Here is a 144,179-nt window from a genome sequence, read left to right on the forward strand (position 1 = left end):
CTGCGTACACCCAGATGACCCCAGGCAGGAATCTCCTCCCCAGGCAGGTTGTTTCCAGGTTTTTACTGGCTTCCCAGTTAAAAAAAAAAAAATACAAGCCTGGTAGCCAAGGCTTGAAAGACAAAACAACCCATTCATCACAGGTGCCTTTCATGGGGACAGGATCCCAAAGGCAGGAGGATGTGTTGGCACTGGATGGAGAGGAGCAGAGCTAAAATGGGGGGAACAAACAAGCAGGTGTGAAATGTGTTTATTTTACATAGGTTAATTTTTTGTGCTAGGGAGGGATTTTGTGTGTTACTTTGTTTTTCTGTTTTGTTGCCTTTTCCTTGAGTAAATTGTTGTTTGTTGAACTATTTTTTTTGCCTTGGTGAGCAAGGGAGTTTTAGCTCACTGGGCACCAGAGCATTTTGCTGGATGTCCTCAGGTTCCTGAGATTGGAGGCCCAGGCTGGTGTTTTCTGAGTGACCCCTTCACACTTAAGCCCGGTCCATGTTGCTGCCAAATGGGCTAGCAGACGGGTCACACTAATGTTTAACTTCAGCTTGTGTCACTGCATTCGGAGCCCGTTGTTGCCTCCCCTCTACATGAGCGGTTTATTTCCTTCCTCTCCCAGCAGTGACCCCATCAATTCTTGGTCTCCCCTGCAGCAAAAAAGGGCTCCATTGCCCTTCACAGATCCTTTTTCAAGAGGCCTCTTTTCATCTTGGTTGTTGTCCTGTGACCCTCTCTAGAGGGGACACACCCTTTCTTGAAGCAGTGGAAAGTCTGAGACAGGCCAAGGCTTATTTTTGCTAAGAAGGACATGTGGATTCCTGTGCTGGGGTGAGAAAAGAGTGCTGAAACAGGTCAAATCCAGGACTACAAGGTGAAAGGGCTCTGCCTTATGGTCCCCAAGCAAAAGAAGGTCCGTTTCTTTGTTACCCTTTGCCCACAGTGGGTACAGCTATTTTGTCCAAGGCAGTGGGATCATCTGGAGTAGCTGGGCTGTGGACATAGTCCCACAAACTCCTCCAGCAGTGCAGAAAGCTCTGGCACAAGGACAAGTGAAGAAGCTCATGTCTGAAACTAGGGCAAAAAGGTCTATGCCACCTCAGGCCATCGATGTTTATCTCAGTCTACTTTCATATGGAGAAATGGCAGACCATTTTTAGGATGGAATTTAAGAATATTTTGTTCCTGCAGACAGTTACTAACTTCTACTGCTGATCCACTTCTCTAACCTGGCGGCCATGACCTCTCCCCATCATCCAGCACAAGGTTCAATGCTTAACGACAAAAAAATCTGGTGAGGTTGCGGTGTTGGTGTGCCTCTCCAGACAGGAAGGGGACCTTTACTTCAAAGGTTACCCATCCATGCCCTGGAAGGCTGGAAGTACTTCCCAAGTGACAAGTATCCGCCGGGGAGGAACAAACACTCCAAGTATTTGTAGACCGTTCTCCTATTACCCCTTAACACTCTAGATGATGACACGAAGTCAAGGCCATTGTTCCTAAGTGGACTTGAAGTGTATTGACCATATTGAGTCACAAGCATTTCAAGACCACCATGGGGAGTCCTTTGTCTGGACTGTTAGCCGTCATTGTCTGAGATGTGTCTTTTTTCATCTAGTAGTAAATGTCAGGTTTTTTCCATGTTGGATTGCCTGGCTGTGTGCTTTAGCAGATCAGAAAGTCATTGCATCCTACTCAAAGTAACAGAAATGTATCAAGGATAGTTATAAAGGACATCTCCCCTGCATATTGGTGGCTGGTGATTCCTCCCATCAACTCATAGACACCTGCCTTGGGAAGGGACAGAACGTGCTCTGGAAGTGACCATTTCGAGAGAGTGGGGCTGGATGCTTAGTTTATATGTAATTCTACACTTAGAATTAAACTCTTGTCAAATTAAGGGAGCTTGGAGTGAAATCACCATTACCATCAAGCCCCTGAAGTTTATTTTATCACTGTCACATAGAGGCAGAGATTTTTAGATCAAGACATAATTATGCAGTTTGATAACCTGAATACAGTAAATCAGAAAATTGCACCCAGTGACTCCTGCCTTGACCCTGACAAGCTCTGACTTCTCATCTGGATGACTCCAGGTGCTTCCAAGACTCAAAGTGTTGTTGCATTCCCTGTATTAGACATGTCCAATCAAAAGACACCTCCAAAATGACACCTAGTAGAATTTGGCCACCTGACTCCGAGGTCCACAACATCCCTGCTGGATATTTTCAGACAGCATAGGGTGCAGGGGTGGGATGTGCAAGTTTGGGATGCAGAAGGCTAGAGTTGTATGATGTTCAAGCAATCAGAATAAGAGATACTACTGAAACTCTGAAATCCTGAATGGTGACGGCCCTCAATCTGATTTACGGCTTAAAAGAGTTTGGAGTGAATTTTGCACGTCAGCTTGCAGCCGTTTGTGTGATATCTGATAGCTAATTTAATTGTTGGAAAATGGTCTGGAGTTGAAATATTCATTTTAGGTGAGTCTGTGTGTGTAATACATGTATTTCTGCATGTGTATGTACACATCTATGCATTTATGTATGTTATTGCTCCCGTTGTTTCCACCAGATTGAAGTCAGAGCCTCATAGCCTGGCATTTCTCCTCTCCCTTATTCTCCCAGTGTCAAATACTTTCCCTGCTCACAGCTGGGAAGTCGGCCTGTCACATGAACTGTAGGCAAGGAGCATTATCTGCTTGGGTTTACTTGTTGAACAATGTAAGTAGATGATTAACCATTAAAGCAACAGAGTTTGCTGACCCATTAACCAAATAGGAAGGCCCTCTGGTTTGCTAAACAATGGGTCCCATACAGAAAGCACCCCGACTTGTCCATCTCGTCAGTGCCGCTGCTGACAGACCAGTGCGGATATTGCGATGTAATGACTCAGTTCGGGCTCTCGCGCAACCAATCGCGTGCCAGAGGCCAGTGCTCCCCACGTTTTCATCTGCACTGTGTTGACCTTGGAAACGAATCATGCTTTGTATCAAACCCCAGGGGATTTAATACCTGCCACTCATTTTTCACCCTCACTTTTGCATGCAACGTGCCTACGCGTTGCAGAAATGCTATGCCTGAATTCAGGAGCCACTAAAGCACACAAATGTGGAGACATTTGCCAAAAGCCCATCGGTCCTTGCATGAGGTAGAATTAATCATTCCTTTCTAGCTTATCATTACTAATTAATCCCCGCATTGCATACCATCCTTGCCTTGTCTGTCAGACGCATTCCCAATCAAACCATCCCTCTTGCGTTTTTGCTCTGTGCATGCTCAGCCGTCCAGTAGTTACTGCCTGTCATTCTCCTTGGTGGGTGCTACTGGAAATTCAGGCGAATTAATTTCTCACCTCTCTAATTTCAAAAGAGAAGGAAAACCGTCGATGTGATGATATTAAGAGGGAATATCTTCCATCTGGATGTCATCAAAACAATGTGACACAAAGACCAGATACTGTGATGGGAAGATATTTTTTTTTTTTTTCAGGCCAGTACATGGATGTAGACTGCGTGGATTTTCTGCAAGATCTACATTTGGTATATGGGATATTCCTTGGTGTATCTCAGAGTTCCCAGGAATACTGAAATAGGAAGTTCCCCGAAGACAGCGCTAAGTCTGGGGTCCTCAAAGTTACCTGAGAGTCAGATTTCCAAAAGTATTTAGTATACTAAAGATGAAAACAGAATACAAAAGATCTGTTTTGGGGCTGGGAAGAAGAGTGAATAAAAATGAAGGTCCAGTATTTGAATGGAAACTTTGAAAGTAAACAACTTTTTGAAACAAATGACAAACTTTTCTTCATATTAAGCTTCATCTCCACTTCCCTCCTGGAGACTGCTTGAAAAATAAAAGAAAACTTTCATTTCCAACAGCTCCCCCTTTTTTTAGGTGAGAAATTTTTCCCGGCTCTATTTCAACTTGACACACTCATATCCTTCAAGGACATGGACAGCAATAGTTAAGTGCACCTTCAGCTCAGGCAGCAGATACTCTGCCCTTTTGCAGTATTGCAGCTTTGTATGCTAAAGGGACATTTTGCAAGATATTATAAATCTCTGGAGTGCTCAGGATCCCAGTGTCAGACAGGACTTGGGTTATTGTGCTTTCTCTTGTGCTCCTCAGCCTACTTGCCAATACTCTACCAAAGTTGCTTCGTAAGAGACTAAGCGTGTTTTGGCTCTCAAGCCTTGCCCTTCAGGGCTGTGGCTCTGGAGATGTCTCAGTCAGTCTTGTGTGGCCTTCAGTTTTGTGTGGCCTCCAGTTTTGTGTGGCCTCCAGATGCTGATCCAGGAGGACCTGGGTTATATCTGCAGCCACAAGTTGTTGTCTGGGATAATCTAGGTCCTTTCAAATGGCCCAAGATGCTCATGTTAAATCAAATGATTCCCACATTTGGATTGTATTGATTAGGTCTTCACTGACTAGGGTGAGAGTTTAGATGTTAAGTGGAGAATTGCCCTTTAGGTTCCACTTCATATATTGCGTAGCTCTCCAATAGCTATAAAAGGAGCCTGACATGAGTGCCTAGGTCAGATGGAGGTATCTACACTGTAGACATCTACATCCTAATTGGTCAATCACAGTTAAGGAGTCACCCATTTGGTACATCCAGAATGAATATCCTGCCCTTTAGACTGCACGCAGATCACAGCTTAACAGTGTGGATGGACCCTAATTTTCAGTGCTCACCAACTGCTCACGTAGTAATGTCATATCCCAAACTTCAGCCAGACAATGCAGCCTGGGACTCTTCCTAAGATTTGGACTCTGGGCACATTCAGTCCTTCTGTGAGAGCCTTGTGGACACACAAAGCTGGATGTTGTGAGATAACAGGGCTTCAGGTTGTCTCTCAAACTGTATCAGGTGTTGAGCTTGCCATATAAGACAGAAGGCGATGGGCTACGGAGCAGGAAGAAAAGAGAAGGAAAGAGTGAGGTGGCTTTGCTGAGCATGATGGTGCGCTCGTAAGGGCTTACACTGTATGAAGCAGTATATGCTATTATCATCCTTCGTCATCATGATGGTACCCCACCACAGACGGTATCTGAATGCCTAAATATGAAGGCATCATACAGTTCAGCCCTGAGTCACTGCAATGGCTATATTTGGAGACCACCCCAGCTGCACCAGGGAGCTCAATACAGATATTCAGATTTTCCCCAGCAGTGAGTTACCTATTGAGATCTGGCATTTTTATTCTGTCTGTTACTTAGATGGAAAGAAACGGTAAAGGATTTCAGAGCTGTGGTGGGCTGGCATAAGGTTTGCAAGGGTCTGAGAAGCAGCTGCCACATTGCAAAATGATTATTTCATCACTGGCTGTGCAGGGAGGCATTAAACATTAAGCAAGCAGAGAGCAGGACTGGCAGAAGACAGGTAGCGTAGCACGAATGTTCCTCTGCTCTCCACTTAGGCAATTCAAACCCTAGCAACGTTTAAGTCTTTACAAGCACCCTGGTTGTTCAAGCTCCCTTTACAGCCAATGGACATACTCAGAGCGGTTAATGGGGTGGGATACAAGTGTCCAGACATGGTCATCTAGTGCAGTTTGAGATTCACTAAAGTGTCCTGGTGACCTTCAGCTGCTGCTCCAGAAGACACAAGTCTCCTGCGTTGTACCTGTAGGGATGTCCAAGGTGTCCAAGGCCAGCCCGTTCACACGGTTGTGCCCAGCAGATATGGGCCACCTTTGCTGGAGATCTCTGAATGGAAAGAGATGGGTTGCACTGAGGGTTTCTGTGTTTTGCTGTATACCCACCCGGGAGCATCACAGCTGACCAGTTCAATGGCTGCAATCCCAGCTTCTGAGTTTGTGTTTTCTTTCAAGACTCATTTTGCTCACAGGAGCAGAGACTCACTCATGGAAAGCTTCTTCCAACTGGGGCTTGTGAGCTAAAATCTGGCAGTCAACTCATGTGCTAACACAGGTAAAAACACCCAGCTCCTAGACACTCTGGCTGAAGACCAGACAGATGACAACCTTCAAGACAATGATATTTCAGTTATCGCAGTAAATCATAAATCCCACTTTAAAAGAAGGTTAAACACTGTGAAATAAACCCCTTTTATTACCATGAAATGTCCAAAAAGTGAAATAACATGACCGAAATTGCCCTTCATCTAAAAATAAAAGCAAAGAGAGAGTTTTCAGCAGCGCTGGAAAATACCCGACACACGTTCAATGGGTGGGCTTGATATTGTGACTACAAAAATATTTTCACTCAGTTTGTTTCTGGCTGTTTTGCAGCTGACAGGTTGCCAGATCTCTTGGCTGGATCCCTTCTGCTTCGGCATTCAGTAAGATGGGTTTGCTAGCTTACCCGTACAGCTTGAAGAGACAGTGGTGCTGCTGGATTTGGGATTTGGACTTGGATTTGGATTTTGGATTTGGACTTACCTCCCCAGTAAGTCTCCTAGAAATATCCCACCATTTTGAGCCACCGTAACTGTCAACATTTTCCGAGAAACTGCCCAGAGCTGCTTAAAAAACAACCAATGGCTGCTTCTTGCTTCGGCATTTTGAACAGGGCGTAGCGGGACCGAGGAGCAGCAGTTTTCCCCTTTTGTTTAAATAAGTGTGGCTGCTCGCAGGACGGAGGAGCATGGGAGGACAGGACCCTAGGGAGACATCTGCCATCCAAGAGCTGGCGGTAAGTGATTTTGGACAACGCTCTTGGCTCCTCTCCCCCAACCTGCACGGCCCCAGCCTGGGGGGAAAAGAGGTGGATCTTCTGAGGGACAGCCAAAGGGAAGCTGAACCCAGAAACACAAGGGCTGGAAAGTGGTGACTGAAGTAAGTTCATATAGATTGGAAAGACCAAAGGAGTTTGGTTGGGTTTTTTTCAGGCTTTTCAGCAAAAAATGAAATCAGAGAACTGCAAATGTCCTTTTGGCTCAGCTCATAACAGTCCATTTCAGCTCAGTTGCTGGTTTTGTTTCCTTCTGAGGGCATTTCACTCCTCCCTTTACTGCCTTTCCTTTGCACATACGGATTTTTTTTTTAAAGACAGCATGTAATTTTCAAACAAAAAGGTCATATTTGGAAATATCCAAGGAAATCTGTTGACATTTTGGACCTGCCTTGAGAACATTGCAGGGAAATGTTTCATTTTTTCCCCCAGAAATTTTCTCCCACCTTTTCTCCAGCCCACAGAATTTCAACGTGAATTTATGAATATCTGCTGGCCCTCCCAAATCTCCATTTCCAAAAAATTCGCTATTCATAAAAGAAATATAAAAACAGAGAAAAGACACTACCCAGACCTGCACTTCATCCACTATTATTACGATTTCTTGTTCTTTGCCATGTTAAAAACTGATCCAACATCCTGTATCCCTTCTCAGTGGAGCCAATGGAAGGAACTGGATCCAGGACGAGCATCCCCAGCCCCATCCACCAACCCACGCCCTGCTCTTTGCCTCACTGCCCATGGCCACACGTTGACATTCAACATACGCCAGCCCAGCCATGTTGTTGTCGCAACCCATTTGGATAAATGCAGTCCAGGAAAAGCAGATGTTATGATGTGATGACGTGTCATTTACCATGAAGGAGAGACCTAAAATGAAATGGTGGCAAGAAACTGGGAATCAATAAGAGGATTTTTTTAAAAAAATTCTTTTACCAGACCAGAAATTAATTAGGGGAACTTCAAAAAAATCCCATGGTGGATGGCAACATCCACAGACCACTGGGATGTCCAGAAAGTGTTACAAAACACCAACCAAAAATTAATTTGTAGGGTTCTAAAGAGGTTTCTGTGTACCTTTCTCCAAGGGGACAGGAGTAACTGCAGTGAGGGACAAAGAAACAGGGGCCAGCTGGACTCTACTGCCCATTCTTTATTTTTTGTCTTTTTTTCTCCTTTCTCTTTTTTTCGCACATTATCATACCTCTCCCCTTCCGTGTCAGGGACTGTGCACATCCTTCAGTTAACTGGTTTAATATATGTTCAAGGTCAAAGACCTCTGACTTGGGCATAGCCCTGGTCATTGCCATCAGCGCCTAAGATACAGAGGCAAGGTGGGTGACCTTAAAGATAGAGGAATAGGTTATCCCAGGGCATCTGTCACCCTAAGGATGAGGTAAACAAGAGGTCCCACAGGAGCAGAGCTGATGAGGTCTCCTGTAGATCTGCAGACAGCATCTCGACATCTACCCTTGCAGTAACCCTTGCTTCACCTTCATATCCCCTAATGCCTGCCTCCACACATACACAACCTCAATTTCCCAATTTCCCTCCTCCGGTCGCTCCACTACCACCTCCAGTACCTCCACAGTAAGTCCACAAGCAGCATGGACAGAGGCTGTCTCAGGGCTGGCATCAATCAGCTCAAAGGAGATGCTGAGCTTACACAGGGGCCTCTCCCTCCACTTTGCACCGGTTCAGATCTCTCTTTTGTATCTTATTTTCCTAAGGAAGCCAACTGTCACCAGAAGCCCTTAAATAATGGCTGGTAAAGCACTGTTTTACAGCATGGGCTCAGGCGGAATGTGAAAAGCGTCCCTGCTTGCTTGGCACTATTTCTTCAGACCTAAAAAATACCTCCTGCAGCTCTGTCTAACAAAAACACATTCATTCCTCGCATGCCTGACTGTCATAAAGACAATAAGGACCTTATTTTGCACTGGGACTAATTGTATTAAAAAATCAGTCTGGCTCAGACTATAAAGTCCCCAGTTCTCCATGAAATCACTAGGAGAAAGGTGTCCATGCAAAGGACAACCTGTCTGAGTTTACTCAGAGTATTGGTATTACTCGTGTACTTAAGAAGAAAAATCTTTGCAAGAGCAGAGCACAACTCAGGAAAGACATGAAAGGAAGCAGGAGGCAAAATATCCATTTTTAGGTAATTTTTAAATATTTTTGCCAGCTCTTGAGAACATCAGTGAAAAGAGATGTTCTTTGCTGCCAGAAAGAAATAACTGGACCTTAGGAGAAGCTTTTACTGGGCTTTCCATGAGGAGACGATTATTTACAATTTCAATTTTTTAATGATGGAAAGCAATTAAAAATTAAAAAGTTTGAAAATACCTTGTTTCACACACACACACACACACACACACACGCATGTATAATACCAGAAAGCTGTGAGGCTTAGGGGACCCCTGATGGTCCCCCATGTGGTTCAGGCCCATCAAAGCCAATTGGGGGAGTCCCACTGAGTCGCCCTCTACTCTCCACCCTCCTGCAAGGCCCCATTGCCTGAAGGGCAGCATCCGTGCTTGCCCCTGGGCATGGTTTGCTCACGGGTTCACTTCATCGATGGATGCAGAGCTCTGAAAATGCATTGTTCCTCACCACCATGGGGACTTTATAGTCCAGGAACCCAGAAAGCCTTCCCTAAATGGGAGGCATGTCTGCTGCTGGAGCGTGTTGTGGAGTCTCCTTCCCTGGAGACATTCAAAACTTGCCTGGATGCGTTCCTGTCCAGCCTGCTCTAGGTGACCCTGCTTTGGTAGGGTGGGTGGACGAGATGACCTCCAAAGTTTTCTTCCAACCCCTACAATTCTGTGATTCTTTTGGTTGTACTTCCCATATTTGGATTTACTGCAAGCCTACTCAGATGCTGGGTTATCACTGCCATTGCACATCACTCCAAAGACCAAGAGCAAATATAACAGGGCTTCAGCAGCTCCTGTGGGTCAAGGTTTGTACAGCATTCCTTGTGATGTAGGATTCCTTGCAAAGGATGCACAAGGGTAGGTCAGTGGCAAGCATCTCCACCTGCATACGATGCTTGTATGCCACCTGGGGGAAGTCTGTGCAGGACCTTGAGCTCACTTGATACAAATAGGTGACGAACTTGGTCCTTCCTTCAGCTTGCAAGGAATAGCTTCTTAAATTAGGGGGAGAGATGTGGGAGCTCCGAACGATCACCCCTTGCACTTCTTGCATGAGATACAATTCTTGGAGGGGCCGTAAGAAAGCTGAAAATATTCCTCTCACTTTTCTCTTGGTGGCGTAATAGGAAAGCAGAATGCCTACAGGTTGTTCTGAAAAAAAATAATTAAGTAAAGGAACTGCTCCTGCTGTGAAGTGGGGGCTGGACTGGATGACCTCCTGAGGCCCCTTGTAAACATATTTTATGAGATTGCCCGATTATACCGTGAGCTGGCAATGCTCAGAAAGGATCTGCGTGAGCCTGTTACCGTGGGCCAGGAGTAAGGTGTTTGCTAATGCTTAATGAGATTTAGCTGCTGTGTAACAGATGCCTATTGGGACCTCTTGGTTAAGTCTCTTTCAAAGTATTTTAATATGGGTCTTGTAATCAGTTAAGAGAGGGGATCTCTAGTGAGAGTGAGATTTAGGGAAACCGATGGCTTGTTGAGATTTGGTCCGGGGGGCCCTGCTAAGGGTCAGTCCCATAGCACCTTGGTGCCCTGGCCTGATTCTGATTCTGTTTCCATCAGATTTCAGGGTACATGTACAGAGGAACAAGCAAAAAACTCAACGTGTGCAGCCCAATAAACTATGACTCTGTGTCCAGCATGGTCTCCATAGCAAATGGATCTCAGAGGACAAAGCTGGTGGCCCGCCCCCTTCTGCAGCTGGGGGGACACACAGCCTTACAGCACCCCTGTGTCCCTGCATCCAGCTCTCCCCTGGACGGAAAGGAGGGAGGGAGACTCCATGATGGAGAGCTGATTGCAGACCACCTTGGCATGAGAAGCTCTCATTTGTTTTTTGCCTTCAATAATGCTGAAGCAATGCACTACATCTGGCTTCAGTGCCTGTTCTTTATTTGGAAAGATGGGGAGACACAGGGGATGATCTGGGACAGGGGTGATCAGGACCATACAGCTCATTACTTGCAGTGATTTGAACTATCCAGGGCCCTGGGGAAGCAAGGATGCTCTCAGCCTGGCTCTCAGTGGCCCAGCTGAAAGCAACAGGCATATTTTGACCACAGGTCTACTGCCCAAAATCGTTGACCCTGGCTAAAGGGCCATGTGCTGTGTGGGATGGAGGGAGAGATGGAGGTATAACACACAGGGTGACTCTAACTGCATTCAAGCCTGATGGAAAAGAAGGAAGAATCTGGCTTCCAGCCTGCATGTGATCACTCGAATGAAGGAAACACCCTGGAAGTCCACATGACGGTGAAAAAAGAGTAACTGGAAAGGGAGGCAGCGGCAGCGGGGGGGACTTGCACGGCGTGATCCCCGAGACGGTGGAATAAACGACATCCCATGGGCAGGCAGCGTTCCCGGGTCTTGTCTGTTATTTCAGACTGTATCCGGAGGGCAGATAAATGCCAGGCCCACTTCTAATTAAGGAAACTGAGGAAGGGAAATGTGAGTGGCTCATCTTGGAGGCGATTTATCGAGAGGAAATGCAGCTGAAGGCTTCTCAGCTATCCCAAGCATAGCCTCGGATACCCAGCCCAGCCCCAGCCTGGTGAGGTCCCCACCTCTTGCTGCTTTGCTTGAGTTACTCCAATGAGTGAGTGAGTGCCAAGTATCTGGTGGGGAACCCATGCAGAACTGGCAGCGAGGGATGAACGAGATGACCTCATGGGTATTTTCCTTCCCTCTCGGACTCCTATGACTCAACCGCCCCGCTGAGCTGGAGTTGCTGCCCTGGAGAAGTTTGGTTCATGCAGTGAGACCTCGGTGAGCTGGTCAAAGTCCTTGCCTCTCTAACAGGAGCTGCTTGGAGGGCAGCTGGAGCCCAGCTCTGTGCTGCAGAGAAGAGCACCTGGAGCAAAGCCGTAGGGAGGGGAAGGGGAACCCCAAGCAAAAGAGGTGATGGATTTCCTGCAAAAACCATAAGGAGGATGGTGGTGAGGGCTCCTCTGGGGTGGGGAAGCCTCTGGAGCGATGCAGGCAGGCTGAGCCCTGCTCGAGAGCTGAGTCATGGAAAAGGAAAACTTGAAGTCACCCTCCAGATCCTCCTGTGGTCTAACGTGCCTGGGAAGGGCCTGACGGGGTGGCCGCAGCAGCCTTGTGCAGTCTGAGGATGTCCCGTTGACTACAATCACTGGCTGTCACGGGTCGGTGTCATCTGTGGGGCTGGGAGGCAGGGCTTGTCCCGGCAGTGGGCATGGGATGCCAGACCCACTGCTGGGATCCTCACAAGTCGCTCCCCTAACTGTCTCACACACAGGAGCCCGTTACAGAAGCACAATGGTGGGGTTGGAGTCAGGGGGTGGATGCAGGTTTTCTACTGATGCCAAAGCAGAGGCAGATCCGGCAAAAACTTCTCTAGGGCTCCTTGCCCAGCATTAGCATTGCACCCTGGCATCTTCTTTCCATCCTAAAGAAGATGGTATGGTGCTGGCAGCAGCAACATTCCCTGGTGAGATTGTGGCCCTTTGAAATTGTCACTTGTAACGCCAAACTCCTTGGCTTCATGCTGGCTATGGCGCGTCCCATCCATCCTGGATATAAACCACTCTACTGAAAAATACCCACCTAAAAAGCCAAGCACACGCCAGAGCGTGTCCACGCTGCCCATGACAGCACAGCGCTGCGCCTATGTGGCACTGCCCTCTGCTGTCAGTGGCTATGGGGACACCGGCCAAGGCCACTGCCGCTGAGCAGAAACACCCAGCTTTTATGTCACCCGGGGGACTGCTGAAGGACCTGAAAAGACACAAATCTGCCCTGGGAGGATGCTGTACCCAGGACCAGTGCATGGTCCCCAGGCACGACAGGCAGCATCTGTGGACAGTAAAGCCCTGGAGAAGTCAGCGCCCTCTTGGGCTTCCCCTTTCCCTGGGCTGAAAGCAGAAGTGGTGACTATTTTCGGTGCTGTCTCACTTCGGAAAGAGTCATGCATGCCCCAGAGCATCACCCCAGGCTATGGCACCTTGCTCCGGGCAAAGGAAATGAGTAACAGCGAGGGTCGCACTGCTTTTCCATGACCCTGCCCTGGCTCCGCGTCCCAGAGCTCTGTCTTGGGGCTGCCTGGAGTAACCGCAGTTTCCTTCCATGTGCTGGGCACACCAGCTTCTAGGGAATGCGCATGAAGAATGACTCTCAAACTGCCTTTTCCAGCAGAGAAACACTCAGGCAAAGCCTCCCAGTGATATATATATACATAACCTTGCTTGTCCTTCCTTACATCCGCGGCCCTTTACTGCCTTTTCTCAAGCTCGAATTGCTGGGGTTGGAGGATGAGGACACCCAACGTGATGCCAGAGCTAGTCCTCATCTCCCAAACTTTCCTTAATAAAAGGCCTCTAGATGGGGCTTTAATGCAATATTGCTGCTGGCCTCTGCTGGGCTGTGATTGCCCGCAGAGCCCCGGGGGCTGCTCACCTTCCAGCACCCATGGGGGGACACAGGGTGGTGGCACGGTGCCACTTTGTCCCAGCCATTGGGATAAGGGAACTGAGGTATTCCCAGACCCTGGTGAATCACGCAGGTTTGAGGAAGCCATTTATTTGCTGGATTGGATTTAACACCCCTCCCGTCTTCCCGGCATGTTTCAGTCCCAAGTCCAAGGGTTGTTGAGGCGTGTGATGCGGAGCTGCAGTGGGAGCCCCCAAAACCCCATCATGGGGGCGTTGCATGTGGACGTGCAAAGCTTTGCACAGTGCTTTTCCACAAGGCTGTGTTGCAAAGGGACAGGCTTGAGAAGTTTTATACGTTTAAAATTAAAGCAGTTCCCCCCCCGCCCCCCAGCCCTGCCCTCCCTGCTTTCCCTCATGCTTTTATTCTGAAAATAAGCAAAACCCAAATAGTTTGCACAGTGCTGGGAAGGCTGGAAATGCCCAAATGCATGGCCAGTGGTGAGAATAAGTGGTGTCGCTCCAGGAGCTATTCCAGGACAAAAAGTTCATCCCCATTAACCCACCCCCTGCATGGTTCCTGAATCGGTTTGTCCACAAACTATTGGGGTCAGAAACACAGACAAACCCCACCACGGTTATCCGAGGGTCTCACCGTCTCATCACACACCCTGTTGTCACCTGCTGGGCACAGCTCTGCGGAGCTGAACACCTTAAATCCCTGGCGACAGTGGCTTTTGAGATGAGAGTCCAGTGCCAAGTACCTGTGTGTCCTCCTGTCTCTGTCCCCGCGGGGACACAGGGTGGTTCAGCAGCGTGACATACACACACGCTCAGGAGGGAAACAGTTTCGTTCTTGGGCGGCAGCGGGTGCAAGAATTGCCTCGAGGATGACGTAGAGAGTGACAAAGGGTGACGTAGACCGACCTGGAACAACACTGCCACCAGGCACCGGCCTGAAGGGCTGACATTTAAGGCATTAACTGCTTCCCAGCCAGGGTGTTCATCGTCCTGTCCGTGCGTTGGGGTGTCTGTGGTGGGGTGATCAGCTCTCACCTGCTGGATCAGCCCTTGCCCCTCCTGCCTCTGCATAGCTGGCTTGCCTTTAAAAGACTGACTGGCATGTCTAACCCTTGGGCAACTGTCCATCCCTTGCACAACTACCTAATCCTCGCATGATGGGTCACCATTACCTGTAGCCCTTGCACACCTAGTCGTTGCACACCTGGCTTGTGCATCTCCGGTCCGTGCACAGCCAGTTAACCCTTGTACATCCAACCCTTGCACGCCCAGCGCCAGCACGGCAATCGAGCCCTGCCTGGCCCTCGCGTGGATGCCTGGCCATAGCATGCCCAGCCTTTGCACACCCAGCCCTTGCACAGATCTGGCCCTTGCACACTCACCCCCAGCCCAGTGGCCCAGCATTGGCACATCCAGCCCTTGCACAACAGTCAGGCTCTTGCCTGGCTGCCTGGTGTTGGCACATCCAGCTCTTGCACACTCAAGCCCTGTGCCTGGCCCTAGCATAGCTGTCCAGCCCTTGCACACCTGAGGCTTGCACATCCAGCCCTTGCACAATTGCCTGACCCTTGCACAGATGCCCATCCCCGGCACATCCAGCCCATGCACGACTGTCCTGCCCTGGCACATCCAGCCCTTGCACACCCAATCCTTGCACAACTGCCCAGCCCTTGCGCAGCTGTCCAGATGTGACACATCCATCTCTTGGACAGCTGCCCAGCCCTAGAACATCCAGCCTATCCCTGGAACATCCAGCCGGCCACTGCCTGGCTGCCCTGCCCTGGCACATCCAGCCCTGGCACACACAGCCCTTTCATGACTGACCAAGCCTTGTACAGTTGTCCAGATGTGACACATCTGGTCATTGCACAACTGCCCATCCCTGGCACATCCAGCCCCTGTGCACCCAGCCCTTGCCTGCCCAGCTGTGTTACACCACCCCCTGCTCACCCAGAACTGTGACACCCAAGCTGTGTCACACCAACCCATTGCACACCCCCTTCTCTGGGACACCCATCCCCTGTACACCCCTGCCTGGGCCACCCAGACCAGGGACACCCCTCCCTGGGACACCCAGGCAGGGGACATCCTTCCCCTGCACACCCATTCCCTGGACACCCATCCCGGGGACACCCAGGTGGGGGACACCCATCCCTTGCAAACCCAGCCCAGGGACCCTCAGGCTGGGAACACCCAAGTGGGGGACACCCATCCCTTGCAAACCCAGCCCAGGGACCCTCAGGCTGGGAACACCCAAGTTTGGGACACCCCTTTCGGGGACACCCAGGTTGGGGATACCCATACCCTGTAAACCTCTCCCAGGGACACCCGGGAAGGGGACAGCCCTCCCAGGACACCAGGCAGAGGACATCCATTCCCTGCAGATCAATCCTGGGGACACACAGGCCGGGGACACTCATCCCTTGCACACACCGGCTGGGGACACCCATCCCCGGGATACCCCTCCCAGGGATACCCATCCCTGGGACAACAATCCCTGGGACAACCATCCCTGCCCAGCCAGACCTGGGACACCCAGTCTGGGGACAGCCATCCCCTGCATACCCATCCCCGGGACACCCAGGCCAGGGACACCTCTCCCTGGGACACCCAGGGAGTGCACTCAGGCCGGGGACACCCATCCCTGGGATACCCCTCCCAGGAGCACCCATCCCCGGGATAGTCATCCCCGGGACAACCATCCCTGCCCAGCCAGACCTGGGACACCCAGGCCAGGGACACCCATCCCCGGGACACCCAGGCCAGGGACACCTCTCCCTGGGACACCCAGGGAGTGCACTCAGGCCGGTGACACCCATCCCCGGGATACCCCTCCCAGGAACACCCATCCCCGGGATACTCATCCCTGCCTAGCCGGACCTGGGACACCCATTTTGGGGACACCCATCCCCGGGACACCCAGGCCAGGGACACTCAGGCCAGGGACACACAGACCGGGGACACCCCTCCCTGGGACACCAATCCCCGGGACACCCAGGCCGGGGACACCCACCCCCGGGATACGCGTCCCTGCCCAGCCAGACCTGGGACACCCAGGCCGGGGACGCCCCTTCCCCGTCCCGTCCCTCCCGCCTCTCCCCTCCCCGCCGCTCCGCAGTGCCCCCCCCCGGCCCGTCCCGTCCCCAGCTCCCGCCTCCCGTGGGCGTGTCCCCACCGGCCCCGGCCCCGCCCCTCGGCCGCGGCCCCGCCCCGGCCCCGCCCCGCCGCCGGCCGGCCGCGCTCCGCCGGCCGCGCTATAAGAGGCCGGGGCGGGCGGCGGGGCCGCAGCGGGCGCGGCGGGGGAACGAGATGAGCAGCGCCGGCGCCGCCGCTGCAAGATGCTGGATGGACACGTCCTGCTGGGATGGCTCTCCTCCTGCGCGCTCCTAGGGCTGCTCGCCTGCGCCCCGCGGCCCTCCGCCGCCTACTTCGGGTAGGTGCCCCGCGCCCCCGCTCTTTAGCTCCTATTTTATGTTAATTTTTTTGCCCGATTTCGGGATGCTACCCGCACCCTCTTTCCCCTGGCGGGTGCGGGCATCCCCTCCGTCTGCGCTGACAGCCGTTCCGGGGGAGGGACAGCTCGGTCCCGGCAGCTCTCTCCCCGTCCCGTCGCTCGGAGCCGGGCCAGTCTAATCCCCTTGGAGTGTGCCTGGCACCGCCGGGCTCTCCGGGACCTGCCGTGCTTTTCCCAGGCAGAAATTCCGCGGGCGAGGGAGCACCTCTTTTATTTTTTCCCTGACCCGTAGAGGGGTGGCTGGAGACTTCCCCGCTGTAACCTCCACAAGCATGGGACAGCCCCCAAAATACTATTTTTTTCCACCAATTTAAGCCCATGCTTCAGCACCAGGTGCTGGCAAGCGGAGCCCGGCATCGCCCCGGTGGCGTTGTTAATTTTATTTAATTTTATTTAACTGCATTTTTTTTTTGGGGGGGGTGCATGCTGCTGTCCCCAGCCTGGGACGGTGTAAAGAGGTGAGGGTCTCTCGGGCTGAGCGCGGAGAGGCGCGGAGCCCCCCGCATCCCGCGGAGCTCACCTGTGCGCGGTGCAGGGGCGCAACCGGCAGGGGGCGCTCCCGGCCCGGTCCGCACCCGCGCAGGTGGATCCCGCTCCCTCCCATCGCCCTCCGGACCCCCTTATCAGCGGCGGGGGGCTGAACTGGGGGAGCCAAATAAACCCCCTCACCCTCTCTCTTTAAAGCCCCCAGCGAAGGGTCTGCCGCCTCCCTGTCTGTGCATCCCTTTTGCTTTTTGGGGTGTCAATAGAGCTGCCTCTTGCCTTTTTCTTTTAAAGATTTGTCCCCAAAATGGGGTCTGGTGTGCGAGGGTAGTGGGGTGCGAGCACCTGGTTAAGACGTTTTGCTGCAAGTTTGCTCAAGAGTGAAGGTTCTTGTCACATTTTGGGATGTTGTGTTGTGACCGCTGGTAGGAGCCACTGGACCAGCCCTGGAGAATGTTTTAGCAGACTTGAGGTTTTTTTTTCCTCCCCCCTCCTCTTTCCAGTAAAACGAATCCTGGTGTTGAGGCTTGTCCATTGCTTGTGGTCTGGCAAAGTTTTCCAAACAGTGCTACTTACATCTTCTCTCTCCAACTTGAGAACCATTTAACTTCCTGCTGCTGGGGCTGGTTTTGTGAGGAAACAGCCCATCCCACGTGCATAGGGTTTTGGGAAAAGCCCTTTTCTCCCCCAGCAGCACGCAGAGGGCTGCATCGAGCCCCTTGGCTCGTGTGGCTGCTGAAGGACCACCGGCACTGTGCAGTTGTACTGTGCCTTGGGGACTGATGGGGCTTGGAAAGAGTTTGGCTGTAACTCTCCTATTAATCCATGCGGTGCTGGGATCTGCTGTCGTGCAGCAGGTAACTCATTCCAGTTGCTTGCTTCTGGGATTTCTCTCCCAGTCCTGTGTGGCTGGTATAGATTTTAATTTCATTGTGAACACGCTGAGCTGAGGGAATTGTGCTGGTAGGTCTGTCCTGACCACTTTAGGTTATTCCCTCTGTCTCCGAAGGGCTGCTGGTTCTGATTTGAGACTCCCTCTCCAGCAATAAGGAGAGGAGATGCTGCCAGATGTGCACCCAGCCAGATGTGTGCTGCAGCGCACAGTGAAGTTTGCTTATGCAAAGCATCTTGTTCTCTGGTTAGAGCCACAGTGAAGTAGCAGCATCTGCTGCTAATCTCCTCTTTGTTCTTCCCAGAGGCCTAAAGCAGAGGTTGCTCTTGCTTGAGCTGCTGGGGACACACGGGAATAGTCAGTGCTGAGGTCCAGGGTCCCCGCTAATCCCCAGCGATACAGGATCTAACAAGCACGTGTGGAAAAGCTAAGCCCTCCTTGCTGTGGGCTTCTGGATATTGATAAGGAAAGGAAATTTTACCTGGTAAAAGCTGTATGTTTCTGCAGGGCTCTTGGTACCTCTGCAAGTGCCCCGTAAAGGCTGGTATTAGCCATTCTTGCTGTGCCTAGAAATGTAGAATCATGGAATCATAGAGTTGCCTAGGTTGGAAGGGATCTTTCAGATCACCTAGTCCAACCATCAAGCTAACTCTGACAAAACCTGTTGCTAATCTAAGATATATGTCTAGGCACTATGACTGCTTGTCTTTTAAATACCTCCAGGGATGGTGCCTCAACCCCTTCCCTGGGCAGCCTGTTCCAATACTTAGTAACCCTTTCCGTGTAAAATTTTTCCTAATATCCAGTCTAAACCTCCCCTGGCACAACAGGTAGCCATATGCATGGAGGGACTGCTCTGGTGAGGAAGCACATCTCTTTATTCTGATACGAACCTTTCCTTAAAACCTGGATGCATCCCTCGTGCTGAACTGAAATATTGAAGAGGGCTCCATTAATGCAACACCCTTTCTAGGCAGTGGAAGGGACGCTCCTTCCCAGTCCAAGGCATCATCAAAGCCACTGGGATGTCTCTTGGCTGCCAGCTAGACCCTCTGCTCCGGGTGTGAACATCCCCATCAGAGGAGGTGGTGGGGAGCAGAGCGCAGCCGGTGGCTGCGTTAAACAGCTATGCCGTAGCTGCAGCTTTGCTGCTCTGTTCCACAGCCTTGTGGGGGACAGGGACAGCTGTGGATGATCCCTTCCACCCCATCCCCAACGTCTTATTTCAGGGAAAGAATTCAGCGTCTCCAAATGCATGGCCCGGCGGGGAATTAGTGCCCGGGGACAGAAATTGGGCATGGTTACATGATAACAAGATTGTGTCAGCATGTAGTTATGTCTGTGTCTGCCCCACTGGGGCAGTACCCCAGTGGGAGGGGATGCTGGGATGGGGGGGGAACCATGGCTGAAGGCCACTGCCTCTGTGTATGTCTGGCTCTGGTGCCTTAGAGGGATGCACAAGCAGCCAAAAAATGATAAACACCCTCTGGAAGTTAAGCTTGGTGTACGTGAGATAAAGTCTTGGTGCAGATGGGGCCCATGCTGCTTGCTCCATCCCCTGGTTGGGACACGGGCTGAAGATGACAATTCACTGCCTGGGGTGAAGGGAGGGACAGGCTTGTCCCTTGCTGAGGGTTATGCTGGCAGCCTGGGTGTTGCTGACCTCGTCCCTGGTGCAGGAGAGGAGCGGGTGCCAGCTTGACCTGGAGCCGGTGCACAGCAAAGGCAGGACCTGAAGGGATGCTGATGGGTAGCAGTGAGCAGAGCTGAGTCCCTGTAGGCACCTACTCAGGAGGGGTCTGTGAGCACTAATTACTGGAAAGCATTAATTACTGGCTGGCTTCAGGGACGGGGTGATGCCACAGCACCTAAGCCTTGTCTGATATGAGACTTCATGATGCTAGAGAGGAGAAAACATGCCTGCAAAACTGAGCAGGACCTGGTGGCTTGTGGCGGAGTCACCCATCAGGGTGCCTGATGAGGATGGGTGTGTTTTAGGGTAGGAGTCTGCATGGGAGACTGTTACTGCCGGACTTTATACCAGAGGGGGAAGCATTGCATTGAGATAAGCGTCAGCCCAGCCTGGCTTGTTGAGATGCACTGGCTGCTCTAAAAGTGAGCCTGCTTTTATGTTCAGCTGTCTCCTCTGCAGCTGGGCTGTCTGAAAACTAATTTGGACCATATTACGACTGGGTGGTGGTGGTGGGGGTAGCTTGGAGCAGCCCCAGTCTGCCAGCATCCCTGAGAAAGCATTGCATTTCACTTCTCTCTCTGCTTTTCTTGAACCTGGCAAGCTTTGGGTGTGGGTACCATCCCCTCCCTCCCCTTCCTCCCTCAAATGTGATGAGGAGGTGGTGGAAATGCCATAGAGGCATCTGGGAATTGTGTTGTCTTGCACTCCTGGGCTTTGGAAGTGGCAGATGACAAGATTAGCCATGCTGGGGGTGACAGGTGGGCTGATTAACTTCAGTCCTGCTCTGCCCCAGTGCCAATGGGGTGGCAAACTGGGCTGTGGGAGCTTGGTGCTTTCCTGATCTGCTTGGTTGGTGGCTCCGAGGTTGCAACCTGTCCCTGCCCATAAACCAAACCCTTCCTATTTCTTTCTGGGTGTTCTGATTTCTAGTCTGACTCGGTTTTGGTGCACCCCCTCCTTTTTTATTTTTTCCCTTTTCTTGCTGGAAGAAGCGTTGGTTTCTGTGGTTTGGAGTTTGCTCTGCTTTCTCCCAGCAGCTCTGCTCCCTCTGCAAACACTTGTCAAGACAGTAGTAATGTTACAAGTGGCTCATGCTTACATAGTGTTTATATTGACAGATTGCAATGTTCTTCATAAATGTAACTGATCTGTATGCTGCACGCAGGCAACAGGAACCCTTAAATACTTGTGTGGGGGAGAGGGAGGGAGGGGAAGCATAGCTTGCCCTAATTTACCAACACATCACTAGTGAGAGCAGGTTCCTTACTCCATGGTAGGGTTTTTTTTGACGTGGGAAGTGAAACATATTTTTTTTTTTCCCCCATTGGCAGGTGCAGAATAAGTACCCCGCTATGCTTTAGGCGCTGCTGGGGTAGAAATATTATATGCCCTGCAATTCTGGGTGTGATTCTGCTAAAATTACTTAGGAAAGAGTTGAATACTGAACTCGAAGGGATATTTGGGGGTTGTGCGCACCCCAGTGGGGTGGGCTCTGAGAGTTAGCGTGAGTTTCTGAACTCTGTTGCTACCAGTGTGTGGCATTGGCTTGAATGTCACCTCCAATAAAAGCCAGCCCACTGGGTGCTGGCAGGCTTTGCTGCCTGTTTTTTCCAGCCGGCGGGATATGCTAGGTGCTAACAGGGCTGTTGCATATCAAGAATTTCTGTACCTGTCACTTGATGGTGGTGTGGGGCCACATGCTGGCGTCTGCCGCTTGGGCCGAAGGCGTGTGAACTTCTCGGGGGAAGCCGTTGCGTAGCCAGGCCACAGCGTGTTGGCTTTCCAGACGCGCCGTTTGCCTCTGGCGTGTGTGAGATGGAGCAGCTGGTTCTCAGCACAACCCAAAAAAACAAAACCTGGACGCGGGTGGCGAGGGAGGAATGCAGCACGCAGGCAAACACAGCTGGAGCGTAAGAAAGCAGCTCCCGGGGGCTGGGAGGATGGCTTTGCCATCCTACCCTGAGGTGTTCTGCCTCTTCTAGATGGTGGTACTGGTTTTTAAGGTGCTGGATTATTGGGTTTTTCTTGGAGTAGGAAGGGTGTGCCTGGCTTGGTTTGTTTTTTTTTTCTTCTTTTGAGCTGGGTGAATTGTCACATAGAGACTGATCTGTCTGAGTCCTGACTGGCTTCTGTCCCAAAATTGGCCTCTCTGGGTCGATTGGAAGCAGTGTTTAGCCTCCCTTCCCTTGGTAATGGCCAGGAGAAGTATTTGCTTTCTAGGTGCTTGAAGGTGGCACTGGAATTGAAGTGCCACAAGGATAGTGACAAACGCAGGAAAAAAAATTATGTACTCAGGTAAGATACACCAGACCTGCATCTCCAGCCTGGGGGACCAGGATCTGTCCCAAATCAGGCTGGGAAGTACATGGAAGCTCCTTCCACCTGCAGAGGGCTTGGTAGATGGAGCAAAACTTTATACAGCCAGGGATTAGTAGGACTTGGACTCATGTACTGGATTGACCATGTTGATTGAGACTTGGGGACCACTACCTTGTGCCTCAGTTTCCCTTACTTGGGTAGACATTGGGGCCATTTTGCTCTGAACTCAATGGTGAGCATTTTATGTGGTCTCAGCCTAAATATTTCATGGGGGTTTTTTGCAGGGGTCACCAGCGCTACAGATGACTCCCCAGGGGGAGAAGATGCCTTGTTAAGAGACTGTTAGCTGCGTACTTGGCAAAGCAGGAGGAGGCCAGTGACTTTCTTTAATGTGACCGGTGATGCAGAACTAGACCAGGAATCTATGAGATTCTGGTCTCCTGGTGAAATGCCTGGTCAATGATTAACTTGCTTTCTGGAAGCTGCTAACAGCAATAAAAGGGAGTCCAGCCCCACAACCCCAACACAAAAAGCCCATGAGTGTTTAATAATTAAAGGCCTTGTGCTTTATCGCAGGGTAATGAGAATCGCCTTAAGGCTTATTCAGTGGTAGGTAATTGAATTAGGTTGTGGGATTGGGAAGGGGGAGGGTTCAGTGGAAGGTCTGGGAGACTGTGCGGAGAAGCAAATGTGATGCTCCTTAATTTGAATCTTTTTGACCAGACTGGGTTTTGTCAGTCTTTACTGCTTTCTTTTTTCTGTTTCATTAATCCACTGTACTTGCAGACATGATGTAATTGCCTCCTGGAGAAGATGTTCCTGTCCCAGCGATGCTCCGTTCCATTCCCTTCATTTACCGGGATACTGACAGTGTTTTTATTCCTGGTGTTTTCCTTGGTGAAAGGTTGATATTTAAAGGCTCACTGAGATTTTGGTGGAAAAACAAAGCCAGAAGACACTGCTGAACTCCATCTGTATTCTTGGAGGAGTCTGACTAGCTGGAGGAGGTACCGAACCAGTGAGCATCACCCGTGTCTCCACTGCATGAGGCAGTTTCTGGTGCAGAGCTGACCAGAGCCGTACAGGGGTGGTGGGACCTAGAAAGCTCAGCTTAGAATAGCTGAAGGCTAGACTTGCCTGCCCTGTCTCCCTCTTGTGCCCCTGTGCACAGCTACTTTCTAAGATGGACTTAGGTTGGAAAGGGGTTTTGAAGCTTTTTGGAGACTAAGGAGATGCTACATTGGACTGTCCCTATGGGAGAGACTGTCTTGAGCATGGTCTGAGGCCACCAGAGCTGTAAGGACTTCTGCTGCCAGAAGCCCCATATAGATCCTGTGCTCCAGTTACATGGGGCAATGTGGCACCTTCAAGGCTTAGGTTCTCTGGTCACTTGAGTTCTGTAGAGTATAAATGGGACACTCTTATCCTAGTGTTTGATGTCTAAGGCATTTGAGAGGAGACAGCTCAATGCATTAAAACTGTCTTGACCCGCTGCTGTGCGTGAAGGCTCTCTCTACACCTAACCATGCAGCTTACAGCTACCTCCTGGAAAAAGCACTTTTGGGTGGGATGGCACTTGCTTAGTTCATACTAAAACCTATGTTAGAGACAAACTTCTTTTACCCCAAGTTCCCTGACTGTCTAGGTAGGAACCTGCCAGCTTCCCAGTGCTTTCCTGAGGGTGTGTGTTGAAGCAACCCAAGAATTCTCATGTACCTGGCTTTCCAGACTGCAAACACACTGCGCATCTGGCTTCCCTCCATAATGAAGCAGCCTTGCCCTCTGCAGCCAAAAAAGCTCTCTAGGGCCTTGTAGCACGTTAATGCAATTGGTTTCTCAATCTGAGGAGCTCTCAAGCAGAGGGACCAGTTGCACTATTAAATGCTGATGGGACACTACTGCTCCTCATGCAGAATGTGGCTGCAGGGAGACTGGTGCTGCAGGTCCTGGACCAGCACGTGGTTTGGCTGCAGGTGGGGCAGGTAGAGTATGTTTTCCTGACTTACTGGACCCAGAGCTGGGGAGTCTGCTCAGGCAAGTTGAGAAGGAGCTAGAAATTAAAATGCTGGGTGGAAAGGGTTAACCCTTTGGAAGCTGGGGGTTTTTTTGGGTTAAGTCTCAAATTTTTCTTCTTCCCTTGCTTTTAACCATGCTTTTTAAGGTTCCCTCAGATCGTGGCTGTAAGTGCTAATAAGTCTTATCTCTTGAGATACTGTCATAAAATACACTTATGAAGTTTATCAGCCTAGTAAGCTTTACATTTTATTGTAATGTGTGTTTGCACTGTGCTAAGTGGAAGAGGGAGTATTTTGACTACATGGATAAACATAGCAGTTACAGGATTTGCTTTAGCCGATAGAAAAAAAAAAATCTATTCTGACTGATTTCCCTTTAGCCGTTGTGGAGAATTCTTTTTCAAATGGATCAAGCAGCTCCTGCGTGTGTTATGTGGTCTTCCACTCTGCTTGTGACCTTAAATCATTCTTCTATAAGGTGTGGGGAGTATTTTGTTAATTCGGTTGCTGAAGGATTTCTCTTGGGGGAAGGGGAAACGACAGGTTAAAAAAACTTGAACTCTTCCTTTGGAAAAAACACAGAGCAAAACAGCGCTTCTATATATCCACTAGAGAACATGCAAACTCAACAGTATCTGACATTACTGCTGAGTCTGTGCTGGCTTGGAAGGTAGCATGGAGTGTGCAGCTCATGTTGATGGGATGTCAGGCTGTATGGGAGTTGGCATGAAATTTTTTGAGCAGATTCAATTGGCCTAGTTCATTAAAATAGCATTAATTGGATAGCTAGATGCTTAGGGAGTTTGGGGTGGGTGGGGGGATGGGGAACAAGCTTGCTCTGGCTTCTGCACTTGCCGTGCACTGGATAGACAAGTTTCACAATTGTAGCAAAAGTTTCCTTTCTTGGAAAAACTGTCTGAGTCTTCCAGAGGCTGAAGTAGCATAATTGGCCATTTATTGTGCATAGTAGGAGGTAGGTTCTCGTGCTGTGGAGCAACATGTGACTTCCCCTAGCTGTGAATGAAGCACTGAGGTGCCCATAGGAATACCTGAGCTTTGCTTAAAAACCTGTCTGGCTAAGGCAGTACTGGGAGGAATGGGCAGAAGTTTAGCCAGAGCCTTGGTCTGCCTTTGGCAAAGAAACCTCTTCGAAACCAAACCGCAGATCAGCCTCCCAAAGCAAGTAGGGTCAAGCAACTCTTGCTTTTGAGACCAAGTTGTTTTGGAAGAGGTCAACCAATGAGCAAAAGAACTAGCTTCTATCTGTTCTAGGTCTACTTAATTTTTTCCTCCATTGTTGGAGTCCAGCAAAATTAACAGTTTACTTTGAGATACACAAGGGTGTGTCTTGACCTGTGTGATCCAGGGTGACCACCTGACCCCTGGGTGATGCCTTCATGTGTAACATGCAGGTAGGTGAGACAGGCTGTCAAGATGAGTTATTTTGATGCGCAGAGCCCAGGGCTTGACACTGTGTTTCTTGCTTCTGTATCCTAAGAACCTTTTAACTTCCCCAAGAACCGGTCATGACTCTGCTCCAAAAGCATCAGCATTTCCAGATGAGCATCTACTGAGGTATGCTCAACTATGTCTTCAAGAATACATGTTCTAACTTCCAGTCAGAGCAAGTTTTTACCTTTTAAATTCCACCTCCACAAAGTGCCTTATTTATGTTCCCTGCTGTCATCAATCAGCTGTATGTGACAGCTCCTCCAGCTCTGCATGTGGGAGTGTGTTGGGTGTTGACACAGCCTGCGCAGGAGTACACTGGTGCTAGCTGACCCCTCCGTAGGCTTGGATCTCATGATTTGCTGTGGTCTTTGTACACTTCCCCACCTGATTGCTTAAAAGAAGCAGCACAGAGGCATTGCTGTGCCCCAGTCCTCATGGTTTGCCTACAGCTAATTCCCAGTGTAGATCTTGCTGTGTGAATCCCTGCTGAGTTGGGTGCATTGACTGGCTTTCACTATTATGGTGAGCTCAGGCTTTTAAATATCCTCATTGTAATGTCTTCTCTGCGGGTTGATATTTTTTTTTTATTGGTGATCTTGGTATGGCAATGAAACAAAGCCAGGCAGCCCTGGTGGGCAAAACTGCACTTCAGTTAGAGATTACAACGGAAGATTGTAGGTGAATCTGGCTCTACGTGTTGCAGAGGACTCCTTGTGGGCTTTCCAGCTCCATCTTTTAGGATTACTGTTAGTAAAAACCTTGTTCTCTGAAGTTACCAAGGTGAAGTGTTCAACCTTGGCTATGCCGGAAGCTGAGCTTCTGGCGGCTTCATTTTACCCTAGTGACCAACACAATGCTTCACTTTGGATCAATGCAAAGACATCTAGTAGATGACTACTGGTAGGGCATGTTTTTTGGTGGATCTCTACCCTGCTTGGCCTTAACACCAAAGCTCCTCACTCTGCCTGCAGGAAGGGTAGATCTCTTGCCTGCAGGAGGTCTGACAGATCCTTTCCCAAAGTTTCTTGCTTTGATTTCAGTGTCTACTGAGTCCCATGGAAAACCAGTCAGCCCTGTCTCCTATGGGTGCCAAGCATCTTCTAAGGCAGAAACTGTCAGTGTAGTTGAGGGCACATCAGGCAAAATGTTGTGAAATACTTGGGCAAGCAAAGAAAACGTGCTTCCACTTGAGGTTAGCGTGGGATGCCACTGTGTATTTTGGTGTTTCTCAGCTTCTCTACATCCTATTTCTCTCTAGCCTCAAGCACAGGTATCCCAACCCACCCCGGTCTGAGGAGGCCTGGACACCTCTCTTTCAGTAGTCTCAAAGGAGGCTTCTAGTGTCCCCCTCTTTAGGGATGGGACCATGTGTGCTCCACTGACCTGGGGCATGTCACTGCTCTACATGCCCCTGCCTCTTTTGGTGGCATTGCTTGGAGAGCTGAGCTTCTCCATTGCCTGGAACCAGTTTTGGTCTTGCTCAGGGCTGTGAGTTATGATGTGAATGAGTGAGCTGTGACATGTGCTATGACATGGGAGTGTTTGGGAGACAAGTTCAGTTCAGGGTGGGGTGTTTGCCTGTGAGCCAGGGCAGCTGGTGGGACTGGGTACCTGGGAGGCAGCTGAGAGTGGCTGCACTTAGTATGAGGATCCAACTTGGGTGAATCCTTTTGGGCTGATTTCATTGGTGTTGGCTTCAAGGACCTCTCCCAGAGCAATTGATGGCTTCAGTAGAGCTTGCCCAGCTCAGTGACAGAGTTCAGTTTACTGCTCTGCTGTGAGCCCTGCTCTGCTACAGCTCTCCAGGGCTGCCCGTCTCCTTTGACGAGAAACCCTATCCTGGAGCCCAAAACCCTCTGGGGACAGTTGACCAGAACTGATACTTTATTTAAAAGAACGGACTTGTTTTGCTTAATCTTGACAAAAATCTTTTCTAGCCCTAATCCTCTTCCAGTGTAAGGTGAGATCTTGAAATACCTGGCAAACTTATAGCATAGCTCTCTTTCTGCATCTCTGGGCCTCTCTGTAATCAAAGGTGAGGGGGAGCAGGGATGTTTTCAGCCCTTGCCAAAGATAAATCTCCTGCTGGGAGCTAGCAGGGAGCTATTTCCCAGTCTGTGGTTAGCAAGTTGATCTGACAGGCCAGAGGTGAAACAGCCACTTGAGCTGAATTACAGGGTCTAACCAAAGATCCAACACTTCCTTTGGCTCATTAGCACGCCTGTGTTGCATCCCTGGTGACTATTTCTATCTTCTGGCTTGTCCCATGTTGACTCTGGAAATCCAGCGGCTTAGCATGAGTTTGAAGAGAGGACTGAAGCTGAAGAGCTGCTCTTGGGAGAGCGTGAACTGGACTAAAGAAGGCTTTGAGCGGTTCCTGTGGTCAGTGTGACGTGGCTATTCTTTTTACCTGATTGAAGCCATAATCTCCACACTGCTTTCTGGAGCTGATGAAAATGTGTTTATAGGCAGAGACTTGTCTCTGCAAGGTGCAGGGCAGATGCTGGACCAAAGAGATTGCATTTGGAGGGGAGTGGGACCAGGCATAATCCTGCAGTTGTCTCCTGAGCTTGCAGAGGGATCAACAGCCATGCAGAAAGAAATCTCACTTGATGTACTGGAGATGTCTTAAAGCTAACTGCAGCCTGTCTCAGGGGATCTTGTGGTCCCAGTCTCCCGCAGTGCATGCACTGGGTTCCCTGTGGGCTGTCCCAGATGCCGCCTTGTGGGAGGTACCAGGGTAAGAGAAGGGCATCCTCCCTCAGCACTGCATCCCTTGAGGCACTCACTTGGGCTGCTGCAAGGCTCATGGAAAATCTGAGAGCTGGCACTGGGAGCAGGGAGGTGAGCCTGAAGACTTGGCTTCTTCTGACTCATTGGAGCTTGAGACTGCAGCAGGCTCGATGACACCACTGCACGGTGACACTGGCCATATTTTTACCATGCCCCCTAGCAGCTGGCTGGGGTTGGATGCTCTCCCTATCAGACCATGCTGTAGGCAGGGGGGCACCGCACCTCATGGCAGGATGGTGACCCCAACCACTCCCAGAGGCTGACCGCTTTGATGTTGAGTGTGGTATGAGGCTGGTGAGCTGCCCTCAGGGATGCTGTGCTTCACTTGTTGTTGGGCAGACCAGCAGCACAGGGTCAGATGCAGGGGGCAGTTGAGTAGCCTTGTTCAAACAGATGCTCTGCCCGCTGGTGTGGGACTGTTCACTGTTACCAGAGCTCTTTGGAGCACTCCTTTCAAGTGCTTTCAATTGAAGTGGCTCTAGAGCTGGTGTCTGATCTGTCTGGATGTGTTTAGAGGCCAGGGATAGGTTTTACCGTGCTCTTCCATGGGGCTGAAGGGAGTGGAGAGGCTGATGGGCATCTGCATGGCTTTGGGCACATCCATGAACCTCGGGGTACTTCAGCTTGTAAAACAGGGCTGCTCTCTGGGGGAGCAGGCTGTGAGCTGAGCTGACTTGGTGCACACCCCTTGGCTCTTCCTGGGACCCGAAAGGACTGTTGTACTATGGACCATACCTGAAAGTGTCTTCTATGGGTGCCTGATGAAGCAGAGCCCTCCAGGTTGCAGTTTCTGTTCCTTTAGCAGCAATAAAAGGGAGGCATGTGCAATAAAGACAAATGCATGAGGGATCTGCTGATGGCTTGGTGGCCTCTGAAATGCTAATAAGCAGGAAAACCCTGCAAGATCTGACTGCACAATGAGTCTTGGAGCTGAGGCTTCATTTTAGGGGTGCAGTGTTGTACCCACTATCCTCTCCCAGAGCATTGCTGTGAGATGCACGGCTGGATTTTCAATGCAGCTGCTGCCCTTGCATAAAGCACCAGCCACACATTGCTCTTGCTACTGTCAGCTGCCCGAGTGCCTCTGTTTATGTATCTAAAGCTTGAAGGCTGGAGAAGGAAGAAATCTGACCAGTGCAATGGAAACCTTCAATTCCCTGCGGTCCCAGGAGAAGAAGAGTAGCTTCAGACTGGAGCTAGGAATGAACTTCATTTGTACACTGCCTCGCCTCTCCAGGAGGATCAGCCAGGAAAAATATCAACAGTTCCATTAAAAAGTCTGCTGCTTTGCTAAAGTAGTGGAATAAACATACCTGTAGGCATAACGGCCTGAACCGCACAGGAAACATTAACTAGAACGAACACACGCAGACTTGCTCCCTCTCCCCCTGTATATCTCCCAGATAAAAAACACTGTGCCTCCATGGTAATGTGTAAAGCAAACAGCAGCTGGGGGGGATTATTCTTAGCTGGGGCAGAACTGGCTTGGATCAAACAGAGGGGTTTGGTGCTTTCCTAGAAAGGCAAAACCTGTGCTGGATGCTGCTGCCTGCTCTCGGGGTGGGGGGGCAGGGGAACCTGTGGTAGAAGCTGGGGCAGGATGGGGTTTGGAGTGATTGATAGTGCTCTCTTTCGTGCCTGTCGCCCCTTCTTAGCTTCCTTTTCCCTGTTTCTGTGGGAACTGTGTGGGACTGAACTGTTTTTGCTCTAACCAGTTGAAAAGCTGGGGTGGAAACCAGTGGGAAGTGGTTAACACCCTGGGAGCTTGCAGAAGAGTAGGGTGGGTGTGATGGCACTAAATGGGGAAACCAACTGCTCCTGACCCTTCCTGTATGGTGTAGATGGTCCCTTCAGTCCTCCATGGAGCTCACAATATGTCTTGTGACATCGCTGGGATGGTGGGAGTAGAGACCTGCAAGCTTGTGTTCCATATTTCAGTGAGGGGATGTGAGCTTCAAGCCTGGCTTGAATGAGAGGAGATGCCAGTGCTTCTTGGACCAGCAACTTGGTCCTGGAGCTGCCCATAAAAACAGCTTCCCCCTTGGCCATTCCCAGCATATGGTATGCACAGAAAATACATGTGGAAAATGCCTTTGCTTGCAACCAGATGGCACCTGTCAAGCACAAGTAGACATTTCTATTAGTGTTCTTATTTGAGTGTCTTGGACCACTCCCAGCCTCTGCAGAGCAAAATAGCCCCGCTGTAGCCTGTCCTCCCAGAGCAGCCCCAGAGGCAGATTGATGTGATGATTGCATGCTAGAGACAGTCCCTGTGCTCCCAGGCCTCATCTGCACAGCCACTTAGCACAACTAATCTGAACTGACTTTTAAAGTGGATTAGTTCAATTACTCTTAACTAGCCCTGGTGGAAACACTCTCCTTGGGGGGATTAAAGAGCCTTAATTCACTTTAACATACTTGATTTCAATGCAAATCAGACTAAACTGAATTAAGGGCACTTCAGAGCCTTGCGCGGGAGGCACTCCTTCAAAACTGATGTTGTTTAACCACCCCACTTTGCATTCCTGTGCTCAGTTCATTCCAGTTAGCATTGCTGGAGTGTCCCCTTACAGATGGCTAATATAGGCAGCCTCTCAGATATAAAGCTTCAAACATACTACCTAGGCTAATGTGTGAACCAGCCCCTGTGAAGAGCTCCTGCCTCTGCTGATTCAGTGCTTTAAAACATTCTGGCTGGGTAATTTTGAGGTGTTTGCTCTGTTTTGGGTTTTTTTTTTTTGCTATTTCTTTTTTTTTTTCTTTTCCACATTTCGCTTTTTTAATTCTTCAAGCTCTTTGCTTTTTCACTTAAAAATGCAGGGCAGTGAGTCACATCCCAGTTTTTCTCTGTCATCCTTGACTCGCTGGATAAAATGTGAGTGCACTCATCCTTTTAGCTCAGTAATTTAACTCTCCAGCTAAGATGAGCTGTGGTTGGGAAAGAGATTGGCCTCTGCTTCCCTGAAGCTTGAGTGAAAAACAGTCATTACATGCGATGCCCCGGGCGACAGGGCAGGATAATTCTTGCTTTGGAGAGAGTTGGGTGGGACAGAGGTTTTCTTCTGTTTTTTAAACATCAGATAATGTGTGTCTTGGGGAGAAGAGGGGAATCCTGCCAGCATCGAGTGAGGGGAAGATCCCTGAGAAAGGGGGAAAAATTGTCACAGTGTGTTTTTTCCCTTCATACTGACCCTAAACTTCAGCTCAGCTTTGCAAAGGCAAGAGGAGGTAACACTGACTCCTGTGCGGATGAAGTTCTCCATCCCCTTGCCTGTATCCCTGCAGTCCATTAACTGATTTAATACCATCCTGACCCCTTGGGCTTCACCTGAAACCCCTGTTTTGCTGCTCTGGGCTTAAATTTAATCCCTACTGAGCATCTGCCAGCAGCCCGGGGAGGGGATGGCTGTTTGGCACAGCTTTGCCATCTTTCACAGGGACGGTGGCTGAGGAAATGAAGGGTTAAACCTGATCACTGAACTGAGTTGCCAACATTGCTCTTGGTAGTCTTCTTCAGCTTGCCAGAGTGAAGGTTTATTTTGCTAATAGCCCTGTGTAACTTCACTTTCCCTGCCTTGCATCTCCCCCGGTTATGATATTTCAGCTCCTCTTAGTTTAGCATCATTTAAGAAATAGGTGAGCAGTTTGGGTGGTCACAGGAGCAGCTGGCAGCTATATGAGCTTTTTTTCTTGGGAGGGGAACAAACTTTCTTTAGCTCAGCTTTTTCATGGCTCTTCATGAGAAGTCCCCTGGTGCCCTGCAGGCTGTGGAGAAGGGAACAGGGATTGAACACAAGTGGGATGCAGATGCTGCTGCCCTGCTGTGTTGGGGCTGTGAGACCGCTCTGTGCTGCCATGCTGCAGCTCTGAAATCCCTCAAAGGACCCACTGTGCTGCTGTACAAAGTCTGCATCTCGCCTACGGCCATGGGGATGATGGAGGAGAGGCATGTCCAAAGCTGCCAGCAGTTCTTTTCTAACCAGGCATTTGGAGATGTTCTGGGTCTGTTGGGTTTTAGCTGGGGGAGTAAAGATGGAAGGACACAGCACCCTGCTGTGGGTGGATTATAAACTGGGCCTGGAAAGGTCTCAATTTGCGAATTCATGAACAATTGCTGACAGATACTTTCCCACACTAACTTTTCAAATGCTCAGTGGAAGCTGTTTTCCTGTGAGCCTGGCTGCTTTCATCAGTGCTGTTCTCTGGTTGAACCATAAGGTGATTTCACCTTATTTTCTTACTACCAAGGAGCTCCTCCTTCCTTCTCTGTAGCAGCTTGTGTATGGCTGAAGAACATCACCACGTTGGTCTTTGGTCCCTGAGCTTCTTCAGGCTTGGTCATGAGGTGGGCACAAAGAAAGACAACATGGGTGTTTGCTGATGTAGTTATGTATTAAATCTGGTTTCTCAGGCTAAGTCTCCTAGAGTAGTAGTCAGTAGCCAAGTCTTGGGAGGTTTTTTTCTCTTATTCTTGCTCAAGGAATATCCTCAAAAATGAATACTCTGGTATTCCAGAGAATACTGGTATTCTCTACCAGTATGGGGAAAAAAACCCCAGTCTTATAAATTTATTATAGGTTTTTAATTACATGAGCCAAGACCTCTGTCTTGCTAGGTTTTGGTGGCAAGCCTTAATGAGTTTAGCACCATGAAGTGTTGGTGTTTCTTCCTTTAAGACATGAGGTCATTAACCTCATCTCTAGCATCTCTAGGGGTATTGCTCTGGGCAGTCCTGAAAAGAATACAGCTACTGAGCACACATCACATCTCGTGTAAGCAGCCAACTTGTAACTTCACTCCTGAGAAAACACCAAGTTCTCACTGAAAGGAGATGTTTCACCTAGGTGCAAATTTTTACCTCGGGATGGTGCTGTATTTTAACCTCATGATCTATGTGCACCAATACCTCCTGCCAAACTGGGCCAACAGTAAAACCCCCTCCTTTCCTAAGGATGCCTGGAAAACCCTGGGGGACCTGTTGGAACAGGTCCAGCGGAGGGCCATGAAGATGATCAGAGGGCTGGAGCCCCTCTGCTGTGAGGACAGGCTGAGAGAGTTAGGGTTGTTCAGCCTGGAGAAGAGAAGGCTCCGGGGACACCTTATAGCAGCCTTCCAGTACCTAAAGGGGGGCTACAGGAAGGGTGGGGAGGGACCCAGGGAGTCCTTCAGGGAGCCCGTCAGGGATTGTAATGATAGGAAGAGGGGCAATGGTTTCAAACTGAAAGAGGGTAGATTTCAATTAGATATTAGGAAGAAATTCTTTACTGTGAGGGTGGTGAGGCACTGGAACAGGTTGCCCAGGAAAGTTGTCAATGCCCCATCCCTGGAAGCGTTCAAGATCAGGCTGGATGAGGCTTTAAGCAGCCTCGTCTAGTGGGAGGTGTCCTGCCCATGGCAGAGGGGTTGGAACTAGATGATCTTTAAGGTTCCTTCCAACCCAAAACATTCTGTGATTCTGTGTGGTTCTGTGACCTTTCCAGCGTAGCTCTTTGAAGGCCTCTCTGAGGCTTTGCTTGTAAAAGTAGGCTTTTCAGTAGAAGACACCAAATAAGGTTGCAGGTGCTAGGAAAAAGGTACTCCATTAGAAAAGAGAGGCCAGCTCCCCTGAGGAATTGCCATCCCTCTATGCAGCAAGTTGGAGGTGAGGATCTGCTTTGGCTAATTAGTCTCCTGCCTGTATCTCAGGGGTGTCACTCTTATTGAAAGCTTGTGGCCAAAAGACCTCAGATATCAGTGACTGAAGGCAGCTGGTGTTTGATTGGGTTTGTAACCATCATCTGAAAGAGGGAAGCTAATGAGCTGCCTTTGTGAAGTGGGAATTACTCACATCAAAGAGCAAACCGGAGTGTGGCTTTCCAAGCCTTGGGTCTTCCCAGGGTGGTGGCAGGGAGCTCCAGGGCTCCTTAGGAGTGCTGGAAACCTAAATGCAAGACCTGTATGGACCTGTGAGGTGCATTTTAGACCCAAATGAAAAGATTCTGCCTGAGATGTGACTTCTTCCATTGGGCAGAATGGTAAAGGAGCTGCTGGAGCTGGCCCTTAAAATGTGTTTTCAGTAGGTGGAAGAAATCTGGCAACTTCTGAACTGAATTATCCCTTCTGTGGGCCTGCATTCTGAGGGATGCTGGCCTGTGACATCCATGGAGTCTGTGGGGTTTCCTTGCTGGGTAAAATGACCCCTTCTTTCTACTTCTGCAAGTAGAAAGGGTTGGAAAGTATCGGCTGTAGAAGATGCCCAACTTCTATCTGCAAAAACATGAACTAAACAGTGTCAAAACTGGGAGTAATGGGGCAAGTGAGTTATTGGTATAAGGGTTTTATGGCTTTTTGTGATTTCGGGTTGATAAATACAAACCTCAGAACTTGAGTTCTTGCTGTAATCACATGATAACTAGGAAAAGGGCTGGATGGAGGAGATGAACAAAACTAAATCTGTAGTACCTATGCTGCTACCCAGTCCCATCTCTGTAACCCCAAGGACTGATTTACAGGAAACCCTAAAGAGAAATTTCTTTGCAGACTAAGCTCTTGAACAGGTAGATGATGAGGCCAATGTCTTCTCTGATACCTATAAATGTAACTTTAACAGAAAGATGGTGTTCTCTTAAAAGAACTGAAAACTCTTAAAATCAATAAAATCCCTGTTGTGGGATTTTTATACATCCTGCTTAATGGGTTCAGACTGGAACTATTTCTTGATCTCTTGCTGCCCTGTTTTCAGCAGCCTCTGGACACCCTGTGGGCTGTTGCATTTAGATGCCAGTATAATTTGGTAAGGATTTGTCCTTTTTAATGGTTTCTTTCCCACCTCACTCTTTAAAGCTGCTCTAATTCCATATTGCCCTAATTGAGATATGCAAATTTTAAAAGGAAAATCACAGCCAATGTATTTTAAGATCCTTATGGGCAAGCAGCTCCCTGCTTAATGTGATAAATTTGGACAGCTTTTCTTACTAGGGAAAATAAAAAGCCTTCCAAATCAAGAAAATTATGTAAGCAAATCCCATGTGTGCTCTAAAATTAAACCTGCCTTGCAACCTCTGGGGCCTTGAGTGTGAAACCAATGAAGATTATTTGGGGAGGCTGTAAAGCCTTGCCTGGGGGCTGTCCAGTGGTGCCCTAAAGTTTTCTCCCTCTGTTGACTCATTTGTTGTGACCAAATGTGTAGGAACATCAAACTGCCGGAGACCATCCTTGCCCAGGACCTGTTCCCCAACATCCTCAATGAGTCACAATAGGTATTGAGCCCAGAAACTTTGCAGAAGCACTGCAAAACTTGTCCCCTGCCCCCATGCAGCATCCTAGTCGAAGGCATGAATGACTCTGTAACACAGCTGTAGCTCAGTGCAGGTAAGCGATGTCTCATCTGTGACCGAAAATGTCTGGTTTGAGCTTCCTAAACCTGGAGTTTGCAGGCTGTGTTTCACGCACTCTGCAAATGATAGTTATTCTAGGATGAAGTTGGCAAACTGAGTTAGGAAGGCTTTTACTTGTCGTCACGTCTCCTCGCTCCATGTGCATTGTGAGGAACGCTCTTTTCTTACTGTTGTGTCTTCATCCTCCCATCCCTCCTGTTGTGTTACCTAAACTCTTCTCTACTTCGCAGTCACATAAAGCATGTTTTTCTGTGGTATGTGGCCAGAGCTGCTTTGGAGACCTCCTTTCCTATGCTGTGTTTGGAAAGGGTCAGCATTATCCTCCAGGGATTTGAATGTCTCCATAAGCTTTCCCCGTGAGGACTCTGGTGCCAAACTCCCTTACGGTTTGGGGTGGGAGAAGGGAAGACCCTCTTCTCTACATGTGGTCGCTCGAACAGCATCTCCAGCCACAGTGGGATTTAATTGACCTCCTCCTTAGCATTGTGCTGAGATGGTTTTAGGCTGTTGATGAGCTGGGGTGATATTAAGGTGTTCCTGGCACTTCTGGCAGAACCCAAATATAAACACCTGGAAAGTCTTACCAAGGAGCACCTCTCATCTTATGCTCTTAGTTCTCGTTAGGCCCAATAGATCTGTCAGCTCAGCTGCACAAGGTATTCCCATCTGGGGAAAAATCTCCCCTAATTTTCTCTTGCTCTTTTATTTGTAGGCTGACAACAGGTTTCTAGCAAACACACGAAGGATTTGTTAGCGTTGCTAGCCTTTCCCTCTGCCGAAGTCATTCTTTCTTTCTTGGCCCTTGGTCCTCCTGAGTTCTTCCAGCCAGGAGACACTGAAATCACAAATGTGCAAAATACAAGATGGATAAACATCTTAATCTCATGGATACTTCAATCTAAATGTTTTCCGAGGCCCTCCTTCAAGAAGGATTAGCCGGTAACAGCCTCTGAAAGGTCGTAGCCTTGCTTTGACTTGCTCTGCTGCTCAAGATGCTAAACGTGTGTGAAAGCTTCAGCAAAAGGCCTGAGATGCCATCGGTGTTCTCTAAGGCTCTGGGGAGCATCTGTGTGTCCTCTTGGGCTTTGGACATTCGTCTTGGACCTCTGCCTGCCTGTATTAGCCATTGTGATAGCGTTGCCTAGAGCGCCCAAATGTGACATGTATCAACTGGCATTTTGGCTGCACTAAGTGTAAGATTTTTCCAGTGTAGGTTTATATCTGATGTTTTTTTTTTCTCTCAAGTGTGCACATATTAGTGTTATGATTTATTTTCAGGCTGTAACTTTGGTTTTATCACTTGAAATTCTTTGGAAACTTGGAGGGCTTTTTTAATTAGTTGCAAGCCCTCTTTAACTTGGGGGAAAATTCCAGTGTTGAAGAATGCTTTTGATTCACAAAGAAATTATGTTACAGAGCTTTGGTAGAAAGGTTTCTTCTCATCTTTGGTTTATTTGTGCGTTACTTTCCTCTCTGAAGCCACCATTTGCTTTGATAAAGTTAACTTTGCTTCTCAACAGCTCCAGAATAGATCAGAGTTTGTTATTGAAATGCCAAGATTCTCAACATGGAAATCCTTCAGCAGAAAATTGGGTGGCAAATCATGAGCCTAGGAAACTAGGTCTTGAGCGCTTGCTTAAACTCTTTGACACAAGGTGGAAGAAATTAATACAAATAGTGTTTTTGATGATAAGTAATAGTGATTGTTGTGTGCTAGGATGGATTATTCTTGCTCCCTAATGCCCTGAAACTTGCTAATCAGCCTGTAAGAGCAAAAAAAAAAAAAAAAAAAAAGAATGTTTCCCGGTTGTTCCTTTGCTGTAAAATAAAATGTCTTTCCCTGATTTTAGTTTCAGTATTGCATATTGCTCCAGCTGCATATGCAAGTTATAAGCTGTTGGGGCACATTCAACCACTGCTATTTTGGGGCTGGAGGGGGTAAACTAGAGGGATTCCTTTCTCCACCACCAAGAAAACAAACGTCACTCTGGGGATGGTGGTGGAGAGAAAGCTGGCAAAGCGAGTGAGATTCTGCCACTCTTGTTCCTGTGGTTCGGCTTGCAGAATTGCAAGTGTAACCCACGCTTGTGGGGTTTCAAGGAAGTGAGGTGTGAGACTTGTGGGTTAGCATCCCTTGGGGATGCAGGTCAGGGAACGCTGGATGCCTCCATAACCTCAGGGAGGGCTGGAGGGAGCCAGGGAGGTCGGTGGAAGGCTTGGCAGGAGGCATGCGCTCTTGCAAGGATGAGAGACCAAGGCTGGGGGTGGGACAGCTTTCTTGACATGGGGCCAACTGGAAAGTCTTAAGCACAGCCGAAGAAAGGGGAAGGGGAATGTGATATCGTCTACCAGGGAAGGACGTAAAACCGAAGAGAAGGATGTAGCCAAGTTTTGTCGCAGTGCTATAGGGTTTCAGCTGCTGCTTCAGCAATGCTGTTTTGCTGTGATTTGCTTAAAGTGCTGGGAATTCTAGTTTGGGTTGTTAGAAGAGGCAAAAGAAATATCTCACCTTGGTGTATGTATCTGTTTAAGTTTGAACTTCCTTGAATCTCCTAATTTTTTCCCTTCGATTTTCAATCATAACCCTCCTTTCAAATGTGCTTTGCCACAGGATTCAAGGGAAAATATAACTCAGGTTAAATTAGAGTGCAAGTGGGGTACAGCTGGTGGTTCAGACAGCTTTTAACTTCTTTTGCCCTGCCTTTTGTCTTCTGCATGTTATTTAGCCTTGAGCAGACAGCTCTGGTCCTGCTTCTCCTGTATGGTGAGAGAACCTGCCAGGGAGACTTATTTATGGGCAAGTTGTTTCTTTTCTTGGAAACACAAATCTGTAGTTTTGCTCTAGTATCACTATTCACAGTTTTTGAGATTTCATTGTATAGCTAAGCACCTTCGTGATGCTTGGAAATTGAGTTAGACTCTGATTTTTTTTGGTGTGGGTTTTTTTTTTTTTTAGCCCATTGACTCTAATTCTGACAGGTTTCATGTAGCTGTGCCCTGTATCATCCCAGGGACGATGACTCAGACTCCAGACCCACTGAAAGAGGTGGGATGTGGGAATTGTAAAGAAGCCCACATGTGTTTTGAAGACAGATGGAAACTTCATTTCAGGCTGGAGCTGCTCTGGTTATGAGTGGCTCTAATGAGCATCTGTTGATGGAGTAGTCCAGGGAGGGGGTTCTCAGTGTTTTTTATTCCTGATCATGTTAGGATATGAAGGGCTAAACTGAAAAGGAAGATAAAGGTTGTTTATGAAGACTTACAGCAAAGGTTACAGAATATGCCCAATGTGTTTTTTAATTTTTCTTTTCCTGTTTGCAGTATTTCCATGTCAGACAAATTCCACCTGCACTAAAGCGCTGTCACAAATAGCTTTATTATCTGATTGTTCATACATGACGCAGGATTTCCCTGATGTATATATCTCCCAGGTATAGGCTGGAGTCCCTGGAATTTGCTTGTCCCTTATAGTGCTGAACACCACTTCTGGCAAATTCATGTGAAAACTGAGCATAACTACTGAAATGCATCTGCAAGTGAATCCGGAAGCAGTGGGATTTAATACCAGCACCTAAAGCATCTGGAGATACCTTTTAATATACAATTATGGCTAATGCCAACTTAACCATTTAATTTGGGAAACTTCAGAGGTGAGCTGTGTGAGTAACCTAAATCATCTCCTTCATGCACGCGCACTGCAGTGGAATTTTGTTTCATGGTTGGATGCAAGTTTTGCTCTGCAAAATCCTTGCCTCTTTCAGGGAATGGGCAATTGCTAAATATTTCTCTTTACCATTCTCTTTAACTGTGTGGCCCCAAGGCTCACTTAGAACACATTATCCAGATTCTACAGTCAACGGAAAACACATTTGGTTCCTCGTGGGTGTTTTTAAGATGCACAGAGCTCAAAGAGAAAGCTATCAAGAGTCCACTTATCTACAGCATCCCTTCTGAAGCTGAGAGTCAGCTTTCTTTTCATTATTTCTGAGTACTTAAAATTATTATAGGTCATCCCATGTTTAGTTGTCATCACTAGGGAAAACCAGAGACTCAGTACCTGGAAAACGAGGCGTACTAATGACTTGTGAAAAGCTGTGAAAGCTGCTTGGCTGAATTGTCCTTGTATTGTGGACCTGCTAGAATGAATTTTAATTCTCCAACATGATACTCGTAAGATTGTAGTTGTCTCTTCCTGTGGTGCCCTACCTTCTTTCCACCTGGTTGTCCTGAGGAAATGAAGACAAGATGGGGAATTTGGAAAAGAATATCTATTTCATGCAGTGCTCCTTTGCAGAATGTGGTCACGTAAACATTTTAGACAGGAATTATTTCCTAATCCATACAAGTAATTATGTTGATGTTTCCTGGCCCTTGAGTGGCTGAATTGCAGGTCATTTGTATATAAGAATTTTGTTCTTTTCACTTCTTCCGCTTCTAGTTCTCAAAGGAGTTCACGAAGAATAATTTAGATACGAAACTTTCAAATATCTTCTTCACCTCTGTTTCACAGATGGACTCTAAAGTGTTTTGAATTCTAGAGGAGTTTAGGGATATAAACCTATATAGAGTTGTGTGCAGAAAGTGCACTGGTTGTGCTTTGTTCATTCTTGTTGGTTTTTCCCAAATGTGTAGATTAATGGGCCATCTCTCAGTTGGAGCTTCTGACCTTGCTTATAGTTTCTCACAGTCAGCTAAAACCTTATGCCATTAATTCAGCTGTAACTTCATAAACTTTCTAAAGGAAAAGATTCAAATCCTGCACTGCAGATTTGTTGAGGAGAGTGGACCCAATGACATTTCTGGGGCCTAAGGAGTAAAAATATTAAGGTGAAGGGAAATGGGAAGTATTTTCTCTTTTCCTCAAGTTCTTTGGGGCTGTTTGCTGCATTAGATACGTGGCCATCATCTTCCCCTTCAGTCCTTGGAATGGCCCTTATATGACATGTGGAAAGACCATACTCGATATTATACCATGGTACTATTACGGATATCTTAATGCAATTCAGGAGGTCAAGATAGGGTGTCCTGTAGTATGCACCCAGAGAGCTCATAGTTCACCTCCATGGCATTTTTGCATAACCGGTGATTCAAGGACTGTCTTTCTGCTCTTCTTGTTTTGCTAGCTGTTGGTAGGTAGTTTAGAAAATGGGAACTTGCAGAAACTGGTTGACAGTTTGGATGACTTTTGCACGCTGGGATAACTCTAAGCCTGTGGATCCTCTTCCCACGAGACAATTTTTCCTTGAGATGCTTTCTAGCATGTTTTCTTGCACTTTTTACTTGGAATTGAAAATGTTTCTCCCTTTAGATGCCTGCAGGCACTGGGAAAGAGTGGTGTAGGGATTAGCATAGGAATAATATGGTGTAGCTCTGCATTTGTTGGGACTTCTGTCAAGCATGAGCAACTTGCAAATCAAATGGCTTCCTCACCTGGTTTGCTGCTTATGAGGTCCTATTTTACAGGCAGTGGTTGTAACTCAAGGTTTGCTCTGAGCTTGTTCTTGGATTTGAGGTGAAACAGTCCCTGCTTCATGAAGTATACGTCTCATGGAGCTGGGGAACAGTTCTCTGCTAAATGAATATGGATACAGCTGTGGCATCCCACAATGCTGCACCTTTATGTCCAGTCTTAGTGAGGCTCTATTCCACACACCCCCCCCCCCCCCCCCAAGTAACATGAAATCTGTCAAAATGCTGTGAAGAACAGCTTTCACATTTGGTGAGGATCGGGCTGGCGAGGTGCAGTGTGACATAATATGTCTTTGCCCTCTGTAATCTTTTACCCCTTCCAACATCCAGACACACAAGAGCCGATTCAATTCTTAATCTTGGTGTAACGAAACCACCTCGTGGTTTCTGTATTTGAGTTGATCTAAATTGGGATGGCAGGAGTCCTTGAATCCAACAGCTTTAGGCTATTTTAGGTGGTGAAAATCTGCATTGGCACTATGGAAGGCGTTTGTAAGTAACAAGCTAATTATGTAAAATGCACACTGTCCACTTGTTAAGATCTTCTTAAAGTTTCATAATCTAATCAGAATTTGCTATGTATAACACTTGGCTTGTTGTCCTCCCTCCTGCCTTTTTAATGCAACTTAGTCGGATGGATGGATGATCAATACAAGAAGGAAATGCTTTCCTTAATGCTGGTTGGTTGTGTACCACGTGCCTTTCATACAATGCATAAAGGATTTTTCTTTTAATTACTGAGCTCAAGGGTGTTGCTTTGAAGATGGATGATATGCAGTCCCATCTGCTCAGCAGCACTCATAGAATAAAGCTTTGGGTCTCCTCGGGCTACAGTATTTTGGTTCATATGACTCTTTGTTCATATTGACTCTACATAGTATCATAAAAAAAGATGTATGTGCTGAAGTCACAAAGTATTCTGACCTGAAGTGTTGGCAGAGGTAGGTCTGGCTGAGGTCTTTGCCAATATTCTACAATCCTTCAAAAGGTAAGTGAGGATCCTGCCAGCAGTACAAGCCTGTTAAGGCCATTTTGGCTATCAGTATCGATTTATTTATCACATGTGATTAGCCACTGTTACAGCATCTGCTTCCCTTCCACAAAACTGTGCATGGATTCAGACCTTTGAGGAAGGGTTGTACCATTCCTATAATGGTGTAGGAGCTTGGCCTTTCTTGGTGGTGGTGAATGGACATTGGGAGATTGATGGCAGATGTTCACGTTGGTTGTTCTTTCCCTCTTCTTGCTGGGACAAATTGTGGTGTGAAGGAGTGGTGTTTTATGGTGCTGGAGGAGATCAAGGGAAAGAGAGCAATGTTGTTTGGTGGATGACAGTGAGGGAAGGACCATGCAGTGCCCTTGTGTATGGAGCAGAAGACAGTGTAGTTTGTGATGTTAGTTGGCTTTGTGGAAACATGTTCTAGAGTACATCAGCAGGAATGTAGTCTCCTGCGCTGGTGGTTTATCCTTATCTGATGAGTTTGAAACCTTGGCCAGAGCTAGTTTGCTTGGCTGGAGATCTGACTGTGGAAGCTTCATTTGAGGCTTGTAAAACCTCAGGGCAGCAAAGCTCCTCTGGAAAGACATTCATGAGACACCTTTTGTCATGGAGTGGCCTTCATGCAAGAGCCTCTGAGTATCCTCCTGTTGAATTTTGTAAGGAACCAGCCTCTATGTTCATAGTTCATTCCCACAATATCTGTTGGGGCTCAGAAAGAAGAAAAACTTCTACAATCCCATTGCCATAATGCATCTCTCATGCATCCTGCTCTCTCCAGTACCCAGAAAGTTTGTTTTTTCACCTGTTTAGTTTTTAAACCTGCCACGAGGATAATATGACATTAGAGTGGAAAAGCTATCACTGTTGTGCAGGGGAGGAATTGCAGAGCTGTAAACTGCTCCCAAAATAGATCAGATGATGTGTCAAACGGCCCAACCATCTAAATACTCTACGAGCTGACCTCCGTGCGATATAGAATAGGGGCTGGGTAAAATGTTTTGAGGGGAGGAGGAGGTGAAACCCCCCTTCTGCGTGAAACTGCACGCTTGTTTCTAGAAATTGTTGTTTGTCCAGAAGTTGATTGGGAGCCAGTCTCTGCTTCCAGCTGGGACCTCCAGGTCCTGAATATAAAAGCTAGGGCTGGGGAGAAGGAAGAGGAAGCTCATTCTCCAGTTGTTTTTCTATCCCAATGAACCCGAGGAGCTCTCTGCATTCATTGTGCTTCCCTCGAAGGTTCAATTTCAACCCCCCCAGCTTTGTGTTGTCTGAGGAATGACCTTTATTTTCTCTTTAGCTGCTGTGCTACTTGAGTGTGTGTGTGCACAGGGATATCTCCCAGCAGTGAGGGAAGCTGCTGCGTTGGCTCCAAGGAGTTTCTTCCCTGCCAATCTCTGTGGTCTGGGCAAGGGCAGCTATGTAACTGCAGCATCTGCCGAGAACAGACTGGGCAGTGTTCGGGAGAGATGGCATGATTTATCCGACAGACGGGATGGGGAGGGGGAAAGGAAGAGGCCAACTCCTGCTGCTGTATGATGTGTGCAGTGGAGCTGTTAAATTTGGGAGATAAAGGCTTAACAAAAGAGCTGGCTGAGGTGTTAGGGAGACAAACGGGCGATTCATTACAAAGTCAGATGCGTTCCCTGGCAGGGGTGGCTGGGAGAGACTGACACTAACACATGGCTGGCCGGGCGGCCGCTGGAGCCGTGCGAGGCATGCCCATGTCCCGGTGCACCGAGGGCTGCTGTGGGTGGAAGGCTTGCTGGGGACATGGCAGGATTGGGGGTGCCAAAAGCAAGCACGGCAGCAATAGCCTCTCCGAGGAAAGAGCAGGGTGCTCCCAATGTATGACTCCATCCAACGTGGTGTTGCAAGGTGTTAGTGTGTGGCGAGTGCTCAACACCGCTGGGTTGGTTATTGCTGTCATCAAAAGGGCTGGAGAGTGCAGGTGGGTTAAACCACAGAATCACAGAATGGTGGGGGTTGGAAGGGACCTTCAGAGATCACCTAGTCCAACCGCCCTGCCAAAGCAGGGTCACCCAGAGCAGGTTGGACAGGAACGCATCCAGGCAGGTTTTGAATATTTCCAGTGAAGGAGACTCCACCACCTCTCTGGGCGGCCTGTGCCAGGGCTCTGCCAACCCCAAAATAAAAAATTTTTTCCTGATGTTCAGATGGAATTTCCTGTGTTCCCATTTGTGCACATTGCCCCTTTTCCTGTTGCTGGGCACCACTGAAGAGAGTCTGGCCCCATCCTCTTGACACCCACCCTTTAGATATTGATAAGCTGCAGCCGAAGCAAGGTCCTGCAGTGCATCTGTTACAGGCTCCTGCCTCGGTGTTGAGAACATAAAAACCGCCATATGGGGTCGAACCAAAGTTTTCTTCAGCCAGGCATGGACATCTGGGGAAGCCAAGGAGAAGTGGGACAAGTGATGTGTCTCCTGGTGTGTCCAGCTTTCTCCTGGCAGTCAGTGGTTTAGAGGTTTCCTGAGGCAGAGACTGCCTTCAAGCCCTCATGTTTCATCACCCACCTGGGAGGACCTCCCTTTCCTGAATCCATCTAATCCCTTTTGAAATCTATTCATATTTTTGGGCTTCACAACATCCAGTAGCAAGGAGTCTTGCAGTTTAATGATGCGCTGTTTGGAAAATGGGCTCCATTCTCTAGAACATCTTGCATTTATTACTATTTCTTTTAACATTGTGCCTGGCCTGAATCAGAAGGTCTGACCCCTGCATGTCCCTGAGCAAAGAGCTCCCTGTTGAGCCCCCAGCTCTGGGCAGATCTGTCAGGCTTGCTTAGGCTTCATGTCTTCAGCTTGACCTCTAGACAGCCAGAAGGACAGACACAGGAGGTGTTTTGGGAAGTGCCCTCACCCCATGCGTGATGCTTTCTGATGCCACTTTCATCAACGTGCTGGAATAAACATAAGGCAGCCCCTGTGCAAAAACCACAATAAGCAAACATCTTTGGGATTTTTTTGTTCCTCTTTGTTTAGATTTCAAATACTAAGTATACTTTACTGTGTGCAACTCTCCCCAGACAAGGGAAGCTACCAAGAAAGACCAAGAACTTGGATTTCCTTTGCTTGGTGCAGAAAACTAAAACTACTGCTGCAGGTTTATAGCACAGATGACTTTCTGGCTTTTAGGAATTTGGGCTTTACAGTAGGAGCTGATGTAAGAGAGTTTGCGTATGGCTCAACTCCTTGTTGCAAGAAAATTGTGTCATTGAGCACCAGGCCTGTTTCCTCTAGTCTGCTGTCTTTAAAATCTGGTATAAATTATTCTGCTGTAGACCTTTGTGTGATTCAGTACATCTGTGGTCTTCTCCTGGTCCTCAACCCCACCAGAAACAATTCCAAGCTAGGTGAGAGGGAGGGATGATGGTTATGTATATTTTCTGTAAATGTGATCTAGAAATGCCCCTTGTTTTCTACATCATGGAGAGCTCTTAGGCCCAATTCTAGATTAAAATGAACTACTCTAACCCCATGTCAGGCATGGAGCTGAGCTGTTTTTTACTGCAGCAGGGGTCCAAGATCCTGGGATGGGGAGTATTTTCAGCAGTGTAAAAAAAAAAAAAAAAAAAAAAAAAAAAAAATAAAAAAACCCACCAAACTAAAAAAAAAAAAAAATCAATAAAAAAAAATCCGCACAAAACCACCCAAATAAACAAAACCAAAACAACCCAGAAAAGCCACAACGATCAAACAACTCCCTCTGCGTTATGGTAGTTTTGTCTTCCTGATGCAAGGATGTGTTGCTATAGGGCATAGATATGTTGTGCATGTGTGTGTCTCACCAATTCATCCTATCATGGAAAATACTCTGAAAACCTCTTTCTTTCATCCCTGCACACCATGGAGACCCGAAAGGGTTAAAACAAGACTTATTTTTTCTTTTCTCTGAGCTTATTTCTTCACCTTCTTCCACTGCATTGCTCTGCACTTACTCCTTCCCCGCACCAAAACTCCCAGCTACATGTTGCCTACGGGATACCCATGCCAAAAGAAATGATGTTAAAGTGGGGGGGGTGGGGAATAAGCAGTGGCCGGAATAAGGAGCAGTGGTGGGTCGTGGGGTGGGGGTCCGGGAGCTGGGGAGCTGCCCAGCTGTGAAGGGGGTGCAAACGAGGGGGGGTGTGTGTGTAATTCCTGGCACAGGCTGCCAAGGGCAAAGCTAATGCCGTCTTAAATCGGGGGTGAAAGCCCCTGTTGCCTCCTGGCCTGTGCATTCCACTGGCACCACGGTTCACCGGCCAGTTTTAAGTTGGGTTGAAAATCCTTCATAAATCTCGTTGATGGCTGTTTCATTCTTGAGAGGATGAAGGGAGAGAGGAAACAACCTTCCCCTCCTCTTCTCTCCCTCCCCCTCCCCACCTCCTTTCTCCACTTCTGCTCCCTTATGGACAAAATGGGTTGTTCCAGAGGAATTAGGTTGCAGGCAGATCTTGGGGACAAGCTACCTGTGACCTCCCAGCCAAGGGCAGCTAATAGTCATTGAGTTTTAAAAACTGAACACCCCCTCAAAAACCCATCAGTGTTTCCTAAAGGTGGTTTGGAGCAGGGAACTGTTCAGCACAAACCATGTGAATTGCAAGGAATGTTGCAAACGGCCTGATATTTGCCCTCTCCTTGTATTGTTTCCATGCTGGTGAACCTTAAAGTTGCAACTCTGAGATATTTGCCTCAAATAAAAATGTCTTTTGCTCTGGCGGACTGGAAATCTTCCTGAATAAGGTTTGTTGTATGGAATGGGGGTGGGGCAAGGAGGAGGAGAGGTAGTTCAGTCTTGTGGTTGAGGCACACCACTAAGGGCTGAAAGACCCAAGTTTGATTCCTTCCTCTGTGGTGGGGTTCCTTTGTAATTGCTTGTGTCCCCCTCACTGGGGGAAGGGAGGCAGAAGGGAAGGCAATGTCTCCTTACTTCAGTGGAGTGCTATTGGCTGTAATTCATAACCTGTGTGGGTCTTCAAGCCTTGCATGAGAGGGAAATGCTGCAGTAGCTTGAAGTATTTGCTTGTGGTGCTCCTGGTCACCACAGCGCAAAAATAGCCTGTTCCTCGCAGCACCTTGGTCCCATAGGTTCTATGCAGGAATTCCAGAACTTCTCTAGCCCTTCACATCTGAACTGAGTCACGTATTCCCTGCTCATGCACTGAAGTATTTTTCCTTCGGTTGCTAAATTTTGCCCTCATATACTATGTGGTGCCAAAATTTTTTTTGGTAATGTGTACAGGAGAAGTTGAGGGCATGCTTTGGCAGGAAATTGCATGGAAGCTTATTTATATGTACAGCAACCATCCTGTATCTGGGAGGCAACCATCTGTGTCTTGCCCCGTTCACCGAAAAAATCCCTTCCGAGCAGATGTGATAACTCCTTTGTAAGGGTTTTGGGGTCCAGGTCTCTTCTCAATGCGGGACAGCTGGCCTGGGGACACTTCACTTTCTTGGACCACGGCATTCAGCAGTGCTTCAGGACTGGAAGAAGTCCTCCGGCTTATGCGTGAACTTCAGCTAAGGCTAAAATAGGAAACTTGGGCATAAATTATCTCTGTGGTAGCACCTGGGCCTAAAAAGAGCTTAATAATTTGGGATCAGAGCGGCCGATGCGAGTATTAGAAACATTCAGGAAAGGGAAGAGCTGGAGATTTGCACCAGCAAATTCATTCTTCCGGAAGCAGCTGTTATTTGTCTTTTTGCTGGATGCTGGAAGTAACTCTTGACAGGAGCTGAGATCCTGACAGGTATGTGTAGCAGGATCCTTATGTGCCAACTCCTCCATCCCCTTGCCCAAGATGCTCAAAGAAGCTCAGAGAAAACCACTGTATAGATCTATACAGGCAGAGGAGTGATTGAAGATAAGTTTGAATGACTGAAGTCTACAAGAATCTGCACCTTTTGTCTCCTAAAAAAAGAAAGAAAATCTGTTTGAGCATACTTCATCAGGAGTCTGATGGAGACTGATGCTCCCTTCCTTGGTAAGTGGGATCTATTGGGTTGGAAGTTCCTCTGTGCTGTAGCTTTTCTCCTCTCTGTCCTCCTAATTCCCACCGCTCGGAATCAGAACCAAGGACTTGAAGGCATTCCTCTCTGGAACACGTGCTCTTCATTGGAGCATGAGTGTAGGGTATGGCTGTTTCCACCTGTGTGAAGTGAGGTTGCAAGGCCCTGTTGCCCCCACCATGTGTTGGTGGAAGCGTGTAATGTAGTGGTCTCTGTGGTGGGGGCTGTTATTTATTTCTTCACAAGTAGAAGCTGCAACTGAGATTTGGGCACAATTGACTGATGAGAAACTCCTTTTTTGAGGGGTTGCCACCTAAAGAAAAGCTCTGAGTGTGTGTACCATGCTACTGAGAAGAAGATAAGGATCCAAATAGTACTTAAAACATACTTGTGATGAGAACAGCTGCATTTGTTACTTGAGTTTCCAAACTTTTTTTTGGCTTTGTTTAATGGTCTCCAACAGCAAGACACCATTTTTTGTGGAGAATGACATAGAGAGCAAAAAGGAAAGGTGAACACAAAGCATCAGTGAGTTGGTTGGGAATGAACATGAAGGAAAAAGACCGGCATGTGCATAAGGGGCATTGGTCTGTGGATGATGACAAGGAGAGGAAACCTTGCAAAGGGCCAGGATGGACAGAGTTTTAGCAAAGCTGTTTGTTGCTGGTTAGCCACCCATCAGCTAGAGGGCAGAGACAGAGGGGAGGGTCCAGGAGTGGAAGCGAGCTTAGATATGAAAGATTGGATGGAGTTAGCTGGGAGGAAGACTAGTGTAGCATGGGATGACTGTAAGAGCAGAGGTGTTACGGGAGTGGCTGGAGGTACAAAAGTCAGGGTGGCACAGGAGGATAAGGAGCCCTGCGACTTGCCCAATTCAAATCCGATGCTGCATTTTTTGTCAGAGCGGTTGACATAAGTACTCAATGCCTTGCTGCCTTTTGATTTCTAGGTGGAGCATAGGCTCTTTAGCTCTGTCTCGTAAAGCCTTGGTTGGTCTACATTTTCTCAGCCAGGGAGAAACGCTTTCCCTCCTGTCACCTTTTTGGACCCCCACAATGTCACAGCATGATGCTGGAGGATATTGGTGGAAAAATTACACTGAGGAAGGGCTGAGCAAGAAGTGAATAACTCTAATGGAGAAATCTTCATGAAGGGACTTAACGTTTGCTGAGATGGCTGGATGTTGTGGAAGCCAAGAAATCCTTCCTGAGGCTTGGAGAATACCTTGCATTATTTTTTTTTAAGGACTCAAAGGAATATGGGATTGTTTTTTTTTTTTGCATGTGCATACATTACCCAAAGTAGGAAACCTTTGCCGCTCAGTGAATGGCAGTGGATTTTGATACTAGCATGTATGGCTTTGGATTTTATGGTCTAAGCAAGGTGACAATAGACACGAACGCCTCAATACTGGGGTGAGCACTTCATCTTGGAGCAAAAATACTTAGTTCTGACTTTGAGGCATAGAAAGAAAATAGAGTACTAATTATTAAGTAGCAAAGAAGAGAAAGATTTCTCTAATCCCAAATGATTTGGAGGTCCACCAATGCTTCTGACAGCTCTGGGAAGAGCAGAAATGAGGTTGGTGAGCACTCCTCAGATAGTTTCCTCCAAAGGACATTGAGTGTTCATAATAGTAGCACTTATACCTGTGAATGCTTAAAAAACAAACAACACAGTGCAGAATGAGAGAGTTGATTCTTCAATGGCCAACTCTTGCTCCAAATATCAACTCTTCATCACTCATCATAGAATTCACAGAGTTTCCTTGGACTTTTGGCTTCCTGTGCTTCAAATAGCAATTAGCCTTTGTGTGTGTGTGTGTGGGGGGGGGCATGGTAGATCAATTTAGGAAAGCTTCTTCACAGTGTGGGAGGGTGATGGTAGGGGAGAGAAAGAACAACTGAAGGTTGTTGGATACAAAAAATAATAATATAGGCCTGGTGTCCAGCATAACTCAGTCTGTCTCCTTGAGTTATGGAGTCATTAATTTAGGTATTGCAGTGAAGAAGGTTAGTGTACAAGTTGTCAACTTTTCAGAAACCTTTAAACATTCCTAAATAAAGGAAAAGAAGGGTTAGAAAGCAAAGGAAAAGGATTGGAAGAGTAGCAATACTGCAGAACACAAACAAAACCAAAACACATTAATGTAAAAAGTGAAAATAGAATCAATTCAGCCTTTGTACAGATGTACCAAAGATAAATCTCCCAGCAAAGAAGGAAGCACTGGGATAGGAATGCAATATTTCAGCAGGCCTGTCATTCCAGGCTGGTACAGCAGAGGTGTTTCCTTGCAGGAAAACAGCTCACCTTGGCTCGTGTCTCTGGCTGCACTTGCAAAAGAAACTCTTGAGCATGTGAAAAACGAGAGTGCACTCACAGGTCTATACAGGCGCCTTACTTCTGTCTCACCCCCCTCAAATTCTCACCAGGAAAGTCCCCAGTTAAATAAGGGAAAATACAGGGACACTGTGTGAACTCACGAGGTGATAAAAACTCTTGACTTCTAAGATGAGCTGAAAGCAGGACCCATCTTGAACTGTTTCTCAAAGCATGAATCCCATGTTGCTACAGATAAAACTTGGCTACACAGCTATCGGTGTGAATTGTGCAGTGGCAGGGACTGTGTTTGGGATCTCTCCCAAGCCTGGGTGATTGGAGTCTGAACGCCAAGAGAGCGAAGCAATTAGCAATGTTTGACATGAAGTTCACAACCAAGGCAGCCGAATGCCACCAGTAGTGTATAAGCAAACTAGATAGGTCTTGCTATTTACAGCTGGTGCTAATAAACCTTCTGGTTTCCTGGCTTCAAACAAGTGACAGATTGAACTGGAAGGAGAATAGTGCAAATGATGTTGCAAAGGTTCCTTTCAGGTAGGTGGGTATGGGACTGAGCAACCAGGTCCTTCCTGAGGTCTGAGCAGTGTAAGTGTGCCACTCGGAGCAGATGTCAAGCAAGGTGCACAGAAGATTAAGTCAAAGTCTGAAGCAGAAAGCACCTCTTGACTTAGATTCGTATTTCTTTCACAGAGGCCAGAGTTAGTTTCCAGAGAGTTAAAGCTTCATGGGTTGCGTGCAATGAGCTGTTTGGTCTCCCTCCAGGTTCCCAGTAGACAAACACACCTTCATCTCATGCTCAGCCCCCAATCCAAAATAATACCATCACACAGAATGCTAGCTGGCAGTTTAATTGTAACAGTTGTGGGATCATGTGTGTGGAATATAAAATAAAAAACACCCCCCTTCTCCCCCATCCCAAAAAAACTTCCTTGGAAGGAACAGCTCGGTCTTTGTGAGGAGCTGAGAAAGCATCCGACTCTGACACCGTTGCCTTACGGGACCTCACTCAGCCTAGGTTGCATAAAAGGGCTTTATAGGATTATAAACGTTCCATGCAGCGGCAGCTCCAAGGCAGTGTTTCAGGTGGGGGCACTGGCTCTCCCTGGCTCTGCCTGCACTTGTTTATTGTTGATGCCACGCTCTGAAAAGTGCCACCTCGCCCTTCTTCCCGCGGCGGCTGGAATGTGTGTGCAGAGCTGAGGCATCGCTCTGCATTGGTCCCCCCCTGCTGAAATGGGCATGGATCCAGCACCAGGGAGGGAAAACCTATGTATGCATGGATCTGTACTCCTTTTGCTCATGGATGTCTTCACGCAGAAGAGCTTTGTTGCTTGTTGTCTAGGAAAAGCCCTCTTCCCCTAAATTTACTCCTTGTCTTATTCTGGAGATGCTTTCTTAATCCACTTGTTTCGCTCTGATTCAGATCAGCTTGAAAGCCAGTGAAATTAGTCCAAGCAACAAGCCAGGTAGTGATGGACGGGTCTCTCCGTTCAGCATGCGCATTGCATGACTTGTTTGTCGCCAGCTTGGATTTTCACGTCCCCTTTTCTCTAACGGGTGAGGACAGGGCAGAGCTGGCTCAGGAAAAAGTTGATCTTCCGCCTTCCCTATAAGAACATTGTGTTCGTGTCTTGTCTCTTGGGTTGTTTTCTTGGGAAGGGGTGAAGTAGGTCTCTGCACGCTCACCCAGCTTCCTCAGGTCACCATGGCTGTTACCCACATGTCCCAGATATGGGAGCTGGTGAATTCCTACCTAAGCCTTTTGCAAAGAGCAGAGACAATGGACGTTGCTGACAATTTTCTATTCTTTCTCAGGACTTTCCATCTGTTGGAGCTGAGTAGCTGATGGAGGGCTGTCCTCCGGCATTGCCCTCATCACAAATCCTGTTTTCTACCTTCTCCCTGTCCCAGGCTCTTTATTTTGTTTTTCTTTAGATGACTCTTATTTGGGCCCACTTTGGGGACACATGCAGTTGGGCTGTGCTATCAGCAACTACACTTTGAAGTATCCCAAAGCCAAGAACCTAAGGTGGAGGGTGGGGAAGGGATGCAAAATCACCAATTGCTCCGCAGCAATTTTGGCTGTAGGATCAATTCCTGTATCCCTCCTCACTGCGACAGCAATCTGCTACACGATACTTGGAGCTTATCTTTCCCAGAACAGTTGAACAGTCCAACTTAGTTGAACAGTACCCACTCAGTTGGAAAGGTAAACTGGGGAGGGGGAGCTGTAGAAAATGCTTTTATGCCTCCCTCTCTCTTCTATGCCAGTGGAGGATATCTCTTGTGCCAACCGTGAAAGCTTGCGTGAATGAAATTTCTGAGCAGAAATACTGATGAAGGCCAGAAATGAGTGTCCTGGAGGTTTTCTTTACCACTGTGAAGCTCAGACCAAGCCACCTTTCTCCTTAACTAGCCTGCTCGGAGCTTTGGTTAACGAGGCACCAGGGCTGGATAATGTCCCAACTCCTCGGGGAGCAGTCAAGCCCAAGTCCAAACAGAGCGAAAACATAAGGGTTAACATTTTTCAGTGCTTCAGATGCAGCTTGCTGTTTGGCCTTTTGGGTGTTTTTATCATTGAATCATTTTGGGGGAGCAGAATTGGGGGAAAAACCTATTTTTTGGGAAATTTATACTTGGTTACACTAGTTTTCCATGTTTCCCACAAATCATTCTGACTCTTTGTTTTTACCATTGCAGGTTTTTTGTTTTGGTTTGATTTGTTTTTTTTTCTGGAAATCCTAATACTTTTGAAAGTAACTGAAGGAGATAATTTCCCTGCCCATTTCTTTGTTGTCCTAAAAATCCAACCCAGACATTTTTTTTTTCCTCCCTCCTTTAGACATCTGATGTTAAATCATTAGTACTTATTAGATCTATGTGGGATATTGCTGGCTGTGGCTCAGGTCAGGATTTTGTGCCTGTTGTGCAAGGAAGTTTGAGGGTTGAAGCACCCCAGGTGCTTTCCCTCTGGGACTGTGCTCCTGCAAAGATGAGTCCCACTCATTAGAGAGAAATCCTTATTAAAAACCAGAAACAATAAACCACTGCTCCTGCAGGGCAGGTGGGATTTTAAAGGGTTTCTGGGATGCCTCGGTTTGGTGAAGAGGATGAGTGTGTGTTCCCCTCCCATGCCCATCACACCATTTACCCCAGGTGGTCCTGAAGCGATGGAGATGTCTGAGCCTACGACCCATCCCTGGGCTCGCCTGCAGAGGATTGCAATGTTCCAGCATGTTTTCAATCCTGGCTTTAAGCAATTCTTCCTTTTTGGCTGGGGGAAACGTGTCTTCAGGTCCTTCAAAAAAACCCTACATAGTGATTCTCATTGACTGCGTGGACTGGCACCTGGCCGGAAAAGGGCAGAGCCAGGAGAGTGGGGTGCGGGTAGCCTGGCCAACAAAACCACTCATGAGCCCAGCAGATGTTCCTGCAGCCTCTCTGCTCCCTGGGGCCGATGCCAGCCTGGTCCTTTTCCAGCAGCTCGTCACTTGACACCGGGAACAGTCCGCTGGCTTCTTTTGTTGCACATTGTACGAGTCAAGGACCTTGCGTTCGGAGAAGGCAGGGGAGGGGAGAAGGCAATGGGACGCATATTTCTTCAGGTCGTTTTTTAGGTTTTGAGCTCGTTCTGCCTTGTAAAAGCTTTTGGCAGTATCGCCTGTAAGAGCATATCCTGCTCTCAAGCCTCAGGCTGTGGCTCACTAGGTTTTATGTAAGGATATCTTCTGCTGAGGGCAGTGTCTGTACGTGCCTTCTCGGTGTCTCTCCTGGGGTCTGGTGGAATGAATTGCCCTCTATCCCTTCCCAAGCCAGTTCTGCTTGATGTGCTAACGTTATTATTTTTTTTTATGCACACGAGAGTAGCTGTAGTGCTCTAGTCATCTTGCTAGTTTCCTGAGTTTATGCAGTTAGGTACCTTCTATTATTACTTCCCTATTTCAGTTTTCAACGCAGTCCTGTGGTGGAGATTGCCAAGGTCTTATGTCCAAACAACCTCTGTGAGAGCTGGTAGAGGGCACAAATCCAAATATCCAAATTCTCTTCTTGCACACACACTGCAGAGAGCCTTGCTGTAAAATCACTCCTTGCCCAGACATCAGCAAATCCACATGGGTGCTCAACTGGGGAGAGCCCGATCCCACCGTGCCCCCATTTCTACCATGGGCTGTATTTCTCTGTCCTCACCACTGTGTCCCTCTGTTCCTCTGCAGGCTAACGGGGAATGAACCCCTGACCATCCTCCCTCTGACCTCAGAAATGGAGGAAGCTGCCGTCAAAGCCCACTACAAAGTCTGTGACCGCCTGAAGCTGGAGAAGAAGCAGCGCAGGATGTGCCGGCGGGACCCCGGCGTGGCTGAGACCCTGATGGAGGCCATCAGCATGAGTGCCCTGGAATGCCAGTACCAATTTCGCTTTGAGCGCTGGAACTGCACCCTTGAGGGTCGCTACCGGGCCAGCTTGCTAAAGAGAGGTGAGCAGGGTGGGAGAGTCTGTTGGGGGTCCTGGCACCTCCTGCACCCATCAGCTTCTCTAGCGTTTTGTAGAGTGGTCATCCTGGAGCATCCTTTGCCAGAGGTGGGTCACTACCTCCCTAGAGGTCCAAAAAGAGCTTGTAGAAGGTAAAGACAAAGTCTGGCTCAGCTCATCCATGAAAGTGCACAGCAGGCAAAGGTTGTGCTGCATGGCAGTAATTTATGTGTTTGTTCTAGCCAAGCAGACCCTGTCCGCTTCCCATTGCTGGACACAGCTCCTCTCCTTGGAGGCTGGAGATGTTTGTGCGTGTGTCTGCAGCCAAGAGCTACGGTTCCTCCTCACTTCTGCTGGAAGTTGAACTGTTGCTGGAGGGGAAGGTGTTGAAATTCCCAAAGCTGTCCCCTCTCTTTTTTTTTTTTTATTATTTTGTTTTTTTCCTATTTATTATGACAACCTTTCAGGAAAGAAATTGAGAAAATGCCTAGTTAAGGGAAATAAGGCGAAACGGACTGTTCTGTGCTGTCCTGCTAGCGGGGGCAAGGGGAGGCCTATTGAGGACAACACCTGCAAATGTTTGTGTGTCCTGTTACTGCTCTCCCAGGCAAAAGGTCCCTGGATGTGAGCTGTGGGTAATTCCCTCACCAGTTCCCAGCAGTTCAGGTGGAGATGACCAGAAGCTGAGAAGGAGTATTGGAGGAGCAGGTGGTATTTTTGTCTCCTTCGTTTGTGCTACCTCATGTAGTCCAGTTTCCTGAACCCTCCCAGTAAAATCCAGTTCTTATTTCCAAACTGAATCTAACGATGCAGCAGGACTGTTTTACAGCTATCTTGCATGGGTCTCGAGGGCTTTAGTGACACCCAGAAGGTCCCACACTCAGCAACGGAGCTGGACCTAGAAACCCAGGGTCTACATCTACATCTTCTCAAAGAGAAGAGCAAAGGTTTGCAAAGCTCCCTCCCTCGCTAATTAGTGAGAAGGAGCAATTCAGAAGCGCTGGGGCTTAACTAATGCACTGTCACTGACTGCGGTGGAAACAAGGAAAGTCCTTATGAAACCCAAGAGGTCCAGCCAGAGCTGCAAGACATTTAAAAATATCCCTGCATGCCAGAGGAGTCCCTGGATTAGTGGCGCCTTGGGAAAGCCAAGCACTTTCTCATGCTGACACCTGGAGGCCACAGCTTGTTCCTTCAGATGTGCCTGCCCCTGTGGGCAGCCCTTGGCAAGGAGTGTTTCGAGGCAGCTTGAAGTTGAGCTGCCTTAAAACACCTTGGAGAACCCACCCCCCTTCACCCCTTGTCAGGACCCCGTGTAATAAATGGGAGCTCTGAGGGTTGCAAGGCTCTGCCTGCTGTCTCATTCTTCCATGTTTTATGCCCCTGCAACATCTCTGCCCTCCACCAATGCTGTAAATCCTTCGGATGTTGTTCCCGCGGCATAACACGCTGCCCTGTAAATCTTTCTCCTCCTCTCTGGGAGCTGCCGGTTCCTGGTTCAGTGTTGTGGCAAGTGATACCCTGGGGCAAAGGGGCACATGTATCACCCACTAAGACACAACTATTCAAATATATCGGTGTGGGCTTTCTTACTCTCCTCCAGGACCATTTTTAAAGAGAAGAGGGGAAAAAAAAAAAAAGGCAAAAATCCCCCACATCTTGCTTAAGAAGTTTCTCTCTCCATTTTTACACTCAGTCACCAGAACAGCCTGGCTGCTGGTTTGCAACTTGGGCTGATGCAGCCTGTTTCTTAAAGTAACTGGGGTTTGTTTAAGGGACTTGTTATCCTCTCGGGATACTCGCAAACAATTTTGGAAATGGCTGAAACTGGATAGCTGCGGACGGCAGGCTGTCGCTGCATTGGGGGTTAGAATGCCTGCATTGATTTAAAGCTCATTATCTTGTTACAAAATATCTTGGTGCAATCAAATAGTGAGCGGTGGAGATGGCTTTAAATCTGGCCAGAGCCAAATGTCACATGGACTTGCTTGGAAGCCGCCTGAGCTGCCTGTGGGCGAGATGATACCCGTGCTGATGGGCACTGGGAATTTGTGAGGCTTTTAGTGATGGAGAATGGGAGGAGTAGAGCCAAAGCTGGTGGGGAGACTGATGGAGGGGGAGAAGCTGGCAGACAAACCATTCCTCCTGGCTTTCTGTCAAATCTGGTATGCATTGTGGTTGCACGGCACTGACTTTCTGCTGAGATTTCACAACCGCTGTGAATTCAGTGCTTCAAACCAGGAGGCCTTCAAGCAGGTTGTAGGTCTGGGATACCTACTAAACTGGACCACATCCAGGCTGTTTGCTGCTAATTGCAATGTCTCGGTCTCTCAGAGAAGAGTTTGCATGCCCTGTTCCACCGAGGCCCTTCTGTTAGCACACTGGTACCTCTTCGTTTCATAGCCCAAGGAGTAGCAGTGGCAAGAGGACAACTCTACAACTCAGGAACAAGGAGGCTTGGGAGCATCTCTCTTTCTAGTAGTGGCGTCCCAGCATCCCTCTGACAGCCATGTCGGCAGTCCGACCTAGGGTGTAACCTAGGAAAATCTGAACCAGCCTAGAAAAGATGGAAGCTTCTTGGAAGCCATGTTCTACCCAGAGGAGTTTGGCCTGCATTCCCATGATTTTTTGTTGTGTGAATTAAATAAGAATTCTCACACCACTCCCAGTGAGAGAGTTTGCAATGCTGAAGATGTTTCTAGGGTGCCAGAGAACATTGTTTAACTTCAGGGAGAAAACAAAGAGGGGGGAAAAAAAAAAACCAAACAAATTTGGTTTTTCAACCCTGGCCACTCTTCATGGTGTCCCTAGTGAGTGTGGAGTTGAGCTTTTTTTTATTTTAAACATCCTTCCAATAACAGAAAGGTTCCTGCTCTTCTTTTCCAGGTGAGCAGTAGAACGGTCGGACAATTTCTCCCAGAATCTGGTTTGAGTCAGCCCTCTTGGGAAGACCAAAACTTAGTCTTCTGGGCTGGATTTTCATCTGTGTTCTGCTGAAGTTCAGCATCGTGCACCTGGGAATGCTTTGTGAAGGCAGGCTCTGGGGATGGGCCAAAGTAGCGCCCCATGAGCTTGCTTGGACTACCATGAACATCCTAAGGAACAGTTCCAAAAATGACCTGGCAGTGTCTCTGCATGTCCTTGGTTGACACACCAGCTTACAGATATATCCACTACTGTCACCATCCACTTGTGTTATTTTTGAGTGGGGGATTTCTTGAGTCGGTTCCAAAGCTGTTCTGGAATTGCATCTCAAATATGCAGTCGTTTATGGCTTCCATGGCTGGAGAATGGGGAGCTATAAGTACTGGCGTGTTTGCTTTTTATTTCTGGCTTTATCATTTGGATCAAATTCATGTGTCTCTCTGGGCCTCAGTTTACCTATCGGGGGGAAGGGATGCTGTGGCATCCCTGCAACTGAGCATGGAAGTGTAAAAAAGGGTTGCGTGTGAAAGGTTTGAGGTGTAAACTGCTTTTTGAGGCATTTGAGATGCTGCGATGGGTGACAGACTGGCTACTGTGTGCTTCCCAGTCCTCAGGTGCCTTTTGTTAACAATTTTGTTGAACTGGAGTAGGACCCAGTGATTGATTGAATTTTTTTTTTTTTCTTCTTCTTCTCTGGAGAAGAGGGAAGAACAAGGAGCCCTCATGATTTCTACCCCAACCATCAGACTGGAAGTCTATGCTGGGTTCCTGCTATTTGGTGTACCCTTGGTAGCCGTATTGCTACCGAGTGATGGTACCTCCATGGCCTGTCCAGCTCTTGCTCGCCACTTTCTGTTTTCAGGTAGAGACTGCACAGTGACAGCCACAGACCTGGTCAGATTTCATTTGCATTCTCGAATCCTGGCTTGTGCCATCTCTATGCATCATTCCTTGCTCTCCACTATGTCCTCTCCACCATCAGTGATGTGTGTAGATCTTGGAGTGCTTTGACATTGCTCAGACTCTTTTCACAGTGGGTTTTGCCTTGATTTCCTCATTATATTTTTTTTTTTTTTTTAACCCTTGCTCCAGCTGCAATTAAAGCTGCCGCTTCCTCTCTCCTGCAGGTTTTAAGGAGACAGCCTTCTTGTACGCCATCTCCTCCGCAGGGCTGACACACGCCATGGCCAAGGCATGCAGTGCAGGGCGGATGGAGCGTTGCACCTGCGACGAGGCCCCCGACCTGGAGAACCGTGAGGCTTGGCAGTGGGGCGGTTGCGGCGACAACCTGAAATACAGTAACAAGTTCGTCAAGGAGTTCCTGGGGAGGAAGCCCAACAAGGACCTGCGAGCCAGGGTGGACTTTCACAATAACCTCGTGGGCATGAAGGTGCGTTGCAGGCTGCTCAGGGTGGGGGTTCATGCTGTGGTGCGGCTTGTAGGGGCAATAATGTGCTGCACCTGAGTGTGGAAACAGGAGCGTTGGATGCAAAACACATGGAATGATCCTTCTGCAGGATGGGTGAAGTTTTAGTTATGGGCCTATGCCCTGGTTTTGTCACTGTGCTTCAAGAGTTGTGCCAAAACCATTGGAGGGAAACCAGAGGGGAAGAAACAGGAATGTCCAGGTCTAGAAAACATGGGGTGGGAGGAAAGATCTCTGACTTTCCACAGGGAGGAGAGGGTCTTACAATGCAAAGGGATGGAGAGGCAGGTTCTCCAGGCTTACATGAGGTGTAGGACAAGTCGGAAGGGATTTATGCTGCCACAACATAGGCTTGAGGGATGCTTTTCTTGCAGTAGTTCAGGAGAGCATGGACAGTGTAGTATCTTCATAGCCAGGTTTCTTTAAAACTGGCCGGTCAAACACCTGGCAGGGAACCAGGGTGGAGATATCCTCTCTGACTGACCTCAGTCCTAAAAGTCCCTTCAGCCTTCTTTTCTGGCAGACTTCCACTCTGCCTAAAAATACTGGGTTTGCAGCTGATGGTACTCGGGTGTGTAGTCCCTGCTTTTTTTTTTTTTTTTCTTCTTTTCTCTTTTCCCATCCTTATCCTCTCAGCTGGAAGGCTTTCATCTCTTTACCCCATGTACCTCCCATGAGGCTTTACCCTCCTGCCTGGGGCCCTCCCCACAGGACCGATGTAAAGGACAAAGTGTCTGTAATTGCTGGGTTATCCCAGCAAGACAGGGGAAAGGAAGGGGCTTTCCACCTTCTCCTGTAATCTGCTTGGCTGTACCTAGCCTAGAGTTGCTCGAATATGAAAATCCCTCAGATTGGCCAGCACAGGTGCCTAGGATCAGTGTTTCATTGCGCCAACCTCGAAGGGGGACATACTGTAAGGCTATAAATAGCCTTCCAGCCTTGTTATTGTCCGTGTGATTGGATGGAGGGTTGGGGCTGGGATGGGAGACCTAGGTCTCCAGTTTCCCAGGCAAATGCAGCCCAGCCAGTTGTGCATTCTAGGAATCGCCACCCCAGCTCAGTTGTTCCCGTGCGTATGCATAAAATGTCATTCCTCGCGACAGAGTTGGGGCATCGGAGAACGCCACCAGTGAGTGCTGGCCAGCAAAACGTCTCCCCCTCTCCCCACCACCAGATACTCCTAGACAGCACTGAGATCAGGATTAGAAATATCCTGTATTTAGCTGGTGTCTGGCTTTGGTTGACAGCTTTTCTGCCTCTGGATTAAAAAGATCGGTGCCTCTGAACTCCTGTTGCAGCTCTTTGGCATGTGAAACAGGCTTTGCAGGGTGATGAAACTTGTTTTAATCCTTGTGGTCTGTTGTTCCCCGAGGGCCTATCTCATCTCTTTGGAGTTGGCTGTGTAGTAGATGGGTCTAAAAATGGAGAAGGTGGTACCTGGAGTCTGTGATTTCTTGCTGGAGATTGTTGTGAGTTGTCCCTGCTCTCCTCCCTTTCCAGAGTCATATAATACAGTCTTATCAAAATCTACAAGGCTGTGGCTTTAGGTGCCATTGACGTATTCTTGTAACTCCATGAATATATCCCCTCCAGAAGTGGTGGGGCTAAAATCTTGCCCAAAGGGCTTGACCTAACTCCCAGCGCTCTCCACCCCAGTAGCTGCAGTCAGGATGCCCATATGGCTGAGACTCAGTCTTGGATTTGGGTTAGGTGTCCTTATTTGTCATGTTTGCTCTACACTGTCTACGTGAATTTGAGCTAAACAAACTCCAAGGATGAGCTGGAGGGACTGAATTTCCCCTCTCTGCCTGCCCTTTCTTGTCCTGATCCCACTGTGAACTAGTTCCCAGGGGAAGGAGAGATATCAGGGCATCCTCTGCCCCCACTTTTTTTGGCATGGTCAGGCTCTGGTTATTGGCAGTGGTTTCTAAGCACTAGTGTAATATCTGCAGCTAAACAGCTGAGTAACAGTTGTGACGGTTGTCCAGACACTGAGAGCCCTCATGGCAATCCAAGTCAAAGACCTTTGCTGCAGGTCAGTGATCTGGTGTTCCTATTTTTGTCCACCCACGCCATGTCTGTCGTGTTTGTATTGCTGTCTGACAGCTTTCCCTTGCCCATTTGCAGCAGCAGTTGAAAGAATTTCTCTGTTTATGCTCCTAGAATAATTTTACCTTGGCCTGGTTGAAAGGCAAGCCAAGCAGCCCACCAGATTCACATCAGTACTGTGAAATCAGGCAGAGAACAAGCAAAGTGCACATTGAGAGGGAAGCTTTTAGGAGGATGGTAGCTCAAGATCAGGAGAACATACCTCTGTATAGGCAGGATGTGTGGACCTAAATGATGGGCACTGTGGTGTCATTAAGATGATGATCAGAGATGTTCGAGTCAGAGATGAGGACCCAGACTGGCTTTGTAGTTACAAGGCCAGAACTTGCTATGCTTGCTTAAGATTTTAAAGTGATTTGAAGCCTGAGCATTGACCTTCTTGGTGTGGTTGGTTGATTGTCTCTGGCATGACTTATGCTTGGGTATAGATTAATATCAAGCTCAATTAGCTTCTTTTCTCCTGGTCCCAGTGTCAGTACAGTGTTGGTGGGGGGATGAGAGTTGCTCAATACTAGGTTCCCTCACTGAATTTATTCATATTTTCCTTGATGAAGACAGTGTGTTAAATATGAAACTCAGCACATTTTCTCTACTCGTCCTTCTCCAAAGCTGCTCATCAACTAATTACTGCCTTGTAGACTTTTCACCCATTGAGTAGAAAGAGATGCTAACCTAGTGGCTGTGACAGTCTGAATCAACTTTGAACTAACCTAGTTTGATTATTTGGGTAATAACTCATATGTATTTGATGTGAATCGAAGGCAATGTAAGAGTTCAGATAGCTCTGATTTGTACCATTTTGAAATGGAATAATTTTGAAGTGGAGCATTCATTATATAACTAAGATGGTTTTATGGCCTCTAATGTGTTAAATGTCCCTCTGAGTCTCAAAAAGATGATTACGGCCATTTTGAGCGGGAGCTGAGGTGCAAACTGAATGCCTTTTCCCAGGTTATGCAGCAAGCCGATGATGGAGCCGGGAGACTGAAGCCAGCTCTCCTGAATTCCTGCTCGGCACCTGCTGTGTTTTTCCCTCTAACTAAACTGCAGATGTTATGTCTGCTAGTGAAGCCATACGTGCATGAACCAAGACCTCTGCTGCACTAGAGCCTGCTTTGGGCTGAGAATGGACAAGGAGACTTTCTTTTTGAGTACTTTGCTATGGGAGCTTGCTGCAATGCCAGCCTCTTGGTGTACTTACAGCGTACGTATGGATGTGCACGTGTGTGTTTGCTAAGGGGATGGAGGAATATCTATTAAAGACATAGCACAAACTTGGTGGTCTCTCACTGATTCTTAACAACATATAATCCTTCCCATCTAATTACTCACAACCATGGGCAAAATGTTTAAATAGCCCCTTGAGACCCAGCAAAAAAAGGACCTGTACTTAATTGACTGATTTGGCAACCAACACTATACCCTTCTGCTCAACACAGTAGTTTCTCCATGGTGTCACACTAGCAAACAATCTCCGTATTTCTGCATGGTGACATTATCCTATCCCACCTAGTTTTAGTGTCTCTTGGTAGACATTCTCATTTTAATTAGTATTTTACTTCATTTTTTTACAACCTTGATGGGCCAACTGTAATTTTGCTGCCACCAATGAAATAATCACTGAATATTTTGTGCCCATGATGGCTCACAAAGTTATATGATATGACCTCAATCTCTAATGAAAGGGCGAGCTTGTCTAACGTGAGGATGAGGTAATTAGACCAGGACTTCTCCAGCCTTCTCTTTATTGAAAAGTAGGAGCTCTGAATAGCCCACTTATTAAAAAAGCAATTTCCTTGCCTTTGCGAAATCTACTCTTGCTCATTCAGCTATTCTTTCAGAGGGGTGTTGGGTGGAGAGGGTGTGTGATGGGGGGAGATGTGTGTATGTGTCAAGGGGATGGGGGGCGGCAGTGGTGAGAGAAGTCAACTGCATTAAAGCTCCGTTGCCAGCAATGAAGTTTCTTGGTTATATTAAATGAAGCACAAGCAGCCTTGCTAAAGCTCTCTTCTTCTCTATATCCTCCCCCCGTTTTCCCCCCACCTTGTACACACAAGTGCAGCCCTCTTTTGTAACCCATTAATGAAAAGTCGGAATATTAGAGCACTCAATTAGTTCCACTGGGCTTGAGTAAGTGATGTTTTAATTAAATTTGCCTAGTTTCTCAGCAAAGTATCATTAAACATGACTTTCCAACTCCCTCTCTCGGAGCGTTGCTAAGTTTCTTAATCCCAGGAGTGCTGACCTCTTCCAGAGGTATGTCTGGTCAAGCATGTCTTACAGATCCAAGGGGCACTATTAAAGGGGGCTGCTGTTACCCAAGGAAAAAAAAGATTGTCATATTCTCATTCGCTTTTCCCTTTATCCTTCCAGAAGGAGGGACACAAGCAAGCCTTTGCCTTCAGGACCCTGAAGTCAGAGGTATAACCACAGTCTCCTTGAGAGCCAAGAGTGTTTAGTGCAAAACTATGGGAGGGCAGAAATGGAGAACAAGAAAATTCCTCCCCTGAAAGATCTCTATTTAGGCAATAACCACCTTAAACACTGGTTCCCTTCAGGAGATTTCCTTAATTATTTTTGCACAATATCAACTCACATGTTTTGGTCTGCACAGACTATATGCACATTTCTGAAGGATCCTTGTCACCTTTGTTGATGTAGGGTTCAAGTCCAGACCCATGCTGAGACGTTACGACTGCATCTCTGAAAGTGTATAGGATGCTCTAAAGAGGATAGTGGGAGGTGTGTGGACTTTTCCTTGCTGTTGACTTGCTTGTTTTGGAAGTCCATGCAAGGAATGGCTTTTCCCCTTATGCAGTGCTGGCAGGGATCTATCTGAAGGGCTGAGAGCGTGCCTCCAGCACTGGAGATGGACTCTCCGTATCAGGTAGATGTTTTCCCAGCTATCATCTGTCTGAGGAACTTCACGAGCTATCACATAACATGTTATCAGAGCATACCACCCTCTTCATTTCTGTATCTCCATTTTACAGAGGGAAAATTGAGACCCAGAAAGATTAAGTGACTAACTAAAGGTCACACACAGGCGTAGCGAAGCAGAGACTTGCACCCTGGTCTCCTGTTGCAGAGACAGTGTTTACAAGCACTGCCCATCCTGTCTCATGTGGTTCCTACTGGATAACATGACTCCAGTCAAACTCCAGAGTCTGTCAAACAGGCAAGCTTAAATGCTAATCTCTGTTTTTCTGCACCTTCCAAAAATGTAGGAATTGTTCTTTTTGGGGAGACAAATCCATGAGATCACTAATACAGTTGGTGCATGGAAAAAAAAAGAGACAAAGTGCATCCTTTAGGTTTTTTTAGGGGGTGTGTTTCCAGCGAGAAATCTAACATCACACTTTTACCGAGGTACAAATCAACCGAGCAAATAGCAGCCTTTCTGAGACTAGTTCTTGACTTTGTATTCACAGATCAGTTTGCCGGGCCACCACTAGTATTAATTGCTCCAGGTTATGACAGGTAGGAATGCATAAGCATGCTCTCTGGATTTTTTCCCCTCCTTCTTTCAGGCTGAGATTGGCTAAGCTGAAGTTTTTCTAAGGCCTGGAAATCAACACTCTGGAAAAAATTGCTTGCTGTGTCCTATAAGTAATTGCAGTTAGTTGTTTATGTGGAGCTCTCTTAGCGTGTGAAGCACACTAGCAATACTGAAGGGGAAAAAATACTTTTAAAGTTCTCAATTTCTCAATTTAATGTAGGGTTGTGTTATTCTATGTTTAAATACTTGTATCTTAATGCATATTTCACTAAAATATGACTGTTCATAATTTTAAAGGAAGGTAGGGGTAGTGGAAAGGGAAAACTTCTGAAAAAACAGTTTGAGAACAGGGTCAAAAGAAGGGTTTGGGTTGTTTGGTTTTTTTTTTGTTTTTTCTTTTTTGTTTTTAATGAGATACAACTAAGAAAAGAAGGAAAAAGAAAAGAAAACTCCTAACAATCTGTGAAGCCTTTATAATTCAACCAATGACAATGGCCAGTGTTCTCCTAGTCGTTTGAGCCCTATGAAGAAACGTGGACCATGGCTGCTGTCCAAACAAACATTAATACTGAAGCTGAGAGAATAACTAAGCTTATTTAAATTGAAGAAGGATATGAATATAGAGAATAGAAGAGATTTGATTTGTAAAGAAGCATCCCAGAGCCCTTTCTGAAGTAAGACTAGGCGAGGACAGGCTTTTCCCTGGATGAGCTGACTCAAAGGAGGTTCATCTGCTCCCTCCTCTCCCCCAAACCATAGCGAATGGTTTGAAGCCTTGGAGCCGCAGACCAGCCATGACGACGGCGAAGCTATAACCGAGGAATTCCCACGGCTGCATGTCCGCTTCGGACTGCTGCTGCCCAGACAAGAGTTGTCTGAAAACCACCGCCAGAGCCCCGTGACCCAGCTGGGAATGAATGGGAATCTGTCCTCAGCGTTTCGGCTAAAACACTGAGAAATTGTGTGTTGCAGCATGTCTGAGACTGATCATTACGGGGGCACTTAGTCTGAGCTTCGTAGCAAACCATTGTTGTGAGTAAGGATTACATGTTGCATAGCAATGCTCTGCTGTGATCCCTTTTCCCTACGGCTCTTGTAAAGCCATTTGGGCAGGCGGTCCTGCAGTGCTATCTAATTTCCTCTTAGCAGCAAGCACCAATAAAGACAGTTCAGTCTTGCTCTATCATAATTGTTTTCCTCACTGCGCCTTTGTCAGTATTTGGCATTCTCATGGCAAGACCAATGGGAATTTGTGTTCCTAAATTAAACAAACTAATTTGCTCAAAGAGCTTTATTTTTTTTCCCAAACTGCTGTCCTATTTGTGACCACATGACCAGGTGGCTGTTCAGAGGAGGGTGGGAGGATGTAGTTTTGCTGAATGATGCTGTCCCTGAGCCATTGGTTGTCTTCAACTTTGCTTTCATGGTAGAAGTTCCCTACAGCATATAATGCAATAAGGATTCAAATGCGTACTTGTGTTGCTACTCATGAGTTACTAGAACTCTGCTGATGTGTGGTAGCCATGGTGTTTTAGGCCATAGGGAGCATGAAATGTTTTGTACTTTGGATTTAAGCTAATATATTTTCCTTCACATCTGTGACAAGATAGGAACATGCACGTGGAGACTTACTGTGGTGTAGATGAAATATGATTATTAAATAGGTGATGATGCCATTTGCGTTCAAGAGAGGTTCAAGACTATGTAGGATGGAGGCAGATCAGGCTCTGAACTGTGTGATGTACCTTGAAAAGAAAACAGGAGCTACCTATGGCTCTTGAAATTATAAGGTTGCATTAAAGTCATCTTCTGCCTCATGTACCCTAGACATTTTTGGCAAAAAAAGCTAAGTTATTCTATCCTGGAAGTCCCTCCAAGTTTGAAAGCATCATATAGACATTTACCCATTTGTGCCAGGGCCCAGCCAGGAAAGGTTTCTCCAACACTGCTCACAGAAACCTGCTGACTTGGATAAGTCTTGCCCTGCTTCCTGGAGGAATGAGATGGATTTAAGTGTCTCTGACAGGAGCCTGCAACAAGAGGAAGAAGGTCTTTGTGGAAGCTGATGAACGAGACGGGAAACAGAAGGGCTTTGCCAAGATTCATTTTAGCTCGTGGGTGGTTAGGGACCCGTAGGCAGCAGTTCTCCATCACGCATCGCCTTGAGTAGCTGCATTGTGACTGACAGCAGCAGGGGAGGCTGGCTGAGGAAGAAACTTTTCTAGGATTTTCACTATAGCTGCCTCGTAACATTCTTGAGCACTTCCCGGCCCTTCAAGAAGAAAGTTTATGGGGCGTCTGGGATGCACCACACTTGCACAGTGGCCATATGAAAATCCACATGCTGGATTTCATGAACTGGTGCATTCATGAGAACGGGGACAATGGAAACCTTTTATGCATTGGTCCACCAGCGCATGGTGTCTAAGCTGTCCTAGCCACTGCTTAACGAGGAGCTAGAAGTGGGTCAGGAAACAAACCAGATTGTGGCTCGTTAGGGACTTTGTGCATCACTGTTTAAGCACAGACAAGGAGAGCAGGATTCGTCTACCTAAATATACTCATTAGTACCCTTTGAGAGACATTTCTGCTCCTGGAGGGGGCGCTGGCGATGAAATGCAATGTTTTACAGTACCTCAAATAATGCAATGCTAGAGGCTGATATTTAGACATCTGACTTCTGACCAGAGGGTGGGATTCTGCTCACGGGTTAAGGTATCTAAACTGAGGTGCCTCTGTGTGAGCTGGTCCCTAGGCTCCTGTTAGTGAGTGAAGATGTGGTCAGCACAGTTGGTGGAGCCTTGGAGAGCTGCTCAGCTGAACGTGTGCAGGTGTCTACTTCACTGCAGCATCCCCTCCCTGCTTTGGCTCCACTGAGTCTGATGGGAGTTTAGAGGTGTTTCTCAAATGTAAGTGTTTAAACTCAAAAGTCTGCCTTGGTGAGGTCAGCCCTGGCTGGATGGTGTGATTCAGATGCCTAAACCTACATGCCTATTCTTGACTGAAGGTCTGCTGCCATCTGCTAGCTGCCAATCCATCAGGGTCTGGATTCCCAACACATGTTGTGCCACATCTGCCAGCCCCATGTGGATGCCTTGGATATACTGCACCTGCAATGTCAACACCGAGCTCTGGAGAGGCAGCTCCTGATGAGAGTGGCCCCATGTCCAGGTTCCTTTTCTGCATTTCATGACCATTTCTTGTTCAACCGTCTCTAAACCTGGACAAGGCTGTGCACAGGAGCATATCTACCAGCCAAGCCAATTCCTGCTGGTTTCTTGCTTTCACATCTCCTGTACAATGGTGGTCGTCTTCTTTTCCAGGTGCAGCAGATGTGAATGGGTTGGGGGAGGTGGAAGTGTTGAGAAAAGCTTGGACTGATGAATGACTGCAGTGTGCAGCCCTTCTGCAAGTATCTCAGCAATTTTGCCCAGTTTGCTGATGGTCTGGGCGTGAAATCAGGTATAGGAGCTTTGTTTCACATGAACTCAGCTCGCACTTCTGGACAACCAGTGAAATGTGACTTTGCGTGAGGGACAGTATGGGTGAGAGGTTTTTTTGGTTTTGTTTTTTTTTTTTTCCCTTGGTGTTGAAATGTGTTCTGTACGCTCTTGTCTAACATTGTGGGATTTCTTGCAGAGTTGGCTAGACACTTTGGCACGCAAAGCGTGACAGCCCCTAACCAAGCCGGCCCAGCTGAGTACTATAAGCAGTAACACATCTCTCTCTGTAACCCGTCACTTGTTTGAATGCTACTGTGTATTATTGGATTGCATTTGAAAAGGTCTTGGCTGTCACAGGAATGAAGTGTGACCATTGGCCAGGCTTTGCTGAAGGCTGTATTATGCATAGTGCCTTTCTAAAAATGTCTCTGTAATATCAGGATTGGGCCAGACCCCAATTCTGAGTCCATGACCTATTGCACATTTGCAGATGGTGCTCAGCAGGACTCATGCAGCCAAATAATTAAGAACCGGATGGTCAGGAAATGGACTGGAGCCAGTCCTCTGCTGTCATGAGGCCGTAATGTAGGCAGATGCTATAGTGGGCAGAGGGGGGAGATTTTTTTTTTTTTTCTTTTTCGGATACCGTAGATGCCCAAAGGAAGGGCACTTTCAGTAGTACCTTGACAGGAGGCCGCTCTATAAAACAGGCTCTGTTCTAACTTGCTATTTTAAGGGGTGATTGTACCTTACTCGTTTAAAGTCAAAATGTAACCTATTTTTGGGGAAGGCGTGGGGAGGGAGAACTAGAGCTATAAGTATCTGTTTATAATCTGTGGGAAAAAAATGTAGGTTATCTGTGACTGTCCAAATAATGTGTCTGCTTTCATGTCGTCCATGGAGTTGTCCCAGGTGTAAACCCATCTCTGGGAGAAGGTAGGGGAGAACATTCAGGTGTCATTTATAAGGAGATGGGCATGCTTTTGTGCCATGGAGCATCTTTATTGCAGTCTGATTCAAAAAGGATGGAATCTTTTGTTTAGCATCAGTCAATTTATGGGTATGGGTTCCTTTATAGCACCCAGAGGGCTCTTACCATCTTTGTGTCTCTCCAGGGTGAATAACCGTTGACTGTCTGCTTTCTTCTCTTTGCTTCCTGATACTGCTTCTTCCCATGCTGCTTTTTCTGTTGAAAATAACCTTGTCTTTCCATTCTGTACATCTCGTATGTGAACACTGTGGTTCCACTGGCTCTGCTCTCCCTCTGCATTTCCACTTTGTAGTGGTCTGAAGAGAGTTATTCCCATGCAAGCTATCCCCAAGCAGGTTCTGGACATCTTGCTACATGGAGACTGACTTTCTTTTGCTTTAGGAATAAATCAAACACACATTTCCTTTCTGATATCTTGAACAAGTTATTTCTCTCCGCTAGGGATCGGCAAGACGAGTCTTATTTCTCATTACAACACCCACTGCAAGTGTTTGAATTTTAAAATAAAAAAAATAATTAAGTAATTACAAAAGAATTTGAAACCAAGCCTTGCCCTTGATAGTTGTAGTCCAGAGGAATAAGCAGGCATAAAGTTTGATATGAGAGTCCCAATGTGGAGGGGACAGAATCCACTTCAGTTTCCAAGGACTTAAATGCCTCCCCTTTCTTTTCCACATTGAGTTTGAAGATCTTCGTCACAAGTGCTCTGTTTTGTTTGGGGTTTTTTGGGGGAGAGAATAAAATATAAATTTCCATCCTAGTCGAAAACACCTTATAGAAGTTTCTATACATTATAGAAGTTATACCAACCTGGGACGTGAACCTTGTAGCCTGTTATTCCCTGGATGGTGGTTTGTGTAGACAACATTTGGGCGCAGCAGTCCCTGAATGCCTGTGTGTGATGACATTTCCCTTTATCCCTTCACCAGGGGCCCTACACAGTGTTTAGCTAAGTGGCTTTCCCACCCCTGTAGCACACTCTTTCTAAATACTTGTGTCCTTGCTCACTGTCTTGCCTGGTCAAATCTCAGGACTCTCTCACCCCAAGGTGCTGCTGAAGCATCAAGGCAGCAGTTGAGATTCCTCATCCTGACATGGAGCAGCTCCTGTTTGCTCATGATGGGACAGATGGGTCAGCCTTTAGTGCAGGTGGTCTGTTCTCATGGCCAGAACTAAAAAATTAAAGTCCCCTTATCTCCCTGCAGAGTGACTGCTCCACACCTTCTCTCTGGTTGAAAACTGAAGGCTGCTCCCCTAGTCCTCCCTGCAGCCACCAGCCCTGTCATAGTCCCCAGGGGTTGCTACCTGATGGGCTGAGGACTGAACCCACTGGGACGGACTCTTATTACTGCAGCATCAACCCAGATTTCACTTTTTTCCACTTGAAACCTTGTGTGTGGGAAGCCAGCCTTCCAAGCTGACAACAACTGGTGCCACAGGCAGAGTAAATCCTGGGGGCTGCATTAAAGCACCTGGAATTACTGAACTCTTCACACGTGCGTCTGTTTTCCATTTCTTCACATCTTAATTTTTCAGAGAAAGGGAGGGCCCAAAGGCGACTGTGGCAGGCTTGGGTTTTACCCTACATGAAAATGTCCTTCGTTAAACACGTTTGGTCAACATGCAATGTCATGCTTTGATTGTAAAAGCACATGCAGGTGGCTTCATTGTTATCAGAAAAAAATTGACAGGTCCTTTTGAACATGCTACCACACCATAGAATAGCATCCTGAAGATGGGTTGGAGAGGCAGAAGCTCTCTGGAGCCGCTGGTTTTGGTGATGGCAATTCAAGCTGTTGTTCTCAAGGGCTTATATATAATTTCAGCATTATTTTCAGCACAGCTATAATTATAAGCACAGCTTAACCATGTTTCTACTGAGTCTGTGTTGCTAATTGAGAGCTGCATGGGTTTAAGGTGGTGTGGAAGAGGTTCCTACTGTCCAAGCTCATGTTCTGGAGCATGTGCCACCCCACCTGTGTGTTTCTGTGTGTTACAGCAGTGCTCTCCCTCTTCACTAAACCAACTCCTTCCACATTTGTTACATCTTATCCCCTTGTTCTTATTAAAATAGATATATAGGTTAAAATATGTATTAATCTCTTAGTTGCATCACAGCTTCAGACCTTTCTCTACATAGATGAGTGCCGGCATTGGACAGCCTTTGTACACTTTGCCAGTATCATTAACTAGCCAATAAAGTACTGTTTTGGCAGGCAAATGTCATATTCCTAGTAACAGGGAGCCTTCTAAAACAAGTATTTCCTGTAGCGTATGTTTTCTGTCCTCTTCCAATAGATAGTTTCCGTGTTGTCATCAACTTTGTGTTCCAGGAATGTCTTCTACCAATTTCCCCCCCTCCTCCCTACGTCTTGATTTCTTCCCCCATAACTGATTTTCTTTTGGGGCCGTGTGTGTCTGCAGGTCATCAAAGCTGGAGTGGAGACAACCTGTAAATGCCACGGCGTATCTGGATCCTGTACTGTCCGAACATGCTGGAGGCAGCTCTCTCCATTCCATGAAATAGGGAAGCAGCTGAAGCAGAAGTATGAGACATCGCTCAAAGTGGGCAGCACTACCAACGAGGCCACAGGGGAAGGAGACATCTCCCCACCCAAGAAGTCCATCCCTGGTCACAGTGATCAAATCCCAAGGACTACGGATCTTGTCTACATTGACGATTCCCCAAGCTTCTGTATGATGAGTAGATACTCGCCTGGGACTTCAGGAAGGAAATGTTACAAAGACAAGAACTGTGACAGCATCTGCTGCGGGCGAGGGCACAATACGCAGAGCCGGGTGGTCACCCGTCCGTGCCAATGCCAGGTCCGTTGGTGCTGCTACGTGGAATGCAAGCAATGCACCCAGAGAGAGGAGGTTTACACCTGCAAAGACTGACACGTCTTCTGCTTGATGGCAACCCTTGGTGACGGGCAATGGCGATCTATGAGAACTACATATGGAGACAAACAGGGTTTGATTGACCTTCTGGGATCTGAAAGCTATGTTGAGACATAAGCACTTTGTAGGGTACAGGTGACCCAACTGTGTTGCTGTTTTGTTTTTGTTTTGTTTTGTTTTCCTGTAGACTGAATTTTAATGAGGTCCAACCATGTGGAAATAAGTGCCTGTCACGCTGGGGTAAGACACCAGTTGACCTTCACCTTAGTCGTCTACACAGTTTGACAGATCATTTATCCTTGGAACATCTTGATCATTTTACCAATCCTCCATGAACTCCTGGGCTAATATATTCTCTTTGGCATAAATAATCTATACTATTTTATTCCTGAAGCTTACCCAACTGCTTAGAGAGCTAAGCAGATACAAAAGAAAGATCTTTCTGCTTTGAATGCAATGGTACGGGAAGTGGTTAAATTTTTTCCCCTTTTAAAACTGGAGAGAAGTGTGTAGGGTAAGCAGGAGCAGCCCTGATGGTTCCTCTAGTGGAGTTTCTGCACATCGAGCAAACAAGGCTCTGACAAAGAGACTCACTGGGAGGGTAAGCTTTTTAACGAGAGTTCCGTATCCGCATGCTTTGATCACCAAGTACAGCTCAAAAAATGTTGGGTCCACCATGTTGCAGACAGAAATATATCCAAGAAAGAGGTTGGGAAGACAGTAGAAAACCAGACGTGCCTGTCCCCTTCAGTCCAATCGTGTGTTCTTTTTTTAAAACCATTTCAAACAGTTTCTCCAAATGCAGTTTTTTTAGCACTATCGCTGTCTTAATTTTAATTTTTATTTTTAAAAACCACTAGATTCTTTTGTTTTATTTTCACTTTGTTCATGATTTATTTTTCTCTCCTCTTCCCACCTCTTCATGATTGAATTCACCCTGTGGTAACTGCTTCAGAAATCTAAACTGGAACTTTTTAGTCTTATACCAGCTGAATTTGGACATGCGTTTCTGAGTAGGACAAGAGAAATTCGAGTGCATCTTGGAATGCAGTGCTGTCTGGCATTGTATAGCAGCCGTTTTGGACTGGATAGACCTCTGGAGGAGCTGACTTTTCTTTTACTAGGTCATCATTCCATTTACTCTAACCATGGCGGTGGTACATGACGCAAGCTGTATGTAAACCCTATGACCTTAAGATTTTATTTTTTTTTTAACCACTAGATTGAGAACTGTATTTTAAAAATACAACTGCTAAATGGTAATAAACTATTGGATTTGGAACAACCAATTGACGCAGAGACAAACTATCAAGTGGCCAGAGCAGCCAGAAATTGACTGCAGAGGGAAATCGCTCTGACGCTGTGAAATAGATGACAACTTTCAGCATTTTTTTTTTCCTCTGAAGAGGATACTTAAAATCCAGGACTTGATGTGGCAACATCCTTCACGTAAAAGTGGATCGGAAGCAGTTAGTGAATGCCTCAATGAAGCTTTCTAAGGAAACAATGGAGAGCGGAGGGCATTTTGTTTTATTTTTGTTAGCAAGTTTTGATTGTCCAGTAGTAGCAATTTCCACCTATTTTATATAAGCCATTGATCTGGTTCTCAAAAGAGGAAAGCTGGTTGGATTTTTTCAAGCAGTAATAGGTGTTAGACAAACAAAAAGAGAGCAGTTTTCCGAGATGGACCATTATTTTTTCTTTTCTTTCCTTTTAAATTTTTTTCCCCAAATAGTAGCCACTAATATTTAATCTGTTCATGTGCATCTACTGGGAGGAGAAAAGTTATATTTTTTTTTTCCTTGCTAAAAAATACCTGCAGTTCAGCCTGGCTCATTGACATCAAATCTTGAGGTGGGGGCATGGGGAGGGACAGGATGTTACTGTTAATAGCTCTATGGTCCTGCAAAGTGAAGCGCACCGTCTCTTTTTTTGAGGTTTGCTTATTTGCTGTACAGTTCTGGAGGTTGGGGTAGTGCTGGGGAAGGAGGAACTCACACACAGCATTTGTCCCTTCCACCGTGGCAAATGTGCGGTGGTGCATTCGACGCAGAAAGTTTGCAGGAAGGTCTTGCAGCTTCTGGGAGATGCACCACTTTGAAAGTCACCCATGAGCAGTTTATCTAATGGTTTAAAAAATAAACTGACTAGAAACATATTATTCAGTGTGTGCATGTGTGTATATATATACACACACACGCTGACACATAAATATATATATATAAATATTGAATGAACATTTATTTATTGTAAAGCCCTTCAGAAGGACCTTCTTATGGTTTCAATGTGGTATTATGTTAAATTCTTTTTCTCCCGCTCTCTCTCTCTCTCTCTCACACGTATGTGCAAACTCACTGTTACGTTTTTGTGTGTGTGCTAGAATAGCTCTTCCCCTCCAAAGTAAGGCTGGATCCAAACCTGCTCAAAACATGAGGATTTTTGGGTCTGAATTACTATTTCTGGCTCCATTCTTTTTTAAAAAATATTTGTTCTTGATTAAAGAATGGGCCACAATTTATGTGCATTATTATTATTATTATTAATTATTATTATTATTATTATTGTTATATTTAAACCATGGGCCTCATTTTCCTTCTTTTCACTGGTGTCTCTGTCTCCGTTGACCTCGCTGGAGTAAATCCACATTGCACTGGTGTGAGAGGAGAATGAGTCCCGAGATGCAGAAGAGAGGGCAGTGTTGGCATCGGTATCGTTGCAGAGAAAATGCCTGGGTCGGATGGAATAAGGTAGCCTGGTGCATTTGGCAGTGAAGGGGAGAGAGAGAGATGGGTGAGCAATAAAGCAGACTGTCAAAGCCTGACTAGAGGAAAGAGGCAAAGAGTGAATGAACTACTGAGTGAAAGAGCTCTTCTGTGTATTATAACTCACGCACTGAAGCCTGGATGCTTTCTGTAAGTATTTAAAAAAAAAATCACCAAAAAACCACAAAAAACAAATTGTATTTATGTTAATGTGGATATATTACTTGCCTGTTATATATTGTAAATAGCAAGGTTTATTCTCCTGTGGTTAAAAAAAAAATATAAATAACTAAATAGTAGCGAGGCACATGTGTTAAATGTATAGGCAGTGTATAAAATATACTAACACTCTGAAATCAGGAGAACTTGTCTTCTTGGCCTTTTGACCTAGAGTGGTAAAACATATGTGGGTTATTTTTCTTCTTCCCCCACCACATTGCGTGTGTTTTGGGTGTTGGGGGGTGTTTAGTTCCAGCATTTTCCGATATTTGCCTTATCTTTGAAGAAAGAATGGGGGGAAAAGCCTCGTTTTGGAAAAATCCAGTGGAGCTTAAGTAGAATGAAACAAGTAGCAGCTGGTAGAAATGATGTCCAACCCTCTCAAAAGCTCTTCAAGTCCTTGACCTGGGTTTTCTCCTGGTGATAGATGTGTGTTGGAATTCAATTAACCCATGGAGCAGAAGCTTCTGCTAGTCATCCATGAGTTCAGAAAACCCTAGATAAGAGACCCTGAAGTCCTCTGTAAAACATTGGGTAGTGTCCTGTAAAACCCTTTTTGTTCCAGCTGTATGAAATTGGGTTTTTCCAGAGAGGCTAATTCTACCACCACACCATTGGATCTCCAGAGCAATTCAATGAAATTGCTAATTTTCGTAAAACTACTACAAGAGTGGATTTGAGTCTGTGAGTCTTTCATGGTGTCATTTCATGTTATAAAAAAAAAAAAACAAGTGCAAAGAAACTTTTTCCCTTTTTCTTACCCACAGAGAGGCATTTTTTTTCAGCAGATGTAACTGGAGAAGGATTGATGGGTGTAGGGGACGTCTCTGGTTTCTGATCCCCTTTCAGCCCCTGTCCCCCCAAAAGTGTCAAATATTGGTTCTCCTAAGCTGATCCAGCAAGACTTGCAAGATCAGTTTTGGGGTGGGGGGGTGCAACCATTATTTATATAACTTTTTTATTAATTTTTTTTTAAAAGAGAAGTTAGCTGATGGAAGAATATTTTTATTGAATAGTGCATTTAGTTATGTCAGAAATATAAAAAAAATATATAATATTTTTGTAAACAAGGCAAACTGAAAATGTTTGCTGTTTTATATTAGAATTTTCTATTAAAAGAAATAAAAACCCACACAAATAATTGTTGCACCCGTCATCTGTTTTTTAACAAGCTTCTATTCTGTGTGACTGACTCATATATGCCGGATGTGGAGACATGCAAAACAAGTCCTAAACATTATATTCTCATCTTCTTCCAGCTCTCAAAAGACTCCAGTTGGTAGAAAAAGCCGCGCTTAATCAAAGGGGCTTTGTTGTTGTTTTTTTGTTTTAATTCTTGACACTAAAAATGAATTATGAAGATTGAGTACCTTGTAATTAAAATACAAAAACCTACCCCGAAACTTTAAAATTACCCTTTTTCAGTTGTGCATCCTGGTCTTGAGTTGGATCTGGATGGGGGAAACCCAAACCCTATTTACAATAACTAAATATTTGCCGTTAATCTCAGTTGGCCTGGGAAGAATGATTCTTAAAAAGGTTGTTGGTGAAAAAAAACAGTCTGAGCACATGGGAAGGTTAAACGAAGAGGACCAAATTCCAGGCTTGATACAACACAAGCAATTTTTTATCTATTTGAATGAGGCAGTGTAAAACTGGGGAGCTGGGAACTTGGTCTGTTGCTGTTCAGGAAGCCTGTCATTCACCTTTGGAAGCAGGGGATGAGTTATGGACCATCTGTTTTCAAAAGAGCTCTTGGGATCGCTGATTTGGAGACCTGAGCAGGGACGAAATAATTTCTGAGGATTTTTTATGGCTGGCCAGCTCGTACACATCTGCCTTCCTTCAGACCAGGTTTTGAATTTCTTTGTTAATCGTTTTTCAGCTGCCCTATTTTAGCCAACACTTGAGGAGAAATTAGGTTGGTTTGGCTGTAGTAGGGTTGGATGAGAACCCAGATGAAGGGACAGATTTCTCAAGGGTACTTTCATGGAGTAGATGCTGCTTAAGGTAATTTTCTGGTGGATTATAGTGCCTGTGAAAAATTCCTCAGTTGATGTTGCAGTAAAATTAGGTCTGTTCTGTACTCGATAAAACAGGTGCAGCAAAGCTCTTCGTTCCTAGTTTATTCAGCTCTGTGCACATCTGTTGGGTTGAGTCTGGCTTCCATGGTCTGCTCGTCCTGGTTTTTGGTTTTCAGGATGCTAAGTAGGTGATGACTTTTGGATAGCAACATTTTCCCGCAAGAGGAATAGTGCCTTTTATAACCATTACTACCCTTGTAACTTGAAGGAGGCTCAGTATGGCGCAGGATCAGGCCAGTAGAAATCTGGTCCTTGCTAAAGCAGTTAAGCTTAGGGCCATGGATATTACCACTGAATAGCTTTTAAATGTATTTTTCACTGATGAACATTGGATTTGACCAAGTTATTTGCAGGTTCCAGGAAACAGAATATTTCTGAACAAAAAAAGGGGAATCTCAAGTATTTGTGAGTGGGAAGGAAAAGAAAATGGATATTGGAAGGACAAGAGAATGGATATTGCAAGCACAGCTTAGCTCTGGCATCACAGTAGGCTTTCCATAACTATGTTTCTTCAGAGGCAAGGAGCGAGTAGGGTGTCATTTAAGACCATAAATGATTCAGACAAATGAAAATTAAGCAGGCTATCCGGGGACACATCTGAACAACGCATTTTTCTCAATTGTTGCTGAAGGTTTTCAGAAATGCGCAAAACCCTTCTCAGTGGCATTTGGCCAGGTGACCCAAAAGGACAGGAGATTCCGCTTTCACTCATGGGGTTGCTCAGGAGAGTTGGGAGAGGTGCTGACATGCTTGGCATAATGGGGCATTTGCAATGGGCCTGGAATCATCCACTTTAGATAAGGAGCCCATGGTGCAGGTGTGCTTGCCCAGGCTCTGTCTGCAACTAGTGTAGGCACCTCTAGGATGTGTTTTGGTCCATGTGGAGGTGCCAGTTTCTCCCTGCTGACAACAGAAGGGGATAAAGACATATGCACCTAGGTTAATAATGGTGGGGATGAGTTCAGGGCTAAGCAATGTTTTGTGTGGATAACCCTGCCAGCTCCCCTTGGACATGGACCCATCTGAAACAGCGATCACCAAACTCCCACAGGAATTTTCCCTTGTTCCAATCCACCCCAGTCTCTAACAATGCCCATTGAGGCCTGAATGTAAAGTCTAGGATTTGTTTTGCACACTTGGCATGGCATTTCCTTTTAAAGGGAGGTGGGAATACTAACATGAAGGATTAGTATTTTTCTTTTTTTTTTTTTCCAATGTCTTATGGGAGCCTAAGTTATTTTTCTCTACCTCATATGTACAGCTTGTAGGTATAAATCTGATTCTGAGTGACTGTTGAGAATGTATTTAAGTTATTTAACATCTTTGTATAACAAAAAAAGCCAGAACAAATGAAACAATAAATGTATTTTAAATTATACTTGAAGCGTCCTCCTCTTTCTTTGCATCTGTTGAAAAAGGTCTAAGTTCAGCCGTTGCAGGAGCCTCTGTGCCTCCTTCAGCACCACTCCTGACCACTGGTCCTGGAACCAGCCTGTCCCTGTGGCTAATGTAAGCCCTGAAAGACTATATAGCCTAATAGGGTAGTGAAATAATCCCCATTAACTAGTTGAGTGGTTGAGATACTCATCTATTTGGTTCCATTGCAGTCTTTCCTCCTTTGAAAGCCACCAGGTTTTCAGGGGAAGGGATGCTCACAACCTTCATAGGAGAAAATGTTCTACTTTTCTCTCTGCGGTAATTCTGCCTGCAGAAAGCAGAGTCAACAGCCCAGGAAACAGGTCCTTAACAAGCCCAACCTTGGCAACAATTGACCCTTGCCAAGTGAACTCAGATATGTCCATCTTAGGTCCTTGACCTGGCCCTCTGATCACAGCCAGCGTAGTGTCTCAGAAGTTCAAATGCAGTTGTCCTTGCAGTGTTACCATAAGCTGGAGAAATGCCTCTATGCAAATTTTGCATGACCACGGAGTGACCTGTCTACAGCAAGGCCAAAACCCCCAGATTTCTGCACTCCCCCCGACATCTTCTGCTCTCCCAGTGAAACAGCTCACCATGTACGGTCTGATTCAGGATGGTTACATAGTGCTCTGGGCTGGGCCAGTTGCTGTGTTGGTGTGTTGAGCAATATAATGTTAAACAAGCTCAAGAGGTTGATGGGTCAGCTTTTCACTAGTCATCATGCTTTGCTGGAGAAGTCATGATACCTTGGCAGAATGTCACTGTCATGAAGTGATTGCAAAGTTACTCTGATCGAGTATCTGACGGGAGCTGAAAATAGGGAGGGTTGTGGCCAAATTTAGTCTGGCTGAATGACAACAATTAAAAAAATTGTCATTATCCCAGGCTATGTATTGTCTTGCTTGATCAAATGTCTTTTTCTTCACTAAGGCCTCCTTGGTGCTATTTGGTACCTAAAATTAACTTCAACTGAGCTTTAAATAACCAGACCCTGTTGCTTTTCATCTCACAACCTACTAATGATCCTCGCACATGGATGATTTGGGTTTGCCAAGCCTCTGAGAAAGTACATGGTGCCCCCATACATGTGTGCATGAAATGAGATGCTGCTTCTCTGGACCACATCTGTGGGATGGTTGACAGATGCTGCTTTTTCATGCGGATGGGGACAAAGCTGAGAAATCAACCAGCAGCCACCTGAGGTCCAACTGCTTAAGAACTTTAGAACAAACAAACAAACAACCCAATGCAAACCCTTGCCCTAGCACTGGAATAGACAAAATTTGTGGGAGAAAAGATCTTATTGAGTTAGCAGGTGGTGGGTTCTTAAGCAAGAGGCTATTTAGATTAGTGGACTACTGTCTGTTGAAGCAGGCAACCAGTCACAGTCATCCTTGTCATCTCTCTCAATGGTCAAGTAAGCATGTTAACATAAGCATCTGCGTGGGGTGGGGTAAGAAAAAGCTCATAACCAGTAATGGTTCAGCTGGCAGGAGGTAATTTCCTACCCTGCAGTAACTTAATGGCTTCCATGCATGTGTCCAGGTACCCGCTCTCAACAGTTTAGCACCATGTTGAGGCAGCTAAGCGTGGTCCAGATGGTTCAAGCAAGCAGACAGCCAACCCAAGTTGCTTGGCAGGCTGACTGGGCATGTGATAGAAAAACTAAGCTTGGAAAGAGCTTTAGACACAGTTGTCCTTTCAGCGTACCCTTTATAGACTTCTGTACATCACAGGTTAGACTGTTAAACAAGGGCTACTGTGTTCTTGATAGTGTGTTGGAGGACTTTGAAAACTCTGGCTTCTGTCTCCAAAGTGCTTCACAAAGTCAGAGTTGGTTGTCCATTTCTCTCCTTCCCATGCATGAAAAATTCTTGCGCTTATTTTACCTTCCAATCTCATTTTCCACTGTGGTGCTGCAATCACATCCAGGCCTTTAATCAACCCTTTAAGAGATGTCTCCTCAGTACTCTACAGACAATCATCACTGTCCATCCTCAAACAAAGATGATGGTATCTTTATCGTATCACATTGTTGCACTCCTCACAGCTTATTGTCTGCAGCATCCACCCAAGTAAATATTTACTAAATCAGTGAGAACCCTGCACAACCAATGCTCCTTCTCCTTTTTGTTTTACTTTGCCCCTTGTTGTGATGAGAATGAGCAGCACCATGCCCTGAGGAACCAGGTGGATGCTTTGGCTGATGTTTGGTCCAGGTGATTTTAAGCAGGAAGTATGGATGATTGGAGGTGATGGGTTTGGAGATGTGGGATCCACGGAGCTACCTCTGTTCTGCCTCTCATCAAACCCTGCAGCGTACCTCCCTGCCGCCTTCAGCTTCCCATCTGACCTTGCATTACACTTCCTGGCAGTTGGGTAATGAGAAATCACAGGCTTGAAACCTCACAGCCAGCCTCCGCCAGACCCTTAAAGAGCTGCTAATGTGAGTCGTAAAGCCGCAGTAGCCTAGGATGTAACAGCGTTTTGACAGCTGTTCCCGCAGAGGAAGTGGGTGAAGCTAGAATGCATATTGTAAGAATTTGGGATTAAAAAAAAAAAAAGAAAAAAAAAAGGAAAAAAAAAGAAAAGTGTCAAACGGGAGACTTCACCTCCAGAAAAATAAAATGGGTTTCCTTCCCCTTTTTCTCCCATTGCTTTCCTTAGGGACACTGCTAGATCTTTGCAAGAAGGTGGTTTCAGAGTGCATCTGTGGATGTGCTGAGCAGCAGGGTAGCATGAGAATTAAGTAAAATCCCATAAGCAATAGAGATGCCTTTAATTTTGAAACAAGTAAGGACTTGCCCTAACCTTTTACAAACTTCTAACTACGCATCTGAGGGATGTGTTTTGTGTGGAACTGGGTGTGTAATCCAGCTAGGAAACTATTGACTGAGCGTAGATGAATGTAGAAAAGCATGTGCATTTGTGAGCGAAAAAAAAAGAATGAGGAGAGAGAGAAAAAATAACAAGGGGACAAATTTTATACAGAGCTGCTCTTAAATAGGCATGAAAGATGAAAATCTGACTGTTACTTGGACAAAAAAAAAAAAAAATCTAATCAATCACCAAGAGATGAGATGGGAGAGCCAGGTCCCAGATATTGATTTATCTTCATCATTAACATAGCTCAAGCTGTGTAGGTGCTTTTGAACATCTCATTGTAGAGATCCTAACTGAGTTATTTAAGAGAAGATGTTATGCCTACTCTCTTTCAGTCTAAATAGAAGTAAAAACTCAGAGTCAGAGAGATGAAAGAGGGCTAGAAAGGATATGAGACTTGCCCAAACTCATGCCTTGGTCATTTTGAGAACTGTGTCTAGAACCAGGTAGTGATAAGTGCCCTCCACACTATTTGAGATGTGGGGGTACCACAGGTGGCCAGGAAAGAGACACAAAACACGCTGCACTTCAGTGTTCATATCCTGCCTTACTGTGATGGGAAGCAGATGGGATAATGGCATGATTCATGGGTTTCCATATGGATTTGCTTCAAGCCTGGCTCTCCAGGCTAATGCTAGAAGCTGTTTCCTCCACTTCTGCCAATTAGCAGTCTTACAGGAGGAATCAAAACTGGCTGGAGATGATGTTAACCGTATTACTCCCTTGTGCGTGGTTAGCTACAGTACTGATGGGCTACAGCCAGGCTAATAAAGGGCATAGCTGCTGTTAAATACAAAATGGAGCATTTCCCTCAGGACCTGGGATATAGAGATAGTGAGTGGAGATGCTACCGGTTCCTTGGAAAAGAGGAGGAGCCATTTGACTTTCTACATCCTCTCCCAGTTCACCCCTGCTCCTGCTTCCAAGAGTCACAGTGTCAGTACAGGGAGTGGATTAGACTTTCTGGCTACATCTCCACTAGTTAATTAAACATAGCTCTCATGCTGATGCCACCTGGCATTAAACAGCCCACATCCGACTTATTAAATACTCTTGCCTTCCAGAACAAGGTGGGCTCTATGCAAAATGCCTCCTGGGAATGGCCCTTGGCCCATGTTAACTCTTGAACCATGCCCAGGAATTGCTTGGGAGCGTGCTTTTACCTGAGCCAAAAGCATGTCGGGGATTTTCTAATATTTTAGCAATATATTCAATCAAGTTCCAGTGCCTAGGAATGTTCCTTGACACTCTTTAAATCTGCTAAAATAGATTCATAAATTCAAGTGCTCTACAAATAATCCTCACACACGAAGCCTGTTGGTCAGTTCTCTTATTCTGCTGATGGGGAAACCACATCTCAGGAAAGGCTGGCCTTCCCAGTTGGCCAGGACTAAAGCAAGAAACAAATCTGTCACAGCTGCTCCAACACATAAGCCTCCAGGTACCACTGAAATAATTTCTGTAATGGTGAGTAACTACAACTAGACCTCACAAAACTCATCACTTTTTAGATAAGAGGTGGCCAGACCTTGAAAAAGATCTCATGCCAAAAGACAACCAAAGTGAGGGTAGTCCATTTGTGTGCTTATCGCTGTTTGTAGGCCCTGCATAGCCTTCCGCTGCTTCATTCAACATGCCCAAGGACTGAACAGCCACAGCTTCCTTTAATTATCTAGCTGAGGTACCCATATAAGGAATGGAGGTAGTACGACTTCCACCTGTGTTTAATAGAGAAGTAACGAAAATTAGAGGACAATAGAGAGGGTAAGTGGTGTCTCTTATAGTCCTCTTTCTCCATTGCCTTGGGTTACCTCTATGTGTGTGTATATGTGCTCATGCTCATATATTTACATTCATATATTCTATAAATTTAATGTCTAGTAGCATTCATTGCAAGAGTGCCAAACTCAGGGACTGATATGAAGCCTTCAGGAGTCAACAGAAAGACACTAATGGGCTCTGATCAGAGAGTGAAATAACACATCCATGTTATAAACATTAGAATTCAAGTTTAGAGCCTGTGTTTCGGTCTATTCTCCACCTCTCCTTTGATGATGAACTACCTATACGAAGTCTCTGATAGTAGCTTCAGTTTACTAGGTGCCCTCTGGCCAATAGCTCCTGCTTTAAAGAGCTTGATATTCCATCAGGTAAGACCAAGGGAGAAGAGTTTCAGAGCTGTGCCCCTATCTCTAGGCTATGTTATCCCTGTCTTCCACCACCACCAGCTCCCACTTACTTTAGTAAGAATTTAGACTTAGTAACAGAATGATGCTTCTGTCCTGGCTACGCTTTCATTTATGGCCTTCTCAGCTTCCTCAGGCAGCGTTATTTTCCAAGGTGCTAATTGCAAGGGCACTTATCATAAGTTATCACTTATTTCTCCCCCTCACTTGCATGGAAGAATCCCTCAAGGGATTATGCTTGCTAAAGCAGGGTGAGCGATGTTGCAGGAGAACTGGGCAGCCTGCTGGGAGGACTGGGGGAATAAAAAGAAAACAAAAGTGGTTGGGCACTGAGGTGTAAACCGGAGGGACCTCCAGCCCTAAGGAATCTCCTGATATCTGTTGGGAAAGTCTACCAGCTAACCCTACTTGATGATTCAGATAGAAGGACAGAAGACACTGCGTGTGTGAGATTTCACTGCTTTTTGTAAGGATTAAAGATGAAAAAACATGGTTAGTAACTTCTACCAAGGTAGCACTTTAACTGAAGTTTTGGACACAGTTTAAAAAAAAAAAAAAAGGGCATAAAGAAGACATCTGAGACACTAGTGAGTGTCCTTTACCTGATTTGGTGTCTTGATTAATTTTACAGAATGGCAAAATGTCCCAAGCATCAAGGCTGGGCTGCTATTGTGTTTTCCATGAGCTACTTCTCTCTTGTTCTTCTGTTATTGTCTCCTGAGGCAAGGAAACCTCAACAAAACCAAGCTTTTCCCTTCCCCAGGTGTGAATGACCTCACTTGTGCCTGTTAGCCTTTCTTTATTCCTTGTGACAGGTGACTGGGGTATGTTCCCAGCTCAGGAACGCAGGCTGCCTGTACAAGGACATAGTGAGGAGGGGGTATAGTTATAACTGAATTTTATTTCTGGATTGCATTGGCTATTAACTTTGAATTCACCCTCCTTTAAAAAATATATTTCTACCAGCTGATATTTGGGAAAAAACATGAAGAAGCCATTCTTAGCTTTTTTGGATGCTGTGGGCGGCCTATCTCAAAGCCCTGGGCTGATTGTGGTCTTGCTTGGTTGACTCTTCCATGATTCCCTCTCCCTTCTGGGCTGGCTCGTCTCAGTTACTTCAGCTGTAATGGCACTGGAATGTGCCATCTACCATCAAGAGAAATGAGTTTAAAGACAATCAAATTATTTCTTTCCTGATTTTCATGTCACAGCAAAGTGTGCTTGGAGGCTGCATAGAGCACATAACAGCACACATGATGGACTTGGCATGAAGAATAACAGCACACATGATGGACTTGGCATGAAGATGCTCATCCTAAATTGCTTTTCCTTCATGGGTCACCACATTAGAGGTGGTGGAAATCTTCACTCAAGCAATCCTGTGAATTCCAGTGGGTGTCTCATGCTGTTCATTCCCTCAAGGAAAGTTAGTGGTGCCTCTGAGTGAAATGGAAATGATTGTAAATACTGGATAAGTGAAAGAAAAGATGTCAAACATCTATTTTGTGGAGATGTGGTTAGGTCCATGCAGGGAAGTCAGCTGTTTATTTATTGTGGCAGTAAAATGCATTGGAAATTGAAAGTGCTGCAGTGAGAGGGCTTTATTTTGGAGAAACTGGTGGTACCAAGCAAGTGTTACATTACCTAGTGGAGGGAAGGTTTTCACTTTCAGTCATGGCTTAAAGCTACAGAGGAGGAGAAAAAAGACACGCATGAAGTTTTCTGAAGCTTCAGCAAGATTTCATGACAGAAAATGAGCTGGAGTGTGTTATTTCAACGGCATAAACAGGCCACTGGTGCTACTGAATACAACTGATTGGATAATGTTTTGTTTTGTTTCTTTTTCGTCTGGGCAAAAAGCAATTTTCTGTTTGAAAACTGAAAAGGGATAATTTTTTAAATTAGAAAATGCATCTGTGATGCCTCATGAAAATCAAAGTTCAATTGCTTCTACTCCCACTCTCCCCTGTAGACTGGGCTCTTGGTCACACCAGACTCCCCTGATGCACAGCGTGTCCCCTCCACAGGCACTGTGGGAGACGAACTGGCCAGGGAGCTTGGTTTGTATCTCAGAGCAGGGACAGGAGGCATTTGAGCTATAACTCTCATAAGCTAGCGTTGAGGGGGAAAAAAGGTATTTTCAGTCCATGGAAGTACAAAGGAAGGGATGGCAGGGAGGAAATCCGATGAAAATAGCAATATTTTCCATGGAAATCAGAGCATATTTGAACTGAATTGAAACCAAAATTCTCCACTGAAAGCAAGTATTTACAGGAATATTTTACCCATGGTTATCTGCAGATAAGAGAATCCTCAGAGAAGATCATCAATATAATACCAAAGTCTCCTGATTCCATCTCTTGGCTCCTGTTGCCAAGATCGACCCAAGGCCAACCTTGCCCACACCACCTCAGTTTTACATCTCAATTGCCTGATATTGCTTGACGTATGGGATGTGCTAGAGAGCTCTCAGAAAGTGTAGCTTGTTTACACGTGAATCCATACTTCTGTTGTATTTTGGGGTTCCATCAGGTTACACTCACTTAAAATGCAAAAAAGAAAGCTGTGTGGAAGGCCTTATAATTTAAGTGTTCAAGAGTTACAGAACTGAATATATGCTTTAGGAATTATTTATTTTTAATCAGTTATCTCCCCCCCCCGCCCCGTTCTTTTCTTCCCAAATAAGCATTTTAGAACATTCTTGCTTTACACAGAGCTCCTAGTTCACTATTTAAGTGTCTGGTACATTCATTGTAGGAATCACTAATTGAAGGAAAGAGATGCTGTGATATAGAGTTAGTCCTAATCATTTTGAGGGGAAAAATATTGTCCTTGTGAAAAGCATAAAATCTGACCAGGTAACAAAATGCAGACTTTTTGTTAAATGCTCCCCCCTAAATGCTCTGTCAAGCCTGTCTCCCACCTGAGCTGTAATTCAACTAGAGCTTATGGGAATTATTATGACCACTGTTAAAGTTGCTTTGGAATTAATGATCAATTACTGACTTCACCTTGGTTATTTCCATGCATACTGGCTGATTCTGGAGTTAGGGGAGAGAGTGTGGCTTTCATACTGCCTTTTTTTTTTTCATTGGAAGTGCTCTTTACGCAGTCCTCTGATCCAGGAGAGAGCAAAATGTGGATTTTGTGTTGCAACCTCGGTGCCTTGCCGCTGCTCACATTGGCACCTCTCCCTTCCCAAAGGGATCTGCCCGAGTGGGTGGAGGACACTGAGCTGCAGAAAACTGCCCTGGAGATCCTGATGGGTGGAGGTTAGATTGGGACATCTGCTTTGCTGGTCTCCATGCGGCTTTAGATTAATATATACTTGGGCGGTTTATGGAATAAGCGGGACTCCAGTGGGTGCAGCCTTTTCAGAAGTGTTGGTACCATGGCTTTGCCTCCCCTTTTTCCCCCACTTTCCTTATACTGTATTGGCTCTGAACAACTTCCTCAATGGTTCTGAACCCAGCGTTAGCCCTCTATAGCCCCTATAACTTCCTACAAAGGCTTCAATTCTCCCACTCCGATATTTCTCATAGAAGTGACCTCAGCTCCTGGCATGTATAAGCCAGGCTGTTACTTGTAAACTTGGAGAAGATCCCCAAAGGATACACGTTGCTTTCCCGAGAGTATTTTCTGCAAATGTATATAACAGTAACAGTATTTGTAACCAGCTTTATGTTAAAAGTCAAAGTATTACATCCTTGGGTTTGTAGCATTTTAATTAGCTATGAGCCAGTCCCAGGACTTTTGGCCAGTTCATGATTTTTGATAATTTTTGACATTTAGAAATTAGATGTTTCTAATTTCTAAATCAAGATTCCAACCCCCCTGCCATAGGCAGGGACACCTCGCACCAGACCAGGTTGCTCAAAGCCCCATTGAGCCTGGTCTTGAACACCTCCAGGGATGGGGCATCTACAGCTTCCCTGGGCAACCTGGACCAGTGTATTGCCACCCTCCTAGTGAAAAATCTCTTCCTAATATCTAATCTAAATCTACCCTCTTCCAGTTTGAAGCTATTACCACTCGCCCTATCACTACATGCCCTTGTAAAAAGTCACTCTCTGGCTTTCTTGTATGCCCTCTTCAGATACTGGAAGGCCACTATAACATCACCCCAGAGCCTTTTCTTCTCGTGAAGCTGAAGGTGTCTTCCCCAGCATGAGGTATTGGTGCAAATTCCTCTCCTTCATGTGAAAAAGAAAGCAGGACAGGTGAGAGACTTTAGGTCATCTCAAAGGACATGAGATGCCTGTGTCTGGGCAATTGAGTTCAGCCTTGGACCTCCTAAAGGACGAGCTAGAAGATATGACTGCTCTAACTACCTTCAGAGAGGACTCTTGACTGTCTTTCATGATTTTTGACTGTCAGAGTGACTCAGCCCCAAGGCAAATACTGCAAACAGCTGTCAGCTCTGCCTGGCTGCCAGCCCAAGGCTCCCTTTGCTTTCTTCCTAAGTGCCTTCCTCCCAGCTGGGATTTCCCCACCATACCACACACCACGCGAGTGTGCAGGAGACTGGCTTTACTTACCTATGGGGTGAAGGGCTGTTCCCACCATGTGAGAGGAGGTAAGCCAATGCCATGCAGAACAGGGACCACTCATGCGAAATGGCAGCAGCAGCAAGTGAATCCCCGTCCCCTTGGAGCCCAGTCCGACGCCCACAACAACAGCCTGAACGTCCTTTTTGCCACCAGGTGGAGCTGGGAGAGAGCTCCTTGGAATGGGCCAGCTGACAGCACCCTGGGATGATTGCGCAATCACTGTGGCTAACGGGAAAGAGGAATTTTTGTTTGGTTGTTTTTCCACCCCCACCCCCCGCCCAACCCATAGAATTCATGTCTGTCTTACTGAGAAATGTCCTCCTGAAAATCAGAGGGTTTGATTCAATCAAGAAAATCAGCTGTGGTTTCATTTTCAAAGAATGAACTTCTGCTGGGATGTAAATCTGGCCATTCCAACTAGACCTTGACATGGCTGACCATGGGCTGGGAGGAAGAGCTGATGCAACACCGTTGCTGTTTGTCCTATACACAATTACTAGGTCAGGTCCTTGCTGCTGCCCGTGGTCACCCTGCAGCTTGGGACTGCCTGCTCAGGATAGCTGGAAACAAGTCTTGGTTCAAGCCAGTCTCATGGAGCTTCTACCCTCATCCCTGGGTAGTTGCCTGGGGGATGGCTGCAGCATTTCTGACGGCTTCTGTTGTTTCAGCCCTGAGCCAAAGTGTGTGGAAAAGCTCTGCTGATGCACTTCTCCCATCTATAAGAGGCTCTTAACCACATTAGACACTAAGACAACTTCTCCCACTTAACAGCTTATAGGAGCCACCTAAGGTACCCTGCCATGCCTCTCCCTTCTCTAGGCTGTACCTTTTGCCCTCCACCCCCACCGCAGTGCTCGTGTCCAGTCTAATGGTCACACACAGGCTAAATTTATATGAATAAAATCAGATGTGGCCATTTTTTGCTGGCCTTATTCACTGTTGTGAGCTGCAGCTTTGTGACTTTCACCTTGTCATTGAGGAACCTTGTTGAGACTTAATATTAATATGTGTTATCAGCAGCGGAGATCTATTGCACGAGGTTTGTCAGGTCTCCGCAGATGAAGTCAGCTCACATCTGTCTGCTCCAGCAACATGCTGAGGAGGTCAGACAGCAACGGGCTGCGAGCTGAAAGCCGTTTGAACAGGTGAACATAGTGCTGTATCTGTGCTAATACCTACTGCCTCTAAACAGGGCTCATCCCATCAGAGTCACATCTGCTGTACCATGACTATATGGGGCCCAGAAAAGACCTGATTTGTCTGCAGCAGGTCAAATCACGGGTACATTGCTTGTATGTGCTGTTGGGGATTCATTTGATGGACAAGGGCAAACGGAGCCTGGATTGTGGTGCTGTGTTCAAGACCATTCATGGTCAGGAGCTGGAGAATCCAAGGGTAAAACCAATGTTCAGGGCAAGAGGGCAGCTCTCATGTTAAACTAAACCCCAGGCAATAAGTGAAGGTGATAATAAAGGGGAAGGCAAAGAAAAAATGTGGTCCTGGAATGGACCAAAGGTCAGAAAATACGCTACACAAAGTTAGGACCAGGAAATGGAGCAAGCGTGGCTGAGCTAAGGTCAGGTATTGGAGATCATTAAAAAAGTCACTCTTTTACCCATGTTCTACCCAGGCAAACCTCTGCCCCTGTCTGGGTAAAGCAGTGGCAGGTTCATCAGCTGCTGGAGAACTGATGCACAGGCAGTTGCATAGGTCTGGTCTGCGCAGGTCCTACATAATTTGGTGCCCTGTTCTCAGATGGGGGAGATTTCACCTTGACCAAATGCCATTTGTGTGGCACATAGGGTCCAGCAACCCACCTATTACTCATCTGCATCTCCTCTTCTTACTTTGGGCTCAATATGAAATAACTCTGTAGGTGATTTCTCACCTGAAATGATTCCTGTGTGATCTTTGCTCAAGGAGCAGGCAGGGCCTCTGCTCTTGTAATGCATGGAAGGAGACAAGTCATTTGATGGCTTGTTCATATTTTTTTCAACTGGACTGACCCTGAGATCTCTTCAGTTCACCTCATACTAGTCTGTTCCTGTCCCTGTTTTTTTTTTTTTAAATTATTATTATTATTATTCTTATTCCAGTGAGATTTGCTTTCCTTTTGTTATATTTTTTAGCACTGTTGAACTTTAGTACTCAGTTCACGGGCTCTCCTTTGCTTCCTTCCAGCTCACAGATGCTCTTGGTGCAAAGAGATGGAAAAGGAGACCTCTAAAGTGGAGCTGGGCTCTCGGAAATGGCTGTTGGGGCTTTCCTGGGCTTTGTCTCTGGGCTGCAAACCACCAGTTTTCCTGTTTCATACATTATTGTCAGATCTTGTGGCCATAGCCAAGGGTCCAAATTTTGTAGTAAGAAAGATGCTCAACTTTGATTTCAATGAAATCCCATTTGGTGCATTCTGTCCTCTGGTTGCATATAAGAATGGTACTTCCTTCACCAAAAATAACCAGCATGTTTCACATGAGCTGGAAGACAGGCTCTGCTTCATATCTGCAGTGCAGTGCAATGGCCTAACCCCTGATTTTTTGGTGCCCATGCATCAAGCAGGGCTGATCAGCTTCACCATACCCAGTGCTGGCAGTGCCTGATGTGGTTGCTCCTGGAGCAGAAGGTGTGCTGCAGACAGAGACTGATCCCTCGAAGATGGGACCTTCTCACCCTTCCCGTCAACATGTCTCCTCCATCTGCCGATGCCCAACAAGTCTATGGTGCATAAATTGTAAGGGAGGAGAAGCAAGAGGTCTCTTCTCACCACTGTCTGCACTTCCCCATCACCAGTCCAAATGACCCTCACTGGTGAGGTGACACTGGGCAGAGGAGAGAAACATTTACTCCCAGGGCATTACTCGCTCAGTTTTCTTTACACCTAACCAGTGTGTTTCTAGCGTGTAATATTTTTTTTTTTTTTGTTTCACCCAGCCGTGCCATTCCTTCCTCAAGCTGGTTTATTTCTTTTCCATACGCTCGGCATCCTTCACAGGGCCACTGGAAAGGCTTTGTAAGCTAGCATGGAGGTAGTATAGGTAATAAAATACATGTTACTGAACGCTATGCAAACAAGTGAGATCACTGTGTTTAGTAAATCTGTTTTTCCCCCAGCTGAGGTTAAAACCTTGTTCTCTCAGAATGCTGGAAAGTCTAACACCTTCCTTTTTTTTCCTGTCCTCCTCCTACTTTATTCACTTTTAATTCCTTCTGTTGGTTCCCCTTGTGAGTATCCCACCTATTTATCCAGTGCTTATTATTGTTGTTAGGTAACTGCAAAGATCAAGATCTCGATGAGCAGTCTCCCAGCCCACAATACCGCCTTTTTCTCAGCCCCAGCAAAGAAGCTGAGGACCACTAATACCAGCTTTATTTTCCTTGGCACTTTCCAGAGCTGGAGCCACCCAGTCTTTCCTCACAGAGTGCTTCTCAATCAATACTAAATGGCTGACAGTGCAAGCAGCTTCCCTCCGCAAACAATTATTAATCAATGCTGGGTGGCTTTGGTGGCGGAGGGTTTGTGGTAAGTCTTTAAATGGAAATGAATGGGAGGTGGCATGAGTTGGGTTCTGGCAGAAGTATGTGTACGTCAGGTATATGCTTACACAATCTCGAGAGCAGAGGGATGAACATTGCCCCATGTTGGTGTCCAGGACCTGATGTCCTGGATAAAGATCATCAAATGGGAAAGATTCTATTTTTTTTTTGTGTGTGTGTGTGGTCGCTTTGTTTTCTTTCATTTTGTTTTTTGGGTTATTTTTCTCCTTTTTTTTTTTTTTTTTCCCTTCTCCAATATTTGACAATCCACATCAAGCCCAGACTCAATTCTAAGTAGCTCAAGTTGTATATTGACACTTTTTCTTAATTTAAGGAACACTTAGGTTCTGGATAAACATTTTTAGAAAAAAAAAAAAGGTACATGAATTAAAATTCTTAGAAAATAAAAAGAATTAGCTCTACCTAAGCACTGTTTTAATTTAGCCATAGGTCCTGTACTGTTACTGAATGCACTGATTGAAATATTTAAATTCCTTCAGTTTAAAAGGAATCCTTCAATTGCACTATAACAATTTTTCTGTGAAATGCATCTTCTGGGAAAGAAATAGTTGGGCTGTTTAAATTCTTGGAGAGCAGAAACAAAAAGCACTCTTTCTGACCTTGATATTGCAAGGCCCTGTCCGAGAGCCAATGGGAAATTTTCTGAAGGAACGTTTTCCTGTTGGAAAAAGCCAATTTGATAAAACTCAAATGGTTTGCAAATGTTAATTCCGATGAACTTTCATTTAAAAAAAGAAGTTTTGGTTTTCAGTTTCCTAATGTCTTTTCCATTATTTTTTTTTTTTAATTTAAAGTGCTGCAGCATATTGGTTGTATAGAAGCAATAAACCTTGAACTCAGTCAAAAAATTTGTGTTTATTGACTTGAAAAGTTTTATCAGCTACAAGTGTCCTTTTTTCTCAGAATTGTGTGTAGTAGAAAATTTTGAAAATATTTTGCTTTGCTTTGGATCCAGACTGGAAAGATATTTGAAAGCATGGGATTTACCACAGAATGGAAAATTTGATTCCTCTCCAGCTACGGTACTTGCAGGTAACAGGCGCTTTATGGTGCTTTTTAAAAAAGGGTATGGGAACAGATTGTGGAATAGACTTTCCAGGAAAGTGGTAGAACCCCCTGTTGCTTGAGGAATGCTAAAGCTGATTTGACAAAGCCCTGGAGAATATGTTTTTGAGGGCAATTTGGTATTGGCAGGCAAGTGGATGGGTTGATTTAAGACATTCTTTATGCTTCCATGAAGGGAGGACAAAATGTTTATTTTGGTTTCGGGTTTTAATAGGTTTGGAGATATTTCAAGCTACTGGAGGCTTCAAAATTAAAGTATTCAGCTCAGAGACTTCTCCATTTTTTATTTTTTTCAGAAGGACCAAGAGCAATCTGGGCAGCAACAAAACTATGGTTATCTACACAAAACCTTTCTCATGTTACACTTTAGGCCACAAAGCACTTTTCCACCTGAAGAACGAGCTTTTACAGGGGAATGTTTTCTCCCCTCCACAACCACACTATTGAATATCCTTCAACCTTCAGTCAAATTGACATGGGAAAATTTTAATCAGGGGGAAATAAAATTCCTCAAATTAATATTAAATCATCAGTTGTATTCTACAGTAGGGATAATGTCTCATGGCTTCCTCTTCTTCATTGCTGTTGGCTGTTGGCATTTCCCTGGGGCTTTGCGAGCAGCCGTGTTTTCTTCAGAATGTGAAGATTTTCTTGCCTTTCAGTTTTCCAACTGCATGTCAGGAAGCCAAAGTCTTTGGAAATGTCGACTCAAAGGGGAAACAGGTGATGTGAACTCGCCATGAGTAAGGCTGGAGGGTGGCTGCAGAACTGCAGTGTTCCAAGAGCTTTATATATAAATGCCAATCTGCTGGAGCATGAAATGACCCTGCTAGTCTTTCTTTTTTTTTTCCTCTTTTTGTTTTTCCCCCCCCCCCTTCCCTTCCTTTCCTGCCTCTTTTAATTGTGTGTGTCCTTTTCATTGCCCAGTGGGTTGTGTGTTTTGGATGAGAAGGCACCTCCTGCTCTCGCATGTGACAGGATTCAAGGATGTGTCCACCAAGAGCATTAGGAGAGCAGATAAAACCTCGGGAAATCTCTGAATCCAAGTGTGAGTCATCAGAAGAGTTGATTTGAAAGGACAGCTGTACTAACATTGACTAAGATGCCTATTAAAAATATTGGCAGTCAAAGAAGGATCACTCAGTATTTGATCATTCATTTTGGAAATTAGCAAAACAATCCACAGAGATTCTGAATAATATTTTCATGTCAAGATAAGGACTTTTCATTTTGCATTTTATAATTTCCTCCCAATTTTACTCAGGAAATTGTAGAAACACAAAGTACTGCTCCTTTGGTAGGACCGATATCTGAAACAAAACCAGAAGCCTAGGGTATGTTTTGTAAGCCTAATTATGTTTTTCCCTGATGATCCATTATTCTTTTTATTAGCCTGTGACACGCTGCCTGAGGGTTCTGGGAAATGAGCAGTTAACTCCGTGTCCTCTGGGGCTCAGTTTGTGTGTGGCTTAGTGCCTGGGTAATGCATGAGGCTTTTGGGGCAGCTGTAGCCTTTCTGGGAAAATCCTCAGTGAAGAAGACCTCTTTGCCATGCACTGCAAGATAAGCTCCATCTCCAAAATGCCCCATGTTCAGGTGTGGTTTTGGAATGACCTCACAAGGTTTGTGCCTGTACATGTAAGCCTGCATGCATTTTACCCATCATTAATGGCTTAGTAGGTCCAAGAAGGTGTCCAGCATTATTGCAGTTAAGGTGAGGGGCAATGCTGAACCTCAAATAGCTCTTGAAACCAGGAGGAACTGACTGTTTTTCTGTACTCATTCCAGGATGGGGTAAGCCTGGTGCCTCCCATGCCCCAAGACAGGTAGAAATGCAGGGCAGAGGGTTAGGACAACTTTGGTGGGGAAGGACCCACAGCCAGATGCCTGGGACCAAGGTGAGCTTCAGGCAAGAGAGTTCCCTTGAATTTTTCTTCCTGGGAATCCCAGCCTTCAGCCTCTGTCAGTTGAACCTTTCTCCTTTCCCCCTTAACATATCACTGTTGCCAGAGTGGGATGCATCAGCACAGGGGCTTTACTGGGTGTCTGCTCACTCCAGAGATGTGAGGATGTCAGGACTGGATTCAGTGTGGACACCTCTTGAGAATTTCTGTATTGGACCACGTTTCCTCACTTACCTGCTGCGTTCAGGGCTTGTTGGATTATCAGGGTTGCTTTTGCTGTGTGTTTGAATACAAATGATCTTTTTGATGCAAAAAAAATAATTTTTAATGGGGAGATCATCTTTAACTGAAGTGTTAATTGGAGGGATAAAAAGCATATTTTCCTGGTTTTGCCAGAGCAGAGAGGGGCAAAACCTCTTTTGCTTTTGTAAAGACCTAGTCCCAACATTTCTTTAACCAAATGAATTAAAGAGACTGTGTGTATTTTTCCTTTCTTGTGCCTGTATTTGCTTGTGCCTGTATTTTCTTTCATCATCCCAGGTTATCTTCCAAACAGGTCATCAATGTTTGTGTGTGATTGCTGTAACTTAATGGTCCTGGTGTTGTCCTTCCTGAGGAAAGGAGCAAGGGACAGGAGAGATCTGAATCCTTTCATTGCCCTTGCCTATGCTAGAGCTTAAGGAAAGTCACTATTTCTCCAGGGATGGTTTACATTGGTCTGGCTCAAGCCAGACCTTCAAAACCTCTCTCTGTCCATCTGTACCTTGCAGAAAAGCATGGTATCTTTCTGCCTTTCCAACCTTTGAGGAAAATGGAAGAGCTGAATGAGTGGTGAAGGAAACCATCAAAAAAGAACCAGAATTTCATTCTTCCCCATGCTCTCACCAAAAGTTGTCCTCCCCCTTGCCACTGTGGTACCAGTTGACATTCAGATCTGTGCTACTCTCTGAGGAAATCAATTTTCCCATAGTGCTCATGTTTACAATCTGCCAGCAAAGGTTATTAGATACCATCCATAAAGCCTGTGGCACGTTGACCTGTTCTGAAGGAATCAAGTGAAAGCCTATCCCCTCCCCAGACAGAGCCCACCCAGTGAGAAGCAGGCTGGTGGGTTGACTAAACTCAGATTATTCTGTCCAGAAAACTGCACTTTTAATGGATTAAACATCTCCGTGTTTTGTGGTCGTCTTCTTGAGAAAGAAAATCATTACAAGAAGAAAATGTTGAACTGGTGTATATTTTCATCTTTTGATTCACAGTAATTTTTCTTTCCTCCCTCCTCCCTGCCTTCCTACTCTTGTGCTTTTCTGCATATAAAGAATCAAATTTTGTCCGTGATATTTCTTTGGCTGAACATGATTCAGCACTGCTGGTGCTCTAAATCAAGGTAATCAAAATAATCATGTTCTTTTAATCCATCCACTTGTTCCAACCCTGTGTACTACGTATATATTTTTTTTCCAAAGGTTTGGCTCTGACATCACTGAAATACTTGAGTAAAATATCAGGACTAATGTCAGGAATAAACCAGCATTGTTAGTTCCTCCTTTCATCTAAAGCCAAACACCTGCAGCTCTCCACAGGCCTCAAAGAAGACCTTGCTGTCTAGAAATGCCCAAACAGGACTCCTTCTCCAATGCTGTGCTGCTGTAGAAGTGGATTCATTAAGGGGAAAAGCTAAAGTCTCAGATTCCAGGAAAATTGCAAAGATTAAAAAAGCAACAAAAAACAAAGAGGAGGGCCAGATCCTCAGACGATGTCAATTAAGAGAGCTCTGTCAATGTCAAAAGCTATTTTGATTTACTCCAGCTGACCAGCTGGCCCAGGATCTTCAATCTGAGGCTCCCAGTTGCTATGCAATGAGGTGGTGTCAGTGCTGCTTTTTCTTATGAAGACCTAAAAGAGGGCTCCTGGGCTCCTTTTCCCCATGTCCACTGAGCACTGCTGATCTGCACCAAGGTCTGCTCAGCAGAAAGCCATGCGCTTGCTCTCCCTCTGCCAGCCCACCCAGGCTGCTGTGTGTTGCTTCCGTGGGTGGGGATGGTGGTGGTGCAATGGATTTGCCTCTTGAGAGACTGAGAGGCTGATAAGGAGTATGGGAACTCCACCAGGAAGGCGGGTAATATCAGATATCTGAGTCTATGGTGAGGTCCAAGCAAAATTTGCTTGTGTTCTAAATCTGCTGTTTGCTGAGTAGTTTTCCCCTATCGCTTCCATGGCTCCGCACCAGATAAACCTACTGGAGCGCAGAAATTTTCAGCTCAGGTACAATAATTAATACTGTACTCATAGAATATATTGTTTAAAGGACTAGGCTGATATCTCCAAGTGCCAGATTGGATTATATGAGGAGACTGGCTGGAACTACAGATCAGTGCAAGACCCTGCACCAGACTCCACTGATCAGTCTAAATGTTGCCCAGCTTTGCAGCCTCTTATGTAGAAAAGAAAAAAACTGCTGACCTCCATATGGCGACTACAGATGATTACCACTATTAAGAACAGAGGCTTCCTTGACATCCAGGAAATTTTATATAGAGATGCATCTAAAAAATACATGCAGCTTTTAAAAATTTTGTGCCTGCTCCTCCTGCATATGTGTGCCTTGAGAATATGAGGTCTGGGAATCAGCATGAACAGTTAAATTTTACACCCAGTCTCTGTATGCTGATATCAGGGAGACTACATCAATTCCTCATTTGAAATGTTGGCTTTTGGAAATCACTAAAAGTTCCTGGGAAGTAACCAGCTTGAAGTTTCAAGGAATCTCACTGAGAGGCTATGACTAACAGAGAAAAACAAAGGCCAAAAACGGCTTTCCAGCTAACCATTTATTTTCCCAGAGAAGTCCCTTATTAATTTTTATGGTGCATAAATACCAGAAAACCAGACACAATTAATTAGTGACTGGTTTTGGTTTTCGTACTCAACTCAGTTCAGTCCAAGCCAAACCGGGACTTTTTTTCGCTTTTTTCTTTTAAGATTTAGAGAAAAGTACATATCTGGATAGAATGATTTTGTTGTTTCTGTAATTTTCCTGAGCAAATCTGGTCCCAATTTAAATTAGTACAATTTTTTTATTCCAATCACTGAGGCCCTCTCTGACGAGATGTTATTTTTCACATCTACCCTGTGTATTCGGCTGGTAGCTGACACACGCCATAGCGCTTTATGGATAGATACAGGATCTTGAAATCTGAAGTCCGTTTGTTTTAGAGCTTGACCCAACAAATGCTCTTCTACTGACTTCAAGGGACATCTTAGGGTGGCAGGCAAGAGCCCTTTTGTGAAGTGCCTTGCTGAACTGGACACAAGGCTGCATATGCAGTCCCTCTCAGCCAGCTCTTCTACTCCAAAAGTAGAAGAAGAAAGTCAGGAGACAACAGATTCACAGCAGATCCCTGCCCCAAGTCTGCACTGAGGGCTCCAGCAGCAGAAAGCATTTTGGCTGGCAGAGTGACATCGAGAACTTGTTCCTCCTCTGATACAGGGGTCCTTGGACTTGACTTTCATTCTTCATGCCTCACAAGGGTTGTTAGCCAGAGGATGGATTTGGATTTGGACTGTTGTAATCAGGTTTATCATGGGAGACAGAGTTTCTTTTGACCTTGATCGCCTTGTGTTTGAAGAAGGCATGTCTGACAGACATGGTGACTGTCAATGACTAAGCATAGCATCATAGAATCTTCATGGTTGGAAAGGACCTTTGAGATCATCGAGTCCAATCAAACAACCTACAATCTCTGCCACTACAGCATGCCCTGAAGTGCCACATCTAGACATTTCTTAAATACCTCTAGGGATGGTGACTCAACCACCTCCCTGGGCAGGCTGTTCCAGTGCCTGACCACTCTTTCAGTAAAGTAATTCTCTCTAATATCTAATCTAAACCTCCCCTGCTGCAACTTCAGACCATTTCCTCTGGTCCTGTCATTATTCCCTTGGGAGAAGAGGCCAACACCCACCTCTCTCCAACCTCCTTTCAGTGAGTTGTAGAGGGCAATGAGCTCTCCCCTCAGCCTCCTCTTCTCCAAGCTAAACATGCCCAGCTCCCTCAGCCTCTCCTCATATGACCTGGTCTCCAGACCCCTCACCAGCCTGGTAGCTCTCCTGCGGACACGCTCCAGCACTTCAATGTCCCTCTTGTACAGCAGGGCCCAGAACTGAACACAGTACTCAAGGTGAGGCCTCGAGTCAGTTGCTCGAGATTGCTGTCAGTTCTGAGAGGTTTCTTCCTCATGTGGAGTTTGTTTTAAGGCTTATATGGTAGGCTCATACTTTAAAAAATAGCAGATAAATGCACCAAGAATCTGATCTATGAATTCTTGAACCTGAGAGGATTTGGGTGTAATAAGTTATGGGCCACTGGGACTAGTGAAGGATGATATTTCTCCGAGTACTGCATCAGCCAGTAAATCACACAGAAGTCTAACTTTTAATCTCATTGTATGTTGAAAGCATGCCTTAGGCATTGTGTTAACTCTTTTGTTGTCAGGCTGTACTGCAGCACTCTTTGTAGAACTGAACCATAGCTAGTTGGAGAGCACAGCAGCAGTAGAAAGCTGTAGCTTCTAGAGGATCACAAGAGGTGTAGAAAGGGAATTCAGTGAGATCGTGGTGCCTAACTCGCTTAGATCCTAAGAAAAAAAGTCAAGCCTAAATATCTAAGCCCAGTTTGGTTTGAAAGCCTTGGAGGTTGAACCTACCGTCAGCATGACACAACAGGGTTATGGCTGTGCAATACACCCTCAACTCAACCCAACAATATGCTTCTGTCTCCATAAGTCTTGGGATTCTGTCTGGGTCTTATTGCAGGTCCAGCATTTCTGTTCCATTTCCCACAAAGTCAGGAAAAGAAATTCACCCTACAAGGTGTTTTTCTGTATCCTATACTGTCAGGTTTGGTGGTAGTTGAAATTGGTTATGCTTAATGCTGGTTTTAAGTGCAAAATTTGCGAAAATCTCTCCATTCGTCTGGAACAGATTTGTTCCATTTACGGAGAGGGTATGTGATGGTATGTGATGTCCTCCAGCTGAGAGAAGAGCCCATTATGCTAGTCACCGTGCACGTGATGGCTAATAAATGACAATAGCCAATTTACAAATTTACCTCCCTAATGATGAATTCCTCTTTTGTTTGGATGACATGAATGCCCCCCTTGGTAGAGCCCCTCTACCTCTATTAGCTAGAGGAGTGTCTATGGTTAGCTTGAAGAGATGGGTAAGGCTAGGGCTGAAAGTCACAAAAACTTCTTTACCCACAAAACGAGGAGGTGGGAAGGAGGTAGAGTGGCACATTTTTCTGCTTGACCTTGCTGTGGTATCTTTCATCTCCAGTTCTCAGTGTTCCACCTCATTCTCATTCCCAGATGTTGTGCAGTAAAGTCATCAACTAATGTTGATCAATCCATTCAGGTAGGTTTGGTTGTTTGGTTTTTTTCCGCTTCTCTCTGCTTAATGAAATAGTTATTAAACAGGGGAGCCGATTCCAGAAGCCAATGTAAATCAAAGCACAGAAATGCAGTAGACTGAAAGGGTTTTGTCTACAGGCACTGCCAACTCTTTTGAATGAGAAGACAAAGTGAAAATTGGAGATCTGTGTGTTTAGACCACAGAGCTGGGAAAATGGACTTGACTGAATCTAGGTTGGTGAGAAATGGTGTGAAAATTACATGTCTTCCAAACTCAAGCACAGCTGTAGAGCACCCAAGGGTATGCATTGCTCTGGGTTTCTGCTATTCTTGGCTCTCTTAGTACCTCTTAAGTGGCAGATGACATCTTGAGAGTCTCCATACGTGACATGATCCGTGTGCTCTGTAAAAACTCCATGCAGGATTAACGTGCTGTTTGTTTAGGAGAAAATCTTGAGGTCTTGGAGAGGCTGTAACTCGGTGTTGTTCAGGGGAATTCACTCACAGAAGTTGCCCGAGTGGAGCACGCAGGAATTTCAGAGCCTTGGGAATGGCTTGTGCCTGTACAGCTTGACCTTCTGTACACAGTACGTGTGATATTATACACAGCAGATGAGCAGATTGCGCAAGGAATGCTTTACGCACTTTTAGTGGTTGGTTATTACAGGGGGATAAGCAGCCTGACTTGCTTTTCTGTTATATACCGGCAATGAATAGTACGTGTGTGGGCACGGAGATCTCTAAAGAGGCTGGTTTATAGCCCAGCAACTTTACCAGTAATACCGCACTCTTTTTTCGATGTTTGCCTGAAATCTCTGTTGACGTTACAGTTTAACTGAAGGCAGACTGGCTTGCGGCTTAGGACATCTAGGTGCAAGTCCTGAGTGGGCTTCTGGACAAGCCACTTTACCTTCCCCATGCCTTGGCTTTTATCTCAGAAGTGAAATGTTTTGGTTATAAACAAAAATTTCCTCCTGCCCCAGTGGTTTTTCCCTCTAGATTTTATACTTTAGATGGAAAATTTCTACAAGTTGGGTTGGTTTGTTGTTTTGTTGGGTTTTTTTCTGGTTCCTGTTGGAAAACATTTTTTTTTGTGGAAAACACAATTTTTCCCATAAAATGTTCTGAAATCTACAAAAGGAAAGCGCAATATAAGATCTATTATTCTTGTGGTGCCTTTGGGGTCAGGATGCTTTCATTGGTCACGTAGCCTTACCCAGTGTGCTCTCCTGGAATGGGAGTGCTTATGGGACAGAAACCCTCAAAGACATGGTTTTGGGTTTTTTTGGTCTATTTGTTTTTTAAACATTTCTAACCTCTTCTTAAATGCAGGCTTCTGCTCCTTTTTCAACTCTTTCCAAAGGGAGGAATCCCAAATCTGTTCCTCAAGACTTCTTTTTTCTATGTGGAAGTACCACACACAGCTCTTATTACCCTCTTTCACCTCTCCCCTTCCCCACTCTTCATTCTCTCCTCCGGATCCCTCCCAAACACTTCGGTTTGGCTCATTCCTGAAGCCAGTTTGGTTTTCCTTCAAGAAGCTTTTCTGCAGCTCTCATTGCAAACCACACATTAGCAAGGCAATGAGCTTCTCCAACCCCTTTTGCTCCTTGCTAGCGGTTGCGAATCCAGGAAAAAAATAATAATCTGTCCTCAAGAATAACAAACATGCTTTCCCTGTCTGCAGACCTAGGTGAAAAAGTAGGATGGTCAGATCCTGAACAAGAAGTTCAACAGGTCAACATCGCCAAAGTCTGTAGCATAATGGTGATTTGCAAGGAGCTGTGCAACTGAGTGCTGCAATGCTGAACTCTTTTATGTACCCCTTGGTGGATTCACTGTCTGGTTTGGAGCAGAACCCATGACCTAGATAGGAATGTTTAGTTTAAAAGGGAACCTGGAGTCTAATTGTCCTTTGGTTTTGGCTATGCTGTGAGCAAAGCCCTGGTGTGTGTCTTGCAGAAAGTGAGCAAACCGAAAGCTAGTCAGGGCTGATTTGCTTTTGTTTATTTTGTTTAATTCATGTGAGTGTAAACCAAGAGAAAAATGGTTTAGAAGTGGGGTGTCTGAGCGGAGAAGCAAGAATGTGATCAAGGAAGGTGAATAGAGAGCAATTTTACAGCAGCTGGCAGTGATCGTTCAGGATGTGTTTGTACCCGGCTCTCAGATCTCAAGCCAGGGCCTCCGTTTTCTCCCTTGCAATCAAACTTGATGGAGAGTCAGGACTCTAAGAAAGATGCGAGGAGCTGTCTTGAGACTACAGTAATGAAATCTAATTATTATTTAGATGTCTGGGTTTGTAGATGGGTATGTATCAGTGCATTCATCTGCAGAGAGGCAGACTGGAAGGCACGTAAAATGTGTGGGATCTGACTTTGGCTTTGAAGAGAATTCTGTAATTTAAAAAATACTGTAAACTTTACAAAGAAGCTAATCCCCTTCGTTACCCTCTCTCCCCCAGATTGCTTGAATAACATGAATCATTCCACACTGTACATGTCAGAGAAGGAAATTTTCATCTTAATGCATTAATTTTCTTTTTTTTTTTCTTTTCTGGAACAAAATGTTATCCAAATCAATTTATTGCCATGTGATAGTTCCATCTCTTTTCCTGAAAAAGAATAATCTAGCACAAAATCTCCCAAATTCTGGGCACAGTTCCTTGTTTTGTCACTGCTGCTTGTTAAAAAGCACTGATAAAACCAACTGAACCGTTGTCAGATGGCATTGTAATTCCCCAGTCTGCACCTCTGGAAAAGACTGTGCTGAAGACATCACTGACTCAAGCTCAGGTTCTATTTTGGTGCACACCAAAACCTTGAGATGTTCTTCAGGTCACAGCCATCGTTAACTTTCAAACAAAGGTATTTTCAAGTGCTGACCCTCCTTTCCTCTCTCTTTTCCTGTTTGTGGCTGATGTTTTATTGTTTACTCAGGGTTGCTTGCTTCTCCTTCCTCTGCCAAAATCCCTCTTCTTCCCGCTTCGTTGTGTGTGTGCATGGCAGCAGCTTGAAGTAAAACTTTTATTGTCTGATGGCCTTATGGCTCAGTCACATGTGGTTGCATGAAATCAGACTCCGACTTCCCTATAATATACAGAGTGAAATGTTTGAGCAGGGGGGTTATGGGGACAGAGCTAGCTTGTCCTAAGGCTTCTATAGACCCTGTCACCCTTTGAGATGGACTGGTGGGTTAAGCCTGCTGGAAAGTTAACATGGACATGAAGGAGAGCTTTATCTTACAGCGTTATGTGTCATAGCACAGGGAGAAATAGTTTTGTTCATCCCACGCTTCATCCAGAGGAGAGGGTTGCTGAGAGCCACTGAGAAGCCCTGTTGCTCCCTCCATGTTGTGGGGCTTTCCCATCCCACCACACAACTGAATTGCTGTCCACAGTGTTTCCAGCTCTGGTGGGGACAACTATTGCCCTGACCTCACCACCTGGGTGATAAATGCTCCCATAACAGTCATGACCAGAGAACTTGTGGCAGGGCATTGGAAGTGGCATGAAGCCAAGGAGAGGAAAAGAAATTGTCATTTCAATAAATCCCTCCAGAGCCCCGCTGCTCTCTGGAAATTTCTGTACATCCCCAGAAAAATCCACCCAAATCTATTATGGTTCCTTTTTTGTCCTGTCTCTTTACCTCCATCTGTTTCCTTTGGAGTGAATGCATTTTGCACAATGAGTGATATTTTCTCTTCTACCCATCCTTTCCTCATTTTTCAGCCTGCCCTGGAATGTAGGATTAGTCGTTGTAATACGGCATTAGGAGCTGTAAAGGTTAATATCCTGCTTTCCAAAGTCACTTTTAGGCTCACAGGCTTTGCTAATGAAAGAATCCCCACCCCCTCCCCTGCTCCACCCTCCTCCCCTCCAAAAAAAAGGATTTAGGAAACAGGTCGGGTCTTTTCTTGTCAAGGGTGAGAAAGGGGGAGGGAAATAATAATGATAAATAAATTAAATAAAGACCTGCCATACACAGGAGTCAGGAGCCCTTTTGCATTCGAGACACCCAGCAACTACTAGCTAATCCATTTGGCAAACGCAAGATGGTGCATAGATCAATTCTTCCCAGCCCAGGTTTTTTGTGTGGGGAATGTTTGCTGACTGAATTAAGGGACAAGCAAAGAAAATACCTTCCTTGTTTCTCTTGAGGCAGCAGAGTAGCCGAACAAAGCCGCTGGCTCCTTGGGCTGTAGCTTTGGGAGGTGAAGGCTGCTGAGCCTCTGGTTGTCTGTGCAGGCTGGAGGAGTAATAGTGCTTTTGGGGGAAATTCCTGTCCGCACCTTGGCCCTGTATTGGCCTCCTCTGTGTCAGGGGAAACTAATCCTCTGCCATTGCATCCATCATTGGCCACAGTTCAAGGTAGGCTTAAGCAGAAGGCAGGGGGAGGAACGTGATTGTGTTGTAAAAGAGCAGGGTGGGAAAGCCTGAGATGCCATGATGTTGAAACCACCTTACACGGCAACTCAGGGACTTGAATCTGCAGGGCTCTGGGCTGGCAAGGATAGGTCTTGGCATAGGGAGATGAGTCTAAACTGGTGAGGTTTGTTTTCTTGTTCCCTGGGGATCCTGGGAAGGCTAAAGCTCTCTAGAGCACCTAAGAGGGATGTGTGAACTCATGATTCCCTGCTGCTAATGCAGTTTATGGCACTCAAGGGTGGGATGGGTTATTCCTTAGCCCTGCTCTGCTTATCCATCCTTACCTCTGAAAAAGAGCCCTTTCTTAGGACTGAGGACTACAGTTGCATGCGCCCTTTGGAACGAAGCATGCTTCATACCCTTGTCTGAGTCACATATTAAAATGAAGCAGGTTGAATTTGAAGCTAACATACTGGTCTGAATCATAAGAAATACAGGTCCATGTTCAGCTTTTTACTTCAAGTCCATAGCTGTCAAATAGATGCTTTCAGTGTGTTTTTGGATCTTACCTGTAAAATTGAGAAATTATCTATTTCTTTGTCTAATGAGCTGGTGAGCCAAACCTTGCAGGAAGCCAAAGAGCTGCCCAAGCCAGAAGGTAGGAAGGAGAGTAGGCTTTGAAATAAAAATTCTGCATCATGATAAATCTCAGAAATTGGTCACTGACTGGTTTTCTCATCCAATCTCTTTTTCCAAGCACCAACCTACAGCTAAATTTTTGTGAAGATTTTTCAGGCTCTGATGGGAAATTTTACCCTGAACCTGACAGATTCTTAGGCAGTATCTGCCTGGAGACCAAAGAAGTTTTTTTGCAATGAAATCACGTTTTCCCATTAAAAACAAATAATTAAGCAGCCCTTTGAAACCAAGAGGTGCCTCACCAGCAAATTCCCAAGCAGCCCTGAATAGCAAACATGAGAAAGCATTTACATGTTGCCTACCTGTCTTGTTAATTGTCACTGAGTTTGAGCAGGATAGACATGGTCTACTGGGAAGTTTTGATTCTGTCACGTCAGAAAGTTATTAAGGAGAAAATCTCCAATAAAGAATAATATCTCTGAAGCTTAATAATATCTCAGTCTGCTCTGGTTATTTCATGAGTAATTTCATAAAATAAGAGCAGTCCTTACTCCTGCTCTGGACTAGGTCGGCCTCAGGCCTGTTTTGTTATTTGAATTCCTATGATATTCTCAGAAAGATGTGTCTAAGTGATCCACATCTATCTGAATATGTCCAGTAAAGTGTGAGAAAGAGTAATTGTAGATGTTTGGGAAAACCTTAAACTGATATTTCAGGCTTTTTGCTTGTTTCTTTTCTTGGTTACAGTACTTTAATATGGATAATACTCCCTGAGTATGATACATTTTCAGTAACCTCAGCACTGATTTCTAGAGATGTGTGATAGAAAAATCAGTAAATAGATAAATCATTATACTTAAAAATGCCTGAATTGTTAGCACCATGTCCCACAGACTCCCATCTACCACTGCCCTGGGTTTTTGCAGAACATGTACATATATTTCTCCATGAGAAATGGTCAACAGTCACAGTTAGTTACAGGAGTCCCGTCCCAGCAGGCACCAGGACAGTTAGTTTTACACTAAAGTTGTATTGAGTTGGAATATTTGAGAGGTTTTTTTCATTCTCAGATTTCCACAGTCCTCACCAGGAATCTGCTTGAGGCTCCACTCTGGGTATTAAAAATAACTTAGCACCCAGCTCAGCAACTTCAGTAAGCTGTAGTGATCTGGTGGGAGTGACAGCATTTCTCCTACCCAGCCATGGGAAGTGCCATAAAAAGTAGGGAGAGTTTGAAATGAAAATCCGCGATTGATGGTGCTCACGAGGGCCATATACCTAGAATTACTCCAGTGTTCATAAACTTAGGACATTCCACTCAACAGCTCAGAGGAAAGGTGTCCCTTTGACACCTTGGCTGTCCTCCAGCTTAAACTCCAGAAAGACCTCACACAGGGCCACAAAGAAGTCAAATGAACATGAAATAACCTGAGCCTGAGGCCATGGCATGTCAAGACCCAAAGGAATGACGGAATGGTTATTAGTCTGGGAGAATTACTTGTTTCCATGAATGTTGTGTACAGTGTACATTTGTGAGTTTGATGTTATTCGTAATGTGAGATTATAGTCCTGTATTGGTGGCTTGGAGACCTTAAACCCTCTGATTAGCCACAGGACTAATAGACCATAGCAACATATGGTCCATAGTAAAGGAGCTCTCCTCCATCCTCCCCCACTGTGGCTGATTCAGTCCTGCTGTGGGAGGACCTGAACTGCAGGCAAAAAACTATGTTATTTTTCTTAGTTTGTTCTACCATTGCCCATCTACTTGTATTCCATGGCAAGGGCCCTATTCCAGTCCTGTCAGGGTTACTAATTAGGCTACTAGTAACTAAAAGGTTACTACTTACTTACAGGGAGCAGAATTTTCCCCCATATACTTTATCTATCTAGGTCTGGATTTGATGTAAGACCTGATGTGGGTTATTGACTGTTTTTCTCCTTAGGAATTTACTATCTTATTTGACCGGGGGTACTGAAGACATGTACAAATAGTTTGAGCTGTGATGGACCCAGGTGAGGCCTGTAAAAGGAAGAAGATAGAAGACCGCATGTTTTGTCTTTGCAGCGAACTTTGAGTGTCGTGGGTTTGTTTTTTGTTTTTTTTTCTGAACACGGTTCATGCATTTTTAGGGGACATTTGTGAGTATGGAATTTATTCCCATAAAACCGCAGCATATAGGAATTCTATAAGAGTGTAAAAAATGTAAGAGGGTATACTGAATGTGTTAGGGAGTTCCAGCACTGAGAGGTCTCAGAAAAGGATGACTTTGTACAGCACATCTTGATGATGATGGAAATGCTTTGTCTGGGATGATTTTAGGCATTGGAATGTCTGTATTTGAAAATGTATGGAAAGAACCCAAATGGAGATGGAAAGAAGGGTCATAATGAAATGTCCAGGAATGCGAGCAGAAATGGATCATCAGACACAGTTTCCATCAAGGACCTCTTCTACTTCTACATTCTCCAGATCGGCTCCAAATTCCATATGTCTTTGCTAGCACTGCAGTTACCGAATATCTCTGAGTGCATCATAGCACAGAGCACAAAGCAATTGAATTAAGTAATTTATGGCATTCTCTGATACTTTTACATGGAACACGCCACAGACCAAGCAGTGTCATTGTGGATAATGGAAAAAGTGAGGTGAAACCTTTGCTTTCATCCTGATTGTTCCCATGTTTCCCCTAAAACATGGAATTTAAGAATGGACTCTCAAGAACCAGCTCTAAGTCTAATCTCAGCCTTTCTTTTGGGTTTATCATTTTGCTCCTTTGTTATATTTTTGTTCCAGCCCACTAGACAAACAGAAAGGATCACCTCTGGGTTTTTTTTGCACAGCTTCAGGGGACTGGTTACTACCTTGGATAAATTGGCTTGTTCACACACACAGACACACTTTCAGTGAGTGGTGGACCCAGCTGGGGACCTGAGGGTTGGATCTCCCCTCCAGGACAATTCCCTCTAACCTGCTGTATTTGCCTTGGAAAAAAGGCTGTGAAGGTAACGCCTGGAGTCCAGCAGCTAAATACATCCTGTCATTTGTCTGAATTATAATTGACCAGAAAGTAAAGATCAGCATTTGCTGTTATCCCATCTGTGGATCTTCTAAGAAAAGGTCCCAATATTGACATCCAACCCCTACCACCTAAGAAGTTGGATCCACTTGTCTTATGGAAAATTTAAAATATCCCTCTCCTATTTCTTCTAGACGGCTAGTTTGAGAGTAGTCTATTTTGGCTGCGGTGGTCAAAGACTGTAGTGTGGTAGCGGTGACTGACATGAAATGAATTTGTGGTCTCAGACCATTTCTCAGTGCGCTCAGGGGCTGCGTCATCCTTCACAGCTGGCACTAATTCAGGGTATTCAGCAGAGAAGCCAAACCCTGCTCTGTGTACAGTGTTAATTAATGGTCTTTGCAAAAGAAGATGCAGTGGTTAGGAAGTGGGAAGAGGTACGATGCTCTGACCCTGATTAAGTGTGGGTTCATGGATAAAGCCATCTCCATTGCTGAACCCCTAGGAAAACCAAAGCAAACAAAATGAAACAAAGAAAAGCAAAGGAGTGGGGAAAGTCGCTGCTTTAAAAAAGAAAATAATCTCTGTAAGAGAAATTAGTAGAATGTGGAATTTGTCATCAGAGTCTGAAAACATTTCCCAAGATAAGGTGGTCACTAAGCCAGAACCAGTAGAAACTGAATTTCTGCTTGTCTGTCAGTCCTCAGCTCAACCTGTGTGTTATATCCATTGATGCCCATGGAACACTCGATACTTCAACTGCTATGTGGAGCTCGGTGTACTCAATGAGAAGCTTTCCAGATATGTCAAAGGCCATGCAGGTAAGAGAGCCATCGTGGCCTAGGAACCCCAGGAAAGAAGAGCTCCTTTGGTGAGTGCTACATAAGGCTCTAAGGACAGACTTGAAAGTCAACACAAAGAATGGAAAAAGATGCCTATTGTCTTGTGCTGTTTTTTTTTTTTTATACTACATCGATACCTAAGTACCTTTCCTTTCCCCTTCTCCCATCCCCACTTACAAATCAACCCAGACATGGGACAGTTTTGTCACAACTTTGATGATTAGCTGGAGTGAGAGGGACTTTGCTTTAGAAAAGAATGCTCCAAAATGCTCAGGTCACTTAGGAGCTGAAGGCTGATCTGGTGCTAGTGTGAGAGTCATGGGCTGAATTAAACACTGGTACTGGGAGGATGGAGTGGGGAGCTAACCACCCGGAAGTCATGCAAACAGCAGCTCCTGATTCATTCCTTTACTCTTCCACCAACCTCCCACTCTAAGGATGGGGTGACTGTAGAGGTGGAATGTAGATGTTCAAGCCTGATTTTGGTTCTCAGCCCAGACAGGGGTGATTTTTTTTGTCATGAGTAAGATTTGTTCTAAATTTACCCCCAAGACAGCTGAGATTAGATTTTAACCGCTGTTTTTTTGGAGGGGTGATATAATTTACAGATGATATGCTCAGGCCACTCTCAGATTGTCATTGGTTATTAGGGCAACCACAAGACTTACATGACCTGTCTGTATTGCATACATCTTGGAGGGCTTTGTACACCTCAACCTACTGCCTTGTAAAGGCAGAGGCTGGGAACATCTTTTCTTTGGCCCAGATTTTCCCATGGACTGTTCCAATGGTGAAATTAGAAGCAGTAAATATTAGTAACATTCCATCTCATCCATTTGATAACTTGGTTTATAATGAAGCTGAAGGTTTCAGTGTGCTAGAGAGATTTTTGGCCTCTCAAAGTGGTACCACATCCTTCTGCTAAGTAAGTTGTCTTGCCTCAGTTTCCCCAACATGAAAAAAAAAAGGCATGTGCTGTCATTCTTGTTTTGTAATGTTGTCCATGGTTTTAAAGGCCTTTGCTTTATTGTCCTTAGTGGCTTGCATGCTGCATCAGAGGGTACGAAGTGCTTTAGTACCTCAGCAGTACACCAGCTTTCTACACCTCGAGGCGACAAACACATCTAGTAAGTTGGGCAAGAGCACTAAAACCAGACATTTAGCTAACTCCTGTCCCATCATTTTAGATTTCAGGAATTTTTCATCTGCTGTTTAATGCTTCTATAAAAGCTTGCTCCACTGGGTGCCAAAGGCTTCCAGGCAGTGATTTCCAGTGGAAGTGAAGGAGGCAGTTTGACTAGGAAGATCAAAATCAACCCCAGGATTCAGTCAAAAATAGAATCATATCTATTTTGAGAATTTGATTTTGAATTGTAATTAAGGAAATCTTTGGATCATCAAACAGCCCTGTGGCTTTGTAGCAAGGATAGGAAGCTCTTGATTCACGGGCAGGAGACCTGACCCCCTTCTCTGTGGCATGGTGGTGGGATGAGGATTCTTTCAGAGAGAAGTCGTCTGCACCTCCCAGGGGGAGCTGTTTTTATGGGCTGGCTCTGACCACAGGCGGTTGACTCGGGGGAGAAGGGTTTCTGGGATGGTGCTGGGAGTGGGAGGTTGACAAGCCTGTTGTGACTTGCACGGGGAAAGTGATTTGTCAGAACTTCAGTAGAAGGGATAGCTGATAGAGATCCTTTGTGCCGTTAAATACCAGCCAGGCTTTGCCTCAAAGAGGGAGGTATTCCACTTGGGAGGGAACCCAACAGCATTAGTAACGTCGGATGACAGTATACACAAATCATCTGCTTCTGGTATGAATGGTCCTGCAACCCTTGACAGCAAGTTGCTGCTGTATTTGGAAACGGTCTTATTCATGCCTCCGGGATGCAAATGATACAACTCCTGGCTCCCCCATCATCCCGTATCCTTACACTGCATAGGGCCAGAGGCCAGGGCTGTGCCGTGCCACTGCCACGTGTGGATGGTCTAAGTGACAAGCAGCACACAGAGTGGCTGAGGATATGATGGGAGGGTAATAGCATGTGGAAGCGGTGCCAGTGGAGGGAGGCTGAGGCTCTGTGCCTGTGCCAGCTGTGACTGGGCTGGAGGCACGGGGCAGCCAGTTGTTGCTCCGCACGGGAACGCACCCTCCTTCCCCTCCAGATGTTCCTGCTCACCGACACGGACAAACCCAGCCCTTACCCTCCGAACGGATCAATATTCCCTGACTCCAATACTCAGTTCCCAGCGGCCCTTTGCCAGGGTGGCAATTGGGAAATTAGCTGGGTGGATGTTTTGTTTAATAATTACGATATACATGTATAATAATAATATGATCAGATCTCAAATAATGAGCTTAGATTTTTTCCCCCTTATTCCTGCTTTCCAGGGAATGCTGGCAGGTTTGGCTCTGTGCATCATACCACAAAAATCTCACTCCTCCAGAAGAGGGCTAATACACGAAGGAACTTTCTACCAGGCTGATGTATCACACATGCTTTATATATCAGCTTGGATTTCTTTAGTCCAGACAAAAGGTTCAAAGACATAGGGAGGGGCAGAGGTTTGGGGGAGCTTTAATTCTTGTAGATGTGGAGAGCAGGGAAGCGTATCATGTCTAGAAAGGCTCAGATGTAGCCAAATGTAAGAACTGGTATTTATGAGCTGTGCTTAGAAACTGCCTTTGAAGCTTGCAGAGGTGTCACTTTCAGCTGGTGTCACAGCTGGTGTCACTTTCAGCTGACATTTGTACAACTGAAACACATACAACACAGGCAGGAGCTGGAAATACAAATTACCGACAAAGGGTTGGTGGATGCAGGACCAGCAAATATGTGTTTTGTGGTCCAGGTTGTCTTTTTATAGGTTTATGTCATATTATCTAAAGGAAAGTGAGTCAGGTATTAATCTCAAGGTTGAAATGCTATTGCATATGGGAGTATATTTAAATGTCTTCAGCTAAAATCTCTTCAAAAGGACACTATTCTAGGCTCTGCCAGAGGTGTACACCTTTCAGCAGGTGAATGTCTGAGATCCTGCCATTCTTCTCCACCTCTGAGGGTGTCCTACAGCCACACTCTTGACTTGGAGAAGTTATCTATGAAGAAACACAGTGGTATATATCTAAGAGCAATACAAAGAAGGATGTCTGAAGGAGGAGCTACCCAGTAGTAGTCATTTAAAATTTATTGCATATCCTAAATATTTGACGTTTTTTACCAAACATGATTTACAAGGTTTTCTATGCTTATTAAATGCTTGTTAGGAAACTGCATGGTGCCTTGTCATTGAGTTTTGACTGGGAATCATTAACAGCCACTCAATAGGGTTTCACATACCAGGCTCTGGATTTTATACCATTTTAATATATTCAAGACAGACTAGGAAAGAAAAGACCTGCAGCCTACTGTCAGCTAAGCTGGTGGCAAATGCAGACTATCCTATTGACACATGCCCATCTCCGATGACTGTCCCTCCAGTGAGGAAAATCTTCTGCTTGGCTTCTCAGAAAACCAAAGAAACAGCTATTTATGGTGAAGTATGGTGTAAGGATGAAAGACTCAGCGATGCACGGGGTTGCCCCCAAGCTAGCCATGAAGGAGCTGGGATTGTTTAGCCTAGAGAAAAGGAGGCAGAGGGGAGACCTTTCCCTCTCTACAACTCCCTGAAAGGAGGTTGTGTGGATACACTAGCTTACCCCCATGTTAGCTCAGGTCTCTCTGGATTGTTCTTCCCTAGTTGGTATAGGCACTCCCACCTCCAAAACTGCCACCAAAATCAATCATAACGGATGCCCCAAACGTGGAAAGCTTGAGCTAAGTCACGGCCAGCATTAAGTGGGGACCTGTCCTGCCAGATGCTGAATGGTACTGAAGGACACCCTGCAGAAGTTTACAGCGCTGCTATAGGGGGTGTATTGTGGCCTCTGATCTCAAAATCTATTAATTTCCTGGCCTTGAGAGCAATAGTCTCCTTTCATGACAAATAGCCACATTCCCCCTTGCTGGGCCACCTTTGATCTAGACAAGATAAGAGGGGACAGCCCACATCTACAAAAATCCTACAGATCTCTTGACCTTTGGGCTGTAGGAGCTACTGCTGGCTTCTTCTGTGGAGCTGCCTCCTCCTCCTTCATCCCCTCACACAACAGAGGGATCTCTCTCTCTCTCTCTCTCTCTCTCTCTTTCTCTCTCTCTCTCTGTCTGTCTGTCTGTCTATCTATCTATCTATCTATCTATCTATCTATCTATCTATCTTTCATGCGTGACAGCTTTTACTGGGGACATGAGGCCCGCTGGAGCCTGAATGAGACTTGCCAAGTCCACGAAGACAACGTTAGACTTGTATTAGTGGTGTGGAGACACGGGCGGGAGATCCTGCTCCACCTCATCCCCATCAGCCCAACACGGGTTTTACTGTTCCTTGACGATGTATTTTCATAGCAGGAATAGCTGGAGAGTGCAGCACACATTTTTGTTTGGTCTGCGACGGCTTGGGTTGGCAGGAGGTGTTGCTAAGCAGTCATTGTGAGTGTTTGTGTACACTCGGCACCAGGTTACCGTAAAGATCTGGGAAAGACCTGTTCTGGAGGTGACGTTGTCACCACCACGAGGTGACTCCCTGGGTAGTTTTCCATGGATGTAGGGAAGCTGTCACTCTTTTCAAAGATTAATATGATTTTTTTAAAACAACGCCAAATTTTTTGTTGTTGTTATAGGCTACCATATAGCTGAAAGCTGATATGATTTTAGCAGGGCTAGTGACAACCCTGCTTGAAGTAAAAAAAGGAAGGAGCTGCACTATCAAGAGCTACAACATCACGCAAATTCATTTATGGCATCACACAGGGACAGGGAGTGTGCATGGAGTAATTTTACCCCTACTATTTGTTTGGAAATTGGGAGTGGATGCAAAGAGAGCACCTCTCTCAGGTGCTTTCAGGATTGAAGAAACCAAGCACCCACTGCTCCTCCAAATCTGGCTCAACTGTTGCTTTGCAGGGGTGTCTCACCAGATCATGAAAATCATAATACCCCTGCCTTTAGAGGCTTACTGAGGTCAGAACTGGGAGGTGGGAAGGGATTCTTAAAACAGAGGCTCCTGGACCCATGACAGGACTGAGTGTGAGAGCAGTTCAAGGGAAGTCTTAACCAGTGGGAGGCCAGAACAACAGTCCTGGTGCTGTATCCTGATCTTGCTTCAGTGGATTTACAGCTGGTTCCTTTCCTGGAATGAAAAGATTAGAATCGCTGGAGCTGCGTGTGCGTCTTCCAGCGAGGAGAACTAGGTATGCAGCAGCTGTAAAAATAAAGAACCCTCTCAGGCCATCGTAGTAAAAAGGTTTGGAAACTGTTGAAAGTGGGGTGGGGTGGGAAAATCCTCAAATTTCCTACCTTTTTTTTTTTTTTGTATTCTGAATTTCAGCATGTCAATTTTGAACTTGGGTTGAATGCAAAGGAAGAAATTCACATTATATCGGTGGGGTGCCTTAAGATAAAAAAAAAAAAAAGGTTTCAAAACTTCCTTTGAAACTCAAAATAATCTGTTTGGTTTTGTCTTGTTTGTCCTATTACTGCCTTTCCCAAAAGCACTGCAGATATTGGAGAGCCCGTCTGCAAGAAATCAAGGATACAAAACCTGATGAGAGGAATTTCAGAGCAGCTTGACAAGATTAGACTGTGGGCTTAGTTATGCATTTAGTTCAGCTTATCTTCATGCTATGGGACTTCAGCTGAAGTCAGTTATAAGAATGAAGGAGGGGGCATGCAGGTATATATCTGCAGGTGACTAGAGATTTTTCTGTGACACTGAACTTGTGTTTTCCACTAAAGTATTAATTAATGAAGGAAACAGAGTAGAAGGGAAGACAAATAAGACAAATAGTGGCTTAATTGAGTCTAGCAAAAGATCTTATTAAGAACTGGAAATGTGAAACCTCATCTGGTTCTTCTGATAAAACTGTGTGTAAAACGTATTGAACAGAATAGCAAATGGCCATTCTACTCTTGCATGTTGCTGCTAAACTTCCTGTTCATTCTCCTATCATAGAGATCTCATGAAAGCTGGAGTTTGACACAATGCTTGGGTGAAATTAAAGTGGGAAAACTCTCTTTTGCTCTCTCTTTGCTCCAACCTCACCTGGACTGTGGGATCTGTTCAGAGGAGTTTTCATCTCACAGTGATGGCATTGGTGAGAGATGGCATTGGTGAGAGATGGCACTGGGAACTACGAGACCCCTTTTTCATAGAACCATAGAATAGTTTGTTTTGGAAGGGCCTTTAAAAGCCGTGTAGTCCAGGCCTTTAAAAGCCATGTAGTCCAACCCCCTGTCACGATCAGGGGCATCTTCAAGTAGATCAGGTTGCTCAGAGCCCTGTCCAACCTGCTTTGAATGTTTCCAGGGATGGGACATCGACCACTTCTCTGGACAACCTGGGCCACTGTTTCACCGCCCTCATTGTAAAAAAAAGTCTTCCTTATATGTAGTTTGAATCTACCCTCTTTCAGTATGAAACTATTATTTTTTGTCCTACCGTTTTTCTTTCCCTCCTGCCTGGGTCTGGACAACTGCCAAGGCAGCACCACCACAGAGTTTCCTCCTAGCCCTGAACTGGTTCCAGATACCCTCTTCTGGCACAGTCATGGGCAGGAGAAGGAGAAGCACTGTCTGGGGAGATTCACAGCCCATGGTGCAGGTAGCTTTTGCTCCAGGGAAGGACACAGTGTCTCGATAGCACTGCCAAGCAAAGTAGGTTTGCTCAAGTCAACCACACCACTAAGTTCTTTGGATGGTGTCAGTCATTAGTAGGGGTGGCTGATTTGTCTACTTGATGTTACTGGACATAAGAGCCCTTCACTTAACTGTAAATGCTTGTGTCTCAGCCTCTGGATTCTCTCATCTGTCTCTGATACCAAAACCAGGCTGGAAGTACAGGGAAAATAGTGTGGTATGAAAGTGGCTGTTTCTCAGAGACCGTTTTATTATGGAAATACACCTCCTGCCCATCACTAAGTTAAATCTGTTAATGTCTTTACTCACTGAACTGAAACTGTTAACTGCAAACTTACTGGCTCGTTTCTTCTAATTTTGTGACCCTTGGTCTTCGCTTACCTTTTGTTTAACTCTAGACTTGCCCCTTAGCTCAGGTGGTTGTGGCCTGTCCTTCCAGAAAGGTGCTCCTCAGTTCTGAACCTTGTAAAGCTCCACACAGGCAGGCGAGCATCACAGCATGCTACACATATGGTTCATCTCATCTTCATTCTATTTGTTTTCTGGACATGGAGACTGCTATTCTGGCTCAGATTACAAATCCAGAACCTGTTCTCAATCTCGAGCAGTGGCAAGTGCCATTTGCCACATAAAAAAGCACGAAAACCTCCTGATCAATAATTCTGGAAAGCTGCCCTTGGAAAGTTTTTTTCTGACCTGCATTATCAAGAAATCAGTTTATTCTGAGAGTTTTCATGCCCTCTCAAAAGCACATGTTAAAATTCCTTATTAATCGTCTTACAATGTTATTATTGATCAACATATATTTTAAGTACACAAGGACAACACTAGGATTTGCAGAATTATTTGTTGTGTAAAGACTTTTTCCCCCTTAATAACTTTTCACAGCCCCTCATAGAATTTGTTGAGCAGCCCCTGAGATTAGAGGCTGTTTTGGACTTGGTCCTAGAAAACAAGCCAAGTATGATAAATAAAACAAAACATCTGGAGGTCTAGCCATCAGAATATCATCAGATATCAACTGATTCTGAGGGAATGTTATGTATGAAAGGTAATAATCTGAAGTATTAGGCTTTTCATAAAACATAACTCTCTGAAAGAATGTAGAATGAGACAAAAAATAATGTTCTGAGTTGATTGTCTAGAAAATTTACTATGGAAAATCATGAGGTCTGTAATGAATAGTTGGATCGCTTTAACAAGCGTCTGTGCCAATAAAATCTAAACATATGTTTAAAAAATAAAGATAACAGAAGTCAATCTTGCTAAGCAGAGATGTGAGGAACAATGCAAAGGATAAACACTGTTGAAAGGGGGAAAAAGGCAAATAAGGTTCTAATTAGTGGGAGGGACTGAATAGATTACACAAAGAAGATAAAAGCAAGGAAACCTAATTGGAAACACAGCAATGGAGTATCAAACAATCCGAAATATGTTATCTAGTACAAATGGGTTTTTAACTCTTTTTACAGGCAAATGGTGAGTAAGAAGGTTGATGCTTTTGAGGTTAGGAGACAGGAAGCAGAGAGAAGGAAAAATATTAGTCATTACTAAAATGCCCACTTCCCAAATTGAGTAACAGGCACACACAACCCTTCCCCCATGGTGAAGACAACAATTTCATTCTCAGCCCTCATAGAATGATAGAATGATAGAATCATAGAATCTTCATGGTTGGAAAGGACCTTTGAGATCATTGAGTCCAACCAAACAACCTACAATCTCTGCCACTACAGCATGCCCTGAAGTGCCACATCTAGACGTTTCTTAAATACCTCTAGGGATGGTGACTCAACCACCTCCCTGGGCAGGCTGTTCCAGTGCCTGACCACTCTTTCAGTAATTCTTCCTAATATCTAATCTAAACCTCCCCTGCTGCAACTTCAGACCATTTCCTCTGGTCCTGTCATTATTCCCTTGGGAGAAGAGGCCAACACCCACCTCTCTCCAACCTCCTTTCAGGGAATTGTAGAGGGCAATGAGGTCTCCCCTCAGCCTCCTCCAAGCTAAACATGCCCAGCTCCCTCAGCCTCTCCTCATATGACTTGGTCTCCAGACCCCTCACCAGCCTGGTAGCTCTCCTGCGGACACACTCCAGCACTTCAATGTCCCTCTTGTACAGCAGGGCCCACAACTGAACACAGCACTCGAGGTGAGGCCCCACCAGTGCCGAGTACAGGGGCACGATCACTTCCCTACTCCTGCTGGCCACGCTATTCCTGATACAAGCCAGAATGCTGTTGGCCTTCTTGGCCACCTGGGCACACTGCTGGCTCATGTTAAGCCGGCCGTCCACCAGCACCCTCAGATCCTTTTCTGCTGGGCAGCTTTCCAGCCACTCTGCCCCACACCTGTAGCGCTGCTTGGGGTTGTTGTGACCAAAATGCAGGACCTGGTACTTGGCATTATTAAACCTCATACATTTGGCCTTGACCCATGGATCCAGCCTGTCCAGGTCCCTCTGTAGAGCCTTCCTACCCTCAAGCAGATCAACTCTCCCACCTGGTTTGGTGTCATCTGCAAACTTACTGAGGGTGCATTCGATCCCCTCATCCAGATCATTGATAAAGATATTAAACAAAACTGGTTCCAAAACTGAGCCCTGAGGGACACCACTGGTGACCGGCTGCCAAGAAGATTTCATTCCATTAATCACAACTCTCTGGGCACGGCCATCCAGCCAGTTTTTAACCCAGCAAAGAGTACACTTGTCTATGCCATGATTCGCCAGCTTCTCCAGGAGAATGCTGTGGGGGACGGTGTCAAAGGCCTTACCAAAGTCCAGATAGACAATGTCCACAGCCTTCCCCACATCCAGAAGGCAGGTCACATGGTCATAGAAAGAGATCAGGTTGGTTAAGCAGCACCTCCCTTTCCTGAACCCATGATGGCTGGCGCTGATCCCTTGGCTGCCCTGCACTTGCCGTGAGAGCTCACTCAAGATGATCCTCTCCATGATCTTTCCTGGTACTGAGGTCAGGCTGACAGGCCTGTAGTTCCCCGGATCCTCCTTCTGATCCTTCTTGTAGATGGGTGTCACATTAGCCACCCTCCAGTCATCTGGTACCTCCCCTGTTGACCAGGATTGTTGATGGAGAGAGGCTTGGTGAGCTCTCCTGCCAGCTCCCTGAGTACTCTTGGGTGAATCCCATCTGGCCCCATAGATTTATGGACGTCTACGTGCAGAAGCAGATCATTGACTCCTTCCTCCTGGATTATGGGTGGGTTGTTCTGCTCTCCATCCTTATCTTCCAGCTCAGGAGGCTGAACACCCTGGGGATAGCTGGTCTGACTATTGAAGACAGAGGCAAAGAAGGCATTAAGTATCTCAGCCTTCTCCTCGTCATTGGTTGCAACTTTCCCCCCCGCATCCAGTAAGGGATGAAGATTCTCCCTGGCTCTCTTTTTGTTGATGTATTTATAAAAGCTTTTTTTGTTGTCCTTAATGTTAATGGCCAAACGGAGCTCCAGCTGGGCTTTTGCCTTCCTGATTTTCTCTCTGTATAACCTAATGAGATCTCTGTACTCCTCCTGAGTTGCCTGTCCCTTCTTCCAAAGGTGGTAAACCCTCCTTTTACTCCTAAGTTCCATCAGATTCATCCAGACTGGCCATTCCCCCTGCCCTTTAGACTTGTGACACTTGGGGACAGCCTGCTCCTGGGCCTTTAAGATTTCCTTCTTGAAGAGTGTCCAGCCTTCCTGGACCCCTTTGCCCTTCAGAACTATCTCCCAAGGGACTCTCTCAACCAGTGTCCTGAACAAGCCAAAGTCCGCCCTCCACAAGTCCAAGGTGGAGGTTTTGCTAACCTCCCTCCTTACATCTCTACGAATTGAAAACTTGACCATTTCATGATCACTAAACCCAAGACAACCTCCGACCACCACATCTCCCAGTAGTCCTTCTCTGTTTGTGAACAGTAGGTCTAGCAAGGCACTTCCCCTGGTAGGCTCACCTACCAGTTGTGTCAGGAAGTTATCTTCCACGCACTCAAGGAACCTCCTAGCCTGCCTGCTCTCTGCTGTGCCATATTTCCAGCAGATACCCGGCAGGTTGAAGTCCCCAACCAGAACAAGGGCTGGCGATTGCGAGGCTTCAGCCAGCTGCTTATAGAATACTTCATCTGTGTCCTCATCCTGGTTGGGTGGTCTATAGCATACTACCAGCACAACATCTCCCTTATTTCCCTTCCCCTTCAACCTTACCCGTAAACACTCAACTTTATCATCACTGGAATCTAGCTCTATACAATCAAAACACTCTGTAATGTACAGAGCCACACCCCCACCTCTCCTTCCTTGCCTATCCCTTCTGAAGAGCTTATAGCCATTCATCGCAGCATTCCAGTTGTGACAGTCATCCCACCATGTTTCTGTGATGGCAACTACATCATAGCTGTCCTGTTGCACAATGACTTCCAGCTCATCCCGTTTGTTGCCCATGCTACGTGCATTTGTGTAGATGCACTTGAGCTGGGCTACTGATTTCACCCCCATCCTTGGCCCTTTATCCCTAGGCTCATTACTAGTGGGAATGGAAATTACTAGTGCTTATGGAAATACATGAGCACAGGCTGATGTTAAATGTTCGAGGAGATCATCAAAGACCCACTGTTTCTTCCTGTCTTTCAGTTTTGGTGGAAACAGAAACCTAAGTTCAGCCTGACCGCTGCTACCATGTCATCTCTCTGTGGTGGCCCATGTAGAAAGACTATTTCTCTGAATTTGGCTGACCCACTGAAGATACTAACTGTAGACTTTGTAGTGTGTAAGCAGGAAGCATCGATGGGTCCTCTCATTCCCTAGTCAGATAATGCTTTTGTAAGTGCATCTTACAGAGTTAAAATAGTTGGAGAAAGACTTTACGTTCAACTAGGCATGGTGTCTATGAGTAGGCACCTAATCAAGGCTTTGATGCTGCTTTTGGGAATCAACTCTAAATCCAGATTCTGAGGAAGGAAGGACAACTAAAGGAGCAGGAAATCGCTCTTCTGAGTTTATGGTGCCTGTGTCTATCTTATGTGCTGCAGCTAGAGGCTGGAATATGACCTTTTGTTCTCCATGGGCAAGCATCCTTACTAAAAACATCCAGCAATCCTCAATGCTGTGTCGAACTGCCCTCCTTGGTGTCCTTGTTGTCAGCCTCAGAATTAAATGCACAAGAAAAGTGGCCCACTTTTTCCACCAAACTCTTTGTATCTCAAGACAAGGGAGGACACTAGATGTAGGAAAACACTCTGTTGTGAATAACCTATTGGCTGCTTTTCATCACTTTCTGTCTTCATGGGTCATGATTTTCTTGAATTGATACCCCAAATTTGACTTTCCACACAGCCAGAGCGAGCACTTGTTAGTGAGAGGTTGGTTATATGGGGTTCAGCAGTCCCTGCAGATGAGCTGCTTTGGCTGGGTGCATAAGTCACGCAGCAGCAGTTTGAGTTCTTTGAAGTGACACACACAGCTCTGGCAAGTTTCTTTGTAGAAGGAAGATCACTTTTGCGAACAGCTTCCTGCAGCACTGGCTTGGATGCTGGGCATTGCTCAGCAAATTCACCCCCTCACAGAGAACTCAAGGGTTCCTCACTGCAATCATGTAGATTTCACTGCTCCCTTCCCAACCAGCAGACCACCAGGCAGTGCCAACTCCTGTAGAATTTAAAATGCGAGCATATTTGTTGTAATTTCTACTTATTTTGTAGGGCTTTGCACAGGAGTACTTGGAACATGCTGGCCTCATGGATTTCTGTCAGAAGATTGTAGGGCTGTGGTCCTTGCTGTGAACAAAGTGCTGGTCTGTCTGTCTTTCTATCTGTTTATCTATCTGTCTGTCTGTCTGTCAATCTATTCCTCCTGCAGTTTGAAGCCTTAAAAGCATAGCAAGCTCACAGCTCACCCATAACAGTGAACCAGAGAAGAATTCCTCGCTGGTGAGGAAGGGAAACTGTCTGCAGGACCATACCACATTTATAGGAGTTGACTATTAATCACATTTTTTTGTTAAAACGTGATGACATTTGAAGGTGAAATAAAAGCAGTCATTCCTGTCTGTTTGACAAATGGGTCTAAAAATGCCAGGAAATATGCTGGGGACAATGGAAAACAGTTGCCTTAAGCAAAGACTTAATGGATAAGTGAAAGGAGCTTTGGACAAAATGTAACAGTAATGAAGAGAGAATATTCAGTGAGAACGAGTTTTAAGAGGGTATATTTGGTTTCTGTCACCTCTGTAAAGAGCTGAGATACTGCTGAGGCCACCGTGAGGTGCTGAAGAGCAGAACTGAGTCTGGAGGGAGCTACAGTGGGACCATGAGTTGGCCATTAGTGGCTTTGTCTTTTTCCTGTAGTGAGGACCCCACAAACCTTTGGATTAGTTTTGATCTCCAGAGCTTGTTAGACTTAAAACAGGAGCAATAAGCTTCTGGAATAGAGACTTTCAGATCTGCCACTAGAGATTTTTCTGCATACATAAACAGAGTTTCATAGAGAGTTCTCCTGTCCACTGTGTCCTTGCAGGGAAATTCTTCTCTGGCTTATTCTCAGTCTAGAAATTTCCAGATGGTCCTTAGGTTGCAGTTGCTTCCACACAGTCTCCTCTGAGTTCCTAGGAAAAGTCTCTTTCTCCCTGTTCCCTCTGAGTATGGCTGTGTATTTGCTCCTTTGCCTTTGCAAGGGTGTCCCACCTGAGGAATGTGCTGCAGGCTTCATTTTAGCTGTGTCTTTCAAAACTTTTCTCTGCCCCGCTCTCCATCTCTGCTCTAAGCAAGTTCATCTATGCCTGGGGTGGGAAATCTGTTTTCCTTCTCAGGGATCAGTACACATAGACCCATCCCCTCTCTCAGAAGCAGTTGCCCTGGTTTTCCAGATTTTTCTGTTTATTTTAGTAAACTAGACCACAAGAACATCTTCACTGTGAGTCTCCTTCAACCTGCTGCCGTGGAAAGCTTGTTTTGCTTCTAGGTAGAGGCTGCCTTGCATTTTTGATCTTTTAAATAGGAAAATATATTAACAAATTTTAACTTGGCCTTTTCCTCTGCTCTGCTATTCTTAGCAAAAACATCACAAATTATTTTCTGTCTTCCTTTCCTTTTTTTTTTTCCTAAATTTTGACAAGTGAACAGACGTAAAAAAGAGGACAGTTCTAGCCTTCCCTACTGCCTAGTGTTTTTAAGGGTCATTGCATAATTAAAATTTTCCAGCACTGTTCACAGCACCTTTGGTGTTGTAAAGAGATAAAGCACCTCCGATTAGCAATGTGCAAATAAATTTTCACAAGCCTGATGGTACTAAGTGACCTGAGCACTTGAGTATTGACCAAGAAAGCAAAAAGCCAATGGTGATATACAGCTCTTTCTAAATAAGGACAATAAAGACAGCTTCAGAAAATGAATGCTGTCTCGTCTTAGTATGTGGTAAACTTTTGAGGTTATTGCTGGTGGCAAATATAAAAAGCAGGTCTGCCATATGTTCTTTTGATAAATTTTAACTGTGGGACCACACTGTGGTTGAGGTTTGCATCTCAAATATGGAGTGACAGAGTAAGAGAAAAATTTAGCACAGCAGCCAAAGTTCAGAAATGGTGCTGCAGACACAAGTGGAAAGTTCTGAGGCAGGACCGAGGTTATGAAGTTAGAGATGGGATCCGTTGACTGCAGCACCAAGACTCAAGTGCAGTGATTGTAGTGATTCATCCACAAACAGTTGTTCCTCACAAGTACCGCGATGGGGTTTGTCCCCTTGGGGTTCAGCCTTACTCAGCTGAGCTTTGTTGGATTACTGATAGGAGCTTGCTTGGTTTGTCAGGTTCCCTGACAAATCACTGCATTTTGAGCTTTAGTCTCCTGTGGTGATGGTCTTCCTTTCCTCCCTGCTTCCAAGACCACCTTTCCCCTGAAAGCCATACTGGATCATAGGCAAATTCAGGTCTGAGGACACTGCAGGTCATCTTGTCCAACCTCTTGCTCAAAGCAGGGTCAGAGATGAGGACAACCCACTGCTAGTGAGAGGGTGGCTGAGGTGAGCTCTCACCTCAAGCTCAGTGCTTGAGACAGGGCAATGAACCTTCTTTAGCAGCTGACATGAAGGACAACCTTTCATGAATCAAGTGGGATGGCATTTTGCTTTTCATCCCCAACTCTGTGACAAATTATGATGTCAATCTGACAGCATTCCTGTTCTGGCCACCAGACCCTTTCAACCCCTGAAAAAGCCACTGATTTCAAAATGACCCAAACTTGTTAAGAGCAGTCCTTGTTTGTCTGGTTTCAGGAATTAATCTGAATTGGGTATCATTCCCCTTTTACAGATAATGAAATAAAAAGATGGACCTCTGCAAGCAGAGTGAATGTTCTAGAACAAAGAGTTAGCACTGAAGACAACACTGCTTAACCCTGGCTGCTGTAGAAAGTATTTTCAAGGTCTCCACTGCCACTGCATTATTTTTTATGGCTTGTAACCTTTCAGTACACCATCTGAAGTTTGGCAATGCCAATACCCTCATTTTCCAAGGAAACTGGGGTGGTATACAGGAAAGAGTAGGATTCATTTCACATTAAATATTAGAAATCTAAAATTTGATATCTTGTCTACATTAGTAATTTCTACTTTTTCTTGAGTAGCTGAAGCTAGATACACATATTTAGAAGGGAAATTAACTGATTTCACAGAAATCTGTCTTAGATGAATCCTTTTCAGACTTTGTCAGAGGATCATTCTGATGAATAGAAATGAAATGGAAGAGGGATGATGCAAAGTGAGCTATATACATCATTTGCAAAGATTGCCTCTGATTTGAAAGAGGTGTTTTGCTTGGAATTCCTACTTCAACATTAAAGAATTAATGCATTCAGTAATAATAACAGCTACATAAACCTCCAAATTAGTTATTATTTTATTAGTCCTTGGACATTCTAGATTCTGATATAACCTCATTTCCCAATTAAAAACTTTGAAGCCTGTGATTTCCGTTCACTGCTCTTGATCACAGGCTTCTGTCTCAGGCAGATGAAACTGCAGAACTGATTCATCATAGAATCACAGAATGGTTTAGGTTAGAAGGGACCTTCAAGATCATCTAGTTCCAAACCCCCCGCCATGGGCAGGGACACCTCCCACTAGAACAGGTTGCTCAAACCCCCATCCCACCTGTGCTTGAACACTTCCATGGATGTGGCATCCACAACTTCTCTGGGCAATCTGGGACAGTGTCTCACCACCCTCACAGTGAAAAATTTCTTCCTGATATCTAATCTAAATACACCCTCTTCCAGTTTAAAACCATTACCCCTCATCCTATCACTACATGCCCTTATAAAAAGTCTCTCTCCAGGTTTCTTGTTGGCCCCCTTTAGGTACTGGAAGACTGCTATAAGGTTTCCCTGGAGCCTTCTCTTCTGCAGGCTGAACAACCCCAACTCTCTTAGCCTGTCCTCACAGCAGAGGTGCTCCAGTCCCTGAGCATCTTTGTGGCCTTCTCTGGACTCGCTCCAACAGGTCCCTATCCTTCTTGGGCTGACTACTCCAAAGTTGGACACAGTACTCCAGACTTAGTGTGACGGATGCCATTAATGACTTTTACTATTTTTCTAACTGGCTTAACTCAATTTGATGTCCTGACCTGGTGGTACCAGATTTACAAAGCTGTCACATCTTCAGGATGACTTTACAGACAGCTCCTCCGGGATTGTTTTAAAGCTGGGTTATCAGCTGTTTTCCATCTGATCTAGCTTTTTTATTATTAATATCTTTTTTGTTTCTTTCCTCTGCTTTTGTTTAGATCCAGAAAATCAATAAATAACTCAGCAAAAAGCATTCCAGGAAGGTTAGAGTGCATGGAGCCACATTAGCCATTAAAAGTGTCTGCAGGGCACAGTTCCCAGTCAGTAAATGTGGGGGTGGGATTTCTCTCATTTTAATATCAGATGTCTGTAAATTATTTAAGTCTGTGCTAGTCACTCAGTTCTCTCTTTATATTGAAGGCAGCCTCCAGACACCCATTCACTCCCTGGTCTCCAGGTTCAATTTCAGTAAAGGCCTCTATAATGCCGTTTAAAAGAAAACAGCAAAACAAACAAACAAAAAAACTCAACCCCCCATATTGGTCCTCATTTGCAGCAGGACAGGTAGAATTTGAAGACTGCCAGACAGTGCTATCTCTGAGTCTCTCAGGGATTTTATAAGTCTATTTTACCTCCAGCTGCTCTCTCCTCTTATAGGTGTTTCTCACCAGAGACTCTCCTAACCCCAATCCATTGCAGCTGACTTAAACCCCTGCAAGTCAAATAAAGAGCAGCTAAATTTTCAGCAAAGTAGGGTCAGTTCTGGTTTCATTCAAAATGTAAAGCCAGGTGCTTTAAATGCACTTTGCAAGAGAGAGTTAAGTTACAATAATAAAATTCCTTGCACTGGCACTAGCTCGTGTAGAAAGAGAAAAAAGAAAAATAATGCTCATCCAATTCTATACAGCTTGGCAGGAGACGGGAAAACCAGAGCAGGGTTTCTAGGAAAGCGCAAGGAAAGTCACTGCTTAGAAAGCTGATCTGGTGAATTTTGCTTTTTTATTTTTTTTTTCCTGGATTCTCACAAAACCACACAGGCCAGAAGGGATTTACTTCAGTGTCTGCCACAGTGCACGGTAATGAGCGCTGTTCCAAAAAGAAGCTTTTTACAGATGATGTTGCGTGTGCTGAGCATTTCTGTGGCCCTGTTCAATTAGATGGGAAAGAAAGTCCTAAAGTGCAAAGAGCACCAAACATGCTTTTATAAGCCTCAGCTACCTAGAAAGCCAGACTGCAGTTCATGAGTTTCTCTATTTACACTGGTAGTTAAGCATATATTGAAGCTATGACCTTAAAATGAGAGTTAAGCCTCTACATTGCCTTGTAAAGTCAGACAGGAACAGCTCTGCTTGATTTGGAGGTGTGAAACTCATCCTGATCCCCTTTGCCTCTCAGGTTTTTCTCTTCCTGCAATGTGTCTGGACCTTCTCTAGGCGCGCATGGTCCTGGTCCTGATTATGCAGTTATCCAGCACTCATCCAGTTCTCTGCTCCAGCTTGTCAGAGAGTTTGGGTGCACACGAGTAGAGATGGCTTGGATCCTGGTGGGGTTTTGCTTCACCTCCCTGAATGTTAGCTTGTGTGACTTTTCCTCTGGTACAGGTATCTGCAGACTGTGGTCCTCCGGATCAAAGGGGGATGAGGATTTCTTGAGCTTTTTTCCTTCTTAACCCCATCAGCAAAATGGAAACCCATGAAGACTTCATTTATGGATATTTGATATTTAGAAACAAGTACAACACTAATAAAAAGTGAATGTTGATGTTCAAAATTAAAGTTTGCATTACAGAAAAATAAGACATGATTGGTAGTTTAGGGATGAAAAAGTCTCCGTAACTTTAGCTCAATAACAAGGTACAAAGGAAGCTTTGGGGAGTTTGTAGATGAAGGTTCAGCATGAGCAGAGGTTCAGGGCTTCAGGAGCACTACGGTGGAATGGAGACTTTCTCTCACTACCCCATCACTAATATAAAATGCCAGGATAGTATTACTACTAACTTATATAATATTTATTATATAAACATGTATATGTATTGCTAAAATAATTTTATTTGATCTAAGAGAAAATACATACTTTGCTGCTTTGAACAAGCTAGCTTTCTGATGTTTGCCAGGGAAATGCTCACTTAATAATTCCCTTAAAAATGTATTTGCTGGCCAATTATTAATTTAATTTAAATTAAATTTTATCTTTTATATTATTTAACAGTTTACTCTGACATTTCCTGCTACCATATCCAAAGGAAATTATGCACATCTATTATTTTTATTCATATTCTCATTGCTTTCTTGCATTATTTTCAATGATATTTTACACTACTTAATGCAGAAAAGCCTAGTAAATTAGTTAACATTAAGAGATGCATCTGCAGTATTGTCAAACAAGTTTAACACTGAGCTGAATGTATAATCTACTCCAAAGATCTTTAAGAACAAAATTCAGGATATATTCTTGTCATTGAAAAGGGATGGTCCAGCTCACCATGTGATGGAGCCCCCTGATGGGTCTTGCTTTCAAAATGGTTAATGGATAGGAAATTTGTGGCAAACTATTACTCTGAGCAGCCAACAGACTGAACAGTCCAGGAGGTACTCTAATCTACATGAAAAAAAAGGGGAAAAAAGTCTGTATTGGTCAGAGTTTGGGGAAGAAGAAAATCAGACCATCTTGAGTTCTGCAACCAAGACAGCATGGCTATACACAACTGTAGTCCCTCTGCTGAGAAACTTGATTTAAGTTGTCTAACACAAACTACACTGGCAGCAGCAAAGGAAAGCTCCAAAATCTGTCCAAAGGGGCTTTGCAGTGTTTTCATAAATGAAAGAGAGACATCTCCTTTGTTTTGATACATGGGAGAGGGGGAGACAACTCTGTTGCAGAAGTTTCATGGATTTGAAGGTGGTTATTTGGCCCAAACTCCACTCCACCAATCACATTTTCCTGGGGACTGTGGGCAGAGAATTGTGAACGGGTTAACAAATTGTCATGTTGGCCATACTATGGTAGCTTGACCACAAGTCCACCGTAATACAAAGTACTAATTTGTATGAGTAATCTTCAGAGCCCATGCACATGGATCTCACTACATTGGAGAAAGAGCACGCAGGTCCCTAAATACAAATGTCTAGTGTCATTCGAGGCTCTTGGGAGTCTGAGACATCCACACAGGACTGGTGGATACCAGACAGGTCTTGCAGAAGACTCATGGTCCTCCACAGGCCGGAGACCAGCTGGAATATTGTAGATCATCTCAAGTGGCATTGGTCACCTATGTTTAGGTAAGAGAATAATGGCCTTTACTCACCACGGGCAGCTTGGAGGGAGGGGGAATAACTCTCCATTTAAAAAGGCTGAAATCTTTCAAATTGCTCCAACATATGCTTACAGGGGTCTGACCATGCCCTCAATCCATCTGCCATCGCAGCCAGGCAGACAAAGCATTAATCACAGTATTTACTTACTAGCATATTCCACATAATGAAGAAAAAACAGCTAAGACCACACGGGTACAGCTAGAATGGGGAAATTCAAAGATTGCACGTGCTTTTGTCCCAGTCTTTAGCTGGAGAGTTTTTTATGCATCCCTCACTCTGAAAGACAAGTGAATATGAGGAAATCTCAGGCTTTTTTTAAAAAGAAAATAAAGTAATAATCCTCAGAAGTGCAGAAGAAACCTTAAAAAGTCAAAATGGAAAGAAAAAAATCCAGTACTAGAAGGCAAGTAAAAAGAGCCTACATTTATTTTTGTAAAAGTCTGATGAAGTTTAAGTCGATAATATGACTGGGAGGGGAGGGGGGAAGGCAGAGAGAGGGCTGACTCATGTTTTTTGAATGTTTGGGGTTAGCACCAGTGTATTTGGCAAATTCTTGTGTGTACTTAATATGTGTGAAGGAAATTATAATTGGTCCATAGATGATTTGTTAACTAAAAATAGGGCTAAAGCTGTAAAAATATTTGTAACATAAAATTTCACCAACTCTTCATCATTCTTTAGTGCTTTTCTCAAAATACATTGCTAACTATGAGGTCTCTAAACACCTCTCCATGGTAATTTATTTGAGGGCTGATGGCAAAGCTGAAGATGCATTTCAGCACGTTGGGTGAGATCTGCAGAGGCAGTTAAACCAGATGAGGACCTACCAAAATAATGGCGCAACTCCTTCTCAATCACAACATTGAACTGCCTCACTGACTTCAATGCCTTTACCCTCCCAGCACCCCTTGTTGCTTTAGACATTTTCTCTGGTCCAGTATTTGTAAGTGAAGGAGCAGCAACTGAGGTTTGTCTGCCTGACTGTCTGGCCAGTCTGTCCTTAGTGGTTGAAAAAGTCCCCAAAGCAAGGAACTCATCTCACCATCTTGCCTTTCTAGCCTTAATTTTGCATGTTGTCTCCGTATTTTGAACATCTTCCTCCCTGTGAGATCATCCTGGCCACTTCTTCTGAGACAATAGCAAAAAACTTGCTAGGACACCCCAAACATGAAGGTTCCAGGTGTCCTTGGAAAACTTGCCATGAGAGAAGGACCCCAAGAGTTGCCACTGTGTGGTCCCACTCATTACATGGCACATCACCTTGTTTTCTCGGGTACATGCAGGGAAAGTCTCAGGCTGAACCTGGAACTGATGGAAAGTCCAGTTGAAGTCGATGGAAATAATCCTCTCTTGACCTTTGGCTGGTATCCAGACTCATGATGTTCACACCTCCTTAATGCAACCTCTGGCACTTGAGTCATGTAAAGCTGGGTCAGGGAAAATGTCAGGTAATGCAGTGTAAGCAGCCACCCCAGAGGAGACAAGCTGGTCGTCTTTTCCCAGCTCTGCCACGGTTGAGCGCAGAGTTTATGAAGTGCTTCTTCTCCGAGTGCATCCAAACTGAGCAGCGTCTTTTGCTGTGCCTGTGACTGGAGACCACAGAACATGAGCTGCCACCGACACCTCGCCATTGACCTCAGCCTTGCTCGCCTCTCTCTCCTCTCTGTAAGTTCTGCCCCCTCCCAGTCACCCCCCTCTTCTTCCTCTCCCCAGCCTCATGACAGCACTGTGGCTGGCTCCAAAAATCTGTCAGCTGGAGTTCCTACTCCCTGAAATTATAGGCGATGGTTTGTGAAATGGTGGAGGCCTGCTCAGTGTTATCTGCCTGTCACTCCTCATTTGACCTTTATTAATAGGTGGATGAACTTGGACAAATCCTGCAAATTCCTCTGCTTTCCTCTTTTTGCCTTCACTTCTCATCTCTCTTCTGCTGCCCTGCTCCATTCACCTCCCAACCCACCCCCTTCTCCATCTTCCAGCCCAAGACAAAAAAAAGGAATAAAATCAATGTCCTTTCCCCAAGCTGTTAACCAGTTTTATAAGCTTAAGCCTTGTTAACAGCATGCAACTAGAAATGAGAAAGCATGCGTGTGCACACACATGTGCAAAGGCATGTGCACGTGTGTGAAATCACTGCCTTCACACCCCGGTTTTCATCTTGTTGGGAAAGGGGTGAAGAGCTCGGGAGGAAACCTGTCCAGGAATGGGAGCACACTGCAAGTTTTCAGGTCATTTAATTTTTTGTATTTCAATCTCTACCCCATATCTCTGCATTCAGCAATGTATTTTTTCCCTTACGGAGCAGAGTTCTGCTGCTCACAGGCACTAGATTGAATTACAGGTCACAACTCTGCTTGGTGTGAAATCAACAGTTACATGGCTCCATATAAGCTAACAAGCCAACTTTCACTTATTTTGGTAATTTTATGTCCATTCCCTCCTCTTATTACCCAGGGATGCCTAGCATGGTAGTGTTTGAATGGTGACTGGTCACCTAGGTGACTGGTGTCAAAAAATGGATGCAGAATTTAGAGGAGAGAAGTTGGGATCATAGTTGAACCGCATGCTGGTTGCCCTGTGGAGAGCTTATGACAACAGTGTGGGGATGGCATGGGAAGCCAATGTCCAGCAGTGATGGAGTCATTGCTTTCTTGAAGTCAGATATCACAGCAAGCAGCAAAGTCTGCCTTAGATGGATCCAGTAGATTGTTTGTTATGACCCTCAAGTTGCATTTATGCTTACATTCTAGCATAGGGACAAGTAGTGAAGGAGCAACTTCTGCATATACTAATAAACACTCTTATCCTTCGAAACTGCTTGGCTGCATGGAAATAGGCTCCTGGAAATATTCCCTTTCCATGCTAAATCCTGAACAGCACCCAAGTTACTTGCATATTTGCTTGTTCATCTGCTTTCGTGTGGTCAGTGTTAACAAATGAGCAGAATGAATGACCAAGACCCAGCGTCCAGAGACAGTCCTGTAACTCTTTTGCTGCTAGTGGAAATCTGAGATTCTAGTAAGCAAAGGTAAAGCATCAATGGTAGCTCCCTCTGTTATAGTTGTGACTTCTTAATATTCAGTACTAATTAAGAAGAATTGGAGATACAGGCTTTAGGCTGAACATAAATAGTTTATTAGATATAAAATGTCATCTGGGGCTTTCTCACATTGTGATCTTACATTTGGCCCATTTTTTCAGGAAGCAAGGTCACCATTACATACCCTCTGTGCATTTGACCTCCACAAAATAAGATTTTTGTCTTTTTCTTTAGGAAAGCAGCATTATCCAGTCATCAGCATCAAAACCAGCATCACTGGAGGCAGGACCTCAATGGTCTGTGCTCCTCTGTGTAACGGCTAGGCACAGATAGAGTTCTTTTTACATATCCCTATGATTAGAGCTAAAAAGAGAAGTTTCAATGGAGGTGACCAGAGCTGTTGCTCACTTTTCCTGCTGGAGGAGCTTTGCCTCCAAGTCTGAGAGTGCAATTCACCCAGATCTTGGCTATTCTCCTGGGTTGTTGGGCTGATGGTGGAGTCTGGTCAACTGTAAAATAAATATTGCACTGGGTCCCTGGAGATTGTCCCTGGAGGGAGACCCTGATGGTTCTAGTTGTAGACCCCTGTCAATGAAGGGCTCCCACTCATCCCGGGGGATTAAAAGATAAGCTACTGTCAGCTGCTCTAGTAGAATGCAGGAGGCATGCCTTTCTCTGGAAAGCAAACATACAGCAAACACCACGGATATTTTTTTTTATTGTTATTCCAATTTCGTGAGTGGCCGGATTTGTGCCAATTCAGGTCACTGCACACAGCAGAGCAGAAAAAACAAAACAAAATAAAACCCCTGAGGAACTCAGCACAGCGGAGCAACCCAGGCTTCAGTAGCTGCAGCAGCAGGTGGGCAGTGTTAACTGGGCTTGGCCGTCTTCAGCTGTTTTGAACATTTGCTGGTAGATGGAGATGATCAGAGGTCACGTCTGTGTTACAAGGGAGCACTGTTTCCGGTTTGGGATATTAGTCATTAATTATGAGCAGGTGTTGGTTGTCTAGACAACTATGTGGGCTAGCCAGAAAAAAAGTGGTTTTTCAGGTGATTATTGGCAAAAGGTTTGGGAATTAACCACTTAATGATCTTCATTTTATTTTTTTTTAGTTTACAATGTTTAACCATGGAATACCACTTTTTCCCAGTGAGTGAAAGAATAAATTTAAAAATGTAGAGCATTATCTTTGAGATTCACCCTGATTCTCCATCATGAAATGCAGATGAGACCTGTTCTGGCAGGATTTCACTCCATTTGAGCTTTCAAGTAGAAATATTATATCTCAGACTGATCTTAGCTGCCTAATTATGAGTTTTTCTGGGAAGGAAACAGCTGGCATCAATGGGTTCAGAATGAGGCCAGTGAACCCTTGCTCACTTCCCCATACCAAGTTGCACAAGGGTATCGTTAACAGCCACACGTAGTTAAGAGATGAACATCACCTAATCCCGTGCTGCTTGGATATTGGTTCCTCTACCTGCTAAATCTTCATCCTCTTGGAGCTATAGAACCTTGTAGGTCCTCACACCTTCTCAGCTGTGATGTGTGTCTTTGTGTATGTGTGAAGGTACGGTTGTATCTGGATAGGTGCATGCACATATGTATACCCATATTTTGCCCCGTATTATTCTAGGTTTGCTACTATTTGAGATGAAGAGACTACATGGCCTGCTGTTTTGGCCATTATATGTTAATTTCTATGTTCCTGTATTTTACTTTGTTGAATTTCTTTGCTCGCGTGGTACTTGAATACAAATTTGTTTGGAATCTGTAAAATGGACTTTCCAATAGGTTACATTAATAATATCGCTCTGGATTAATCTCATTTAAAATTCACTTTCCCCTTAGTGGTATTTGCAGGCTGTCTTCATATCCTCCTTAAATAGCTTCATCAAGTGATATCACCATTTCCCGTACATGGGGGAAGGGGGAAATTCAGACCATGAGGTTTGTCATGCTCAGCCAGTGAGAGATTGTCGGCTTGTGGTCATGAATCTGAGCGTATTGGATGTGTGTGATGGAAGGCATCAGAAAATCTGTTTGATACTTGTTGAATTTTTAAGGGGGTAAATAACTCATCTGGATAGAAATAAAATCTTACAACGTATGTGGAAAGCACTGGCTGAGTCTGAAATTGGCTGTTTAATGACCCTGTGTTGCATTTGTGTCTTTTTATCTTAGACGTTTGCAAGACAGAAGTCTCAGTCTAGCCTGATCACAGCAGGCTGCCTTTATACTGCCTCACTCTCTGTACACTTCCCAGCGTACAACAATACACCTAAGACCTACTGGCAAAGACCAAAAGCTGAAATAATAACATGCAGGAGAGAGCACCAGTATCAATATCCCATGACCCTTTACTAGACCCAAGTTGGGCTCTCCATGGAAGGGATTGAGGCTTCTGACTCGTGCTTTCTTAGTGGAAGTGGTCATCAGTTTGGGCATCCTGGCAGACAGTATCAGAGCTCTTGGAACCTTTGAGGTACCAATCTCTGTATAGTGGGAGACCATCTTTGAGCCACATCACCCGGTGCCTACCCTGGGCTCGGGCAGATGTAGGCAGCTGTAGGACACAAGATGCTGGGGAAAACAGGTATCTGAGCTGCGCAGATTTGGCTGTCTGTCCCTTAGTGATTTCCCTATTTCTTTTTTCTACTACACCATATGTTAACACCACGTCAGTTTGTATCATTTTCCCTGCAGGTTTAGATACCTCTCAACCACATAGAAGCTGCTAAGAAAAAAAAATAAAATAAAAAAAATTGTTTCTTTTTTAATCAAGAACAACAACTATTTCAGTTCTTTTGGAATAAATGTGAAGTTGTCTTCTGTAATTAAGGATTACACTTGCACACTTATTTTTTTTGAACAAAGGCTTTGATCTCAATTGTACTTTTGCTTCCCCCTCATCCTTTCTCATCCCTTTTCTCATCTGCTACTTCTAATCTAAGCTTGTTTTGTATAAATAAATCCTAAATTGAAGTCATTTGTCTGTGGCATGGAACACTGTTTATGTTGAATCAGGTTTGCTGTTTTGTTAGCGTGGAAGGCAACCTGAATGGTGCAGGTGCAGAAGCCCAAAGCTTAGTGGCTTGAAATGAACATATGGATTGATCCGGTCAAATTCTTACATTAATTAATTGTAATTCTTAACTGTTCTCCTTCTTTTTTGTCCACTCACACACACTCCTTTGTTAAATGAAAACATTATCTTGATTCATGCAGTATAGATTTGCTTTTTTTGTCTGACACAGAATTGAAGTGGGTTTTGCTTGGCAAAGCAACTTATTGCAAAGGTTGCTGAAAACAGCGTGTGATCTCTATGTGACTTTTTCTTCTCTTTTGTTTCTTGCCCTTGCAGGTGAAATCAACATAGATCTACAAATGAGGTGTGTCAATTTAAACTACTGACTACTTTATTGGTGACAAATTTGCTGTAACTATTTCCTGAAGATATTTGTTTTCTTTTCCCCACTTATGTTGAGAGTTGGGACATTATTTTTTTATAGAAAGGCCATTTAAAAAGTCCACTTCCAGCTGAAACAGCTCTAGTCTTTGCTAAAATATATATTTTTTTAAATGACTTCTAAAGAAAAAAATAACAAAAATAACCCCTGAAAAGTACAAATCCGTGATCAGAACTTGGTTGTTTAGGCTTCATTAACAGATTTGCCACAAATTTCCTCTGTAACTTGGGCATGTTATTTTACCCCTTTACCTTATGTATGAATTGGTGGAAAATACAAAAAACGCTCCCCATGTCTTATCTCTCAACACTAGCCATTCTGCATAGCAGATTTAGTACATACTGTATAATAGATATCTCTAATTGAGTGTCACTTAAGGGTCTCTTTACAATGCTGGAGTAGTGTACATATTTTCATATATATATGTGTGTGTATATATACACACATATATATATAAGAATGAAGCCTTTAATCTCTTGGTGCCTTGATCTGTAATGACCACAATAATACTTGCTTTGTCTCTAAGCTCTTTGATGCAGGGTAGTTTCCATCTCCATTGCTTTTGGGAACCCCTCGGTGAGCGAGGATCTTGTTCTTTGTTGGACCTACAACAACATTCACTATTTCCTAAAACACAGCATATGTCTAAACTCTAACTGTTTTTGTGAAACTATGTACTTGCCTGGAAGGTAGGGCTAGAACAACTCCGGGACCATTCAGAGTCCAAAAATGAATGGGTCCCTCTTAGAAACCAGCTATTCAGTGTTAGATATTATTGACACGGTTTGGGGTTTTGCCCCAGGCTAATTTTCTGAAAGCTGCTCGAGCCCTGATCTGAGAACAGAACAATGACTTTCCTTTTTGACTTCTCTGTGACACTCATATTTCACAACAGCAATGCGGCTGCTTTCAACCTTTTTGTGTATGTGGACATATGGAAAACTACCAAAGCTGCAGCATACCCTGAGCCAAAAATTTAGCTCTGTTAACTTGGACCTTTTTTTTGTGCACGTGAACCAGAAGCAGAAACCATGTTTGACTTTCTACAGAATGTATGTGCATGCTTGGGAAAGAAGAAGAAGGGTCCCCAATGGAGAAACGAAAGGCTGGATCTTAGTGGGTGTCACTACAGACCATCATTACAAAATACTTGTAAAAATAGTAATAATAAAAAGTTCTGCATTCATCTCTCTCGTAAATTAGACTAGCGGGCTGTGTTTAATCTCTTCTGACTTTATATATCTATGGAATTGACTACTTCAGCTGAGCTACTCACTTTCCATTCCCAAATCAGCTTCATCAGCTCCCCTGCCTGGACCCAATTCCCTATTGCTATCAAATCCCGAGAGTATTCAGATGAAGGACCCTGTTGGAAGCCCATCTCTCCTTCACTTACCAGAGCAGGCTGTGAGATTCCATAAGCAGTTCCCACAGAAACCAGGATGCTGGAAAAATCCCTGCTAAAGTGTGAGATGTCAGTGGCAGAGGGGAAATGGTGGAGAGCATGTATCTGACCCAAGGGTGGCCAAATCCATTCAACGGTATGATGGTGCTGGTTGCTTTTTGAAGGCAGCAATGAAGTGGGTGGTGGCTCAGCGGGGACCTGATCTCTTGTGAGGTTCTTGGTGCCTTCCACATTCGGTGAGGCTGGTGGGAATGTCTCGGTGCAATGATGGAGCACTTGGTAACAGCCCCTCTATGTCAATTTTGGACACTCATAGAATTAGGTGAATTAAATTTTGCTCTGATGCACAGTTCCTGAGATATTTTTTTTTTGGTAGTGACCAAGAACCTACCCTCCTCAGAGTGGTTTGAGACTGTCAGCAAAGGACCTCAGATGGTTTCTGAACCACGTTACTTGAACTGATGTCATGTGAACTTTCTGCTATTCCACCTCCCCTTAATCCAGTCCCCATTTAACTGAGAAATGTGTGAGGGACTGGTCCACCAGCCAGCTTGCAGTCCTCCTCCGTTACATCAGGCTCTGAAGATCTGTGCAGACACAATATAATGGCATACCCCAATCCTAATTACAGATACTTATACAAGGGAAGATGGCGATTCTGTACAGTAGGGAGCACAGTGACTGGTTCCTTGGAATTAGCTGGGTACTAATGGTAATAATGATAGTAATGTGATGTTGCTGAAGTGAATGTGAATTGGTCAATCAAAGATAAAAAAATTACTATCTTTCTTTTAAACCTTTTCCCATATTTTTCCCCTCCACCTAAATATCAGATTACGAAATAACTAAACTATATCAAAACAAGGAAAAGAAAAGCAGCTAAGTAGAATTTGCCTTTTTTTTTTTTCCTTCCTATATTTCTTGCTGCTGAAATTAGGATGCCATTTGGGTACAGAAGGGAAGGAAAGAGATAATTTTTTCTGAGTTTTCACCCACTTAAACTGAATTTCTTTGAAGTAGTTGGGACCGTGTGACAGAGCTGAAAGTTAGTGTGGTAAGGAAAATGCTAAACATTGCTTTGCTATGCAGCTGATAGAGATTTAGCCTGTGGACATGGTTAAATCCTAGCTGTCTAATGCAAAACCTGAATAATCATATGCTAAAGCATACCTGAAAACTATCTGGCCACAAACAAACTCATTTCTCCCTGCCTTAGTGACGCAAGGGAGAACAGTCCTGTCTACTGCCCCGGATTTCTACCTCCTTGTGATTTACCATCCTCATTGGGGTGTTATCAAGCCAGTCCTAACTCCTCCCAGATTTCTGCTGACAGCGGTCCCTTTTCTTCTGGTGCTTAGCGGCTTTTCTGGGGAGTGTCTCAACAGGACTGTCTCTGGGCTGTAAACTGATCCAGCTGTCAGGCAGGAGATTTTAGCCTGCCTAAAGAATTCGGAGGAAGGGTTTCTAAACTTCTTGATGCATAAGCCATGTGAGCATATGGCCATAAATCCTATAAGCTTGGGCACTTAGTGGTGATACAATAGCACTTGATGGACTCCTCTGGATAATGCTGCTGTAATGGAAGGTGGATGCAGCAGGGAGACACTGGAGCCTTAGGGTCGGATCTGTGGGCTTTGCTGTCTTAGGCAATGTGGCAAATGTCCACAGGAGACAGAGACAGCTCCAGCCTGCATCAATACCTCAGGGCAACTGCTTATTGAACCCCCCGACACAGAGACATAACGCTCTGCATCGTCTGCCAGGAGGAGTTTCTGGGGGAGGAGGCCTGATATCCTTGTGGCACAGCTGAGAGCTTCCCCCTTGTCTCCTCCTCTTATCCGCTGGCTGAGGATGGAGAAGAGAAGGCTCCAGGGCAACCTTCCAGTACCTAAATGGGCCTACAGGAAAGATGGGGAGAGACTCTTTATCAGGAAGTGGAGTGTTAAGACAAGGTGTAATGGTTTTAAACTGAAAGAGGGGAGATTTACATTAGCTAAGAGGAAGAAATTCTTTACTGTGAGGGTGGTGAGACACTGGAACAGGTTGCCCAGGGAAGTTGTGGATGCCCCATTACTGGAGGTGTTCAAGACCAGGCTGGATGGGACTTTGAGCAGCCTGGTCTAGTGGGAGGTGTCCCTGCCCATGGCAGGGGGGTTGGAACTAGGTGGTCTTTAAGGTCCCTTCTGACCCAAACCATTCTATGATTCTCATCCCTTCCCTGCTGCCCTGAAGCACAGCTCATATTAAGGCTCTGGTTTTTGCGTTGAATACTGTGTATACTCTATAAGAATCAGGGCCTTGCAATGCCAGCCCTTGTGCCAACAACAAGATATTTTAAAGGATTTTTCTGATTCATTTCTATCTGATTACAAGGTGATCGTGGCGTTTGCTACTGGGGCTTACTGAATAGCCACTGACCCCCTTCCTCCCCTCTCATATGTCCTGGGTATGAAGGGGCTAATCCTTTACATTAACCAGCCCATTAACTATTGTGCCTGTAAAAACACCCAGCCTGTCACAATTACTTCTGGCTCTGTTCCCTCCTGCCCATCAACTTGATCGAAGATAATGTGTAACGGGATAGTGCAGCGCTGCATGCTGTTGACACTAGGAAGAAAGATCCCAGGGCTGAAGTGCCACTCAGGTTACAGATGAGCTGGAAAATCCACCCACTCATGAGGGTGGTGACAGCTTTGTATACAAACTCTTGCCGCCCGTGATACTGAGATTGCAGAGGCTGAAAGTCTGCAAGTGCTTGACAGACAGGACTTTGACGAGAGCCAACAGGGAGAGGGGCTGGGTGGATGTTGCTGGAGGTCAGCTGGGTCATCTCTTTTTAAACCTCGATGCTGTAGCATAAGTGGAATAAGTTATCGGCTTAAGATAAATCAAACGAGGATATCTGCTTACCGCATAGCTCATCCTTTTTGTCAGTCAGCACAAAGGGCCGATTGAGGAGCTGAGCACGCAACTACGTTGTTGTGGGCGTAGGTTGCTGTTGCATACTTGTGGACGTCAGGCTGCAGCTGGATGGATTCCTGTAAACCGTGACTGAGATGCCTGGCAGCCTGCTGCCGTAGCTATGGCGTTGAAACCAAGGCATCGGGCATCAGTAGAGTCATACCCCAGAGCCCTGCCTTCTCCTCCTGGTTCTGACATGGGCATTACATACTCCACCACTTTGTCTCGTATCAGTAGTTTTGTAAAAGCTTCAATGCAGGACTTGAAAAGTGTGTTGGTTTTGATTTTTTTTTTTTTCATGGGAAAAGGTTAAAATGTCAGCTTCCAACCTGGGGTGGCTCAGCCCAAAGCAGAACATTTCAGTTTTATCAGCTGGCACAAAGAGGTCTGTTTCAAATCATTTTTGACAGCATATTAAGCTGTAGTATTTATCTCCACTTGAAATTGGCCTGCCCATTGGGCCATTCCCTTTCTCTAGAAAACAATGTGCTTTTCTCCATCTGAAAACCAGGTAAAACTGGTGAATCACTAGGGCATGAATTTGGTTCAGAGGAGAAAAAGAGAGACCAGGATTTTCAGAATATAGTACCAAAAAAAGGAGCAGTTTGATTTTTACTTGATCTGAAAATAGCCGTTGCAGCCAGGTTTGATAAACTGATATGCAATATTGCAGAAATCCTGCAGTTCACTTATCTCTACCATTTGTCTACCACCTGGCAGAACAAGACTTCATTATTGGCTTGGACTTTCCATGGAAGTGTAGCAGAAATATATAAAAAAAAGGCTTTTTCTTTTTTTTCACTCTGGGCTGACCTTGCTTTCCTCAGAGGGATGCGATGTGCTGGGACAAAGTGCAGTTTTTAGAATAGAAGCTCACAGAGACAGACTAACTGTATTTGGATAGAAGAAGTTCACCAAAACTGTATTTATATTTTTTTCAGCCATTCATAGTTGCTGTGGCATTATGCAGCTCCTCTTATTAACACAAAGAATGGAGTAACAGAAAATTGTTTGTCACTGGGTTTCTGGGAACTCTGCACCAGCCATGAAGAATCATTTCCATGACTTGGGCATTTCCATTCTTTTTTGTGGTCCCCAAAACCGTTGAGACATCTTTCTTAATGCAGCAAACTTCTTGAACTCAAAATATTCTGCAATTAAAGGAAATTCTGCAAATTGGTAGTCATAATACCAGCAAGGATGATGTAAATGGTTTCATTATGAATTAATAGTCATAATAATAATTGCTGGGCTGAGGTAGCATGAAAGGAAGGGGTCAGCAGGGCAAAATGAGTTTGTGATGTCATGAGTGCTGCTTGACCTCAGCCGGGCCATTCTACCAGAAATAGGTCTTCCATTTCTGGGGTCAATTTAGGAAGAAAGTAAAACTCAGAGCACTTTGACCTGGACAGGCTGGAGAGTTGGGCAAAGAGAAACCTTACGAAATTCAATAAGGGCAATTGTAGGGTGCTGCACCTGGGGAGGAATAACCCATGCACCAGGACAGGTTGGGGGCTGACCTGCTGGAGAGAAGCTCTGTGGAAAGAGACCTGGGAGTCCTGGTAGACAACAGGATGATCATGAGCCAGCAATGGGCCCTTGTGGCCAAGAAGGCCAATGGCATTCTGGGGTGCATCAAGAAGAGTGTGGCAAGCAGGTGGAGGGAGGTCATCCTCCCCCTCTGCTCTGCCCTGGTGATGCCACATCTGGAGTATTGTATCCAGTTCTGGGCTCCCCGGTTCAAGAAGGACAGGGAACTGCTGGAGGGTGGACAGCAAAGGGCTACAAAGATGATTAGGGGACCAGAACATCTCTCTTATGAAGAACGGCTGAGAGATTTGGGTCTTTTCAGTCTGGACTGATGGGGGGTCCTATCAACACTTATAAATACTTAAAGGGTGGGTGTCAGGAGGATGGGGCCAGGCTCTTTTCAGAGGTGCCCGGTGACAGGACAAGAAGTAACGGGCACAAACTTGAACATAGGAAGTTCCATCTCAACTTGAGGAGGAACTTCTTTCCTTTGAGAGTGGCAGAGCACTGGAACAGGCTGCCCAGAGAGGTAGTGGAATCTCCACCTCTGGAAACATTCAAAACCCACCTGGACGTGTTCCTGTGCAACCTGCTCTGGCAGAGGGTTTGGACTAGATGATCTCCAGAGGTCCCTTCCAACCCCTATCATTCTGTAATTTTGTGATTCTGTTTTGAAAAGAATAGCTCATCACTTACATGTCCTGGTCAATAATCCATCACTGAACAAAGGCAGGTTCAAATGTCCAAGACAATGGAGTCTAAACCAGACTCTTTCCTGTGTGCCTAAACAAGGTGAATACCCAACAGGCCTGGATTTCAGGTGATATTTTTTTCTACACAGGTTTCTCTGTTTGCAGTGGCAGGCATGTTCTGGATGAAAATCCTCAGGAGCATTTGCAAATGAGGCAGCAAAAGCAATGAGAAACCCTAATAACCCAAGAGAGGCAAGCAACTGTCTGGATAAAAAGAATATTTAGGAAAAAATAAAATTAGTTTCTGCTTATTTTAAGCACTTTTGGAGGCCTCTAGGAAATGACACTAGGTTACCATCTATTCAGCTAGCACATTTAATTTAAAGAGTATGGGGTCTGTTGTGACTCTAGATGTGGGAGATGGGAGGGTCAAATTTGTGTTGAGATCTAAGCTTCTCCAAAGCTCAGATATGGCTTTGTATACCCCCATTGATAATTATGTTAAATCCATTCAAAAATGATGCATACACAAACAAAAGGGACTGACAGTAGATGTATGATTACCTAAAACAAGATGTCTCTTTTTAGTAACTCCTAACCTTATGTTAAGAGCAGAAGCAGTGTTTTCTTGCTCCTGCCCCACCACCCATGAACAGCTAATGGTTCGTGATATGATGCCAAACACTTTTCAGCAGTTTGGATGCGAACCAACTGCTCAAGTGAAGTATACTTTACTTCTATACTTTAGAACCCAAGCGCAAACTTGCTGTTCCTGTTTCACCGTCAAAGAAGGACTTGCCTACCAAGGAACTTGTCTGTTATTTGCTTTTCTGGTTTAGGTTTTTCCTTAGCAATATGTCTCCAATCTAATAAAAAACACTGGCCTTCCCTGCAGTCTTTGCTGATTGCACTGTTGCAGCAAGGCTGCCTTTCCACAAAGGGACACAGATGTTGCAACGCTCCGCCATGAAACATCTGGAAGTTGTTCAGCAACCATTGCAAGCGAGATGCACGCGGCTGATTTCAGCACCTTGCTTCCCTCTATAAATGGTGGGGTGTAGAATTTAGCTCCTAGAATGAACTTCACAAAGCCAGAATTGCAGGTGATTAGAAAACTATCCTAATCGGCTGGAAACAATAAAGGGAGGGATGCTGGGAGGTTGTTGGTTCTGTTTCAGGGCTATAAGTAGTGAAAAAGATCATGAACCCTTTTCCTGCTCTGAGTAGCTTTCTGGGAGATTTCTGCAAAGGGTATATGTTATTTTAGACACCAGAAGCCTTGACCAGAGACCACTAACCAGTAGGTTATACAGCCAGATTCCCCTGTGCTCCCTGTTCTTCAAGCCCCATGAACCTTGCAAGCTTGATGCAACATTAGCAGGAGAGAAGACATACGTTTGCTTCCAGATTGCAGCTCAGTTTTTCAGGTGCTTTCCTAGTTTGTGCAGACGTTAGTCCACAAGTTTGACATTACTGAGGGGCCTTGTTGACCACTACAGTGGTCTTTGAAAACAGCTTGATCCGAATGAGTTGGCCTTTACCTGGGGAGGTACCTCTGGGGAGGTAAGTGTTGATATGTCTCTTTTCTTGCCTTAAGGAGGAATATAGGTGCTGATCAGCCTGTTAATATTTGCTGTTATCACTTGTTATTTATAATTCAGTGAATAAAGGACACTGGCCAGTACATGCATAGGTAATAATGCCAGTTCAGCATCAGAGAGTTCAATGTGCAAGGTTAGGAGAAGGAAGAGTGTGTGTGTGTGGTGGGGCAGATAGATTTGGAAAAATGAAATAACACAGAAAGCAGTAGCATTGCATTAAAAGCCCTTCAGCCTGGAGTCTCCAGAAACATGGAACCATTTGCTTTTTAGCTGCTGGAATTTTACTTTATTGTTATTCATTTCTCTTCCTTTAATAAGGAATCCTGAGTTGAACTCCTTGCATGCTTGCTGCATTCTGCCTTTGGCTGGCTTACCCAGGCTTTCCCTTGCAAACCCTGGAGTGAATCATTTAATCCCCTGGACCGGAGTTAGAGAAACTCTGGAGCAGCTTGTTCATTCACTGGTGAGGCTGTACTCATACACTGTGGTGGCTGGGACAGCCTGCGCGTGTTCCTGGACTCCATGAGCTATCCATTTCACGGGCTGGTTCGAGCCGTGTGTTCCCTGCATTCCTTTGGTCACAGGGGCGTAGGAAACGATC

The 144,179-nt window shown here is 45.4% G+C and overlaps 1 protein-coding gene across 1 annotated transcript; it reads left to right on the forward strand.

Annotated features, from left to right (window-relative positions):
- Nucleotides 1-16,553: 16,553 nt before the first annotated feature.
- On the forward strand, nucleotides 16,554-78,806 carry WNT9A (Wnt family member 9A). Its single transcript, XM_054193017.1, has 4 exons — nucleotides 16,554-16,693; nucleotides 54,829-55,088; nucleotides 59,137-59,399; nucleotides 71,902-78,806. The coding sequence occupies exons 1-4, from the start codon at nucleotides 16,599-16,601 to the stop codon at nucleotides 72,373-72,375; spliced, it is 1,092 nt and encodes a 363-aa protein (XP_054048992.1). The 5' UTR covers nucleotides 16,554-16,598; the 3' UTR covers nucleotides 72,376-78,806.
- The last annotated feature ends 65,373 nt before the right edge of the window (nucleotides 78,807-144,179 follow it).

The sequence above is a fragment of the Rissa tridactyla genome, chromosome 2 (genome assembly GCF_028500815.1).
Source record: "Rissa tridactyla isolate bRisTri1 chromosome 2, bRisTri1.patW.cur.20221130, whole genome shotgun sequence".
Taxonomy (NCBI): domain Eukaryota; kingdom Metazoa; phylum Chordata; class Aves; order Charadriiformes; family Laridae; genus Rissa; species Rissa tridactyla.

What these genes read in the sequence shown, in the direction of transcription:
- WNT9A (XM_054193017.1), top strand. Translation starts at nt 16,599, where the DNA reads ATGCTGGATGGACACGTCCTGCTGGGATGGCTCTCCTCCTGCGCGCTC. An exon ending in CCCTCCGCCGCCTACTTCGG is followed by an intron (nt 16,694 to 54,828) that starts GTAGGTGCCCCG and finishes GTTCCTCTGCAG; the next exon opens with GCTAACGGGGAATGAACCCC. An exon ending in GGCCAGCTTGCTAAAGAGAG is followed by an intron (nt 55,089 to 59,136) that starts GTGAGCAGGGTG and finishes TCTCTCCTGCAG; the next exon opens with GTTTTAAGGAGACAGCCTTC.